General features: G+C 40.4%; 14 protein-coding genes, 1 long non-coding RNA gene, 1 other non-coding gene and 4 pseudogenes across 19 annotated transcripts; 9 read left to right on the top strand and 11 right to left on the bottom strand.

Moving 5' to 3' along the window:
• LOC115677928 (glutamyl-tRNA(Gln) amidotransferase subunit A, chloroplastic/mitochondrial-like) overlaps nt 1-3488 on the bottom strand; it is a 4491-nt pseudogene extending 1003 nt beyond the window's left edge.
• A 10159-nt stretch (nt 3489-13647) lies between these two features.
• On the bottom strand, nt 13648-15908 carry LOC115677904 (APO protein 3, mitochondrial-like; annotated as a pseudogene).
• An 8433-nt stretch (nt 15909-24341) lies between these two features.
• Nucleotides 24342-31377, top strand: LOC130134390 (protein OSCA1-like; annotated as a pseudogene).
• Nucleotides 31378-33282: 1905 nt separating this feature from the next.
• On the top strand, nt 33283-39629 carry LOC115677900 (lysine-specific demethylase JMJ26-like). The gene is made up of 13 exons (XM_030601145.2): nt 33283-33438; nt 34424-35133; nt 35214-35329; nt 35422-35521; nt 36258-36390; nt 36463-36526; nt 36629-37337; nt 37537-37866; nt 38278-38655; nt 38750-38822; nt 38902-38987; nt 39075-39194; nt 39293-39629. The coding sequence occupies exons 2-13, from the start codon at nt 34429-34431 to the stop codon at nt 39359-39361; spliced, it is 2883 nt and encodes a 960-aa protein (XP_030457005.1). The 5' UTR covers nt 33283-33438; nt 34424-34428; the 3' UTR covers nt 39362-39629.
• On the bottom strand, nt 39403-41093 carry LOC130135235 (uncharacterized). Its single transcript, XR_008814689.1, has 2 exons — nt 40917-41093; nt 39403-39559 (listed from the first exon to the last, which is right to left on the bottom strand). It is a non-coding gene; the product is annotated as an uncharacterized LOC130135235 (long non-coding RNA).
• An 8902-nt stretch (nt 41094-49995) lies between these two features.
• On the bottom strand, nt 49996-53014 carry LOC115677906 (uncharacterized). The gene is made up of 3 exons (XM_030601153.2): nt 52772-53014; nt 51973-51996; nt 49996-50493 (listed from the first exon to the last, which is right to left on the bottom strand). The coding sequence occupies exons 1-3, from the start codon at nt 52980-52982 to the stop codon at nt 50186-50188; spliced, it is 543 nt and encodes a 180-aa protein (XP_030457013.2). The 5' UTR covers nt 52983-53014; the 3' UTR covers nt 49996-50185.
• Nucleotides 53015-57315: 4301 nt separating this feature from the next.
• LOC115677903 (putative pectate lyase 2) lies at nt 57316-58837 on the top strand. The gene is made up of 4 exons (XM_030601151.2): nt 57316-58008; nt 58114-58217; nt 58340-58478; nt 58616-58837. The coding sequence occupies exons 1-4, from the start codon at nt 57316-57318 to the stop codon at nt 58835-58837; spliced, it is 1158 nt and encodes a 385-aa protein (XP_030457011.2).
• Nucleotides 58838-65718: 6881 nt separating this feature from the next.
• On the top strand, nt 65719-70837 carry LOC115677920 (aspartic proteinase-like). The gene is made up of 14 exons (XM_030601161.2): nt 65719-65822; nt 66604-66981; nt 67061-67121; nt 67303-67397; nt 67511-67623; nt 67711-67879; nt 67972-68011; nt 68822-68886; nt 69170-69283; nt 69476-69540; nt 69678-69834; nt 69908-70027; nt 70321-70409; nt 70551-70837. Exons 2-14 carry the CDS (start codon nt 66610-66612, stop codon nt 70633-70635), a joined length of 1545 nt encoding a protein of 514 aa, XP_030457021.1. The 5' UTR covers nt 65719-65822; nt 66604-66609; the 3' UTR covers nt 70636-70837.
• Nucleotides 70838-73371: 2534 nt separating this feature from the next.
• LOC115677947 (peroxisomal membrane protein PMP22-like) lies at nt 73372-77522 on the bottom strand. The gene is made up of 7 exons (XM_030601188.2): nt 77321-77522; nt 76883-76981; nt 75152-75253; nt 74583-74658; nt 74035-74105; nt 73858-73943; nt 73372-73731 (listed from the first exon to the last, which is right to left on the bottom strand). Exons 1-7 carry the CDS (start codon nt 77390-77392, stop codon nt 73677-73679), a joined length of 561 nt encoding a protein of 186 aa, XP_030457048.1. The 5' UTR covers nt 77393-77522; the 3' UTR covers nt 73372-73676.
• Nucleotides 77523-82013: 4491 nt separating this feature from the next.
• On the top strand, nt 82014-83402 carry LOC115677807 (probable F-box protein At4g22030). The gene has a single exon (XM_030601022.2). The coding sequence runs from the start codon at nt 82014-82016 to the stop codon at nt 83400-83402; it is 1389 nt and encodes a 462-aa protein (XP_030456882.2).
• A 2445-nt stretch (nt 83403-85847) lies between these two features.
• Nucleotides 85848-91006, bottom strand: LOC115677921 (uncharacterized). Its single transcript, XM_056303856.1, has 6 exons — nt 90451-91006; nt 88414-89073; nt 87813-88262; nt 87023-87195; nt 86700-86883; nt 85848-86039 (listed from the first exon to the last, which is right to left on the bottom strand). The coding sequence occupies exons 1-6, from the start codon at nt 90841-90843 to the stop codon at nt 85947-85949; spliced, it is 1953 nt and encodes a 650-aa protein (XP_056159831.1). The 5' UTR covers nt 90844-91006; the 3' UTR covers nt 85848-85946.
• Nucleotides 91007-94991: 3985 nt separating this feature from the next.
• On the bottom strand, nt 94992-95393 carry LOC115677806 (glycine-rich cell wall structural protein). Its single transcript, XM_030601021.2, has one exon. The coding sequence runs from the start codon at nt 95391-95393 to the stop codon at nt 94992-94994; it is 402 nt and encodes a 133-aa protein (XP_030456881.1).
• Nucleotides 95394-97033: 1640 nt separating this feature from the next.
• On the bottom strand, nt 97034-99608 carry LOC115677834 (protein PHOSPHATE STARVATION RESPONSE 1). 2 transcript variants are annotated; one of them, XM_056303919.1, is made up of 6 exons: nt 99213-99608; nt 99026-99102; nt 98866-98902; nt 98011-98221; nt 97474-97576; nt 97034-97394 (listed from the first exon to the last, which is right to left on the bottom strand). In XM_056303919.1, the coding sequence occupies exons 1-6, from the start codon at nt 99481-99483 to the stop codon at nt 97221-97223; spliced, it is 873 nt and encodes a 290-aa protein (XP_056159894.1). In that variant the 5' UTR covers nt 99484-99608; the 3' UTR covers nt 97034-97220. The 2 variants fall into 2 exon arrangements, with proteins under 2 accessions (XP_056159894.1, XP_056159893.1); XM_056303918.1 differs by having other exon boundaries at nt 98011-98227; nt 99213-99607.
• An 8788-nt stretch (nt 99609-108396) lies between these two features.
• LOC115677964 (L-ascorbate oxidase homolog) lies at nt 108397-112688 on the bottom strand. The gene is made up of 8 exons (XM_030601218.2): nt 112315-112688; nt 111898-112007; nt 110257-110527; nt 110056-110158; nt 109583-109928; nt 109116-109481; nt 108958-109036; nt 108397-108822 (listed from the first exon to the last, which is right to left on the bottom strand). Exons 1-8 carry the CDS (start codon nt 112459-112461, stop codon nt 108610-108612), a joined length of 1635 nt encoding a protein of 544 aa, XP_030457078.2. The 5' UTR covers nt 112462-112688; the 3' UTR covers nt 108397-108609.
• A 4047-nt stretch (nt 112689-116735) lies between these two features.
• Nucleotides 116736-116808, top strand: TRNAF-GAA (transfer RNA phenylalanine (anticodon GAA)). The gene has a single exon. It is a non-coding gene; the product is annotated as a tRNA-Phe (tRNA).
• Nucleotides 116809-117142: 334 nt separating this feature from the next.
• On the top strand, nt 117143-120010 carry LOC115677805 (probable rhamnogalacturonate lyase B). The gene is made up of 12 exons (XM_056303753.1): nt 117143-117220; nt 117367-117488; nt 117595-117645; nt 117767-117886; nt 117981-118100; nt 118193-118334; nt 118443-118586; nt 118857-119012; nt 119112-119218; nt 119422-119512; nt 119620-119761; nt 119850-120010. Exons 1-12 carry the CDS (start codon nt 117143-117145, stop codon nt 120008-120010), a joined length of 1434 nt encoding a protein of 477 aa, XP_056159728.1.
• Nucleotides 120011-120136: 126 nt separating this feature from the next.
• Nucleotides 120137-121230, top strand: LOC130135184 (uncharacterized). 2 transcript variants are annotated; one of them, XR_008814663.1, is made up of 3 exons: nt 120137-120356; nt 120515-120635; nt 120732-121230. XR_008814663.1 is itself a non-coding variant. In XM_056303715.1 (2 exons), the coding sequence occupies exons 1-2, from the start codon at nt 120504-120506 to the stop codon at nt 120969-120971; spliced, it is 372 nt and encodes a 123-aa protein (XP_056159690.1). In that variant the 5' UTR covers nt 120463-120503; the 3' UTR covers nt 120972-121230. The 2 variants fall into 2 exon arrangements, 1 of the variants encoding a protein (XP_056159690.1); XM_056303715.1 differs by lacking the exon at nt 120137-120356 and having other exon boundaries at nt 120463-120635.
• A 317-nt stretch (nt 121231-121547) lies between these two features.
• On the bottom strand, nt 121548-124000 carry LOC115677827 (uncharacterized). The gene is made up of 4 exons (XM_030601039.2): nt 123475-124000; nt 122703-122848; nt 122505-122615; nt 121548-122311 (listed from the first exon to the last, which is right to left on the bottom strand). Exons 1-4 carry the CDS (start codon nt 123983-123985, stop codon nt 121727-121729), a joined length of 1353 nt encoding a protein of 450 aa, XP_030456899.2. The 5' UTR covers nt 123986-124000; the 3' UTR covers nt 121548-121726.
• A 1882-nt stretch (nt 124001-125882) lies between these two features.
• LOC115677803 (adenylosuccinate synthetase 2, chloroplastic-like) lies at nt 125883-130364 on the top strand (annotated as a pseudogene).
• A 999-nt stretch (nt 130365-131363) lies between these two features.
• LOC115677825 (glucan endo-1,3-beta-glucosidase 1-like) lies at nt 131364-134680 on the bottom strand. 2 transcript variants are annotated; one of them, XM_056303809.1, is made up of 5 exons: nt 134297-134679; nt 132885-134189; nt 131976-132003; nt 131653-131831; nt 131364-131620 (listed from the first exon to the last, which is right to left on the bottom strand). In XM_056303809.1, the coding sequence occupies exons 1-5, from the start codon at nt 134361-134363 to the stop codon at nt 131616-131618; spliced, it is 1584 nt and encodes a 527-aa protein (XP_056159784.1). In that variant the 5' UTR covers nt 134364-134679; the 3' UTR covers nt 131364-131615. The 2 variants fall into 2 exon arrangements, with proteins under 2 accessions (XP_056159784.1, XP_030456898.1); XM_030601038.2 differs by lacking the exons at nt 131364-131620; nt 131976-132003 and having other exon boundaries at nt 131688-131831; nt 134297-134680.
• Nucleotides 134681-138976: the final 4296 nt, after the last annotated feature.

The following is a 138976-nucleotide window of genomic DNA, read 5'->3' as shown; positions in this document are numbered from 1 at the left end:
GCAAGGAACATTCCAGATGTTTTATATACCTTACACCATCATAACGTGACAGGTTAGGTAATGATTCAGATGATGCCAGAAAATAATAGGCTGGTAACCCAAGAGAAAATAACGATGGCAATGACACCTGCAAAGAGAAGTCGAAAGCAGAATTCATAAAAATGTATCTTATTTTGAAAGAGACGTAAGAAAGAAGCATCACATTTCACTATAACAAATGAACAAATTAACAAGAGGACCTCTTCGACAATGCATCCTAACTCTTCCGTATTTGACGCAGCAGCATTAATCATAGCTACTACTCCCAAATCTACACCACTGCCTAGAGTCTCACATGTGAGACCAACTTGCATTCCTTCCAGAGGTTGGTCTTCCAATGTATTTGCAGCAGTAAAGTGAGATATAAAATCCGGACCTCCTGAATAAGAAATTGTGAAATCTTCAACAAGTGACTGGAAGAAGCCAAATAAATCTTCAACGGACACATAAATTCAAGGAGTTTCTGAATAAATATTGAACAATTCTTTAACAATTACGAAGAACATTGAACAATTCTTGATGCAACTTCACATCAGATGTACCTCAAGGCCAAAACCCTCGGCTCAAGAAACACCATATAGAGAACTGAACTCATCAGCAACTGCTTGGCTCCCATACCTGACTACCATTGCAGAATAATATGTAAGAACTAAACAAAGCCGACAATTAACACAGAGATCTATCTCCGTCTCGCTCTCGATCTCAGACTCTATCTTTTATAATAACAATTTCTATGAACAACAATTTGCAAATATCTGCAATATCAACTGAATCAAAATAATTAAATAACGAATGACCACAACTGTCAAATTGTCAGGCTAGAATCAGCAAGGAACATGCCAGATGTTTTATTTACCTTACACCATCATAATGTGAAAGGTGAGATAATGATTCAGATGATGCCAGAAAATAATAGGCTGGTAACCCAAGGGAAAATAACGATGGCAATGACACCTGCAAAGAGAAGTCGAAAGCAGAATTCATAAAAATGTATATTATTTTGAAAGAGACGTAAGAAAGAAGCATCACTTTTCACTATAACAAATTAACAAATTAACAGGAGGACCTCTTCGACAATGCATCCTAACTCTTCTGTATTCGACGCAGCAACATTAATCACAGCTACTACTCTCAAATCTACACCACTGCCTAGAGTCTCACATGTAAGACCAACCTGCATTCCTTCCAGAGGTTGGTCTTCCAATTTATTTGCAGCAGTAAAGTGAGATATACAATCCGGGACCTCCTGAATAAGAAATTGTGAAATCTTCAACAAGTGACTGAAATAAGCCAAATATATAGGGACGCCGAACGGACACATAAATTCGAGGAGTTTCTGAATAAATATTTCCGTGAGGAACAATTAAAATCAACTTTTGATTTATCAATTGCCCAAACGAGGCTCATCTTGCAGACGCTGTAAATTATAAGTTAATGAATTGGTTTGGAAAAAAATGCGCATGTCAAGAGATTTTAGAAAGAGCTTGCTCGCTTGCTGCTGGCGGCATCACGTCTATCGTGACCGGAAATTGCATTGAGCAGAATTGCGGTATCAGCGATTAATGAACCAAAGCACCCAATGTCATCCAGTGATGACGCATATGCCATGAGACCATATCTCGAGACACGTCCATAGGTTGATTTCAACCCAACAATGCCAAAACACTCCCTCCAGCATCGCTTCCAAGTGCCAACGTACACTGGCTAGCAGAAACAGCAGCAGCCGAGCCTCCTGAGGATCCTCCTGGAACTCGAGATGCATCCCAAAGGTTTGCAGTCACCTAACAATTGAGAGATGTATCACCTGAGTGAACCAACAACAGTTACCAGATGGAAGTAGCAAAACAAAAGGTTACGATCTGGCACTACCAAATCCAAAATGCTTCAAATCCTAGATTGTGCGAAAATGCAAAACCATTCAAAAACAAGCTTAAAACACGGTCTTTTAAATGGTTACACTGAAGATACCAAAGAATAGAGGACAGCACAAACATAGGATATCAAGATACCAACATGTACGAGAACCGTATCAAAAGTGAAAGGCAAAAATGAGAGATGAAAAATGTATCATCGGTTCTGACTAATCCAAAAGTGCCAACAGCCTAAATAACAAAAAATGGGATAGCAAGCATCCTAAGTTCCCAAGTGCCTAACCCTGTTAGGTTGGTCCGGGATAAGGAAAGGAAAAATTAAATGGACAAGGTGGACGACTAAGGTTTGATCTCCACGCCACTCGGTACAACCATCAACCCAAGTTTTGGCTCATCTTTTCTAGACCACGAGGTTAGTAAGTATTTCAAGGGTCCGGGTTTTATCCACCTATTGTCATGAAGAAAACAAAGAAACTTAAGTTGCCCGGCATCATTCCTTTATTCGGCTACAGTTGTTGATATTCGTTTGAATTGGGTTTATCCCAATAGAGTCTAGGGTGAAGATTAAGCTAGCTCTCAAGCGCCACAAGCTCCGGATGTAAAGCTCCCCTGGATAAGAATCAAGCAAGGAGACTCAACTTTCTTATCAAAAGATAGAAATGAAAACTCGGGTTTCGAGTATGTCACCGGAAAGAAGAAATTCCTCGTTAATTTCACCGTTTAAAACTCCTGGATTTTCCTATCCGACATGCACACCGTGTATGTCTGGGCAATGAAGCAGATTTCTAAGTTTTTGAGCTTTGAGTTGGTGAATTGTCTCAAAAGTAGATAAGATTCATCCATATACAGAAGTTAATGTCGGGCTTTTACCTACTTCCAGGATAAAAGGCTACAGATAAACAACATTAGCATGTCGAGTTACTCTATAACGCGTAACATAGAAAAATTCAAAGCTGATCCTTGATGCCCTCGGATTCATTATCAGCTTCCGAGAAAGAGAAATCGATTCAAACTAGCTTGAGTTTCATCCAAAAGAGTAAACGATCCTAAAGCATATGGCAACACCAAACAACAAACTAAAGACGAATTGCATTGAAAAACAGAACGAGCGAAACAAATTCAAAAGGCCAGAGGAAAAATCCCGGAGTCCAAACCTGGCAGTGGTAAGCAGACCCTTCAGGGGTATACTCCCCATCATCCCGAACTCATCCAAATTCGTCTTCCCCAACACAATGCTCCGCAACTCCCTCACCTTCCTCGCCGCCAGGGTGCGGGATGTCGGCCGTGCAAATGTGGTCCTTGACGCCCCGGCTGATCTTGATGTCGATGGACTGAGCTTCCCTCAGGACGGGAGTCGGAGACGTGGAGGGAGGAGTTGATGAGGTGGGGGGTCGGTGAGTAGGAGGCAGGCCAGGTAGGACACGGCGAGGTGGACGGCGGTGATCTGGCGGGATGGTGAGGACTATGGAGATTGACGGGGGGTGGTGGCGACGTGGAGGGAGGAGATTGGTCAGTGAGGAGGGGACGGGGCTTGAGGGGCGTGGATGGGGCGGGGCCGGAGGCGACGGAGCTGGGATTGGGCCGGAGGCATTTGGTTCAATGGAGAATCGGCAAGATAAATGGTCCGACGGTGATTGAGAAATTTAGACTCCCTCACCCGTGCTGCTATGATAAGGAATGATTTCAAATGAGCTCAAAGTCCCACGTATCTTTAGACTTGAAATATCCGAATTTTCATGCTTATTTGTGTTGGAGTTGGTAAATACTTCGGGGAGCCTTGTTTCTCATACCGAGCACGCTCATATGAGCTTAAGGAAATCGAAGTATGAACCGACGACAAGTGACCCTTGCGCACGGAATGTCGGGGGTCCCGCTGCCCAGACAGCGGGCGGGGGTTCCGCTCGCGCCCCCGAAACAGCATCGGTTTTTTAAGTTTGTGTTTAAGCTGATCCGTTTGTTGTGGGATCAAAGGAATTCGGATAGGCTTGAGCTTTATGCCCATTTTAAGTAATATATATATTGTACCCGTATGAGAGATCATTATAATGAGTGGTTGTGGTTGAAAACCTAAATATCATATTAGAATTCATTTGCAGGACGTAGCCCTATTCTGGGGTGAATCTGGGTAAACTCGTGCGTCAATTTTTTCTATTATCTATGTAATTATTCTGATTCGGTCTCGGAGATAACCCATCAATTTGTACGTCTTCTTTTTTTTCTTTTGGCTTACATGGACAGTGGATTTTTCAAATGTTAGATTTGTTGGTTGCAACTTACAATAGGTGTTAGATTCTACTTGAAGATATCACTTTTCAAGGAGTAAAAAAGAGTAGAGATATTATTTCTATCCTCCTCCTTGTGGTTTATCTCCTCTCTCGAAGTCCTTAATTCAAACCAAGTGTATTAATATCATCCGAGGGATTACGATCCTTCATATTGTCGTTCCCTGTTAAGATTTTGTATGCACATGATGTGGAAAACACGAGCTCACATCACATACGGGAAAAAATCAGCCGAGAGAAGGCATCCCATCCCCAACCTTCATAATCATGTAACTTCCTGTCTGTGGTTTCAACACCGTGATTCTCTTTAAGGGGATATGTGTATCACGATCTCAACAAGGTCGATGGAGAAATCTTAAATGAGAAGATCCCAATCCATTTAGCAAACTCGGGCAACCAGAGAGAGAGAGAGAGTGGTTCATTTTCATGAACCATTAGAAGGAAATTGAATACATCACCATCCAATCCATACGTTTTCCCCCATCATATTTTGTCGTCGTCATCTGATGGGGACGACGGGACATTAGATAAATTTAGTCAAATTTGATATCGTAGAAACTTACTTAAAAAATTTTGTTTCTGTAAAAGGATTTGATTGGACAAATTAAAGATACATGGGCTTGAATGAAAAAAGCATGAATGTACAGGGACGAAAAACCTATGTATCATACACATGTCTCGATGAGTTTTTCTTGCCATTAATGCTGAGTTTCTTTTTGTTTCTTGTTTTTTTTTTCTTTTTTTGCATTAAATATGTCAACTCGTTGTGTATAGTTGCTAGAAAAATATGATTATACATGTCCAATGTATATGTAATTATGATCTACGATTATGGAAGAGAGTTTTTGGTCATTAATGTTTTCTTTTTCTATGCTATTAAACATTCGATCTCATTTAATAATCAATTAGAATGGTTTTTCAAAATGGTTTCTCGCTAGCTGTTGTTAGAAGGGTTGACGACTAATCGGGAGAAGAATAGCAGAAGTATCAAAAGTTATGTACGGTGCTCACTTTAGTACCAAAAGTTTTTGTCAGCTCACTTAAGTGCCAAATCGGAGGAAAAATGATAACTTAATACTAACGGCGAGATATTCCAGCCAAAATTAATACGTGGCTTTGTAATTAAATCTTATAAATGACTTAGCAAATTTTTTAAAAAATATAGTCCATGTGGACTTCAAAAACGATGCCGCATTGCCTACGTGGCTCGGACATCCAATGCGACGTCATTTCCCCTGGTTAACAAAACGACATCGCACGATCAAGGATCAAATTAGGGCTGGTCTAGTCGTCGTTCAAGCGAAGGAAGTCATCGTTGTTCAGTAACGGTCGCTTATAGTCGCTCGATCGGTTGCCATCGTCGCTTGCTCTGCCGCCGTCGTCGCTCGCCGTCGCTTGCTTGTCGTCTCTTACCCTCAGTCATTTAGGTTTGTCATATTCTCTTCATGGCTCAATTGGATCGACTTGCTCCGTCGCCGTCGTCGCTTGCCGTCGCTTGCTTGTCGTCTCTTACCCTCAGTCATTCAGGTTTGTCATATTCTCTCCATGGCTCAACTAGATGGAAAAATTAGGGCTCCGAGGGTAAAACTAGGCCTCAGGGGAGAGAGAAATAAGGAATATTGGTGCAGCCGTGGGTATGACGGTAGTAAAGAAGGAATCACGAAATCGTGATTGTGGGGACGCCAGTGCTAGCTATGTGGCTTCGTTTCTATTAAACGATATCAACTGAAGTTATTTTATTTCGACAATCGCAATTTGTTTAATCATTTAGTTGCAGTTGTGGGGACCTCCATGTGAAATTGTTGGCTTTTGTGTATTGTGGTCCCAAAAGCTAATATTAGTTCAAGCTTGAGGCTCGCCTGAGGCCGGCGAGGCCTCGGCCTCTCCAGATCATGATCAAATTAAGCAAAGAAATTAGGCTGAGTTTTCATAAGCAAACCCCGATGATATAAACATGACACCGAACGATCTTTTAGTAAAAAAGGGTCACCAAGAAAATTGCAAGCTATAAGGGAGCAATAAATGATTAAAAACAATAACATGCATGGTGTTCTAGACTCTCCGGATGGTCGTTGTCCTCTTTCAATTAGATAATACCAATCCTCAATTGCCGTGTCTATCTTTCAATTTAATTCAATCACGTAGGAGTCGGTTCGGAGTTCAACCTGAATATAGGTAGGCCCTTACTGAACACCGAACCAATATTAGGCAAGTCTATGAATATTAAGACCATCCAAGGCTGAAGGCTGTATTGTTAGATTGATAGGGAAACTAATTGGGATTCATCTGATCCCCCCCCAAAAAAAAACAACTGAGATTAGACTTTCAACAATTACGAAACTCATGAGATTGGACGAAGGTTCTATCCATTTCCTAAGTACAAAGCATTGAAGAAGAAGAAGGAGGAGGAGGAGAAGAAGGAGAAGATGAAGACGAAGATGAAGAAGGAGAAGAAGGAGAAAGGAGAAGAAGAAGAAGAAGTTCTATCCATTTCCTAAGTACAAAGCATTGAAGAAGAAGGAGAAGGAGAAGGAGAAGGAGAAGCCGAAGAAGAAGAAGGAGAAGGAAGGAGGAGAAGAAGAAGGAGAAAGAAGGAGAAGAAGAAGGAGAAGACGAAGGAGAAGAAGACATTTTCATCCATTCGATTTGAACTTGGCATGAGTCATGAGAGTCGATCAAGACATTTTCCACCACGATCGATCTTCGACACCGAGTTAATATGACACAAAATGAAAGGTGTTACCACGAAATGAACTATGATTCAACTTATCCCATACTTGTTACTCACAAAGTCAATACGGCAATTCAGTTACGATGTCTTATCTCCTCATACCTCATGTAGAGTCCATATAATATTTTACCATATTGTAGTCAATGAGAGGATAGTATGAACCCTCAAGGAATTATATATCCCATACAGGCACATTTAGTGCGACTTGTGTTTATGTTTATCATTTTCACCACGTCGGCTACATGATGCTTTGATCGGACTAAATTGGCATCCCATCGATCCTTGCTTGCAGTTAATTAACATGCTATGGTTCACGATTTACATGTTCTATAATTGCAGTGCGTACTTTATTCATTCTAATAATGTAATTCAAAATTAACTATCCCCGCACCTTCCTTGATTTGCTGTAGTTAATTATTGATAATCTACAGAGATGAAAGGTGACCAATTTGCCTCACCCTTACAAAAATAGTATTTCCCGACAGTTAATTCGACAATGAAAAAAATCTTTTAACTATAAGTTTCGTCTATTGCCGTAAACTAAAAAAAATTGTGGCAATCACTCGGACCTGTGGCCCGAAATGAGTTTTCATTGCAAAATGTATGACCTAATGTCAAGAAAACAATTTTCATGGCAATAGAAATGCTTTATATGGCCACGAAAAAAAATACTTTGATAGTGACTAAGGTAAAATTTCGTGGCTAAAGAGTTGCCCTATCGACGCCGAGCATGCGACCACGATAAAGCCTTTTTAGCCACAAAATATGTATATTCGTGGTTAAACACGAGAGATACTGGCAAGAAACATTTACCACGAACATAGTTTGGTGGCCAACAGGCAAATCAGTTACCACGAAATTGCCGTTCGTGGCTAAAAGTCAATCCGAGTTCATATCTTTCGCCATGAAACTGAAAAATTCGTGGCGAATAGTCAAAGCTGCTGCCACGTCTGTTTTATTCGTGGTAACAGGTCTAACCGTCGAGCACGAAAATTGTCTCCGCGGTTGAAGGTGAGACCTATCGCCATGAGAGATCATTTTGTGGCAATAGGCCCGTGACTTTCTCTTTTATCTTCCCACGTTGCACACAAAAGAGGAAAAACTTTGGACTTTCCTCTCTAACTCACGGTCCGTGAGCAAAAGAACATGGAGCATGACCGTGTCTCACCGTAGGTGAGGTGAGCGAATCCAAGGGAGCTTCAAGAAGAAGCTGAGCTGGAGAAGGCCAACAGAATCAGTTTTTGAGATATTCCCGGATAAAGAACAAAAGGGCGGGAAGAGAGAGGTGAAAGAAAAAAGTGAACAAGGAAGAAATTGAAGAGGGAAGGGATATGATCTGCTCGAAAACAATTGGAAAGTGAGGAACATGGGATCCGTCTTGTTGATGTTCCATAGAGTTTGAGAATTCCGAGAGGAAGAATTCTATGTGGATTTAATTACAAGAAGTTTAGGCATTTTGCAACCGTAAGTGTTGCTTACAATTAAAAAAGAAGAGACTCCCATAAAGATTTAGCCGATAAATGCGGTAACCTAATTTAGCTAATAAGAAAGTAAGGGAAAAAAAATAATATCATTACTAGATGTTATTCTTGAACTAGTAATAGAAGCATTTAAACTCAAATCACAACTTAATGAGGTGGATCGTTTTCATAACTAATGTACGATTGATTTACTTCAGTAAAAAAGATTCAAATAAAATTATTTAGGATAATCGGTAAGTCGTGTTAGAATTTAATCTTGTATATTTGCCTTGTTATCCGAATTTAATATAAGGAGTTGACTGTGTAATTAGTTGATCGCTTGATTGTTGTGTGTGCGTTTGTGTGTGTGTGTGTGTGGTGGGCGTGGGGGTTGTCCGACTCCATTTTTGAATTGTTTTTATTTCTTCAAATCATTTATTCTTTCTTTCTTTCTTCTTTTTTTAACTTTAGTTTATTTTACCAGGCCGCAGCAACAGTTAGGGTTAAAAAACTCATTTTTCCATTGCTCGTCTTCGACTCTGAGTTGCTGCATACTCTTCTCCGACTTCGACGCCACTCGCCGGGACTCCGACTCGCTCGTCATCATGTCGCTCTTTCTATCACTGTTGCTCACTCGCCGATTCTCCGTAAGGTGGCCACTCCGTCGTCGCCTTTGCCCCTCCTCCTACCATCTTTTCGGTGCCTCTCCATCCGGTAAGTGCGATCTCTCCCCCGCATCTCCTTTTTTCTTTTTTTCTTTTGACGAATCTGTCTCTCTCTCTCTCTCTCTCAGCTCCTCCTCCTCCTTGTTGTTACCGGGAAAGTGGCTTCAACGTCAGTCGGAGGGGGGAACACAAGCGATGTCCCTCCAAAATAAGACGTGTTTCTGAGCTTTAGAGGGCCAGATACCCGCAGATCATTTTCCTTCTCTGTGTATAAGATTTTGGCTGGTGCGGGCTTTAGAGTTTTCTGGGACGACGACTGTCTCACTATCGGCAAGCTAATGGAGGGACAGCTAATCCGGGCCCTGAGGGCTTCTAAAGTAGCCATACCTGTCATTTCTCCTCACGAAAGTGCACTGAAGTTTAAGCGCAACAAATACTTAGTGGCTAGAGTACCAAAAACGATTTAGTGGTAATGAAGTTTAAGTACAACAAATGTTTGATCAACACAGTGGCTAAAGCGGCCTATGTGGCCTATTACAATAAAACCTTCAAAATCTAAAGAAGGAGAAGATTGTTCTCCATTCCTCGAGATTGTGGCTCTTTTGCAAGTAGTACTCGAAGTTTCAAAAAATCGGAAGTGAAAATAGTCTTAATCAATTGGGCACTCCATCGTCGCCTTTGCCCCTCCTCTTACCATCTTTTCGGTGCCTTTCCATCTGATAAGTGCGATCTCTCCCCCACATTTCCTTTTTTCTTTTTTTCTTTTAACGAATCTGTCTCTCTCTCTCAGCTCCTCCTCCTCCTTGCTGTTACCGGGAAAGTGGCTTCAACGTTAGTTGGAGGGGGGAACACAAGCGATGTCCCTCCAAAATACGACGTGTTTCTAAGCTTTAGAGGGCCAGATACCCGCAGATCATTTTCCTTCTCTGTGTATAAGATTTTGGCTGGTGCGGGCTTTAGAGTTTTCTGGGACGACGACTGTCTCACTATCGGCAAGCCAATGGAGGGACAACTGATCCGGGCCGTGAGGGCTTCTAAAGTGGCCATGCCTGTCATTTCTCCTCACGAAAGTGCAATGAAGTTTAAGTGCAATAAATACTTAGTGGCTAGAGTACCAAAAACGATTTAGTGATAATGAAGTTTAAGTGCAACAAAGGTTTGATCAACATAGTGGCTAAAGCGGCCTATGTGGCCTATTATAATAAAACCTTCAAAATCTAAAGAAGGAGAAGATTGTTCTCCATTCCTCGAGATTGTGGCTTTTTTGCAAGTAGTACTCGAAGTTTCAAAAAATCGGAAGTGAAAATAGTCTTAATCAATTGGGTATATCCAACTGGCATAAATCACTTGGGAATTATGTCATGCAATTCTTTATAACACGTCTTTACTTTGGAATTATGTCATGCAATTCTTCTTTTAGGGTCATGCTTATAAATGTGTCATGCCTAAAAAGTGTTGCTTGTTTTGAGTTATTGTTGATTTTGGGTTCTTTTCAATCTTGTCCTATGATAATTTTTATCATAAGCATATAAGCTAAGGATAATAAAGTATTGACCTGGATTTCAACGATAAGAAACCAATAATGTTACCATTCTGGGCATAATCTTACGTTTTTTGAGCAACCTTTCATAATCATTGAATTTTCATCCTTTTGTTTTTCATCTCCTTGTGGCTCTTCCCGCATGAGTTTACCATTCCGGTCGCCGCCGCTGCTCCGTCCGTCACCACCCGGCCCCCGGCGACCTTGCCCAGTCACTTGCAGCAGCTGTGCTCGCCGGGACCAGTCCAACCGCCGTCGTTGTCGTTGTCGTCGTCGCCCGAGCGTCCCGAGCCGTGGCCGGGCTCGCCTAGCTGCTGCCCAGCCAACCCGAGCGTGCCCAGGCAGTGGCCTGACTGCCCCGGGCCGTGGCCGAGCCGTCACTGTTCATCCGGCCCGTTTTGAGCCCGTGCGGGTTTTTCCCGAGCCAAATTGAAGTAAGTGACTTTCTAAACCCTATTTAGTACTTTGGGTATTTTATGACTTGTCTCGGGTTTAGAACGGTTAGAGCGTGATTTAATTTAATTATATTATGATATAATTATGCTAATTGGATTGGATAAAATAATGTGCATGATTTGGGTGATCGTATGTGGCCGACTTGAACGTCGGGTTTGTGGATTGACGTGGCGAATTGTGAATTGGATTGAGATGTGAATATGGATGGTTTAATGCAATTGGCGTGAAATTGATTGAATTGAATGGCGTGTGCATGCCTGTCGATTATAAGCCCGGATTGATCGGAGGGCTACAGACTTGGTAGTGTTGACGGCGGTCCGTGTGAAGGCATGAATGGCCGGCGTGCCAAATGGATGCGGGCTTGAGACATGTTGACGGTGGCCCGTTAGAGGTGTGTTGGACCGGGACGTATTTACGTCGGTCATTGGAAATTGAGCTCGGATTGATCGGAGGGCTACGGACTTGGGACGTGTTGATGGCGGTCCGTGTGAAAGCACGAATGGCCGGTGTGCCAAGTGGGCCTGAGGCGTAGTGGCGCGGGCAGTGAGAATGGACCTGAGGCGCAGTGGCGCGGGTCATGAGAAAGATGTTCGGCCACGCATGCGATTTGATTGTGATTGAAATGTCTGGTTGAGTGTGACTGAATTGGCTGGTTGAGTGTGATTGAATTAGCTGGTTGAGCGTGTGATTGAATTGGCTGGTTGAATGTGTGGTCGAATTAGTAAGATGAATTGAGTGCAAGTGTGGTTGGCGTTTGAGCAATTGCGATGTGCTATTTAGTTACTATTACTGCATTACCATGTTATGACTAACGTGCAGTGTTAGCATGGGTTCAATGGTGAGGTAAGTATAAGGATGCGATTTTATTTTATATGTTATGGGGTAGATTGCATGTACGACTTGTCTGGGTACGCATTGGCCTACGTGGGGTATAGGGGATTGCTTATTGAGACTCGTTCTCACGGTTATTATATAACCATTTCATATCCGCGACCGTGATCGATTCGGAGATGCCGCCAGAGCACCACAGGGATTGAAAGATAGATCATTTACCCTGTTTTTTGAGTACCTTTTGTAGAGGAGATAAGTTTGTCAACCACCGCCCCCTTTTGAAAATTGTGGTTTTAAATTTGGTAGACTGGGTTATCGTTTTGTAATAGTGACTGCTTTATGATGTTAAGCAATTACTGTTGCGTGCTATCCCTTTGTTATTATTTATTGTCTGGGTTAATTAATTTCGCTTCCGCTTGCCTTTATTGTTGCGTAGTTCGTTTGGATCGGCGACAAGTCCTGGGACGTCGCGTTCAATACGACCGTGGAAGGGGTGTCGCGAGCCCGTTGGGGTTCGGAGCGTGACACCTCATGTAAGGGCGGCCGTAGGGAGGCCAGCGAGGGTCAAGGGTGCTAATGAGTTCTGTTTCTTTACACAGATCTGTCTCCAGTTACACATGTTTTGGCCGACCTACGATTCAGAAACGAAGATTTTGGGTGTAACATCCGAAAATTTCGTATTAATATATATGTGACGTTGAAAATTTTCCCTATTCGTTAATGATATTTGGATTATGAGCTAAGTATTATTTAGCTTAGTTTTTGTACGGATGTGTAGAAATCGTTGTTGGACCGCAATTCGCGAAATGCGAATTCGAGAACGTAATCGTTCTGAGCTCGACGTATTAAAATTTTTTAAACATTGTTGTGTACGTTAATGATAGTGCGGCATTAGTTAATTAATTTGCCGTCATCTTAGTAATTAAGGGATAATACTATCGGTAAATTTTGGTTAAGTAATGTTAACCATTTTATTAATTTTTAATTGGTGTTATAAAAAGGAGGGGGAAGATATTTTTTTTTCTTCTTAATTCCTCACCGAAATATCCCCTCAAACTCCTTTCTCTCACGTGGCTATTGAAAGGGTAAGCTTGATCACATGCCATTTGTCCCTTAAGCTAGACACCTAAGCCTAAGTAATCATTTTCCTTGGCCACTACTTATTCAGATCAAGCCATTGATTTCTTACACCTGGCCATGACGGAAAGAGAGTGCCATCTGGGGTGCAACGTATTCATCCATTTCACCATATACTCCTCTGTTTCATCTTCATCTGGATAAATACCGAAGGATAATTTCACCCAAATTGTAATTCTCTTCCTCACTTTCTACTTCCACCATCACCGATCCAAATCATCGAGAGAGCTTTAACTTTTAGGTGTTCAGATTCTGCACAAAGTAAGTGAAAACTCTAGGTTTAAGCTAAGTAAATCTACTTGGCACTTTTAACTTGGTTGCTTGAGAATTTTTATTCTGATGTGCAATAGTGAGGTTGTGGTGATGGTTGAATCTGTTTTGCTAGTTTTGTGCATGTTCAAATGGATGTGATTTGTTTCCTTAAAGTATGGTGAAAATCGACAAGTGGAACAATTAAATTTGAACGTGTAAGTGTTATCTTTGAGGTAATCGTTAAATTCTTCTTATTGGTTTATGTATGTTTAAAAAGAATAGAAAATTGTTTTACTCAAAGTGATGATTCTGTTTAGCTTTGAAATGAGCAGATTTTTTTTTATCTCAAATTCTGGTTCTGTATACCTTTGAAAATTGTTACTCTAGGGGTCAAATTTACTTTCTTCAATAGGGCTGGTTCTCGATGGAACTACATCCCTTCCCATTTCATCCGTCTCAATTACTGATTTAGCAATCATGTCTCTGCCTATTTTGTGTGTTTCACTTACAGACTCAAAGTCTACAATTCTTCCCTCGACACAATACATAGGTTTTGTTCTTCTCTCGTTGTACCCGACTCTTGGTTTCCCAACACGATCATAGAGATGGAAACACTCGGGGAAAAATATAACATCTTGAACACCCGCCTTTCTCCATACATGAGTAGCGGTTTCTTCATACATGAGTAGCGGTACGAAGACCGCTATTTGGACCAGTGAATGTACGGATCTCATGGCCAACATGACCAATATGAACTTCAAAATAGAACCTAACAAGCAATGAATCCATTAGTATTAATAATCGTTCAAGTAGTGGACTTATTTAAAATGCAAAAGACAAGCAAATAAGAAAATGCCAAAAGACTTGTTAGTTTTATGCTCATCCATTAGTATTAATAATCTTTCAACTGACTTTCATATTCTTTTGGCTAAGGTTCGTAAAAATGTCAGAGGTAGAGCTTAGCTCTACCAAAAAATTAGACCTTCCCAGACAAATGTTGTATTAGCTACTATATGGAGACTTCCTACCTCCATCTTTTTGAATTATTAGCACTTTTTGTAATGCTGGGGATGCCCCTAAGCTGCTGTACTTCATCTGGTTTATAATACTTACATTCACACAAAAAAAAAACACCAAAAAAAAAGTTTTATGCTTATGCTTCTCTCTCTATGTTTTCCACCCCCATCAAAGAGTAAGGGGTACTATGACAAAAAAAATTTTAAAAAACAGAGTAAGGGGTATGGTAGGTCCTCGAACCTACATAACAGATATCACCAAAAAAATGGTGCTTGGTGGCGATTAACCAATCGAGCTCTTTACGAAGTTATCTATTTAATTCGTTAGGTAATAAAGGTGATGTTTCAACTAAAATAAGCAAGTAATAACTAACAGACTCTTGGGTTCCATTCGTTTAACAGAAAACGTTTTCTGAATTTTCCGGCGTTCGATTAACAAAAAATAAACCAGTCAAGCAAAACATTTTTCACTAATGTAGAAAACACCTTCAAAAGTGAGGAAAATATTTTCCACTTTTTAGAAAATGGAAAACATTTTCCATATTTTCTTTAACCTCACTTTCTTTCGCCAAACGCATTTTACTTTTATTTTTATTTATTTATTTTAAAACTAAAATTTAATTATTTTTTCTTCTTTTCTTTTCTTTTTTTTTTCCTTCTCTTTCCTTTTCATTTTCTTCTTCCTCGGCCGGTCGCCGGCCACAGGCGAGGCCGAGCCTAGCCTCACCTCGCCAAATCTTGCAAAGCTGACGAGCCGAGCCTGTGACTGGTCACCAGTCGTCGCCGTGGCCGATGACCGGCCGAGGAAGAAGAAAATGAAAATAAAAGAAAAGGGCAAAAAGAAAAGAAAAGAAAATAATTATTAAAAATTATTAAAAAAATTGAAAAAAAATAATTAAAAATTTGATTTTTTTAAAAATAAAAGAAATATTTTTTTTAAAAAAGGAGTGTAATGAGGATTTTCCACACCAAACGATGGAAAATATTTTCCAGTTCATTTTCATTTTTGAGCCGAACACCGGAAAATATTGTCATTTTCCTGGAAAATGGCTTACTGGAAAATATTTTCCAGAAACGTCATAGTTTTTCACGAAATGAATGAAGTTTTAGATTCCTAAAGTAGCCTGTCTTAGACAAATTCATCGATCACATTGACATGTTGCAGGCAAATGCTTCAATATCTAATCAATTCTGAGCCTATCAAAACATAAGCAACGAGAGCCAAGACTAAAAGCATTAGAAATTAACCCAATACCTACAACGTTGTACCGGAACAACCTTGACGAGTACCGACAAACCCTTGAGTAGGGACTCTTGAGCGCGATAGACACGGTGAGCCACCTCTCTGAGCTTGGGAACAAGCAATCCGTTCTCAGGCAGGTTCTTGAGCATCCGACACGGCTGCAACTTTCGAGCTTCTCTCTTCCTTCTCCCTCCGAATCAGCACTTTCATGGGGGTTACACAGGGCTTCTTCTCGGATTTTCGCCTCGGAGGCCTCGGTACATCCGAATACAGCTCATCGGCAAGAAGAAGAAGAAGAAGAAGAAGAAGCCAAAGCGTAGCTTCGATTGAGGTAGCAATTAAGCGTTCCTATGTGAAAAATCTACAATCTTATCCTTCTCAGCATAGTTTGCTACACTTCGGAGAGATATAGATACTAGGACACATGGAGAAATGCTATTAATGCTATTCAAGGTCAGGGTTTTGAAGGTCGCAATCAAACTGAACATTGCAGTCGAAATTGAAAAAATTGGAAAGGAAAAGCAAAAAGCACATGCCGATACAGTTGGAATTTCAACCGACCCAGATAATAACGAGGGATGAAAAATTGAGGGAAACTAGAAAAAATCGCATTTTTAGGACATTAGTAAAGTGAAGATATACCTGGGTGGTGCCGGGGGAACTGTCACCGGCCGCCGGTGGAGGAGACGATGGCGAGAAACGGAGGCAAAGGTGGAGGAGACGACGGTGCGGGAAGAGGGCTTCCGGGGATTAATCTAAATCTTTTAATAGGTAAATGCCGGTCGACAAATGTCCAAGCAGTTGTTGACCGGTATCTTTTTTTTTTTTTTTTCATCCATTCGATTTGAACCTGGCATGAGTCATGAGAGTCGATCAAGACATTTTCCACCACAATCGATCTTCGACACGGAGTTAATATGACACAAAATGAAAGGTGTTACCACGAAATGAACTATGATTCAACTTATCCCATACTTGTTACTCACAAAGTCAATATGGCAATTCAGTTACGATGTCTTATCTCCTCATACCTCATGTGGAGTCCATATAAGATTTTACCATATTGTAGTCAATGAGAGGATAGTATGAATTCTCAAGGAATTATATATCCCATACAGGCACAGTTAGTGCGACTCGTGTTTATGTTTATCATTTTCACCACGTCGGCTACATGATGCTTTGATCGGACTAAATTGGCAACCCATCGATCCTTGCTTGCAGTTAATTAACATGCTATGGTTCACGATTTAAATGTTCTATAATTGCAGCGCGTACTTTATTCATTCTAATAATGTAATTCAAAATTAACTATCCCCGCACCTTCCTTGATTTGCTATAGTTAATTATTGATGATCTACAGAGATGAAAGGTGACCAATTTGCCTCACCCTTACAAAAATAGTATTTCCCGACAGTTAGTTCGACAATGAAAAAAATCTTTTAAGTGCTATAAGTTTCGTCTATTGCCGTAAACTAAAAAAAATTGCGGCAATCACTCGGACCTGTGGCCCGAAATGAGTTTTCATCGCAAAATTTATGACCTATTGTCAAGAAAGCAATTTTCATGGCAATAGAAATGCTTTATATGGCCACGAAAAAAAAATACTTTGATAGCGACTACGGTAAAATTTTGTGGCTAAAGAGCTGCCCTATCGACACCGAACATGCGACCACGATAAAGCCTTTTTAGCCACAAAATATGTATATTCGTGGTTAAACACGAGAGATACTGGCAAGAAACATTTACCACGAACATAGTTTGGTGGCCAACAGGCAAATCATTTACCACGAAATTGCCGTTCGTGGCTAAAAGTCAATCCGAGTTCATATCTTTCGCCATGAAACTGAAAAATTCGTGGCGAATAGTCAAAGCTACTGCCACGTCTGTTTTATTCGTGGTAACAGGTCCAACCGTCGAGCACGAAAATTGTCTCCGTGGTAGAAGGTGAGACCTATCGCCACGAGAGATCATTTTGTGGCAATAGGCCATACCTTCACCCGCGAAAATAATGTTCGTGGCTGCCACGAGATGAAATGCCGTGGCAAAAAGCTGGTTTTCAGCCACGAAATGCTTCTCGTGGTAAAATTCTTTGTAGCTGAAAGTTGATTCTCTCTTCTCGCGCTTCCCCCCGCCACCCTCTTCCCCATTTCGGGCGATAAGCTCGGAAAAAAAGTACATCCCTTATCTATAGTACCGGGCGATGGGCTTATCTATAGCCAAGAGGTTCTTTCAGCCGAAGAAGCCCCGTTCCGAGTGCCCGACGAGTCTTCTTACTTAGACGCTCCCGACGGTGCGTCTGGCTACCGAAAGTAATGCGTTTGACCTGTAACGATGACGGATGGCTTCGTACTTTCAAGCCCAGTTCTCCCTCTGGCTCAGAGACGGAGAAGCTGTCCGGCCAAGCTGGACCGGCCGGGGCGACTCGAAGTATTCGCCTTTCGAACTCGGCATGGCCTGTTCATTATTGCCGTCGTGCTCTACCTTCTCTCTTTCTATTCTACTCTCTACCTGTGTTTAGTAGTGAGTGATTGCAATTTTGCAAACTCTCTCGACAAATGTGGCAAAAAAGGAAAACTCCGGAAACGCGATTAAGTTTATCAAATCTCTAACTCTGCTGACGCGATGACAACAATCAAAGAAAAAGACCCAAAACTCGGTTCGTTGGCTCAAATACGAAATGTTTGTACCAGGCAGTGTGACAAATCGAACCGATGTGGCGCATACGATCCACACACATTTGTTCATTCCTTAATCACTTAGTCAATCACGCGGAGCTTATGCTCATGTCATTATATAAAATATATATCACAGGTGATATAATCTTCGTATTCCTTATGTAGTGAATATGCTTATATATATGTAATATAAGCATTATTCATATTCTTAACTCGGCTTGCAAGTCACTTGAATATGGTCCTACATCGTTTGATCTTGCACTCGGTTTACATCCTAGCGCCAAGCAGATCGACTCCGCTCCTCGAATTAGGCTTTACGAGCCTTTGAGTCATTAATGGCTTGTTTCATAAAACTGAAACTAAATCTTGAAAAATTTAATTACCGAGTTTCGACAGCCGTTGCGACCCTCCCGAGGTGCTGAGTTTGACGAGTTGCTAAGCGGGCGCGAATAATCATCTTGTGAGGTGGCGCTTATGCTCAGCACGAGCACGGGCTCTCTCCCAAGCGCTATCGATCGCAACCGAGTTCTTACATAAGCTATGCCAATTGGTTTTGCCACTAATCCTATTATGGGCCGGTTAGGGGCCAAGGAGAAAAAGAGAGTCACGCGTTGCTTTTGTGAAACGGAGAGATTTGTGAGCCCGCCACTTGGTTGCGAGAATCGTCTTATGCCCATTATCAGTACATTTTCTCTCTTTTTAAAAACGATATTTCATGCAATCTTTCAGCCCTTTATTTTCTAATATTTCTCAGAGTGGATTCACGCATCAGTGCTCAAACACTGAAAATTAAATCAATCAATAACAAAAACCCGAGACGAGTCGGGCAAAGATGGAAAAAAGGGCTCGTTATTAAGTCTCGAGACAAGACACGTGCGAGTTATACATAAAAATAAATGCGCATTAATCTAAGAAAAGGAAATCTCCTCATCTACGTGATGAGAAATGGACTATAAATGAAGTAAGGATAAAACCATTTGGAAGACTTAAACTAATCCTATCATGAAACGCGAGAAACACCTAAATGCATCTTCATGACTTTTTCTTTATTTCTTATTTATGAAATGATGCTACATGCCAAAGAGTTCCCCAAATCTCCATAGCCTTCCATACTTTCATATTGAGCATATTCATTCACAGTTCGGACTGCAGATAGCAATCTGAACAAAGAAAGAAACAGCCTCCCTTTCCAGGCACGCGATGGGTTTTCATCGTCGAGAAATCTCTGCGAAGGGAATGCGTCGGAGCAACAATTTGTGCATATAACGTTGTCTCATGAGCACGGAACGAATGGACGACGAAAAAGCAGGTCTTATGTCAATCCCCACATCCTCCGCGTCACAGTGGCGAAACTAGAAAACTCGACCGTCGTCGTCTTCGACGATCTTAGTGCCTAATCCCTTTCAGCTCTGTCGGTGAGATCTCGGCAACAGTTAAATATCAAGATGGACGATAATTGATGCGATGGCCAATATCGAAGAACATTAACAAGAAATCCGCACTTCTTTGGGAGTAAAAGAGAGAGCAAACCAGCTTACCAGAATAGCCCTTCTTGTTTGTTTTGTCTGATCGGGCGATCTACGAATGTTTCTGGCGTGAGAACCTTCAGCTGAATCCGTGCGTTGTGTTCCCCCTCGCGTTTTCTCTCCGTCTGGCCTCTCTGGTTTGTGCCGTGAGCACGTCTTCAGCATGTGCTGCACTCAAGCTCTCTTCGTTCGTCTGCCCTCTCCCCTCCTGCTCATGAGCCCGTGTCCTGTGTTTTTATGGCCAAGTTATTGCTGAATATTGTTCTTTAATCAGCCGCGATCTGCACTTGAAACGCCAAGATTCCAACCTGCCAATCTTGGCAAGTGCCTTTCCTTCTTTCCTCAATGATTTTTTCTTGCTTCGTTTCTCGTTGCGATAATAACCCAAATGATCCATGAACTTTGGCTCAATGTATAATGTCATCTCTCAACTTTTGATTTGTTTAATGTGGTCTATGAACTTTTAATTTGTTCAATATGGTCCCATAACTTTGATAAATGTATAATCTAGTCCTCACACCATATGAAAATATCAAATGTTATCATTCTATTAATTCGAGTTCAGGGATAATATTAAACATTTTCACATAGTCGAATGACTAAATTGAACATATACAAAAATTTCAGGGATGACATTGAACAAATTGCCCAGCAACCCTCCTTAGACTTGGCGAGAGTCGTCGGGCCCTTGGCTGTGGCCTTGCTGAGCCCCCTCTGACGTTTTCCAGCGACGATGGGGCGGCGGCGGCGAGGGCTAGCCGCCCTGCCCTTGCTTTTTTTTTTTTGTGTTTTTTAAACATCTTTTTTTAATTTAATTTAATTAAGAAAATTAGGATTTAGGCCAAAGTGATATCGTTTTAATTTTATATTTCATGTTTTAGTAAAGTAATGTCACTTAGGAGAGAGAAAATATTAAAAAAGCCTCTTCGGCATTTTCCGTTAGTCTAATTGAACGGAGTTAACGGAATGATTCGATTGCACCAATTTAACAAGTTTTAAGACTTGACTGTACTTTTTGTAAGTTTTGCACTTTCATAATAAATTTTAAAACTTCCAATACACTTATCTATAAACAAAATCATTTAACCTGATGAACAATAAGATCAAATAAGCTTTAACAAAGATGAATCAACCAATCCAAAACCCAACGATTGATAGTTATGTATTGGAGTGTGTTCAACTGAAGCCAAAATAAAGCAAGGAGAAGGATAACTTGACAAGAAGGATTTCTGGTTCCAATTGGTTGATCAACTGGCAAGAGGAGGTCTTGGATGCTTCGTCGCTGGTGGTCGGCGCCGGCGAAGAAGCCTCAAACGAGGTTTAAGATCTTTGAGCTTCGCGGCCAGGAAAATAGCCACAGACAGAGTCGGAGCGGCGCGGCATTATTGCCGGCAGAATCAAATAGACCAGTGAGTGAATTTCCTCTGCACTCTCTCCAACTTCTCAAACAGATGCTCGGCGTTCTGATTTTGGTCGACGCCTGGAGACGAGCAGGGAGCGCCTTCAGGTGGACAATAGGCGTCGGAGCCGAAGTGAAGATTTTGGAAACTGATTCGTTCCTAGAGAGAATTCCTTCTGATCCAGTCTCTGCTCTCTGTGGTCCTTTTCTGTTAGTGATTGTATTGACGTTGTGAATGAGCCTAAGGTGGCCGGCGACTGAGATTCGTCAATGACAGGAGATAATAGACAGTGAATGCTGGCCTCGACTAGTGATGGAGAAACCAAGTCATAAGAAAGTCACGTAATACTTAGCATTCAACTAAAAAAGCCACGTAATATTTAACTTTTAATTAAAATAAAACCACGCCATGTTTTTGGCCGGATTTTATCGCTAGAGGCACTTAAATGATCGTTTTTTTTTTTCCGAAGTGGCACTAGTGATCCTGCGAAAAGTTTTGGCACTAAAGTGAGCACCGTACGAAAATTATGGTACTTCTAGGCTCGGTTTATTTTGCAGAAGATGTGACAATTCTGGAAAATGTTTTCCGGAAAGTCATGACAATATTTTTCGGTGTTTAGTTGAGATCTGAAAATGAATAATAAAATATTTTGGTAAGGAAAATCTTATTTGGTTGGAAATTGCTGACATGGATGTCGGCCGTCTTACGTGGCACAAATTTTGTAATTTTTTTAATTAAATATATTTTTCTTTATTTCTTTTTCCTTTCCCTTCTTCCCCCCTCGCCATTTGTCGGGCCTCGGTGATGGCTAGTGACAGGCCACGGGCGAGGGCCGACATCGCCGACTTCTGGCCAAGCTCGAGCCTCGCTGGCCTCGGGAGAGGGTCGAGCTTGCCGACTCGCGCCTGTGGCAGGTCGTCGAGGCTCGGCGTGTGACGACCCAGACCCAAGGCGATGGGCGCAGGATGAGGGATGGCAAGGGAGGCTGCGCCTCTACTCTGGACGCGCGCAGGGCGAGGCTAAGTGCATGTCTCCTGTCCCACATCGCCTAGGGAGGGAGCCTTGGGCTTGCTTATAAAGGCTTGGGAAACCTTAACTTGCAAGAGGCCTTTTCTGGGGGTAGTATGGGCTGCCCTCGGAGGAACAAAACCGTGAGAATTTAGTGTCCAAAGCGAACAATATCTTGCGAGTGAGACCCGAGAAAAAGAAAAAGAAAAAGAAATTCAAAATTTTTTTGGCTTGGTGGACCCGAGCGTGGGCATTGATGACCTAGGCTCGGCCTCGATATTATCGGGCCCGGTGTCCCAGGCATGGGCACCGGTGTCTTGGGCTCGACCTTGATGGACCCGGGCGCAGTGGCCAAGGTCTCGGGCACGGCCTAGATAGACCTGGGCCAAGGCGCCGGAGTCCCGGGCCTGCCTCGATGGACCTAGACCTGGGCGCCGGGGACTTGGCTTCGCTGTGAAGGGCTCGAGAACGAGTTTTAGATTCTCATGCCCAATCGCGGAGTTTCTGATTTAAGTGTCGATATCTAGTTAAATTTTTTGGAAAATGATTTTCGATTTTTTAAAAGAGAAAATCATTTTTATGAATTTAAGCTTTGGTAGAAATTTTTTTTTCCGTTGACTCATTTTTCTAAGCAAACTAAATGTCGGAAAATGAGAAAAATAATTTTTCGCAAAACAAATGAAGCCCTAGTGACCTTTTCTCACTCTTTTTATTATTATTATTTTTTTGGTCGAACCTCTTTTTTTATCGGATGTAACGTCAGCTTCTTCTTTTTCCCATTAATCTTTGTCGGCCATGTAGCAATTAGTTTTTTCTCACCGACGACGAAGACTTTGCCTTTTGGTCTTCCAAAGAGTCGCAATAATTTGAACTTTCAGAAAAGAAAGAGATATATTATTCATCACTTTTCCAAGGATACCCGACTTTTTCAATAAATTAACCAAATTTATTCGGGAAGCCGTTATCGGCTCTTATACGAAATTATCAAATCTTTTTCGATTAAGAGATGATTTCCTGGCTCCATCCTATCTTTCAAGCATTATAACCACTCCACACAAACATGAATCTGTCTAGCAGAAGCAGAATAATTGCTCTGTGGCATACAGCATGCGCGACGTGTACGTGCAAGCCTGCTCAATGACGAAGCTGGGTGCTTCAAAACGATCCTAAGAGCGACTTTCATTGAGGTATACCTACTACCTAGCAAAAGAGAAAAATCTGTTTGCCTTTTCCAGGAACTCGTGAGTAATTCCTCAACTTTTGATGTTTAAGGAAACTTTGAGCGTTGTGGACTGGCCTTCTTGCCACTTAAGGTTTGAGAGGAGAGCAAGTTGTAAGTAAAGTGGTTAGTCAGGCTATATCAATGGTCTTCGTGTACCATGGGATCACTCTTGCCTCATTTTCTTCCTTATTGGTTCATTTTTTGAAGAAGATTGATACACCTGCCCAAAATCAACTGAGGCATTAGAACACGGGATGGTGGAATGAATGCTTCTCACTGCAATTGGAACTAGTTTGCTGTTATACCTTATTGTCATTCTCAAATTATAGAATTTGGAGCTATAATACCATGTTGAAAATTTAGATTGTCGAGGAAGCATGGTTTTTTATATCAATGAAAGTTTGTGGTTTGAATGCGTGCAAGTGTATGTGTGTAGGACATAATTCAAGGATATAGGCCAGGGCATAGTTTATCTAGTCGATGGAAATGGGTAGTACAAGAAGTGTTGGTGATAGAGGAGGATTTCATGATGTAGAAACTATTTTAGTTCAACTCCCCTCACGGGCACTACACAAATCAATGCAGGCTCTATTTATAGAGCAATTACAACCGACATGGTGCAGATATTTCACCTTGCAAAGATCTTTCTACGCACGCTGATGTGGGCTAGTCTTCTGGTTGTTGTCCACTTTCTCTGTGTTCTTTACAGCAACGTGTACAATTCTCAACCATGGAATTTGCTTTGCTGACCACAAGTGTTGACTAATCAAAATAGGTTTCTTGCTTTGATGTCTTGAAGCACACTTGCGTCCCGCGCATGTCTAGACTTCTTTAAATTTCGCTAGAGAAATTCTTCGAAAATGGATCACAAATTTTCACACAAGTATATGACGGAACTTCATGGGGATATTATATGTCTCATTGTCTTTTTCAAGAATATGAATTGACAGCTTGTGCTGATATATCTTTTATGTCTCTGCAGGTGGAGCAATTTTTTTTTTAAATGTTTTGAGGGAACGGACATATGGCTACTCTTTCGGATATAGGACTTGCTGGAGCAATCAGTATTCTCAGTGTATTGGTGTTTTTCGTGGCATTTCCCATTTTAAGGACTCAACCTTTCAACGATAGAGTATATTTCCCCAAATGGTATCTCAAGGGCTTACGATGCAGTCCGACTCGTCGGGGGCATTTGTTCGCCAGTTTGTCAACTTGGACTTCCGGTCATACATTAGGTTTTTAAATTGGATGCCAGAGGCGTTCAAAATGCCCGAAGGGGAACTTATTGACCATGCGGGATTGGATTCTGCTGTTTACTTAAGAATTTATCTGATGGGGTACGCGGAAGTAGATTTTGACCTCTCTTCCTTTTGCATGGATGTGTCATGCCGCAATCGACTAATGTCGTTATCTTTTGTTAATTAATCCAGGGCTTACGCAACTGGATGCAGGACATAATGCCGTCATGTGTTTTCTATTACAATTGCACGAATGCCTTCGTTTGCTTTTTGCTTTGATGATCTTTGGTTGCATTTGCGGATTAAAGGCAGTGTCAGATGCTCCTATAATTCGGTTTGAAGCGATATCATACTCCAGTTCTATACTTTAGTTAACTAAATCTGGGTATGCTACTGGTTGTAGTCCAGGAATGAGAACCGGATGCCAATTGTCATAAAAGGGGCACGTTGGGGTAGACTTAGACGTCCGTAGGTATATTTGCAGGGCAAAAGCTACAGCTTCTAAAAGATTGCTTTAGCTTCAATAAAATGTTCGGCAAATGTTTAGACATTGAATATTCACAAGTTGCAGCACCTCTAAGGTGTCTTGTCCGGGAGCTGCCCCACTTTATTCTGAGATGTTGCTCCTGTGGGGGCAGCTCTAAAACATGCAGTGCGTCTTTAATATTTGTGGTAACATCGTATCACAACTCGGCTACGACAACACCACTGCAGCACCTCTATAGAATACCAAACGGGCCCATAGATCCAGAAAAAGAAGGACCTGCATCATTTTGTAGTTTATGTTACGTGATATGCAATTTTGGTGCGTTTAAGAATTGTAGAAATGGATGAAGTTTCATGAATTAAAAACGGGAGAAAGAACAAATAAGGTAACACTGGCTACTTGTACAAATGTAGGTTGATTTAATTACAGCCAAGTAAGCTCTTGCTACACTAAGCATGTTGCACCGTTCGTTTTTCTCTGTTATGAGGATGGTGGAGTGCAGTCTATTCATGTACCAAACAAGTCAGGATATTTTATCTAAAACCATCCTGTGTAGCTAAAAATCTGTTCAGTTGGCAATGCACAACTGTAGATGCATTTAGGAACAGTTCTTCTAATTTCTCCATGTCATTGATGCAGACTGAGGATCTTTGTTCCTCTAACATTCCTGGCGTGGACTATTTTGGTTCCTGTAAATTGGACGAATAGAACTCTAGAGCTGGCCAAGCTTCAGAATGTAACTTCTAGCTATATAGACAAACTCTCACTTTCAAATGTCCCACTCGGATCAAATAGGTATGCATTACTCGGTGGGTATTTGATGTTGGCATTTCTTGTGAGGGGGAAATGTCATTCTCTTGATATGTGTTATGCAGAATAGTTATTGCCATCTAGATCACTAAGGAAATAAAAACAGGAGATCCAACTTACCTTCAATACGATTTTTTACTAAACTTTGATTACATTTTGGTAGTGCCTAACTACCAAACTATTCTTTTTTTTACACCATTTAGCAGGTTTTGGGCTCATATTATAATGGCTTATGTCTTTACCTTTTGGACATGCTATGTGTTGCGTAAGGAGTACGAGACGGTTGCTTCAATGAGGCTGCAGTTTCTTGCATCAGAACGGCGACGCGCTGATCAATTTTCAGTAGGTTGGATTGTGTGTGTCGTTGGTGCCAATTAAGCAAGACACGCGATTATTTATTAATCTTGATTTGGTCGAAATCTTTATTATTGGAACTTGGAGGCTAGAAATTGCAAAGGGTTTCTCTGTAACATCCTACCTTTTTCCGTGGAACCAAATTTTAACAGGTACTTGTCAGAAATGTTCCCCCGGATCCAGATGAGAATGTTAGTGAGCTTGTGGAGCACTTTTTCTTGGTTAATCATCCGGATCAGTATCTGACCCATCAGGTTGGCTTGATGAAACTGAATATCTTTCTAGATTAAATATGGTTGATATGTTCTATGGGAACGGCCACGTTGTGGCTTTGTGTTTCTTGTCAAGATTTAAACATCACGCTGTTGAAATCCATTTGCTCATCGTGCTGCTTTCTAGGATCTGCGATAACTTCTTTCTGTGTGACCATTCCCCTGTGGTATATATGAATCTTGTTCTGTGCTTTATACACCTTTCATTGCTGCAAAAGTTTTCCCTTTGACACCAGAGACTTTCGGTAATGACATGTCTACTATCCAATCTGGCTTGGTACATGTCCAAGAAGACATTTCCTTCTCACCCTCCATTTTTGCTGCCTCACCCTGTCCATTAGGAAGATGTACCAGCTATTGCTGTTGGACAATTCCTGGATAGCGTCAGGCCAGTTATTTGCGCTTTTGTAATGGCCTTCTGTTAACCTATGAGAAAGTTTTAGCCAAATGAAGAATTCAAAGACTAGTTTTTTTTTTTCGACTTTGTCGGACAGATTATCATAATTTTCTAATGTATCATATGCTTTTCCATCCATGGAATCGTTTGTGCATGCTTTTATTCGGAGATAATACTATGTCTTCAATTCCTTCGAAATTTTCTGCAGGTGGTGTATAACACAAACAAGCTTGCCCAGTTGGTCAAGAAGAAGAAGAAAATGCAGAACTGGCTAGACTATTATCAGCTAAAGTATACTAGAAATAATTCAAAAAGACCCATTACAAAGGTACTAAAGAGTATCAGAGATTTCTATGGACTGCATCTTCAGCTGATAGTTTTAATGGTTTTTTTTCATTTGATGCGTTGGGTTACTTACATCATTTCGTGATTATCCTCCTCTTTCCAGACTGGTTTTCTTGCGCTCTGTGGGAACAAGGTTGATGCTCTTGATTATAATAATTTGGAAATTGAGAAACTATCAAAAGAAGTAAGCAACTGATGCCTATGTTTGTTTCTGTGAAAACCAAACGATTAATCAAGGATCGAATTAATGAGAGAATCATCTTCTGTTCAGATAGTTGCAGAAAGAGAGAGAGTTGCAACTGATCCAAAGTCTATAATGCCTGCTGCATTCGTTTCCTTCAAAACGAGATGGGGTGCCGCTGTCTGTGCACAGACTCAACAGTGCAGAAATCCAACTCTATGGCTCACTGATTGGGCTCCAGAGCCACGTGATGTGTATTGGCAAAACCTTGCCATCCCGTATGTTTCTCTCACGATCAGAAGATTAATTATGGCCGTTGCGTTCTTTTTCCTCACCTTCTTTTCGATGATACCCATTGCTTTTGTGCAATCTCTGGCAAGCATTGATGAAATCGAGAAAGTAGCTCCTTTTCTCAAGCCCATTACCAAAATGTAAGTCAGGTTCTTCTTTTCTTATCTCTCAACTTATTAGTTTCTAATTGTGTCGAATTGATTTCGCAATAGGTGTTGATGGGAATTAACTTTATCTTGATGATTAAACTTGCAGTGGTTTCGTTAAGTCGTTCATCCAGGGTTGTTTGCCTGGGATTGTGTTGAAGCTTTTTCTCCTTGTCCTGCCTACAACATTGATGATCATGTCTAAATTCGAAGGCTTCATATCTCTATCATTTCTTGAAAGGAGATCAGCAACTAGATATTATCTTTTCAATCTCGTGAATGTATTCCTTGGTAGCGTAATTGCTGGTTCTGCCTTTCAGCAACTGAACTCGTTCATTCATCATCCGGCCAGCGAGTACGTCAAGGCTATCTTCTTCTTTTATGTCTCCTTGATATTTCCAAATCAGTTGCAATTCGGTGCCTGCCGCCCTTCCGTCCATGGATAGATAGGAGGCCAAAAGTGCATTGCACACATGTACGGAAGTGCACGTACATACAACCACGCATATTTTACACACACATACACATACACATACACACACATACAATGATGTATAAACAGATAGTTGCACTCATGATTATACTCTGTGTTTCTGGTTGATTGTGCATGCACTGCGCGCATGAGAGGGAGAGAGAGAGAGAGAAAGGGGGGGGGGGGGGGGGGGGTGGGTGACATTATAGTGTTTTGGCTACTGTGCTGGGCCTTGACTTAAGATTACACGATGATGAGTGTGCTAAAGTTAATGGACCTTGGCACGACATTATTCTGGTTGACAGTACCCACCTTTTAAGCAGCACTTTAGGCAGCAGATTTTACCCTCCAACTTTATGAACTTGCTAGCTGTCCTGGAGAAGTTTTCATACATGTTACTTCTTTTGGCAGCATTCCCAAAACAATTGGGGTGGCCATCCCCCAGAAAGCAACTTTCTTCATTACTTATGTTATGGTCGGTGGTTGGGGTGGAACAGCAGCAGAGATTTTAATTCTGAAGCATTTGATTATCTACCACTTGAAGAATTTTTTCTTGGTGAAAACTGAAAAGGATAGGGAGGAGGCAATGGATCCTGGAAGCATTGGTTTCAACACTGGAGAACCTCAAATTGAGTTTTACTTCTTACTGGGGCTTGTATATGCTCCAGTGACACCTGCCTTGCTTCCTTTCATACTCGTTTTCTTTGGCCTGGCTTATGTCGTGTTTCGTCATCAGGTATTATGACGATAATGATTGGGAATATCTTTTTTGAAGTTTTATCTGTTCAATTGCCTGAAATGTAGGAACAGCGAGAAGACTTTTGATCATGATCAATCTCAGTTATGATAATATAATTCATGTGGTGGTTCTGGTTATTTGGGTGCTGTAGAGGAAGAGAAGTGGGCGTTACAGAGGACTTAATAATATTGGGATTAATGATACTGGATGAGATTGTCGGTGAGTTGTATAAGATCTAGGAGTTCATGCCTGCTGAGTTAATTTAAAAACTTTCATGCCAACTTCATAGTTTTATTGTCCGTTGAAGTGCTAACTCATTTCATCACATTTCTCGTAAGTTGAAGTCTTGGAATTCATGCCTGCTGAATCGAGTAAAAACACTTTCATGCCGAAATCGTACTGTTATTGGCTTTTCGGTTGAAGTCGAGCAAACTCTTTGGATCACATTTTCATAACATTAAATAGTCTTAATGTCCAATTGATGTTTTCATTTTCTCGTTAGTTGTGCAAATAGTACGTCTCTGCATACGCAACAACCATATATATCCATAAGTAGACAACGTGCTCTTTTTTCTTATACGAACGTAATTGTGAATAATTATGATATGAAGGATCACTAAGGAATTTGTAAGAGTAAGTTAGATTGACGGAAAATATCAAATGGTGACCCACAAAGTTGCAGATATGCGGACCTTATGTTGTTCACCCAGATTTGTGCAATCTCATTTTTGAAGGTCTGCATTTTATTCAGATTCATTACTTAATAATATAGGTTGGTGAGACTCTACAGTTCAGGTCATGAGGTTGAGATTATTCTTGTTTCAAGATCAATGATGTTATAGAATTTCTGCAGCACCTATAGGGATGGATTTGACTTTATATTTAGGGTTTACATTGGGATATCTTCCAGGCGCTTATAAACTCTAGACTAAGTTTTTCTTCGCTACGCATACTTGTTTTTTTCAGTCCCCCATGTTTGAAGCATCATGTTAAGCCTTTCTTCTTCTCCTTCTTCTTCATATGCTTCTTCTTTTACTTCTATGTATCCATTGTGTTAATCCTTACATCTTTTGAAAATTCCAGATAATAAACGTCTACAATCAAGAGTATGAAAGTGCCGCAGCATTCTGGCCTGATGTGCATCTTCGCGTTATTGTTGCATTGCTTATATCTCAGTTGCTCCTATCTGGACTGTTGGCTACGAAGCAAGCTGCCATTCCAACTCCATTTCTCATTGCTCTTCCAGTTCTCACCATCTATTTCCACAGGTTCTGCAAAGGCCGTTATGAACCTGCCTTTGCCAGATATCCATTACAGGTCCGTAATTTCAGGCTTTGCAAATTCCAGTGTTTATATCCATAGTAGTAATTGAAGCCTTCTGCTTGAGTTTCTTCAATGTGCTAACTTGCTTGATATCTTTTCAATTTGCTGGATCCCGGCATCTAAATAGAAGATGATTGCTGCTTTTAATATTGACTAGTCATTCAGTGGAGGCATTAGCACAGAACATCTTAGGTTAGCCCTGATGAGATCTTTTTCTGGTATCGCTAACATGGGCAGTCCATCTGGATAAGAGAGAAATTATATAAGGAGACAGGCTGGAAATAGGTTTCTGGATTTGTATAGTTGTACTGAATGGTCGTATCTTTTTTGATCTTTGATCAATTAGATAATGTTATTAGGTCAGTGATGCTGATAATTACGGAAAAGCAAAAGTGAAAACAAAAGAAAGTCGAAAGTTTATTCTCGTGATGTTTGGTTTGGCCATTGTTTTCAGGAGGCGATGATGAAGGACACTCTAGAACGTGCGAGGGAACCGAACCTGAACCTGAAGAGCTTCCTTCAAACTGCATATTTATACCCAGTATTCAAAAGTGTGGACGTAGACGACGATGACGATGTTGGTGAGAAGTGGGAAAACGAGAGCGTCGTCGTTCCCACAAAGCGGTCGTCTTGTAGGAACACTCCGCTGCCTAGCAGAATCAGCGACACGTCATCACCATCTCTGCCCGAGGTTCATGAAGATTCCTGGCCTTAAGTTTCGGGGCAGGGGACTTGTATTTTAGCTGTAAATTAGGCCCTTAAGGGAGAAAGGTTTCTTTTGAATTAGATGAGCTTATGAACAACACAAACACAGTTCGAGTATTTTGTTGTATAGAGGATAGGTAGGTCGTTGAGCGGGTTATCTGCCGAATACTGAAGTAGTTCGCAAGATGTACTTAGTTTCAGTACCTTCAACATGACGCGCATCCAAGACAATTTTTCGTGGTATACAATGTAAGCTCTCGTGACTGATATTTTCTTAGGAGGATTGAATGTCCTGGAAACTTTTCAGTTGAAGGGATTTGCAGGTCATGAGAGAGGTAAGTTTACTCTATTTGGTAGCATAGCACGGCACAGCTTGCATTGATAATTCGTGAACTAGAGAGTCTTGAGATCATTTGTTCAGGCTACTTCTGAGTTAGTTTTACATGGGATCGCGATGGCTCGACGGGAAAGACGGCAAGCTATGTAATCTTTATGGCCATACCGAGCGTGTTTCGGCCAAGGGTTGGGAAGTGGCAGGGGCCGTCGAGATGTTGCTTCCCCCACCACCCTCTTCCCTTTTCCGGGGAATAAGCTCGGAAAAATGTACATCCCTTGTCCATACCAGAAGTTCTTTACCCGGAGAAGCCCCGTTCCGGGTGCCCGACGAGTCATCTTACTTAGACGCTCCCTACAATGCGTTTTGCGATCTGAGAAAGAACGCATTTGACCTCTACCGATCGATGGCTTGGTATCTTCCCTATCCATGCGTGTGGATAGTCAAGCCCGGTTCTCCCTTTTCCCAATCAGAGATGGAGCAGCTGTCCGACCGGACAAGACTGGGCCGGACTTGGAAGCATTCGCCTTTCGGGCTCTGCACCGGCCGCTCGCTGTTGCCGTAACTACTCAAGTATGTCGCTTGCAGTTTCCGGAGCATTCGTCGGTCAGACGGCCGAAAGAAATCAGAACATGCACATTCGGATGAAGGGAAAACGAATGTTCCATTTGGATAAAGATGCCAACTCAAGGCTAAGCATTTCTATTAAGATATTATTGCCTTAAAAGCCGCAGTGCTTGCCATGGTTTGTTCCAGCATAGTTTTTTTTTCCTCTTCTTGATCCATTAGGGTAGATTTGGACAAGGAACTGACTGATTCGATCCTCGAATCCAATCTTTTAGACCCGAGAGTCACAAGATTGGTTCTCGATTCCAAGCCGGAAACCAACCTACCCCGAACCGACCATCCTAACGAATAACGTTATTAAAAGGTTTCATTTCTTATTGGGAAAATGATACAAATGGTCATTGAAATTTAGCCCAATATGTAATATGGCATTTGAACATTTAATTTATTTGTCCAAAGTGCATTGTGGTCTCTAAACAACTAATTTGTTCATTTGATTCCCCGAACTTTTAGTAAATATTCAACTAGATAATCCAAGGACTATATTTAATCCGATGATATAATAATTCGGGGATTAGATTGAACATTTACCAAAGTTCAGGGATCACATAAAACAAATTAAAAATTTCGGGACTACGCTGCACATTGGGCCAAAGATCGGGGATCACATCGAACAAATCAAAATTCGAAGGATCGCATTTCGCATCAGATCGAAACTCGACGACCATTCGTGTAATTATCCATTTCTTGTTGGTGGTGCGGATGCGCACGGATCACTCGCTCCCTCCGCACGCATCAACAAGGCCGGAATCCGTAAGCCCGACGAAATACATAAATCCAGACTACTCCGACCAGACGGAAAAAAAAAAAAAAACCCGTTTAACGGGGTCGTTCCGGAAATTCTCCTAGGACCCGACCGCACCAAACCGCGTGGAAAACATCCGGCGGCCATCCATCATTTCAATAATTTTCCTAGGACCCGACCCGGTTTAAGGAAGAGAAAAAAGAAAAAAAAAAGGAAAAGAAGAAAAGAAGGTAGGTAATAAGAAGAAGGCAATCAAGAGAAAATCCGACGTGGACAGCCAGCGCCGCACGTGCGCGAATCCGAATCTGGAACAAGATAACAACACCAAATCCTCCTCCTCCGCAGCAGCAGCAGCAGCAGCAGCGGCAGCGGTCGTTCGGTAACGAGAAGATCCGGTCGCGCCTGATTTCCTTTTTCCTTTTCCAGCTTCTCCCCCACCGTTTCGCCTCGCCTCGCCTCCTTTAAATTCAGATTCGTCGTCCTCATCTCCTCCTCCTCCTCCTCCTTCATCGCGTGATCCGGGTGCTTCCTCGTCGGCCGCCCCCCCGCGATCCCATTCCCGGAGCGCCGGCGGCGGCGAGCGTTGGCGGGGGACCGGCGCCGTGCTCCTCCGATCGGGTGAGTACACATTGATGATGGTGCCGCGCGCAATCGGGTTCGGGCGATGGGTTGCGTTTTTGTTTTTGTTTTTCTTTTGGCGTTTTTCTTTCGGTGGTTGTTTTGATGGGTCTGCGTGATTCGCTTGAATTTCGCCGGCGCCGTTCTTGCGTTCATCTGGAAGCTTGGGGGGGTTGTTTTGGTTTTTTTCTGAATTGGGTTTCGACGTTATCGATACGTCTGATGTTGGAGTTGACCCGGAGTCAACGGGGCTGCGCTTTGGTTTTTTTTTTTTTTTGGTTTGCTTTTTGGCACTGCTTGCGAATTGGTGTTGGGTTTCATTTTGTTCGCGATTGCCGCGTCCCGTTTATGAGATGCGGGGCTTGAGTTTAGCGATCGCGAACAATGCGCGAGCACTTGTGTTCCCTGTTCTGGTATGCTGCTACTGTTATATTGACTTTACCAGTTTTGTACTGTCTTGTTTCTGGAGATGAAGTGCTTTGTCTGGGCAAAAACAAAAGCTTCGTTTCTCTCGATGGCCTGTCCTTAATAATTACGCGGTAGTGTTTCCCGTTGCGGCTCATCGATAATTGCCGGATTCGAACAAACATGAAGTGGTTTTGTTTTACTTTTTCGGGTTTTCTTCTTTTTGGGATATCATTATCGATTCTCATTGACTTAACTCGATGATTGTGTTTTAAGAGGTTCTGCTTATTTCATTAAATGCGGTGTCTTTAAGCCTCGAAATTAGCTCGGGACTAGGAATTCTCTGTACTTCTTATGTTTCGTATCGCCTACGAGGGACCCATTCCGTCCTCTCGACCGCACTCCTCTTTAAAGTTAAGTTTTTATTTCAAGATTGTTGCTTTGAAGTAGATCCAGGGACATTCGTATGAAAATGTTGAATAAATGAAAATCGCGAAAGGTGCAATCACAAGTCATCGATTTATTAGTATGATTGACTGTCCTGGATCTATTAATTGAAGGATCTCTCTAATTCCTGCAGTGAGGATGGCAGCTGTCATGTTCTCAAAGCATCGGCAGCTCAGTTATTACGCTGATAATGCAAACCCGAACATCCCAAGATCCTCAAAGGTTGAAAAGCTTGTAAAAAGCAGAAAATTCCCGAGGAGCTCACTGGATAGAAATGATAGTAGGACATTGGAAGATGAGGGGAAGCCTAATATGGTGACACATGCAAAGAAAACTGAAGTTGTGTCAAAGAATGAAGCAGTGAAGAAGAGAAAGTTAGCAGCTAAAATTGATGAGTGTTTGCATGGTAAAAATATTGTAAAGAAGCATAGGAGTGCGACTAGAAAGAGAACTTCAGCGAATGGGTTTTCCTGGACTAAATGGGAAAGCATTGACAAAGTGAATTTATCGTTCAAAATGGAGACATTGACAACATCGAGCAAGTCCAAAAAGCCGCAAACAGGCAGCAGAACCAGAAAGTTCCGAACTGACAAGCCACGAAGTGACTGTAGCAAGGGACTTTCTGATGTTGAGTACACGGACGATGGATCCAGCGAAGATGTGGAAGAAGTATCACGTCTAGTCAAGATGAGAACCCGCAGAAGAAGAGAAAACAAGTTTGATCTGATGGATGATTCACTGCATACTTCATCTCGGGCATCGCCATCCTCCTCTGGCTCCTTTCATTCAACTCTGAAAATTGATAATACTGGTGATACTGGCTGCTCGAAGGGGAAGTATGAGGTAACCTATTTGTTGTCCATTCATCTACGATTAGGTGTCACAAAGTTGCTTTCCATTTCACGACAAAGCTTTCTGGGCAGGCTAAAGGAAAAGAACGTGCGAGGTGTCATCAATGCATGAAGAAAGAAAGAAGGATCGTTGTCCCATGTACCAACTGTAAGCAGAAGATGTATTGTATCCAATGCATCAAGCAATGGTACACTTTTAATTGTTAAATTCGATACTTTTATCTTTCTAATTATTGAACACTACATATTTATTGAGGCTAGTCTGATTTTTGCTTTAAAGGTACCCTCAGATGTCGGAAGTAGACATAGCAGAACTTTGCCCATTTTGCCGTGGAAATTGCAATTGCAGCTGTTGCTTGCACTCTGGAGGCATCATAAAGGTGTGTTATCTTATTTCATACGTAGTGAGGACAAATTTACTCAAAGGTACAGTGTATGTTATTTAAGAGGGAAACCAAACCTGTGACCTAACAGTGGAGTTCTCAATTTTCATCGGTATTTTCTTGTGATGACTGTTTATATTTCTTCTCAGTCACTAATCTTCCACTTCTTTATTTCTCATCAATCAGGAATAAGGCCTTGGTCAAGTGATGGTCCACCCATAAAGAGATTAAAAAGGTCTAGGGTTAGATGTTTTATCTTCCTTTCCCCTTGGTAACTACCAAAGAACAAAAACAAAAACAATCGACAATCGGCAAGTCTAATGAGCTTGCAATTTACGGGGTAGTTTCCATGATCTTCCCTCATAGTTTAGTTACCTGTTAGGTCTATAGCTTCCTGCTGCGATGTTTAGATGTTTTATCTTCCTTTCCCTTGGTAACTGCCAAAGAACAAAAACAAGAACAATTGACAATCAGTAGGTCTAATGAGCTCACAATTTACGGGGTAGTTTCCATGGTCTTCCCTCATAGTTTAGTTACCTGTTAGATCTAGAGCTTCCTGCTGTGATGTTTACCGCTAAACTTGAACCACCGGCATTCTATTTGTTAAAGTGCTTAATGGATTGGAACAAACTATCGAAACTCTAGGATGCTTAATACCATTACTCATGGAAATGCCTCTTCAGAAACTGTCGAACTTCTTTTCTGACTAATACATGGTGTTATAAAATTTCAGGCGTCAAAAGTGAGCATGTCTGATGATAAGATGGTTGAGCACCTGAAGTACTTAATGAGACAACTGCTTCCCTTTTTAAGGCAAATTTGCGAAGAGCAAATGCAGGAGACACAAATTGAAGCTGACATACAAGGTACACATGGTAAAACTTGCTTACCCTTTTGTCTTATGTTAGGACGGACGTGAATATGATTAGTATATTCAGGAACACCGGCTGATGAGGTTGAAGTTCCAATGTCTCTTTGTCACAATTGGGAGCGTGTCTACTGGTAAGAGTTGAGCGTACATATAAAGAGTACAAAACACATATTCTTGTGTGTTTTCATTCTTATATGACCAACCGTCTATATTTGTTTTTGTATTTGGAGCAGCAACAATTGTGCTACTTCCATTGTAGACTTTCATCGAAGCTGTCCAGAGTGCTCTTTTGAACTTTGTCTCAATTGCTGCCAAGAAATTCGCCAGGGGAAACTTTCTTCCCGTGCTGAGGTGAAGCTTCAGTACGAGGTCAGAGGCAACGACTATATTCATGGTGATCTTGTGGCACTTCAAGACATAGATCTTGTGCCACATACAGAAACTATTCCTCATGCTGCTCAATCCATTGAATGGAAAGCTAACACTGATGGGAGCATCAATTGCGCACCAAGTGAGATGGGTGGATGTGGTAATCGTAAATTAGAGCTTAAGCGCATACATGATAAAGATTGGATAGGCAAGCTTGAGATGCGAGCAAGAAACTTGCTAGAAATTGGCAAAATTGAACATACCACTCGGAAGCATAATTGCTCTAAAACTGGGGATAAGATGCTACGAAAGGCCGCATCCAGAGAACACTCCGCTGACAATTACTTGTATTGTCCGGCATCAAGTGCAATTTTGGATGAAGAGGAGCTTCTATGCTTCCGAAGTCACTGGATCAAAGGTGAACCTGTCATAGTTCGAAATGTTCTAGAGCGGACCCCTGGTTTGAGCTGGGAACCCATGGTGATGTGGCGCGCATTATGTGGAAATATGGATTCAACATCTGGTTCAAAATTTTCCGAAGTCAAAGCCATTGATTGCCTAGCTGGTTGCGAAGTAAATATCATTATACCTTTACTTTTTCAAATAACATGTAAAGACATGATATCACTTGTCCATGTACAGTGTCAACTGAAACTCTTGACAATCGTATCATCTTTTTCTACATGTTTTCTTCTTCAAGCATTTAAGATCATCTTTTAAGATCATCTTTTATCATACCTGTTTTGTTTATGGCACTTGATTGAACTTTCAGGTGGCCATTAGCACGCGCCAATTCTTCAAAGGATACTCAGAGGGGCGAAGATATGCTAACTTTTGGCCTGAGATGCTAAAGCTAAAGGACTGGCCTCCTTCGGACAAGTTTGAGGATCTTTTACCGCGCCACTGTGATGAGTTCATAACTGCCTTGCCATTTCATGCCTATACTGACCCTCGATTTGGCTTCCTCAACCTGGCTGTAAAGTTACCACCAAGCATCTTGAAGCCAGACATGGGACCGAAGACCTATATTGCCTATGGTATTACTGAAGAGCTAGGAAGAGGCGACTCTGTGACCAAGCTTCACTGCGATATGTCAGATGCGGTGCGCCTTATTTCATTATGATGCATGAATCACTGCATTTTTCATTAATCATTATGACTATCACCAAGCATGGAACATTTATGTTTGACAAAACAGTAGAGAAAATGTGTTGCCATAAGCACGATTTAGAGGTGAAAGTTCCTGATATTGATATTGTCCAAGTACAGCAGTACAGTAATCACTTCTTTCCATGATATGATGGAAAATTCCAGCCAGCTTTCACCAAAATTAGAACATACTACATCTGTTAGGCAGTAGATGGCACTGCTCAGTTTTGAAGATGCGTTGCATTTATTAGGAATTGCATTTATTAGGAACGAAGTGGTGGCATGGCATGCAAATAGATATTTGTCATGATCAGACACTCGAGTGCGTTGTGTTGACATCCCACCCATTTTCCCCGCCTGGCAGGTGAATATCTTGACGCACACAGCTGAGGTGTCCTTAAGTGAAGAGCAGCAATCTGCAGTGAAAACCTTGAAAGAGAAACACAAAGCACAGGATGTGATGGAACTTCAATGTCAAGCACAGGAAGAGCTTGATCTAAATGCAACAGGTGCAACAGGATGCCAATATCAGAATCTTGAAGGCCTTGATGGTCGCGAGGGACGCTGGGAAAAAGAAGAAGAGAAATGCAGGAACAATCTCTGTTCAGACCAAGAAATCAAGCAAAGAGGCGGCGGTGCATTGTGGGACATTTTCCGGAGAGAGGACATCCCCAAGTTGGAGGCATATCTTAGCAAGCACCATAATGAATTCAGGCATACATACTGCAATCCAGTTAAACAGGTGAATTTCCCAGCACAATTATGCTGCTCTTGTTGTTGGCATATATATGTAAGCTATGTTCCTGGATCTGATACCCCACTCCCTCTATGATCAGGTCATTCATCCGATCCATGACCAATCGTTCTATCTTACTTTGGAGCACAAGAGGAAGTTGAAGGACGAATTTGGTATATGCTGAAACTGATGGCTTTTTCCTCTAAATAGTATCCAACGGTGAACATAACTGATGACTTTGAAACTTTGTAGGAATTGAACCATGGACATTTGAACAACACTTAGGCGAAGCTGTTTTTATTCCCGCTGGATGCCCCCACCAAGTTAGAAATCTGAAGGTAAATAAACTGCTTCTTTAAATCTTTTACCTGTGCCGTCACTTTGAATGGAAGTCCTCTAAATTACTTTCGTCATTCTTCCTGTAGTCATGCACAAAAGTTGCCGCCGACTTTGTCTCTCCTGAGAACATCGATCAGTGCCTCCGGTTGACTGAGGAGTTCAGACAACTTCCGAGGAATCATAAAGCCAGAGAGGACAAACTTGAGGTAACACATAATATCACCTTACATGTTTGGCCGTGGCATCTTTTGCTTTTTGGAGATTTCAGCTGTTCTCACCCTTCTATGATCTCCCCATGAAACAGATTAAAAAGATGATAATTTATGCAGTCGATCAAGCAGCTAAAGATTTAGAGGACTTGTTACAGAGATGAGGAGGAGAATCTCAGTAGTAGGATAGTTCAATTGACATCGGATCAGCTCAAAGCAGGGAAGAGGATCCTGCAGCAGCAACTTTTTGTTTTTTGGGTCTTGTTATAGCATTTTTGTGTAGATAGTCATCTAGTCTCCATTTTTTTGTTGAGAAATGTGCAAGAACTTTGCCAACTCTCTCAACAGCGAGACAATTTTGCCTGCAATAAATTGAGTCGATTATTCATTCTGAAATAAAATTTGCAGCAAGAACCTACATTGATTCTGTATGAGTAGACATCCTACAATTCAATGGTTTATTACAGGAAACAATTGTCTCAGAATCCTCAATCTCTCTCTCCCTACAACTGAATGAAGATGGTGCCAAGGATAACACACTAACAGATTATTGGATTACCATCATAACAATGATTTTGTGTTATCAATTAACCAGCAATACAATTACCTTGACAAAAAAAATCATCAGAACATTCAATATGCATCATATAGGTCCTCATCAAGTTTATTTATGAAAATCCGCTTGATAAATAGAACGCGGAAGTGAAGAGAATGAGGGATATTGAACTGTCACATTTTTTCATGATTATTCTAAACCTTCACCTACATAATGGTTAGGGGTTAGGGCTTTAGATTAGTGGGAGCAATAAAAAAAAAGGAGAAATCAAATTCAATATATAGGGCTATGATTCATAAAACTCATAATTATTTCAAGATAATCTTCAAAATCAAAGACTTACCCTTTAAATTTTATATTAGATTTCTGTTAATGATCCCCGTTTAAGCCGAACATGGATCGCCATTCTTACACCTAATTTAGCTAAGTTACTACGTTCTCTCACAAATAAGTCCAAGATCAATTCAAGAAATAGATTAAGATTATACATATGTCAAAGTAATGATCCAAATTATAATGAATACGTCGTAATTCATGTACATAATAGAGCTAAGTCACAAAGAGATTTCATTATCAAAATATAGACAGTTTAAATACCTGCAATTCTGTGTTTAGATTTGCTCTTCCAAATGTTAAGATTTCATTATCAAATATACGATGGTGTAGAGGAAGATACGAGATTCAATGATCAGCCGCCGAATATTATTTTGCTTGACAGATTCGATTATTTTGTAGTATTCAAGGCTTTACTATGCTTCGATTTGCTTCAGCATATATTTTCGAGTAATGAATACAATTTTCTTCCGACAAAAACAGCCTGAAAGTATCTATAAAATTAAGTAAAAAGAAAGTGACCCAAATGCAATGTAAATGAAATAGAGATATATGATTTGGAAAATTATTTTCCAAAAATAATGTTTTGTATCGCTCAAAATAATTTGTCAATAAAAAATATTTCATCACGTATGTGTGTAATTGTACTCGTACAAATAAGTCCAAGACCAACTCAAGAAATAGATTAAAGATTATACATATGTCAAAGTAATGATCCAAATTATAATGAAACAACTATCATCAAGCAAAAACGGCAATATACGTTCGTGTACATAATAGAGCTAAGTCACAAAAGGATTTCATTATCTAAATATAGAAAGTTCAAATACCTGGGTTTCGTTGTACGAAGTTGGTGTAGAGGAAGATGCGAGATTCAATGATCGGCTGCTAAATATTATTTTGCTTGGCATATTCGATTATGTTAGAACATGAGTCTGCTGTGCTCCGTTGACTTTCCTTATTTTTTGGGGTCATTTTGCCTGACATATTCGATTATTTTAGAAGGGGAGTCTATTGTGCTCCGTTGACTCTCCTTGTCAGATGTACTCCATTGACGCTCCTTATTTTTGCAGTTTGCTGTGCTCCATTGACTCTCGTCTCCTGTGCTCCGTTGACTCTCCTTATTTTTGGGGTCTATTGAGCTCCGTTGACTCTTCTTATCTTATCTGTTGTACTCCGTTGACTCTCCTTATTTTTGGGATCTCTTGTGCTCCGTTGACTCTCCACTCCGTTGAATCTTCTTATTTTTTGGGATTGGCTTTGTTTTGTAGTATTCTAGGATTTACTATGCTTCGATTTGCTTCGGCATGTACTTTTCAAATATCTTTTCGAGCAATGAATACAATTTTCTTTCGACAAAAAAAAACCTGAAAGTACATGTAAAATTAAGTAAAAAGAAAGTGACCCAAATGCAATGTAAATGAAATAGAGATAAATGATTTGGAAAATTATTTTCCAAAAATAATGCTTTGTATCCGTTGAAATAATTTATCAATAAAAAATATTTCATTATTATCAACAATTTATGTCTAAATATTTCTAGGTACGTTCGTTCATTTTTGTAAGCAATACAATCGATTATTTTTAGGAAAATATTTTTCAAATCAAACAAATGCACACCAAGAAGGAAAAAGTCACCAAAAACCCAAAACTATTACACACTTACCTCAAATTTATATATGTAACTCATTTACCTCAAACTCAAACTTGTATATATGTGACACATTTACCTTTTATTTTGTAAGCAATACAATCGGTTGTTTTTAGGAAAATATTTTTCAAATCAAACAAACGCACACCAAGAAGGAAAAAGTCACCAAAAACCCAAAACTATTACACACTTACGTCAAATTTATATATGTAACTCATTTACCTCAAACTCAAACTTGTACATATGTGACACATTTACCTTCTATTTTGTAAGCAATACAATCGGTTGTTTTTAAGAAAATATTTTTCAAATCAAACAAATGCACACCAAGAAGGAAAAAGTCACCAAAAACCCAAAACTATTACACACTTACCTCAAATTTATATATGTAACTCATTTACCTCAAACTCAAACTTGTACATATGTGACACATTTACCTTCTATTTTGTAAGCAATACAATCGGTTGTTTTTAAGAAAATATTTTTCAAATCAAATAAACGCACACCAAGAAGGAAAAAGTCACCAAAAACCCAAAACTATTACACACTTACCTCAAATTTATATATGTAACTCATTTACCTCAAACTCAAACTTGTACAAATGTGACACATTTACCTACTATCAATGAGCACCATGGACAATGGCTAGTGCAATTTATAAGTGCCGTATAAGCACTTTTTGAGTGATAAGCAATTTTTAGATACTGCTCATCAAAAGTACTTGATTGAAAGGAGCAATTGATTTAACCATGACATCCTGTGCAAATTTTTTTTATTTAAAACATGAAAAACCAAAAATTAATTAATTCTAATATAAGTCCACGCAAACATGCCCTAGTTTTGTTTGAAATTGTTAATTAAAATGAAAAATCTTTGAGTTCTCAAAATAAGTAGGAACACCAATATAATGTTCATATCCCATGTCCATATTCATAACTCAGAAAACAGAAAAAAAAAAAATAGAAGATTTGTGTGAATCTATCACTCTCTCCTCTTCGATGAGTCTCTAAAAAGGGTTTCCAAAACCTAATCTTTTGAGTCTCTTCCTTCTTTCAAAAAAATTGATCTTAACATAAGAAGAAAACAAAGCAGCATCATGAAGAACTTCACACCCCTTACCTGGATTTCTGGCAAAACCTTCCAAATTTTGACACAATAGGTTTCATCTTCCATCTTTCCTCAACCCATCTTCTCTCTCATGATTATGGATCATGACAGGCTGATTTCTTCTCCTTCTCCTTCCTCCTCCTCTTCTTCTTCTTCTTCTTCTTCTACCATGGATCAACTTTCATGAGAGCTTTATGATGAGGTGCTCTTGATTTTCTTGGATCTGAGATGACTGCAAGTCTCTCCTCTTGGGCCTTCTTATACTCCTTAGAGATTGGTTTCATTGGTCAGCTGAAATGACCATCTTGCCCTTATTCTCTCCTATTTTAGCTGCTTGACAGCTAAGGAGATCAGAAATCGCCCGTGGTGATCGGGATACGCTTTGAATCAGTTTCCAGTGCTCATCTACTTGCCAATTCGAACGTGTGGCAAAGAGATAATCATCCAACGCTAATACGGCATGTGAAAAGAATCCAGCCAAAAAGTCAAAACAATATAGGAAACAATCGAATCAAATATTCAGGAGATCGTAGTTAAATTTGTGCCGGTATAAAAAGATAAGGACAAGCGCATTGGAAGTTCCAAAACTTATCCAATTGGGTATTAAAATTTTTAAAAAGTGTAATTAAGTTTTAAAATTTTCACAAAGTGCAATTGAGTCCTAATACTTTTAAAAAGTGCAATCAAGTTTTAAAACTTGTCAAATTGATCTAATCAAGTTCAACGGGTTAAACTCGATTTTGTTATATCATGTTATCACGATGTATCTTATCATGTGTCTTAATTAAGTCCTAAAACTTTCACAAAGTGCAATTGAGTCCTAATACTTTTAAAAAGTGCAATCAAGTTTTTAAACTTGTCAAATTGGTCTAATCTAGTCCAACGGGTTAAACTCGATTTTGTTATATCATGTTGTCATGATGTATCTTATCATGTATCTTAATTAAGTTCTAAAACTTTCACAAAGTGCAATTGAGTCCTAATATTTTTAAAAAATGCAATCAATTTTTAAAACTTGTCAAATTAGTCTAATCAAGTCCAACGGGTTAAACTCGATTTTGTTATATCATGTGATCACGATGTATCTTATCATGTTATATCATAGCATTCTCTTATACGAGGGTTTGAGGGTAATAAACTGTTGGATAAATTTAAAGAATGTGAAAATGAGAATTATTGGAAATCTGTTACAATACATGAAAAATTAAGATTGACTGTTGGAGGCGTGCAAACAATGTCCTTAAAGATAATTCCGCTCCTTTGAATATGAAACTCGGCGTGATAAGCTCTAATGGCTATCCTTTATGGATACAATAGACCTTATTATTTATTTCGCACAGAATAATAGAAAGAATATGAATACTAAACTATATCTATATCCCAGCAAAGAAATAAAAGAAAAATGTAAAGAGTAAAGATATGTTTTTCTATGAATCTTTTCAATTATGCTAGGGTAACAATTTGTATTGTTGCATTAAATTGAAAATCGTTACAAATTCATTACAAATTGATTGCAGTCAAGACCGTTACTAGACCGTTATAAAATGTTACAACACCGTTATAGAATAATGGCTTTCACGTCTGTCATAATTTCTACTAAATCTGTTGAAATATCCAACAATCCCTCACATATTTTAAAAGGTTTTGAAAGAAAGGAAAAAAAATGAACACCAAGTTAAACTCAATTAAATGCAATGCATCAGAACTAATGCTTATTAGGTTATGAACCACACCTAAAAAGAATGAAATATAATTCATGAAATCATTTGTGAAGTTTGAAACTTCTATGAAGTAACAATGTTATTTTGTGAATAATAATTTTCACCAATCACATTACAACCTCACAATTTTTGTTGTTCAATGTGGTTTTGCCCTAATAAGCTATGCGTGTGTCTGGTTTTTTCATAAGTGCTTTAGAGATTTTTGTCAAAAGTTCTCATAGGAGCGGCCCCACTTCCCATTTAAGTGTCTTTTGTAGTTTAATACACTAACAATAATGATTATGGAATTTATTAAGAGCTTCGTTCAACCTCTTTTTTATTGCAGTCTTACACTATTCTCACCTTATGAGGGACAACAATTTTTAATATGCATCACTAGATTTAAATGTAGTTATAACCCATAGGAACCTAATTCATGAGAACGCCAATCATATAGATTGGGTTACAATCACTGTTGATTTTCCTCAATTGGCTTAAGTCTCATTCTCCTCGATGCATCATTAATTTGCTTCCCAAAGTTTTAGTAAGAAAATGGTCAAATTCAATTCTGAGTTCACATCACATCTCAACCAAATGTGTCTCTTTACCATCGAAAGTTTCATTCTTTGCAATGACAATTATCGCTTTGCAATGGCTATTGTCATTTAGCAATCACAATGCATAGACACGGAAGGTGTCGGTTTCATTCGCTTTCCTAAGAATTTGAACAGTTCTTGAATCACTAAGATAAATGTGTACTTCTCCTTTCCTTACTAGAATGATAAAGTATTTTTGTTTTACATATATGTTTGGTAGAACGTGAGCCTAGCATCCATTTTTTCGTATTGGCCACAATATTGGCTTGAAAAATGATCGCAGCAACTGCGTCATCAAAATCATCTACTTTAACCAAGTCGACTTTTGGTTTAACAGGATTATCATTTTTCCCACAATTTTTTTTATTGATTTCCAAGTTACAGCACCTCCACCAAGGATGAACACATATCCACTCCGAATCTGAGATTCAGTTAGCATCATTATATGTTTCTAATACAGCGGAAAATCCACTATATAAAATGCCATAGACTTGACAGCAGTATTTCACAAAAGACATCAAATCTGATTTAATTTAGATCTATCGTTGGCTACTGATGCAAGGAAACATATGTAAATTCCATCTCCGCGGCAATCAACTAAAGGAGATTCTCCTTGCCAATGTAAAAGCCAATCAAGTCTCTAAAAGAAGGTAACAAAATGATAGAGTGCACAACCCTCCGCGAGGACTTGAAGTGTCAAGCAAATAGTAAAGTAAATTTAATTGAAAGTGGAAAACATGTCAAATTTCAAAGCTTCAAGCAAGTATTAATGTTCTCGCCACATGTTGACATATAACACACAACTCAGAGCAAGGGGGCTTAATTTCCAGCAAAAAGAATTACCACACTACAAAGCTTCAGTTCATGGTCATGATACAATTCCAAACTCTGATACAATCAGAGCCAGTTGAAACAAGACACGATATCTCATTATCCCCTCTACCATCTCAATTATCCTTAGACAAGCTAAAGATGCAAGACCTCCTTGCATTCCAACAAATCATTTTCCAAACACTGAGGCCGATTGACGTTGTAAAAGAGCTAGAAAATGACATAAGTAACTTTTGGATTGCACCATTTTATCTTGATTATTCAATTGATTTTCTACCTTTGCTTTATACAAGAGAAACACATAAGCCATAGATAACTCAATAAACATGCACACATTGTATCGTGAATGAAATAAAGACACTAAAAGGACACGGAAAAATCTTGCAATGCTTGATAATCGTATGCGGCTATTGTTCAGTTATAAAAGACAATCCTTTGAAGGGGAGCCATTTCATAATAACAACACAAAACACAAGAGGAAGTATGCAAATTCAAAACCAACCGATCCATCCACTACATGTTCTGACTAGCTTTCCTTGTACATCTTCAACCGCTAGTAATGAAAACGAAAAGATTATTGATGTAGTAAGAGCAACATTATATTTCCATTACAACACAATTCAAATATAATACTTATTTAAGGAATTATGAATTTATTACGAGGTTGTTTAACGACCTCCTCTATCCAGCAAGATTTAAGAAGACAAATGTAAAGTAAATTGAATTTGATATAAACAGGACAACGTGTCACCTGCTTCTAAACTCGAACTGAAACGGTACGCATTGAGGAACGTAGACGTGGACGTTGTAGAGGCCTTCGTGGACAAAAGCCTCGACGAGGTAAGAAAGGCAAGGGGACTTGATTCCGTCAATGTTGGTGACCAGGATGATTGGCTTCGATCAATCGTCCGCATCCGTGCTAGGGATGAGTATGGTTTAGGTAGACAGTTCCCACCATGGAACTAGGAATCGCTCATTAAAGATTGGTTCCAAAAAATTAGAACTAGGAATTGCTCATAGGTTTTATGGATTCACCCGGGAACCGGACCTGAAGGTGACCAAGAGCAAGAGAGAGAGGCCAGAGGCCCGACCGTGAGTCAATGAGCATTGAGTTTGAGAGTCGAGATCATGAGTGAGAGATAGAGAGACGACTGAAAGTGAGACGAGATGAGCACTGAATTGATGGCCGTTGAGCTTTAGATTGAGGACTTTAAGGTTTTTACTTTTCATGAAATTTTTTCATTCTTTTATTGGAAATTTTTTTAAAAAATTATACATATATATATTATCGGTCCGGTCCGGGTGGATGAGTGGATGGGTGGGTGGGTGATTCCATATCTAGAACTGGGAACTGGACTGATCCTGCGGGAACCATCAGTTATGGGCAATCCAAGTGGTTCCCGGTTCCTTTGTACATCCCTGGTTCGTGCCACTTGGGATGGAGTCCGAATTGAAAGGCTCCATCGGTTTGGCGGAATCGCTAGAATCGTCTTCCTTGTGGCAAGAGAAGACTTACTAGAGATTTGAGACTAGGCTTTAAGACATTAAATTATCCTTAATGACGTTGGAAAAAATTAGAGAATATGAAAATGAGAATTGTTGGAAATATGTTGGGAAAGGTGAAATAATAAGATGAACTGTTTGAGGCATGCAAATATTGTCCTAAGGATAATTCCGTTCCCGGAGTACAAAACTCAGTGCAATAGACTCCAGCGGCTATTCTCCCAAAATACAATCTTCTTCTTTACTTCGCACAGAATAGAGGAACAGAAACAACTAAACTGTATGTATAACCCAGCAAAGAAAGAAAAGAAAAATATAATAAGAATAAGATATTCATGTTTTTCTATATATATTTTCAATTATGTTCGAAGTAACAATTTGAAAGTAAAAAAAAGAGAGCCTTTTCTATTGTCAATTCTTGCTTTAAATGGAAAACCGTTACTAAACCGTTATAAAACGTTACAAAATCGGTACTGAATAATGGCTCCCATGGTCGTCGTAATTTCTATTAATACCGTTACTTTCAAATATTTTAAAACTGTTGAAATATCCAACATATGCGTCATTAGATTTGCTTTAGAATAGTAGCTACCATGTCTTTGACAATAAAAATAGCACATCCATTGCTTACGAAGAAAATCAATTAAAATACTACCAAACAAAAATATGGTGTAAAGTATTTGATTCACTTTTGCAATATGAACATAAATCGTCACGCACGGAGTAATCTTAGCGTCATGCCTTTCACCTGTGGAGGTAATCTTATGCATGCAAATGAGATCGATTGTGTGCGTCTGTGCGATTCATCGAGTCAAAGGTTGTGGCAAAGTTTTTTTTTTTTTAGAGAACAAGTTGTTGATCCAGAGTCCATTAAAGCTTGGATGGATCAATAAAAGGTCGATGCGGATGTTAATTGCAGAAGGTGAATAGACCATAAAAAGAAATTCGTGAATAGTCAGGAATGACCGTCTTGCTGAAGCAGTACATGTTGCAGACGAAGTTGATGGTTCTATATACGAGCCTCCAGCAAGCGGAAAGACCCAACTCTCTATCAATTTGAATTGGACTCGAGTTGGTGTTCTACAACTGTTTTCAAGTGTTGGAATTCGCTGAGAGCAGCCTAGAATGAATCACATAGGAAAAGATATCAGGCAGATTGCAGAAGCAAAGTGTTCTACTTTGGGAAGTGGCCTTTAAAGCTCCTCTGATGGTCAAAGAAGTTCGGAGCAACGGCCACTTGATTAGATAAAACTTTCAATGGATATCTTGAAACTTGGAAGTCTTTAAAATCATATCCAAGTGATTTGTGGGATAAAAGAATCTCACGAACAACTCTCTCTCTCAATTCTTTTGCCTTCTTTGTGCAAAATAGAGTGATTTTTCGTAATTCTTTGTAGAGGGTGTGACTATGCATAACGTGGAAAAGAGTGATATAATATTGTGGTTGGTGCTCAAGTTTGTGGAGCAACTCTAGAAGCTTCGAATAGAAGCAACAGATTTTGTGTTAGTTGTAACATTTCAAGGACTACATGGTGAATCTAACCTTGTTGAGTCTGTAAGAGCTAAGAGAGTAAAGTCGGTCAAGTGAAAAGCCGAACCACTATAAATGTGATTCGTATTTCTTCTATTCCTTTTAACTCTTTCAATTTTCATTTGATATGAGATTATGATTTTACACAAGTGTACGCGTTACTAATCTTAAGTATGATAATATCAACTTAAATTTTGATGAAACAAATGTGGATAATGCAGAAATGGTTTGATTTGGTTCCCAACTATATGGTTTGGTTTGATTACACTTTTTTCTAACTCTATTTATGCGGTTTGGATTGGTTTGACATCTAAATCATACTGCACTCACCCCAAACCACCCCCACAACCGCCACCACCACCATCAAACTTGGCCAACACAAACACCACCTCCACCTCCACCGCACATGGCTACCACCACCAACGCCACCATCCCCACCAAATTCTGCCACCATCGATTCCAACCAAACCACCACCACAAACTCAAAGTCCAACTCTTTTCTCAGATTTAGGGAGTTCGCCTTAGATCATGAGGTTGCCGCCTCTACATTTGAGGTTGGCGACCTCTGATCCAAGGTTCAAGGTCGCATTCTTTGTCAGAGGTCAACCAGAGAGAGAGAGAGGCTACGAAGAGATGAGCAAAGATTGGGTTGGTACTGTTGGTGGCAAGGTACGGTGGTTCCGTTCTTCGGCGACACAATGGTTGTGTTATCAACAGGACAAAATAAGTTTCAATACTTAGTAGAGAAAATATAATGAAGTGGCGTCCACTGTCATTTATGTATCCCAATCACTCGTGCGTTAGCAATTCATGTCAGAGAAAAACGCGACAACTGACTATCAGATAAAATCTTGAAAAATAAGAAACAGTGAAATCTTGTTATCAAAATGCTTTCAGTAGATTGAAAAATTAAAGTAGAGAGTAAGCACACTTGAGCAAAACATTTAAGCAAACATATAAAAACAACAGAGTTGTAGCAGGCAGTGGAGGACAAGCAATAGGGCTTTCAATTATTTCTGCTCTCAGTATAACTTCTGAAGTGTAATAATAAGTACATGAATGAATGAATGAATGAATCCAATAAGCATTTCTTATAAAAAAGTGTAACCCCTAAACAGAAAATTCTCAAGGATCAAATCTGCAGAATCGTTCTTTAGCTCGACTTACATATTTGTAATGCCTACTGGAACCCTTCTTGCCATCCTCTCTGACGAGCCCTGAGTTCCCACATAGCAGTCACTCTTCTCTGTTCTTCTAATATTCCTTCAGCTCTTTCCCTCGCTTCTTCACAGGTCTCCATTCCAGAACTGCACTTGTCTGCCTCCTTTTGGTATTGAGATGCCATTTTCTTGGCCTCTAACAGCCTTATATCGGCGCGCTGCTGGTTCTCCAGGGCTTGAGCTTCCCTCAGCCTCAGTTCCTCCGTTAGCAAGTCTGTGAAGCTCTTTTCCATTTCTTCGCTCACCTCTGGGTCATGCTTTACACAATCTACGACCATTGCAGGGAACCAAGGAATTAAATGGCTTAAGCCGATGTCATGCTTCAATTAGCTTAGCATATAGCTCTTGTTACGTGAAGGCAGGTCGTAGATCAGCATTGTTTCAACAGAACATAATCAAATTCATACGACTGATATATATCAGGCAGTTTTGGCTAAGTGATCGCCACATCTAAATCCAGTCACAGTGCCATATAGCAAATTGCAAGTCATGTCCAAGTTCATAGCTTAGAAAGTATAGAGGCCAAAAAAGAAAGTTATTCAATAATTGTAGGCAATGGTAACTTCCTCCACTGTTCTCACAAAAGAACAGCTTCTCAGTGACCCTAAACCCAATGAGAACTATATAAATGATGCACAGCAAAGATGCACTTGTCTAGCCTGGCCGGCTATATAATCTCCTGCGTTATGCAGTATCCAAAGTGTGAGTCACCTAAACTGAGCGAGTCAACGTTTTCAGGCCAAGAAGAAGAAGAAGTACACCAAACACCCAATGTGGCAGAACCATAACATTTCACATTATATATAAAAAAGATTACGCTAATGTTGTACTCAACCTCAAGTGTTTTCCATTCAACTTTGTCACAGATAAAATTTTGAGACTCTACATGTAAGTCAGTTATCCTGTCTACACTTATCCCAAAGTCTTTCTTCTTATAGCCTGCTATGCTTGGGATAAAAATGAGTGCAAAGGTGAGGTAGGTGGGAAATACAGGGTATAGTTTGAAATCTTTGTGTGACAGAAATGAGAGGAGATATTCAAATTTTAGTCATGTTCCATACCATCTCAATGCCCCGTTGTCCCAAACATAGCATGAAAAAGTAACTCGGCAGTAACATGTGAAGCTATACAGCTGTTTCATATGACAATTTTCCTAAAAAAAGCTTGAAAAAAAAAATTTGGCATGTGTAAGCAGCATCCACGAATTCTCGGTGCTTAAGGCCTCTACCCTAAATCCTTGATAGTCCAGTCAGATCTTCAGCATGGCATGCCTGAACCATTATATTGTCACAAAATAAGGAAGACCAAGTTTCTAATCAACCGGAAGACCTTATATGTCAGAGCTCAACGCTATGTTGAGGACCATTATCTTTAAAAGATGAACAGTTACAAAGCAATAGTGCGCAAGAATTAGTCAAAAGCAGGCAGCATATTGGACAAAGAACCTTGATTTTCTGGTTAAAATATAGACAACAGGCAAGCAAGGAGAGACAGCCCATAGAACTCAACATGCCACAACTCTTCAAGGGGTAGTGGGTATGTGATAAGCTCACTCTATAAAAGGAACTCCAACCAAGGAATACAGCTAATTCATGTGTCAGCATGAAGCATACACATTATTCATACACGATAGAAGTCCATCAGTTCCCTACAGTTAGTCATTCCACCAATGACAGACCAGCCAAAAAATTAAGTCAGCAAACTACTTCCAAAGGCAGCTAGAATTATCTGAGTGATGAATACTAACCTGTGAAGGTGTTGTTGATCAATTCTGCAACAGAACAGACAAACATAGCACAGGAAGGTCAGATAACATTGTCCAAACAGCTTAAAAGTAAAAAACTGTCCAACCAATTCGACAGTAGACATAAGAATGCAATGAAACTTTTAAATGTATCAAAATGAAATATGTTTCACTCGCTCTGGACAAGACAAGAAAAGCTCCAGATCATTGGTGTCACGACTTACAGAAAATCCCAACCTAGAAAACGTAACCAGCACTGTTTGCACCAAGCTATCTTTACAGCAACTCCATGACTTCGCGTAGAGGCTAAAAGGTCTCGCCTTTATGAAGATCTAAGCCAGTATCGTCATTTAAATACCGCATATACCATCCTTTTCTGCTTTTAATTAGACCTCCAGCAGCTATAGAAATCTAAGCTCAATGCACAAAAATCGCACGAGAAGCTAGCAAAGGTGTAATCAATCTCCTTCATCTTCCTTCAGTTTCCATGATTAAAAAAAAACACACGAGTTGCTGACATGATAGGCAAAGCTAAACACAATCACGTTCGATCCATCGTAGGCAATATCTTCTCGAGACTCGAAGACGTAAGAAGACACGACCAACAGGCTAAATTGGTAGATCATGCTAACATCATCAAATCAGCTCCATCCCATTACGTCGAACATCAATCGTGTCAACCGAGGTGCGCGACAGATCGACATCGCACCCGAAAAAAGCAAAGCCAGCCGGTGATCAACGGAAACGGAAGAGGCAACAGGAGGAAACCGAGGGAAACGAGGGGGCGGAAGCGGAAAATTACCGTCGCCGAGGGAGAGGAGCGGCTGAGAAGAGCAATCGCAGCGGCAGGGCGGGCAGGAGGCGGCGGAGGAGGGCCCCCCGCCGCGGCGGCGGACGGAGGCCAGGGCCTCGGTCACGTGCCAGTGCAGGGGTGGCCCGACTATGTAACACAATATGCACGCCGCCATCACCGCGACGGACAACTTCAGCGCTCTCTGCTGTCGCCGATTCATCCCCCCCTCTCTCTCTCTATCTCTCCTCTCTCGGGATGAACGTGTGTATGATTTGGGTCGGAGCGACGGCGGCGGCGGCGGCGACGGTGGCGGCGGCGGGGGGCGAGCGATTGTTCTCGGGAACCGCGAAGAAGAAGAAGGAGAGAGAGAGAGAGACGCGCGATGGGTGGTGGTTTCCCTCCTAAATGCAAGGACAGTTGCAAGAGCGAGTCTGTATACTCTAGCATTTGAGGTGCATAAAAGAGAAAAAAAAAAGATGCAATTTTTTTTTTATTATTATAGGAGTTTTAGTGAATTTAAATTGAGTGAATGTGTAATGGATCGTTATTAAATAATTGCGAGCAAAGCGATTTTTCTTTTTTTCTTTTTTTCGATGAAGAGATTGTAGTGGTTAGTTTTAACTCGTGGTGTAAGGGTAACTTTGAAAAGCGAAAGAACCGAGTAAGTGGTATAATTAATATAGCGAGAACATTCGTCTTGAAAGTTAATAGTTGGTTTTGGAGTTGGCAAATTAACGATCGAGTTGATTTCATGAATAGGGGAGCTGTTTCCGATTCAAATAGTTTCCGAGTTCAGGTTGTTTCGGATTCTACCCTCTTGGAAGCGGGGTAGGTTGCTGGATTAGGTGATTTCGGATATCGCTTCGTCCGGTCACGAGAAGAGTTTTGGTGTGGACAGTGGCGGATCACGAGTCTGTTCTAATTTTGGATAAACATAAATACGGTTTCCAAATTGGGAGATGATGGAGTTTAATTGAAAAGTGCTTTCTCTAAATTATCTTCTTTCTTTTTTCCAAGTTTGAACTCAATAAGAGATCAAATCTAAATTTAAATCCAATAAGAGATAGAAACTGAAGGATGACAAATGATTAAGGTGAAGCTTATCTTGATATAACTTTTGTTTATCCATTTACTAACATTTAAACTGAATATAAATAGAACATAGAAATTGGGGATGATAGAGTATAATTGAATTCATCTTCTAAAATTCAATAAGAGGTAAAATTTTCGTATGATTTCTCTTTTATGTATTTTCTAATATTCAATAAGAGACAGATACTAACAGATGACAACCTAATAAGCTAAAAATTTATTGGTCGAATGTGCACCACATAGCAAGACTGTGCCACATATCAAACATAGAGGCGAAGTAAAGTGTCACATGGCGAGAATTAGAGCGGACATTCTCTCAATTCCGGTTTTATGTATATATGATAATTGAATCCTCAGTTGTTCTCTTCAAGAGTTTTAAGTGCTTAGACATATGTGAGGACCTATTCTGAATCTTAATAATAACTATGGAGTTGATGAAACTATATAGCAAAGGGTTAGAATATTATAGCGATAAGTGCACTGATAGTACTAAAACCAGTCACGAAAATGCAATTCAATATTAAATTTCAATTTGTGCATCGAGTCCTAAAACTTGAACAATTTATTCAATCAAACACCCACTTAACTCTGTCCTATTTGAGTGATGGAAAATGTTGACATGGCTATTATATAAAGGGTTAATACCATTAAAAAAAAAATACCTCAAACTGGTACACATGTGATAAATTTACTCAAAACTAACTTTTTGACCGCAAAAAATCTCATACTAGTACACATGTGACAAATTTACTCTCTGTTAGTTTCCGTTAAATTTTACTGTCAAATTGCTGAGTTGGATGATAAGTGGCAGTTGACGGGTGTATCGGTTTGGGGTTTTACGCTCCGTTTGTCACAGGTGTACCATTTTGTGATTTTTCGTGATATTAATCCAATTTAACGAAAACTAACGGAGGTTAAATTTGTCGCAAATGTACCAGTTTGGGGCTTTTGGTGGTCAAAAAATTAGTTTAGAGTAAATTTATCATAGGCGTACTAGTTTGGGGTTTTTCGTGGTATTAACCCTTATGTAAATGAAGAGTGCAATGATGACTAAAAGGACACTATTTTCCTCCTGATTTTAATGAAAATTAGATTAAAAGTAAAAAACGTTGAAAAGCTAAAAAAGAAAATCTGCTATGGATCAAGCTCAAGGGTTAAGGAGCGGGGTCGCCGCCCCGTACTTCACCGGCGAGGAGTGGCAACCATTGTGGGCAACCCTTGCCGGCAAAGAACGAGACGACAAGCCCCCAAGGGGATTTTGCTATATCCTTAGCACTGTTTGGTGAATTGCAATATCAAAACTAAATATTTTTATATTATATCTTATCTATTGTTTAGTAGGAGCTGCATATCAATTTAAATTGAACCCAATGCACAGGTAAAAATCGCTTACAATTCACTGCTAAAGAAATAACAAATGCACACGCGGACAATCTCTAGCAATTAATCTGTGATTATTAGTCGAATGTGCGCCACTTGGCAAACATAGATTTAAAGTGAAGTGCTACATGGCAAATACTAGACAGAACTTCCTCTCGATACTGTCTTTAACAATATAGAATGAATTGTATGGTTTCTTTTGAAGTTTAAGTGCTTAGAGATATGTGGGGACCACATTCTAAATCTTAATAAGGACACTATGTAGTTGTTGAAACTAGGGTTAAATATAATAATGAAAAGTGCATTAAAGGTTCTAAAACTTGTTACAGAAATATAATTCAATCCAAAATTTTCAAAATTTGTGCAATCAAATCCTTAAATTTGTCCAATTTGTGCAATCATGTACCTCGTTACCTCCATACAATTCGAGTGAAATAAATGCCAACGTGACTTTTTTTTTATTATTTTCTCTTTTCCGCATGTCCATTATGTTAATGAGGAGTGCAACAATGACCAAAACGAGACCATTTTCCTCTTAACTTTAATTGAAGTTAGATTAAAAGTAAAAAAAGAGCTAAAAAGAAAGAAAAACAATGCTATGAGTCGAGCTTAAGAGTTGAGGGTGGCAACCCATACTTTGTAGGCGAGGGTCGTCGACTTCCGGCGGCGGTTGCCAACCCTTGGCGACAAAGCCAATTCACCCACCCAAGAATCACTTTTTTTCTTTTTTGGTTTTTTTATTTTAATCTTTTTTTCCGTTTTCTTTTAATTCATTTTTTTTAATTTATCAATCTTTCTTTCTATGTGACGTCTAATTGGCATCACATCAGCGCCACATGTAATATCAAAATATTAAAAAATGTCACGTCGACTTTTTCTATTAGCCAAATCAGAGAGAGCTAACGAAAATGCTCAATTGCACCAATTTGATAAGTTTTAAAACTTGATTACTCAAGTCAAAAGTTTTTGGATTAAACTGTACTTCTGTAACAAATTTTGAAACTTCCAATACACTTCTCCTAATATTATATTATCTCAAGAAATGAAGGCAATGCAATGGAAAAGTATCGAAAATTGCAAGGGAGCTCCACTTGAACTCGTTAACTCCTTGCAAACGCTCAATAGATCACGATTACATAAAAATAGAAGAGGCGTTGTGCAAATGGATAACAAGCTTAATCCGAGAATTAACGTACACAATACACGAGATGAAGCCAACGTATTGTAATTCATAGCGATACCTCTCTTTATCCTTAGTTTTCCAAAATATATATTATCAAATCATATCTATCCCAAACGACCAATCAACAAACATTCTTGCCGACATGTAACCACCAAATCCATCGAAATACTAAATTATCATTGCTCACCAATGTCAAAAACCCTTAGGCTGCTTTTGGTCGACCAGATAAAAGCCAGGATAAGATATGTTTTATCCTATCCTGTGTTTGGTGGTGGTTCAGGATAGGATAAGGTCGAATATAGACCGGATATAGCCCGGATAAAAAAATCCGAGGGTGGGAGTGGGATAGACCTGGATAGGATTTCTAATGTCTATTTTTCCAGAAACCCTACTCTCCACTCGCCGTCATCTTCATCCCCACACCTTGTGCGCTTTCACCAAAAAAATTTCTCGGCTTTTTTTCCTTCACCGACTCCTCCGGACCCGTGAATAGCAAAAAAAAAAAAAAAAATTATCCTATCCGACTTTAAATCCGTAGTCCACCAAACAGTGGACAGGATATGAAGAAATCCCAGGATTTCTTATCCTATCCTATCCAGTCCGATCTTGTTTAGAAATCCGGACGACCAAACGCAGCCTTAAATTATAATGTATGTAGGCACAATCTTTTGTTTGTAGGGGAATTCTTGAATTTGGCAAGTCAAGAATCCCCAAGCTCGTGCACCCACGTTCATGTCAAGACCCCAAAATCCAAATCTTTCACCGGTCAACTTCCTCCCAAAAAAGCCTGAGCCTCTCCAACGTGTGAACCACCTATATTTCTAATCTCCTATAACATATAAGAACTCTCGATTTCTCTTGGCTATCTTTAGGTTCATTCCCTCACATCTAAAGCCTAATGGCCTACCTAGCTCCAATCTTAGTCTTCTCGTGCCTCCTAACACTCCCCCTCTCGACTTTACAAGCCTACTACTCGAGTACTCCGTCTTATTCCAACCAGGAGTTGATGAATGTCATCGACTCGTGCTGGCGGTCGAACCCTACTTGGGCGGCGAACAGGCGTGCCCTTGCCGATTGCGCCGTCGGGTTTGGTAGCGATGCGATTGGGGGGAAGTACGGGTCCATCTATGTGGTCACTAGCCCGCTGGACAACCCTGCGAATCCAAAGCCCGGGACGCTCCGGTACGGCGTGATACAAGATAAGCCGCTTTGGATCACCTTTGCCAAGGACATGAAGATCACTCTCAAGAATGAGCTGATGGTGAACAGTTACAAGACCATTGATGGGAGGGGGGCGAAAGTGGAGATAGCAAATGGGCCATGCATCACGGTGCAATACGTGAGCCATGTGATTATACATGGGATTAGCATCCATGATTGCAAGCCCGGGAAATCAGGCCTCGTGAGGGACTCTCCCACGCATGTCGGCCGCCGACAAGGCTCTGACGGCGATGCTATCAGTGTCTTCGCATCTTCGCACATCTGGGTCGATCACTGCTTTCTAGCTCGTTGCACCGATGGCCTCATCGACGTGATCCATGCTTCCACGGCAGTCACCATCTCCAACAACTATTTCCAGCAGCATGATAAGGTATTGGCATTAATATTAGTACAGTAAGCACCAACTTCTAAATCTTCAGGCAATTCACATGATTAGCACTTGCTAAATTCGCGATCATATACATAATAACCGCAGGTGATGTTGCTCGGACACAACGACAAATACACGGCCGATAAAGTTATGAGAGTGACGGTTGTCTTTAACCGCTTCGGTTCGGGTCTAATTGAGAGGATGCCTAGGTAGGTGGCAACTTTCATATGATTTATAAAGATAGATGTGTAAGATATGTAGATAGACATATACATTATGAGCAAAATAGATTTTGATATGACTGGAAAACATATGATTTTGATTTTTGCAGGGTTAGATTTGGGTATGCCCATGTAGCCAACAACCAATACGATGAGTGGCGGATGTATGCAATTGGTGGCAGTGCCAATCCCACCATTTTCAGCGAGGGCAACTACTTCCTGGCCTCCAACAATCGTGTTTCCAAACAGGTAGCTCTAGGATGACATCTCATTCATCAATTTTCCATTTGTTTGTTTGCAAAATTCAGTATCTCCTCCTTAACATTGATCATACAACATGATGGGGACTATCCTAATTTCATCAAATTTGACATGTGACGACGCAGGTCACCAAGAGAGAGACCAAGAGCGGCGACTGGAAGAGCTGGAAATGGAGGTCGTCGCGAGATGTGTTCCAGAATGGTGCATACTTCGTGCAGTCTGGCTACGGCTCTTGTGCCCCACTTTACACCGGAGCTCAGTCCTTCGTTGTGGCCGATGGTTCCAAAGTTCCTGCGTTGACTTCCAGTGCGGGTCCTCTCCCGTGCACCGTAGGCAAAGCATGTTGAGAGTTTTTGACCTAATTCGTGACTTGTGTAATGATCGATTAACATGCGTTTTTGGTCCTTGGCTTGTGTCTCTTTCGGACCCCAAGTGCTGTCTTAAGGCTTCCTGGGAGAGATCGATTATTTTATCAAAACTTGATTTTATGCACGGGGGTACTAATTGTGATGTACATTTCTGGCATCAAACCCCGTTGATTGTACAGAGAGGAAATGTCAAAAAAGACTTCCCACGTTCAACTTATGATGAGACTTCCATGTTTTGATGATGCTTTTTATTGCTAAATAATGGAGAAACACGATGGAAAGTAGTTGTGTGCTTCCGAAGTCGGCACCGCCCAACTCTATAGTTCATACCACAATGGACACTTCTAACAATGTAATATGAACTCACTGCATGAATAAGTTGAGTAGCTTATAACTCGTTTCACGGTTTATAAGGCTGGCCCTTTTGGAACTGGCGTGTTGGATTCTATAAGCTCTTGACTTATCTTGTGTGCTCGAGCAGATTACGGCTAATAAGCCCAATTACACCCCCATCTTGTCTAATCTTCACTTTATTAAAAATGAGCTAAGCGCACTATAAAAGAAAAACCTAAATTTCAACTCCGCCCTCTCGAACTAGATGGTCTCTTAGAGACCATTTTACCCCAACCCATCTGATCAAATGTTGGCCACTAGACCAACAGGGGGCTCTCTCTCTCTCTCTCTGTGAAATGCAAGCAAGCATGCATTCATGCATATAATCCCATAAAATGGCATTATTAGATATCAGGTACTCTAGTTAGAGAATACCTCTCGAACCACCACGAACCGACCATCTGAAAACACACAAAAAAAGAGCACGGTGAGCGCCTTGGGCAGTCCCCGGGCATTCTCTGACTCTCAAATCAATTATATACTTAATGATAATGAGCTTGTAACATAGATTCTTAATAACGATAAGCCTGGCTCTTTTAGCACGAGCCCGTCTCTTTTTCAAATGTCAAGTCCTATATCTGATATCTGAAAACTCTAGTTTGCTTCTGGGTCTGTCATTCTATTCCTAGAGTTCGTTCAATTCCAAATAATTTTTGTATCCCATTCGATGAGTTAATCCGAAGAAGAGAAACTCTAGCGGGTTTGCTCATCTTCTCATTTGATTGGGCCAAAATCTTGGGTTGCGGCCCACTCAATAATGGGCTCAAACTAAGTGATAATTTGATTAAGATGGATGTTAATCTGGGTGTTTTCTCTGTTTACAACGATTGAAAAAGGGCCATGACGGGAGACCAAACAAAGGCTTTTCACACAACAATAACAAGAATAATCCGGACATTAACCTTCATGGAAAAGCCTTAGTTTCATAGGTGTCTATGCAGTGTTCATGAGATATCGAACTCTTTTAAGACCCTACGTTTCTCCTTCGAGAGATCAGCCGAGTTATTTAAAACCAAACACTAATCCACATCTGTTGAAGCATGGTCGTAGTTTTGAGTTTCGTGGCAGAAGACTTTTACAGGCCGATCTTTAGAGCTCTCTTGACTCAGTAACTTCTCTATAGTGGCAGCCGGTGGGAAGAGATTGCCGCGATACGACGAAATCATTTAGGTGTGTCTATCTGTTTTCTTTCTCATTAAGGACCCTCGCTCATGTTTATCCTTATGCTTATTGCGAGAAACACCAGAAGCTTTTCGCTAAACCAATTAGAGATTACGTTCCTAATCACACAAGCACATCAAATACACAAACGAAATTATAGAAACAAAACCCTAAAAAAGGCATGGGAAACAAAGAAGATCAGGACGTGAACGTAACTTGGACGCCTTCTGTGGCCGAGAATTCGTCGGAAACGTCACGGATTTGGACCTGCTGATGTATCATAAGTCGCAAGCAAAACGACGTTGATAGGTCGCGGGTTTATGTCGAAACGACAGGGAGGGAGTGTCGCGTGACGAGGTGACCAAAGCGTCGCGCTCGGAGAGGGATGAAGTGCACGCCTTGCATGCTTCGCTCACACGTAAGCCCTACGTTACGAGCTGCGAGGGCAAACCAAATGCGACAGGAGCTTTCGCGTCGTTTTCCTGCACCGGAGGTCGTGAAAGGGACTTCGATTCCTTCACCCAAACAAAAGGAGAGATTCCTCGGACATAAATCGCATGATTTTCATAAGGGCAAATATTACAAAAAAAAAACTTCAAACTATGTCTATTGTGATATAAATACTCTAAATATTTTTTGTGTCACCAAAAATCTTAAACTTGCTCACTGTAACACAACCACCCCAAACTCTTTTTGTGTCTTGATATACATATGTGATATATATCATCTATTTCAATGACATTCAAGGTATATTTGTCACACTAGTATAAGTTCGCAATTTTTTATGACACAAAAAATTTGAAGTATTTGTGTCACATTGGACAAGTTTAGTGGTTTGGGATATTAGTGCCACACTGTGCATATTTTAGGGTTTTTTGGGATATTAACTATTTTCTTAATTATGTCACCATAATTATCCTAATGTACGACCTAAGCGTAGATTAGATGATGAAGAAACGTATAAGATGTGTACTTTGAGATTGGGGTTTGGGAGTTCGACATGTATCTTCCATGTCGTATTATCATGTTGCGTAGGACCTAGTTCTAATTTAAGATATATTTGTAAGTTGTGCGATAACTCAAATCTGACACCTCTATTGAAGAAGTAACGTAATAACATAACCCGCGTACCGCTTCTAAGTTAAGAACAACACTTTTATGTAAGCACAAAGAGAGCTAAACTTTCAATTTTTACGAGTCAATTCTTTATTATGTTTGTCCGTCGAAGCTCATATCAAGAGATGGATCTGTGCACACGGATAGAAGGGGTCCGGGTTCTTGACCTGAATTGGCCCTCCCATGCTTAAGTTCGTCGGAAAGAATAAATATAGTACTAAGGTTAAAAGAGAGAATATAAGCTAAAGTCCATAAACTACACCCGAGTCTTTTGGTCACTATTTTACTTATGAGCATACCTCAACGGCCGATCGCTGGCATTTGGTGGTTCGATTGAGATAGGTGGTGGCTTGATTGGACAAGTAGTGACTTTGTCATAACAAGTGGTGGTCTGATTCAGACGGGCGCCAGTCAAGCCGCCTCTTAAGACCAATCGGCATTTGATTTTCGAGGAGTAGTCGCAATATTGCTCTCTTCAATGTATTTTAAGCAAGTTGCAAATTTTGTCGAGGGACGACCGGCCATGCACGATGGACACATCCCGTTGCCGAAGGATCATCTTTACCCGTCGGGTCGGGGCATGAAGCTCATTGAATCAAGTAAGGACGCGTTAATTAACTAAATCCGGTATTATCAATATAAATCGGATACAGATCCATTTCCTGATAGCTTAAATAAAATGGCTACACATTGAGTTTTTAGATGATCAATCAAAATCAAAATCAAGTCTCTCCATCCTGTCAATTTAGAGGCATTGGAAAGTCAACTTTCTGACCCCATAAATGTCACCATGAAGAAATAGTTAGCAATTTATTATGTAGGAGGATATTTACATCCTAAAATAGTCACATATCATGAAATAAAGCTCCACAAAATTCCTGCAGAAATGATGGGGGTATGAAGATGCTTCAGCATGCCTACTAGCTTTTTCCCGACTCCTTTCCGAGTCACGGAAACGGGCAGGGGAGAGATCCGACGGTTAAAGCCGGGTCTGTCGCCTAATCGCACGGCCTGTTTCAAAAGATGAGAAGGTAAAACTCCTGCTATCGACGGCTGAGATCGAATTGTCGCCAAGCGCTTTTCATCCTCGAATGACGCCGCAAAAGAGGGAGGTCGGTAGGGACTAACGAGGGAGCTAAAAAGCGAAGCGCTCTCACGTTCCACACCCCCAAAGGATCATGCGCATTGTGATGCGAAAGAAAAGGTTTATGCAAACATGATTCATGCGTACATCGAAAAGGGAATCGAAACGATGATGCATCATGCCACTTTTAAAGTTTCGGTGACGGCCTAATTCCCTAAAAAAAAAAATTCAAAATTTAGGTCCGATCTCAATTGTATCCTGAACTTTTTTGTCTCATAAAAAATCTCCAACTTTCATGCTAATTCCAAATCTGCCCGCACGTCCAAAAATCGCTACTAGTTTACTCGAAATTATCGACATCAAAATTAGTTGGAAGTTCATTATCAATATCTATATTTTCATCAACACCCTCGGCTTGTAAGAAACAATAGCAACCTCATGATGTTGATGATATTGAAGAAATCAGTGGTGATTTTTTGAAACGCGAGAGATTTGGGAATAGAGCGAAAGTTGCAAATTTTTTACGAGACAAAAATAGTTTGGGATAGAGTTGCAATCGGACCTAAAGTTGAGGTTTCTTTTAGGAAATTAGCCCCTTCAACTTCTCCATCTTTTAATATAAAAAGATTGGGGTCTTGTTAATGAGTATCTCGAAGTATTTATTAATCATTTGTGCAAAACCAAGACTTGGAGACCCTCCGCTAAAAGAGAGAATGATGACTAGAGTTTGGAATCTCGCTTTTTAAGGGTTTTTGAGAGGTAAAAGAGTAAAAATAAGGGAAAATTTCAAATCAGTACCCAAAGTGGGATCATTTTCTCAAAAAAGAGTCCAAAGTGGACATAATGCCAAATAAGGACCTGAAGTGGCAAATTAGTCTCAAATAGGATCTCGAAGTGCCCAATTAGTCTCAAGTAAGGGCTTGAGTTCGCCGGCCGGTCAATTGCTCATCAGCCGGCAAGCATGTCACTGTTATGGCGATCGGAATAAGGACAATTTCGTCTTTTACTTTTTAAATTTTTTTTTTTGTTTCTTTTTTTCTTTTCCTTTTCCTTTCCCTTTTTTTCTTCTTCTTCTTCTTCTTCTTCTTCTTCTTCTTCTTCTTCTTCTTCTTCCTTCCGCCAGCCATAGCCGGGGCCGGCAGAGGTTGCCGGCCTCGGGCAGAGGCCGCCCTCACCCGACGCCGGCGAGGGCGACCTAGGGTTGGGCTAGGGCGACAGCAACCCTTGCTCTCCGGATCCGGCAAGGGTTGCCCTCGCCTGATGCCGGCAAGGGCAACCCTCGCCCGACGCTGGGTCGCCCTCGCTGGCGTCGGGCGAGGGTCTCCCTCGCCCGCCCAACCCAGGCGAGGGCAGCCTCTGCCCAAGATCAGCAACCTCCGCTGGCCCCAGCTATGGCCAGCGAAAAAGAAAAGAAGAAGAAGAAAAGGAAAAGGAAAAGAAAAAAACAAAAAAAGGAAAAAAGAAACAAAAAAAAATTTAAAATGTAAAAGACAAAATTGCCCTTATTCCGATCGCCGGAACAGTGACGTGCTTGCCGGCCAGTGAGCATTTGACCGGCCGGCGAGCAATTGACCGGCCGGCGAATTCAGGCTCTTATTTGAGACTAATTGGGCACTTCGAGCCCCTATTTGAGACTGATTGGGCACTTCAGGCCCTTATTTGATATTATATCCACTTTGAACCCCTTTTTGAGAAAATGACCCCACTTTGAGTATTGATTTGAAATTTTCCCAAAAAAAAAGGATGGATTGAGGAGGGCTGCCACGGTTACTTCCTTTGGGCAATGTTGCAATAATCACATATTGGTTATAGAATGTCTAACTTAAGACGTGTCTAGTCAGTCCACTTGTGATAACACGATCCAAGTTTGACGAGCTTATCCTAGACCCATCGACATGCTGGAATCGAAAGAAATCTTTCCATATGATGTAGTAAATGCCCAACCCGCAAGCTGGCAAGAGGTTTGCTAATGACGTGATCTGAATTCGGGACCTCATGGAAGACATGCGGGTGATTTGTCAAAATTGAAATAATCGGTTTTGCCCTATGACACTATCATAATTTTACATGATATTAGTAGGCCAATTAATGGAGATCTATGAGTTTATATATGCTATTGTTAGGCCAAATTAATGAATCGTTACGTATTTTTTTCATTCTATTATTTTATCCCACTCATTACCTAACAAGATGCCACTTTTTTTCCATTTATCAAAAGAAAATTCATATATTACATTAGTACAATGGTTATCTTAAATCTTGAGGATTTGATCATTTGTTATTTTTTTATATATCATACTATTCAATTAATGTGTTTATACTCTCATCATTTCTAACTAAAGTTTCTATTTGAACACATATTGCAAAAATGTTTTTTTATATAATTAAGATGGAATAGTGAGTATGAATCTCATTTCATTGAAGTGGACTTCTATCATGGGTTGATTTTTCCTTTTCAAATTGAAAAGTGAAGAAGTATAATATCACTTTATTCATGGGAAATCTGAATGGATTATTTGGTTGATTTATTTATCTTTTGATCAAGATAAAATGTCAAAAGACATTAGATGAATTTGCTATTGGTTTGACAAATGATTTGATTTTCTAAAAATTAACTAGGACTTTATATATAGGGAAAATGATTCCTAAAGTTTCGTCAAATGTGTGATATAGTCCTTGAACTTTTAATTTGTTCAACGTGGTTCCTGAACTTTAGTTTAATATGCAATGTAGTCTGCAAAATTTTAATTTGTTTAATGTGGTCCGTTGACTTTCGGTACATGTTCAATTTAGTCCATGAACTATACGAAGATGTTCAATATTATCTCAGAACTTAAATTAATGAAATGATAATTCATAAAGTTAATTGACTAAATTAAATATGTACAAAAAATTTAAAAATCATATTAAAAAAATCAAAAGCTTAATAGTCATATTATATATTAAGTTAAAATTTAAGGTTCACGTTCAATATTTTAAAAGTTGAGGGATCACATTGTCACGTATATAGCCAAAGTTCGAGGATAATTTCGTGGCGATATTCTAGTATCAAAGTTAAGAAAAGCGCCTCAGCTGGGGCCCGGTGGGCTTGAGATCGTGACAGGTAGTTTCTCTCTCCTCTCTCCCACGTTTAAAAACCCCTCCTTTCTTCGTAATTCTGCCACCCTTCTCCTCCTTCTCTCCCTCTCACTGATCGGTTTCGCCGTTCCGGTGAGTGACGCTTCGTCTCCGTCGACGATCCTCTGCTTTCCCTTTTGATGTTACGCGTGATCGTGGGCTTGACCATTGCTTGGTTTTCTGTAGTTTCGGACGCTCGTGAGGAGCTTTCTAAGTTTGGCATGTTTTTGTTTAGCTGCTGTTTTTTTCCCTCCTCGGCGTTTCACGGTGATCGAGCTGTTTCGACTTTGTTTGCGCAGCTCACGTTGTCGCCTTTTTTTTTCGAGTTTCTTGGTACGGTTCGATTGATGGGTGCGAGGTTTTACAACGGGAATTTGGGTTTTAGCTGTAGCCTCCTTGTGCTGTTTCTGGAGGAGTAATTTGATTATCTTGTTGTTGGTTTTCAATACCAAAAGGATTCAACTTTGATAAGTTGATCGTGCCGCTTGATCTTCTTCTCCATGCATAAGTTTTGTTGAAGAGAAAAGTGTGCTTGGTTTTACGTTGATGATGGCGTTATCTGCTTCTTTTTAAGCGAAACAGGGAGGGTGTTTTCAATTTTATTCCGCTTTAGTTGTAATCTTCTTGTTTTCGAATGATGGTATTGGTGAAAACCTGAGAGAAGCATGAGACCAATGTCAGTCTCGGTATCAGTGTAAATCTTGTGTTTGATCATGTTTGAGTGAAGAGTATGCTTTACAGGCATAGGACAGCATATTTCTGCAAGAAACCATGCTCATTTGCAGTTTCACTGTTGACATGAATTGTTGTTTCCTATGTTAGTGATAATTCTTTCAACAATGTGTTAAATAAACCTTTCATTGCATTCTGCTAGGTCATCATGAGAACCAATTTCAAGGCATTTGTATCCTTTCTGGTCATTTCATGGCTATCATTCTCCCTGGTTTCCTCTGCGCCGGAGAATGGGCTGCTGAGGGTGGGACTTAAGAAGTTTAAACCGGATCCGAACAACAGGGTGGCTGCAAGGCTTGAATCCCAGGGTGGTGGGTCACTTAGGTCGTCAATTAGTCCGTATCATCTGAATGGTCGGCAAGGAGATGCTCAGCAAACCGATATAGTTGGTCTGAAGAATTACTTGGATGCTCAGTACTATGGAGAGATTGGTATTGGCACTCCCCCTCAGAAGTTCACTGTGATATTTGACACAGGCAGTTCCAACTTGTGGGTGCCTTCATCGAAATGCTATTTATCGGTGAGGATTTTACTGTTAGCTCGAATCTTTTGGCCCACTGGACATACAAAGCCTGATTGTCGTGGTGTTTTTGTTGCAGGTGGCTTGTTTTTTCCATACCAAGTACCAATCCAGCCAGTCAAGCACATACAAGAGGAATGGTCTGTTTACATTGCTCATATGCAGCAATTCTCTTGTCATGCACTTAAACCTTTTCCTTTTAGCATATAGTTATTGACTTGAGTTTTACAGAAGCGTCACTCCTTTTCTTTTTCGCTAGTCAAGCAAATGAAGTTCCTCCTCAAAATTTCTTTTGTTGGTTCTTTGTGTCTACTTATTCAGGCAAACCTGCTTCTATTCAATATGGTTCTGGAGCTATTTCTGGTTTCTTCAGTAATGACAATGTCCAAGTCGGCGACTTAGTTGTTAAGGATCAGGTACATTAATGTTTGTCTAGAACTCGTTTGAAACAATTGATGCTTGTTATAACTCGTTTGAATTGATAGTACAATTGAAGTAGCTTTTGCTCAAGACTTTTGATTTTTCCTAGGAATTTATTGAGGCCACCAGAGAGCCTAGCGTCACATTCATGGTGGCTAAGTTTGACGGAATACTTGGTCTTGGATTCCAAGAGATCTCAGTTGGAGGTGCAGTTCCTCTGTGGTATGGCTAACCCTCTGTAAATTTCTCCTGCTTTGAAGTTACCAGTATATCATACTTGGTTAAGATCAGAGGCTTGCAATTTTGCAGGTACGACATGGTGAAACAAGGGCTGGTTAAGGAGCCGGTATTTTCATTTTGGCTCAACAGCAATCCCGAGGAGGAAGAAGGGGGCGAACTTGTGTTTGGTGGGGTGGATCCGAAACACTTCAAGGGCAAGCACACTTATGTTCCCGTGACACAGAAGGGATATTGGCAGGTTGGTTCCCAAAAATTTCCCTTTAGTGTGCTTCATTATGCATAATTTTTAGTTGATTTTCTCATTCTTTTCCTTGCTATTTTTGTTTACAGTTTGCTATGGGAGATGTTCTTATCGGTGGCAAGCCAACTGGTATGTCCTCTTGAATCTTAATTTGAATTGGAATGAGGCAGAAGTGAACAATTTATGATAACTTGTTCTTGCTGTTCTTGTTCTTGAAAAATTCGTGGAACTGCATGTAAAGGGAAAATACCAAAAACCGTCCTCACATTTATTCCATTACTACTTACTCTTCTCTACTTTTGAAAACACATATTTGCACCTGGAGTTTAATCTTTGGAGACCACTTTGCTTCTTCGCTTTGGCTTTATTTCCAAGAATGCCATTTCTTCCTTCAAAAATGCCCCCGCCAAAATCCTAAATCAATAACTTGCTTAAAATCCCCAAAACCCAAGCCCTAACCACCCAAACCCTAAGTTTAACTGCCTCCACTGGCAGCCGCCAAAGCCTCCAACGACCTACCATCGGTAATGCGACCGAGAGAGAGAGAGAGAAAGAGAGAGAGAGAGAGAGAGAGAGGCACTGTGAACACAAGAGGGATGAGGGAGAGCCGAGCATGAACAGAGGGGGATGGTAGCAGCGCAGTCCAGTTGGTGATGGGGAGGTGGGTCGACGGCAGCCATGGCGGCGGCAGATGCTGGTGGGGTGTAGTGGTTTGTGGCTGATGGAGGCTAGGATTTGTGGGGACTTGGAGGCTTGGGATTTCTAAAGAGGGGCAATTTTTTGTCTTTTTGGCTATGGAGTTTTGTCATAGGATGGAAGTGATATTTTTAAAAGTAGAGGTGGGAAAATAGTAATGGTGTGAAATGTGAGGATATGTTCTGGTATTATCCCGCATTTGTTTTATGGTGCTTTTTATTTGACTCAAGCATAGTGCTGCAGGATACTGTGCTGGTGGATGTGCTGCAATTGCTGATTCTGGAACGTCTTTGCTGGCTGGTCCTACGGTATGTGCCAATGATCATTTCATACTCTGTGCATGATTATTCATATATATGTAAGATAATGTTCCTGCATAAAATGTTTCGAATCTAGCTTTACTTGTTTGGTACTACGTGTGGATCTCTAGGAGTTCCTTTTAGTAAGGTCATGTATGATAGGGAAGTGAGTCAGGACATTGTAGTTTCTGGACAAGCACAGTGTCACGTATCATTGCATGACATCTCTCTCTCTCTCTCTCTCTCTCTCTCTCTCTCTCTCTCTCTCTCTCTCTCTCTCTCTCTCTCTCAGACTGTGATTACTATGATAAACCAAGCTATTGGAGCCTCTGGAGTTGCTAGTCAAGAGTGCAAGGCGGTTGTTGCACAGTATGGGCAGACAATTATGAATTTGGTTTTGGCGGAGGTAATTATTTGTTCTTAACAATGTAAATATTAATATTAGGAAGATATGACATGTTTTGCGATTTAGCTTTACAGTGCTACAATATTGTGCAAGATATTCTGTTGTCAATCTTTTCCAAGAAATTTATTTTGTAGCAATTGTTTGGCTTTCTACAATGTTCTAATGATAAGGCCTTTGTATTGCATGTGACAGGTTTCACCAAAGAAGATCTGCTCTCAGGTTGGTCTGTGCACTTTTGACGGGAATCGTGGAGTTAGGTCAGGCTCTAAGTCTCAAATCTTTTCTGGCATTTTTTATTTTCAGAAATGTTGTTAGACATCAAGTACTTTTCCCATGCCATGTTGCCATTTTCATTGGTTTTACTCTTATCTATCATTCAAAATGTTACTTGAAGTATGGGCATCGAGAGTGTGGTGGATGAAAGCAAGGGCAGATACTCTGGCGTAATGCGTGATGCAATGTGCTCGGCATGTGAGATGGCAGTTGTTTGGATGCAAAGTCAGCTGCAGCAGAATCAGACACAGGAGCGTGTTCTGAACTATGTCAATGAGGTAAATTTTTGTATGGTGTTGTGCTTTATAGTCATTCCTTAATTGTCTCACCAAAATTTGGTATGCTTTTCAGCTCTGTGATCGGGTTCCTAGCCCAATGGGAGAATCTACTGTGGACTGTGAAAAGCTTTCCTCCATGCCCGATGTTTCATTCACCATGGGTGGCAAAGTTTTCGACCTCAGCCCAAACGAGGTGTGACTTCAATTCTCTTACATCTTAAGAATTGGCAATGCACTCCTTCGAGTAAAAACTTGTTCAATAATATTTCTGTATGTTCTATCATCTGCTGAGCAAAATCAATTGGATTATGGAAGTTAGTTTTTATTTATCATCTTTTGAAAAAGGCAACCTGAGTCTGAAGATTTTGCTGGTGTAGTGTTCAGAGGAATATATAGATTGGTTTAGATCGTATTATTTTCTGCATGTGGGTGGCTTGGGCTATCAGTCAATAAACTGTACTCCATCTGTTTTATTTTGACAACCAGTACATACTTAAAGTCAGAAATGGACCTAACACTCAGTGCATCAGTGGCTTCACTGCTCTCGATGTTCCTCCACCTCGTGGACCTCTCTGGTATTACTTTTAATGCTTTCAAGTTTCGAGTTTCAACTTTGTCGCTGGAAGCTGCATCTTTTGGTCATAAACTTCGATTTTCGACTTGTTTGTAATGATATTTTTCTACATTCTTCTCATTCTCATATCCTCGTGATGTAGGATTATGGGGGATGTCTTCATGCGCCGTTATCACACCGTGTTCGACTATGGAAATCTCAGAGTTGGATTCGCAGAGGCAGCATAGAGGATCGTTCCTTTGTGGTTCCTCCTAGTTGTCAATATATGTTCAGTTACTTCGTTCTGTGTATGTTGAAAAAGACAAGTGGGGTTTGGTGGTGAAATTAAAAGAACGTTCCTCACTATTATGACGATGGGGACAACCGTTGTAAATGTTTCTGGGGGGTTGCTTTCTCATCTGGTGTGTGTTGCTCTTGCTCTTTAGCCTTCTTTGATGAGCTCATCATGAATGCACTCACTGCATGCATCTTAATCTGGTGGAGTCCCACCAGATTTAGCAGAGACAGACTGACAAATTCGAGGGGTTATATGGACCCTAGGTCAGTGCATAAGTTCGGCGGGCGCAAATATATACGTTTTTTTTATTTAAAGTCTCTACAGTTGATCTAACATGGTAGCGGCTCGTCTACGTCAAAATCGATCAAACCATAATATATTGCAGACATGAAAGGAGATGGAATATCTGACTTGCATCGATTAGTACAATTGAAGTGCCCATTGGAGTCAATTAGAAGAGATACCGCAAGTACGGTGGCTTGAACAGAGAAATAGAGACTTTGAGCAGAGGAAGATGGCTTTGTAACCTCTCCAATCAACACCTTGGTTAGAAATTGAACTTTCAATGGTCAAAATAGCTTGCTTGCAAATTCTTCAATGGCCTCCCCATCACTGGACAAGGATTTGCCCAATTCCTCAAGTTCTGACAAATTTCCTCCTAGCTGAAGAGCCACCTTCAATCTCAATATATCCCTATTCACTCTTTTCTCAGCATCTCTTTCACTAAGATTAGACTCTATGTTCTCTTCCATGAGCTTGAAGAAACCAGCATTGTTCCTATACATCTCTAACACCATCCCAACTGGCCCTCCATGTGCTGCTGTGTTCACAATGCATGCCAATGCTCCACACACCATCCCCATCACACTAGCCCAAGAACAGTGAGGAAATCCCACCATTAGAGACCCAAAAGCAGCAAGCATTGTTAACACAGGACCTGAAATTGCCAATACCTTGTTCATTTTTAAGGCCTTTCTGTTCAATTTTAAATAATCTGCTAAGTCCTTCAACACTCCGACAGTGTCTCTCATTCCATCTTCCAACTTTTCGCTCCATCCATTCCCAGTGTTTTTGCCTTCTAGCCCGAGCCCTTCAGCCCGTTGCCGGCTTCTTTGTGGCCACCAAACAGCAGGTTCAATCTTCTTTGGGAACTTCTTGCAGCATTTTACCTATTAGAGGGAGCGGGTACGCCTTGTCCAATGCCAAGACTTTCTCCATTGCTTCATCCATGTCCATGATGCTCGGAGTGCAAATAGAGAGCTTTGTGCAGACCTGAGCTTGGAGTTGCTTGAATAGCCTGGCGGCATTTCTCCGTTCTTCAGCCAGTTGGGATGGTTGGATCACGTTCACCATCACCAGCATCATTGTAGCTGCTAAATATAGTACTGTTGAGGTGACTTTGAACGCCAGGGGTGGTGCTTGATCATTTGATGCAGCACTAACGGTGGCCATGCCCACAACAATAGCGACGGCGAGCATCATCATGTTGATGGAGATTAGGAAGAGAGAGTTCCAGTTATCTCTTTGCTCTCCAATGTTCTTATGCATCTCCACTTTGTCACCAATAGCCTCTACTATTGTATAAAGCTTGGCAAGGACAAGAGGGTCACAAGTATTCATTGCTGCTTCGCATTCACTTACATTGACTGATTCCTTGGCAGAACCTGGGCTCGAGAGACTGGGACCCAAGAGAGGTATGGCATCAACTGCAGCTCGGGTAATTTGTCGCCTGCATAACTGCAATGGCGAAGCCAATGGATCATATGAAGCTTGAAGGCTCAACATGTTTCTTTGTTCAAGTAGTCTCTGAATTGGGGTTGCTTGTGAAAGGTTAGTGAGTTAGGATCATTGTCACATTCAAAAGATCAGCTCATTGCATTTGTGGACTGGTGGATAGGTTGAGAGAGATTGAATGGCTTGTGGTCTAGTGGTTGGAACTTGAAAATGACTGCTGCTCTATATTTTCAAGTCCATTGGGTTCCTTTCTCTGACTTTCAACAGCCAATGAGGACAAAACCTGGAAAGAGACAAAGACCTTGGGACAAATGCTTCCATTTCATGAAATCTTAAATTTGCACTTCGATTATTGGGGAAGTCTTGTCTTTACATACATTGTTTATGAACAGCCCACCAGCAAAGAACACATACGTCAAGGTCAATTGTACAAACACTAACTATATATTACGAACAGCAGAACATGGTCATATTTAATAGTTGTATTCACGAAAAACAGATGGCAAAGCGACCTAAATACTCATTTTAAACCTCAAGAAAGTCTTGTTTTCTTACTCATCACAACTACCTGATCCAACTATTCAAGCACAAAGTCCAGTGTTACTTGATTGTGATTAGTTTAACATATCAAAAAGTATCGAGTGACATGCTGACATGATATTATTATCAAGCATTGTACTTACATTTCCTAAGCACGGTGTCATTATTGGCTTGCTATTTCAAGGAGGATCACAAATGATTGGTAAGTAATACGCGTTCTTTGTTTGTAACAGTATTGGCAATTTGGCAAGCATGAGTTACTGCTGATACACATGCTTGGGCCTGGACATTCATTTAATGGGAACAAGAACACGTTCTTCGATTTACATGTTTCGCTTAGTAGCTGTCTGCCTGCCACCATCGCATGCATGACAAACATAACGACCAGTAGCAGGGCATGGAGATACACTAATTGGACAAACAGAAGATCTATATATTTATAAAATCTCACTGCCCAGCTCACACGTATGCTGGCTTAAAGAATTATTACTTACATTACATGACTCAAAACACCTGGTCAGACCAGTTGTCCCTAACTAAATTTCGGATACCATTCAAGAATTATTTCATGTTTCATTCACAAAACATAGATCCCACATAAAAATAGTATAATAGATGCCATCGGCTTGTAATGGTTTGAAGGAGTGCTGATCATGGTACATCTAACCATTTTCCGAGGTGAGTCTTCACTATCAGAACATTGACGGTTGTTTCCATTTATGAGCCTTTGGTCAGTGCCATAGACCTTGCCCGTAGATTCAAGAATATACCCCTGAAAAACAAGAAGGAAGATGATCCACTTGCTAGAAGTTATTAAAATGCTTTTGATTAAATAGATTGGAAAAAACAAACTGAGAGAATGCCAACAATTGAACAGAAAAGGCTAAAAAGCACATACCAGCCACACGCAATAACACTGGCAAAGATGACGCGGAACTGCAGAGGAACATACTGATGGTTCACCCACCCCACAACCGGCCAAAACTGCAGTCGAACAAAAGTGAAAAAGATTCGCAATTAACCCCTCAATGATGCAACATTCTTTTATTTATTCACATCGGAGTGAAGGGCATACCGTCCAAGCTGCATACTGCACAGAGGGATAATCCTTCTTGATCTTACTTTTCACGTGCACCCACGGTCTTCCTGAATTCCACATTTGCAGTCAAGAAAGAGCAGCAGATAACATCTGATGTCCAAGAATACTCAGGCAGAAATAATTGATGTGATTTACCCATTGTAAGGAGTGAGGAGATGAGCTCATTGCTTTGTACAGTCGTTTCAAATTGTAACTAATTCCCTTTTTTTTTCCAATCCACTCTAAATTAAGGTGGAAGAATTCACCCAGCAGAGTAATGGTTCAGGAAACATTCGTAAAAGATGTGGTACAAGATGGGAAGATCAAAAGTTCTGATCCTACACTCTGTTTCAAGCTTTTGAAATTTCTAATCAATTCGAATTGAAAAAATTTAATGAAGAAGATTGCTCTTGGCTGCAACTTTGATATGATGGTATAGAAAAGTCCAAAGGTTTGCGCTTGGAAGGAAGGTTGGAAACAATCTCCCTAGGCTGAAGCTCCATAATGCGTGGATGTTACACAAGCAGTTACCATTGCCCACTTACCTTCAATTACTAATCCATAATAAATCATGAATAGCAAATTGTTCCAAGGAGAAGATGTCAACTGTTCCAACACCACCTGTATAATCCAAATGAAACTTTAGCACGCTCTGAGAATTCTCTCTAATTTTTAAGAGAGATCAAGTGATGAATTGAAACAATGAAGCTGGCATATAATAAATTTCAGGGTCATATTCTCCTCTATCCCTAGTTGGAAGAAACTTCCTCCAATCATGCCTCTGATTGGTGTATTTCTAGTAATAGGCATCACTATCATGCAAACTTAATATAAATATAGGTGCTGTCCATGTTTGTATGCCACCAATTAGAAGACTGGTAGGAGGAAACAAGCATTGAGGGAAATTTGGCCCTGAATATCAAGCAACTCCTCAAATGCATATGACCACTAATTTTCCCTAGGACATTCAACAACATCACATTTCATCTAATACCCAATGAAAACATAAAAATAATCAAAAGCAGATGTGAATTCAACAACTCAAAAAAGCAGCGGATTTGAGTGCTGGTGATTCGACTCTACTGTGCACATAGAAGGATAATGAGAAGCATACCTTCTTGGCCACTGTTTTTGTATCCTTCCTCCCCTTGAAAATCTTATCAAGTGCTATATGGAGGAAATGCCCAAAGGGACCAAGATAAGCAAACCCAAAAAGCTGCAATTGACAGAACGTTAATCTCGAAAAGTTTCATATTAAGAGAAACCATTACATGAATAGAAACTACGAACAATCGACAAAAAAATACAGTCACGTGACGCATCCTGTGCAATCAGGAATCAACTTAATTGACAGAAATTTCTAGGCAGCTAAATTTTCAAGAGACTTGTACTGGGTATAGTGTTTTGGTAATCTGAAACATTATAAGGATTATTATTGTGCTGGAAAAATCAACTTCTAAAGGGTTGATTGACGGTACTATTTTCTCAGACCAGCAAGAATCAATCTAGAAGCCAATTTTTCCTGGAAGATGAATACTTTATGCTGTTTCTGCTATTAGGATCTCTTGAAGCACCACAGATGGCCCCGTCAAAACAGAAGTTTGCACTATTTTTCAAATCAATCTGGAAAATTCTATTTTCTGAGCCACAAAAGACCTGATCTGATGCTTACTTGGTTAAAGTCCTTTGACATAAGGTGAAACTCTTAAATATTTTCTCACATCAAAGCCACATTGCCCAAAAATTAGCAATGTTTTGCTTTCCAGGCAATCACTGTAACTATTAGAACTGGAGGTTAAGAGGACAGACACCAAACCCACTACTATCTCCCCACTTCCTATAAGATTATCACGTCTTAAACTTTATACCATCAACAAAAACTTATGCTACAAATGAAAGTCTGGGGCTTTAACAGGTGATCATAAAAAAAACATAATTCTATGAGTAAATGTTTCGGTTAGATGCCACATGCGTCATTCGTTCGATTGATCAAAGAGAATAAGTCAATCTCAAATTACTGCTCTATTATTCAAGGTAACACAGTTTTATGTCGTTTGTAAACAAAAAACGAAATAACTTTTTTTCCATTAGATTTCGAAGAACTTTTTTTTATGTAAATTGTGGACTATATGAAATACTCACAGTTTATTGCCATCCATTTACTAAAGCTAAATGCCATCCACTGTCATATCATACCAAAAGCTGAAATATATATCTTTAGCCCCACTAAACAAATTACAAAAACATTCAAAAAGACATACACATATACGTATATACAAACTTAAATTCATATACATTATACACATAATTGGTATGTCTATTCATTTTAGCCTAACAAAATGCTGCAACGCAATTGCATGAACTAAGCGAAATATAGTTGATGCATTCCATTAATTAATGATTCCATGCAAACATGGCTATCCAGCTCAGCCAGTCTTCAATCATGAATATTTCTGAGTCAATGGCTGCTGTCCCATTCAATTTAGTTTAGGACAATCTCCAAACGACATTGGCACAAGAGATGCAGTGGCAGCATAATCTTACTAGGCAAGAGGGACTCCTAATCTTGGCTTTGCTCACTTAACCTCGGAAGAATTACTAATACCGTAATACATAATGGGTAGGGGTAGAAATTGACAAACATAAAAGATTTGAGAACATAGATAATCAAGACATCTCCTTTAACACTCCACTGATTCCAATACATGAATTTACCCTATTGATTTCCACAATGAATATGACTACTGATTCAAAAATTGATCGAAATTGGACACATAACTATTTGCAATTTTGTGGGCGAACAACAGTTCTAGTATAATGATATGAGAATATAAGTGAGGTTTACCACTTTGAGAAGAAGCCTTTTAAGTTGAATCTTCTGTATGCCAGTCAGCTTCTGGGCTGTTATGTCGCTTATCGCTGACAGCACTCCTGCAGTAATTGCCTGCACATAGCAATTAAATTGCACCATCTCTTAAACATTTATTCCACAAATGAATCATCAAAACTTCGAATTTATTCTTAATAGTCTGAAGTTCCATAGAGCCCCATTTCATCACCCACTAATGTCGCAGCAAAATCACAAGTGATTCATGAATCTCAAAGAAAAAGCTCTGAAATTTCCACTCGGATGGATTTCAACTAAGCTGGTAACAAAACCAAGAAAACCTTGTGAAGGCAATCCAACAAATAAATCAGACTCAATAACATGCATTCCAACTTGAAAGGTCAACGAAAACAGTGGGCAAGAGAGAGAGAGAGAGAGGAGGGATGGGTGTTACACCTTAGTTCTCAGAGGGTGTTGCTGAAGTTGCAACAGGTACTGCTGCAATCCCTTCTTTGCAAGAGAACCCATGATTTATATGCTCTGGTTTCTGTGAATTCCTCAGAAATCCAGGACTTCAGCGACTGATAGAGCCTCTGTGCCCGTTCTGTTCTTTGAGCTCTCTCTCTCTCTCTCTCTCTCTCTCCTTCAAATATGAGGCAAAATAAAGAAACATGAACGCTTTATGTCACTGTCTGTGACCCAACCCAAAACCGGTCCGAGGCCTTTTGTCTTGATCCTAGTTTTACAAATCTGGCGGATTACCCTATAAATTGGAACAGGATCTTAGTTGATTCGACTGAGAGTAAATAGCATATCCTCGTCCATGCACAAATTGATTTGCCCTGAAAGGATATCAGTCTAAAAATCTGATCTTTTGTTTGTTTTGTGCATGTTTTATTCTAATGTGGGACCGCGAAAATGTTTTACATGTGTTCGAGTCCTCGCCTTCCTGATCTCCAAAGGTTCTCCTAACTTTTTTAGGGTTCATATAATCCTTTTTTGTCTTATTGGGTTTTTATTGAAGAGTTTTGAGTACTCATTTGTTATGACGATGTAAGAAATTACGGCAAAAATTTCTAAAGTCGTTTTTTTCTGTTTGAGCAAACATGTAATTCACCAGCTATCTTTGCCCGATTCAATCTTGAATCTTCCCGACCTCTAAGTGAGGGTAAGTTGGCCTTGCAACAATCGTTGGTGAGGCTCAACTAACAATCTTCTAAAAATATTGTTTGTTGACCCCTAGAGGGTTACCAGCCCTCGTGGTTGGTTTCTATGTGCGTGTTTTCTTTTCTTTTCTTTTCTTTCGGTTTATCGATGAGGTGTTGTATCAATGGTGTACCGGCTCTCGTTGCATGATCATAAGTTGATAGGGTAAGAAATGGCAGATGATAAAGTTGATTTGATTGTGCATGTCTAGTAAATTAATTTATAGGAAATCAAACTTAATGTCCCCCCTACATAAACAAACTCGTATAGGAAAATGTCTCGAGTATTTTCTACGGCGTAAATGGTGCCTCGAGTTTTCTACCACAAGTAGGTGGGAGTGGAACCCTTAGAGCTGTGGATGGATCTGCCGTCTTTTAGCTCTTACGAGATTTGAGTCGGTAGGTGCACTTTGGGAATGCTTGGTAACCGGCCAAATAGTGTTTGATTCTATTATTTTGTTCTCGAGAACAAAAAAAGAACAGAAATCTGTTTGGTAAATTTTTTGTTCTCAAAAATAGTTTTGGAACAGAATCAATAATAAATAAAAAAAGTTGCTTCTTGATTTCGGGAACAAAAAAAGAATCAAAACAAAAACAAAATTTTTTTTCTTCTCCTTCCTTGGCCTGTGGCTGGTCTCCGGCCATGGCCGATGAGGGTCCCCCTCATTGACCCTTGAGGGCTGGAAGAGGCCGGCGAGGGTCCAGCCCTCACCTGTGGCCGGTGAAGGCCGCGACGCCCTTGCCGGCCATGGCCGAAGACCAGCCACAGGTTAAGGAAGGAGAAAAAGAAAAAAAAAGGAAAAAAAAGAAATATTAAAAAATTCAAATATTATTAAAAAATTTGGGCAGTTACTAAACGTATTTCTGTTCTTTTTTTATTCTAGGAATAGAAATTTTTGGTAATTATCAAACGCCTACAAATGTTCAGAAATTATTTCTGGGAACAAAATAAAAAAAATCATTTCTGAGGAGAAATTATTTCTGGAAACAGAATGGTTACGAAACGCACTCTTTGTATACATTTTCTTTTTATTAGTTGACTCAGTGTATATAGTTTCATGTCCACATATGATATTATTAAAGTTCTTGGAATTATAATAAATAAGTGAACATAGAAACACATGGTGTTGCTGCACGCATGGAATTGACATGGTATCGGAATAAGATATTTCGAAAATCCCATTTTGCTTTTCTACTTTAGGGGTGCGAGCGCAAAGCTTGTGGATTTCGTTAATCGATTAAGTTCAGACCTTTGACCTGTGTAGGTGGTTTTGAGCCTGTTTGCACGTAATTGGTGGGACTTGAACATGTAAACGACAACTCTTGTGTTGGAAATCTCGACTACCCAATACCGGGATGAAAAATGCCCTTTAATTCTCTCCACGTGTGGCTTTCTCCTTATCTCTCTTAGATTTCCTAAATTTCTTTAACACATCCGTGTCGGAGTTATATGTTTAAGGCCTTTCCTAAAATTCTAACCTTCACGAGTTAGGGAATTTCGGGTTATCATTATGATATATTAAGCCCATCAAACGGATGAATTGGGTCGAAAATGGTCCAACCCAAATTGACTAATTTTAACTCGTTTTCACCCATTACATGCAATGCAAATTTAAATACTCATACCCGATCCAACTTGTACCCAACTCGACACGAGCTCCTATACTTAGCAAGTTTTCTACTTAAATTATTGCTCATGAAGAATGGACGATTCCCTGAATCGGCTTGTCGAGTCGGTGAGGGATCTTGTGTATGGCCATATTAGCCTTGATCCAAACATGACCCGCACCCATCCCTACACTGCCCAATCCATATTTTTCTTCTTCGCCGTTGTCATCGCTGTCATCATCATCTCGCGTTGCTCTTCATCTTTAGCTCTTCTTCACCACCAAAGCCCCCTCCAAAACTCTCTCCTCCCCGCTGCCAATGTCCACGATCACCACTGTCCTCAATGAAATACTCTAAAATCTGGAGCAAAGAATTTTTGAAAATTCTATATAGTGAAAATGAAATTAATAATTGAGTGAAAATGGCACGAGGAATTGAATTCAAGATCTTTTACCCAGTGTTAATTTGAAATTAAGTACGCAATCATTTGCTCTAAAAGGTTAAGCTATTACTGTGTAATGTGAAATACATATATATCTTAATGGATTGGTGGATGAGGAATACCAAATTCTCTCATCAAGTTTATAAGAGGAGTTTTGACAACATTTTTTTTTTCAGGTCAAAATATTTGAAAATTTTCAAATTCAACCAGACGTATTGAAGATTTCTTGTTCTAAATTCTTTACCCCGACATAAAGAAAAAAATGAAAAAAGTAATTTTTTTATATTGCGAGTGCATTTTGGAATGAACAATTGAGAATTGCAACAGATAGATTTACTATTTTTCAGATTTGTCTATATTAACGAAAGACGACATCAAATGCTCAATTCCAAATTGCATGAGGCTTGCTCGTGACTAGGCCAACTTGGTGCTTTGCAAAACAAGTCAAACAAGAAAACTTGACCGTGCAACCTCCGGTCCATACAAGGTATAGTTTGGTAGGTTGCAAGTGGGTTATAATTGAAACCCAGTAAGAATTCGTATTTAGTTGCTCTATGCTACTCTAAACCCACGACGACCTATTTCTTTAAAATTTAGCCAACCCATATATGACGCAACCCACTAAATATGAGTTAAAAAATTGGGTCTTAACCCATTTTGACACTTCTACATATATGAACTACGCTATTACTTAATAGTTTAAAGTTGTAAAACTAGTGATTGCATGCTCAATTTTGACGTACCATTCCACATAAGAAAAGACTGTGTACACACTATGAATAGGGGTCAAGGAACAGGAGACATGGTCATATGACCGTACCATGTGTTGGCAGTCTTATGTGGTTACTTCTCTTTTGGTTTGGATGGACTGAAAGATTAGGAGTTGCCTTTGACTGTCAATCTCTCCACGAGAGCGAGCAACACTCGGTCTATGTCAATAACCTACAAAACTGGTTCTTGAACAAATCTTCCATTCAAACATTTGGGAGTGAAAAGTTTGATCTGCGCAAAGCAACGCGGGGAAAATAGTATTAGATACGTTGATAACTGATATGATGTATCTTTAGTTAATTTTTTTAATTAGGATATCATATGCATGTATTCATGGATTTGATAGTTTGAATGAAGCATGCGGTATGATCAGCTAATGCATGAGCCATGACCCTAAAGTGACAACCATCTATAGGCAATCTTATTGATTGTAGAGAACCATTAGCTCGATTGAGGTTGTAAATTCATTACACCTGTAGACACTTTATAAACATTGTTTATCCAAACTTCTCTTTCTAACTCTAGTTTCATTCGCATCCTCTGTTGTAAGGACGATGTGAATTTCATATCTCTGTGCCTATGAAAAAACATGTAAAACGTAATTGTGGAACGAATCAGGAGCATAAATTATATGAGTTATCCGGAGTCATTGATGGTACGCATTTAAGCTACTGGTTAAGTTGGTATCTAATGAGAATTATAAAGCGAAGGTATATATTTCTCCACGTGTTGCGTTTGATTATGCGTCTTGAAGCTAATGAAACTCGTAATCAAGAAGTGACGGAATTCCTCAGCCGTAGTTTTGTCTGAATTTCTATTATTGAATCGCAATGTCTGAACATAGGCTCGTATTTGAAACTTGAAAGTATAACTAAACACACGAACTGGTCAAGCCCTTAGGCTTGACTCAACTCATTCAACATGTTCGAACCTTGACCTTTTCTCTCTTTCTCTCCCTCTCCACCTGCTTTTCTGTTTACTATATATAGACATCGCATATGCTTCATCAATCTGCGTTTGCACTCCTATACAATCCAGTCTAAGTCATCTCAAAGTCCCTCAAACACATCAACGAAACAACAACAGAAAAAGCAAGAGAAGAGAAGGAAAAAACCTCCCTCAAATGGCTTCCCTAGCTTCAACTCTCTCACTCTCTTCTTCGAATCCTCGTTCTTTGAAGAGAATAAATGCTGCCATTCCATTCTCCGGGCCTCAAAGACTACGTCCATCAGTTCCGAACCCAACAAAAATTACTCTCGAAACAGCCGACCGCCTAAAAACACTCGCTGCGACGCCGGTTGAGGCAAACGACGTCGGTGACAAAATATTAATTAATGAAGCACTGCATGAGCCATGCAAAATTAGTACCTCAGCTTATGCTAATCATTCTTCTTTTGCAATGGTTCAACTTCAAGCACTCTTGGTGTCCATATCCGACAGGATAGAGATGCACAACAACATGTGCGAGCAGCGAAACAACTGGAACCATCTCTTTCTCAGCTCCATCAACATGGTAACCTTAACCGCCACAACGATCTCTGGGCTTTCCGTGATCATCTCCGCCTCAGGAGGACCGATGACTTCATCTTCAAGTTCAGCGCTTTTGGCTTTGAAATTGTGTTCTGCTTTGTTGTTCTCTGCGGCGACAGGGATGTCACTTGTGGTGAACAAGATCCAGCCCTCACAGCTAGCCGAAGAGCAGCGCAACTCTGTGAGATTGTTCAAGCAACTATACGGCGAGGTCGAGTCGAGGCTCGATGTTCTTGGTGATTCAGTAACACAGGCTGACGTGGAGAAAATAGTGGAGAAGATCTTGGCTCTCGATAAAGCTTACCCTCTTGCCTTGCTCGGATCGATGCTCGAGAAATTTCCTGGGAAATTCGAGCCGGCCATTTGGTGGCCTAACTCAAGTGATGGGAACGATAATCAAGAAAAGGAGAGGGATTCTTCATGCGAGGAAAGAGAAAATATAGATGATTTTCTGAAAAATATGGAACAGAAAAATAATGGGTGGAGTGAGGAATTGGAAGTGGAAATGAAAGCTCTTCTTCAAGTGTTGAAAAGCAAAGATTCCGAGGACTACATGAGGCTAGGGAATCTGGCATTGAAAATCAACAAGGCTCTGGCCATCTCAGGGCCTTTACTAACAGGGATCGCGGCCTTCGGCTCGGCGTTCGTGGGGCCCATGGGTGGACCGTGGGCGGCAGTGGCGGCTGTCGCCGGCGGCGCCCTGGCCGGGGTGGTCAACAGTTTCGAGCATGGTGGTCAAGTGGGTATGGTGGTGGAAATGTACAGAAACTGTGCAGGGTTCTTCAGGCTCTTGGAGGAATCGATTGAATCCACACTGGTGGAGAGAGAGGTGCAAAGAAGAGAAAATGGGGAGATGTTTAGATTGAAGGTGGCTCTCAAGTTGGGAAGAAGCTTGTCACAGCTCACAGATTTAGCAAGAAAGTCAACTTCTTCGAGAGACTCTGGGACCAATGTGGATGAATTTGCGAGCAAGCTTTTCTGATAACACTTGAGCTTGCCATCATATAATTAGCTGATGACCTCTAATGTCATTCCTTAGTTCTTTGACTTTGTTTTCCTCAGACATGAGAACTTTTCATGTTAAGTAGCAGCTAATCTCGTGTTATGTTACTATTAATTGTTGTAATGAGGCTGAAATACAAATTTAAATTTGATCTTCCATTGTTTCAGTTACCTGATCTTATACCCTCTGTGATGCAAGAAATGTCTGTTAGCTGAGTTAAAGAAAAATCAGCTATGTACTGATCTGTAAAAAATGGGATGATGACATTACTAGTCCATGAATTTTGGCCAAGTACAATAATTTCCAATTCATTCAATTAGGTCCTTAAACTATTTTAATATGTTCAACCGTATGACTTGGTGTTAATAAAATTTGCGGAGATGAACACCGATTAGGTGAAATTAATGGTTGGACAGAGAAGTTTAAAAGTATATACCTGGATTCGGACGCGTAAATGTTTACTTGAAACTAAGAAGAAAAAATAATGTAAATCCTTTCATAAATGTATTATTCATTCTAAAAGAGACAATTTTGTCTTTGCTCAATCACTTTAAATATACATTTTCCTCTGCTTAACCTCTTTTAACATGGCAATTTTAAAAATTCACATACGCCATTTCAAATTGGATGAAAATTCATGGACTTATAGCGATATCAACCCTTTTGAATTGAGAAAAGTGGCTTTCAGCGTCTCTATAGTTGATGGTATTATTATATGGTAACTTCTCATGTTAAAAAAAAGAATTTCATTGTCTTGAGTCTCGATTCAACAAGCAGGAGAGACAAGCGCGTGGTTGATGAGTGATAAACATGACGATACGTGAGGGTATGCGTCAGCACTTTAATAGACCAAGGAATGATTTGCTCATGACTTTCTTGTTCGTATTATAACCCTAGGGCTGGACCATAATTAATCGACTATCAAAAGGAAATTAGCGTAGTAACCAACTATCATGGCTCGCCATTTAATTACGAATTCTTCGTAATAAGAAGGGTTAATACCACGAAAAACTCCATACTTGTACGATTGTAACAGATTTACCCAAAATTAATTTTTTGACTACCAAAAATCATAAACTGGTACACATGTGACAATTTTACCCTCCGTTAGTTTCTATTAAATTTTAACGTCAAATTTCTGAGTTGAATGACACATGGCATTTGATGGGTGTAGCAGTTTGGAGATTTATCCTTCGTTTGTCATGAGTGTACTAGTTTGGAGATTTACCCTTCATTTGTCACGTGTGTACCAATTTATTTTTTCGTGATATTAATCCAATTTAACAGAAGGTAAATTTATCACAAATGTACTAATTTGGGGTTTTAGTGGTCAAAAAATTATTTTAGGATAAATTTGCTACAGGTGTTACAATTTGAGATATTTGATTGTCAAAAAATTAATTTATAGTAAATTTATTACATGTGTATCAATTTGAATTTTTTTATAATATTAACCCTAATAAGAATCGAACTCACAATCATCGACTCCTAAGGCTAAAGCATGAAAACGCGCTTTTACTCGCTTGAGTTTTGACAAGAGCTTGCTCAAAAACATTGAAAATTGAGTTTTGACAATGCCCAAGGATTATGAAATGACCGGCAATAACATATCGTGTACGGTGACTTGAACCAAAAGGCATGTTTGAAAATTGAGTTTTGACAATGCCCATTGACTATGAAATGACCGGCAATAACATATCATGTTCGGTGACTTGAACCAAAAGGCATGTTTGACTGTTGCTGCATAGTACGGCATTCAACAGCACATGTCTTGTGTTTCTTGTACCAAAGACCAGAAACAAATTTTAATAGCAGAAGAACCAAGAATCGATCTTCCATTGCTGGTTCACTGACTCATTAGACCAATTCAGAGTTGGAAGAAGTCACAATAGTTGCAGTTAATCTGTCAATTTATCCTGGTCTAATAGAATTTGATCAGGTAAAACAAAATTGTTCAGAGTGTTCGGCAAACCCCAAATTACCGCATTTTCCAGGAAATTAAAATAAAAAGGTATTAACTTTGGTTTTATCATACTCTGTTCGGTCATCTTGACCCAACTTCAAAGGCATTGCTGCAACCTCCAACTACCGATGACTTACTTGAGGAAAAGGCAAGAGACCCACGCTCATTTCTCTGCGCCAAGTGCGGAGTTCCTGAATTCTCTGGTTGACTCGTATGGTGCCGATGGTGACCTCGAGCTATCTGATACCACTCCTCTTACCCCCCTCCATCCACCTAAACTGAGCAGACTGAAAATATGACTCGTATGGGCAAACCAGGGAAACCTTATACAGAAACATGTTCTTTTTTTCCTTTTTGTTGTGTGCCGTGCCCTACACAAGTGAAAGAAGAGGCAACGTCTTGTAGACAAGTACCTTTAGCCAAAGCGGTAATGCTGCATTAGAACTGGGGTCAAAATTGCATTTACAACGTTGTACCTTCTATATCAAAAACCTTAAAGTGAAAACCAATGGTACATGATGAGGGTCAAAATTGGATGTAACAAATAATTCAGAGTACAATCACGAATGTGGAAGGTTAGTGATAGCTGAAGCATCTTTCAGTATCTTCTGGGCACGCCAGTACACAGCCGTTGTGGATTCTGCTGTTCCCATCTGCAAAACAGCGATATCCTTGTAAGCAGGCAACTGTCTAAGGATATCCGGGATAAATAAAAGAACATTTTCATTACATACGATGCCCCACCCACAAGGTGTCGGATATTTTCCCTTCTCTTGGTGCCAAGTAGTAAACTACTTATTCAGAATTAATTAAAGCAAGCAAACAAATGAGTACTCACTCAAAGAGAAAATTGCACCTATGCTATCTAAAAAAAATGAAGTTTAAACTCGTTCTAGGACAGTATGGACAGTACAATAATTAAACTTAGTTCGTCTGATAAATTAATTATATGCAGGTTGGAGGAAACTCCTTTCAACAATACCTCTGATTGGTTGGTTAAGAATTATAGATATTACCCACACGCAAACTTAACCAAAATTAAATGTGGATGATGGCCACGCTCGTAACCCACCAATCGGAGGTATGGTTGGAGGGAGTTTCCTCAAACTAGGGTTGGAGGAAAACATGACCGTCAATTAGCCGCTGATTAATTTCCAAGTACTTTTGGCAACGCCTACTAATGCTGACTTCACAGATTAAGTTAATCACCAAATGTCTTCAGTAAGGATGACTAAACCGAAGATTTCAGTCACATTGTACTTCGATCAAAGAATAAGTAGCATGCAACAAAAGCAGGGCAAAGCAAACCTCACCTTGTTCTCCAGAGAATAGTAAGCTCTCCACAAATCTACACTTTGGTCATAAGCTGTGAGCGCAGCTTCATATAACTTCCGAACTCTAGAAAGACAATCTTTAGAACCCGCAAAAGCAAGGTTCATCTCCAGCTCAATGCAAGTCTTATATAATGCACCCTCAGGGTGAGGAAGAGCAAGAAATCTGCAATCGACAAAAAAACCCAAAAGATCATGGACTTTTAAATAAGGGTTGAAACCACGAAACTACACAGGCTGCACTGTGGATTTATTTTATAAGAGCAAATATGTAAGAGTAACATAACAATAACAAATATACATACCGTCTGTACATCTCTCTAGCACGTTCAACCCCATCTTTCTGAAGAACAAAATTAACAATCACTGAAGAGAGGGAAAATTCAGATTCACTGCCACCATTTTTAGGTAGAGCAACAAACGCGATCTCCAAAAGCTTGTCGAAGTATTGGTTTTGATTACCGAAAATCTTGAGAACCTGTCATATTAAGTCAAAGAAATTAGGCCAAACCATCAGAACCAGTCAATTAGCTTTTTCAAATATATACATATTGCACAAAAAAGATAGGAATCAAAAATGAGAACAAACATCTGATGTTTCCCAAGTATTAGTGAAAAAATTCACAGGCTTGCTAGCATCCAGTTCACAACAGCAAAAAGAAACTTTAGATAAGTAACTTAAACTATTGTCCAACTTCAGGACATGCCCTAATTTTCGCGGAAGACAAAGTCCAAGACATCACAATTTACTGAAATTCTATAACCACAGATAAGTGCCGAACCAGGCAATTGTCCAAAAAGACCTGAGGTTAAGGAAGAATGAGAAATATGAACAGACATTGAAAGGCAATATCATCTGTGGAAGGACAAAACTGTTTTTGAAGGGTTAGCGATACTATTAGGTGAGCAACCATCTAACCGAAACTCGTTATTGCCATGTTACTTCAATGAAATGTGGTAAATATGCAGGGCTCACAGCTTTCAACTTATTCATTAAACCTTCTGAAGTCAAGTAGCATCAACATATAAAACTAAGTATTACTCAAGTACAACAGAAATTCGAAGCATCAATATGTTTTGGAAGTAATGACTTACCACTAACCACAGTTGCTCGGTTTCTGAAACAGAGGCTTTTGTCAAAACGTTTCTCAGAAGATCAAAAATGGAAACCAGATCAGCCTTATCCAAGGATGTATAATTCTTTGTAAGACATCTAAGTTCTACTGAGACCCTTAAGAGCAACAACTGCATCGAATCAGACAGTTTTCCGCTGCAAAGCCTTCCTGCCATATCACGGGCTTCATTCAGTCTTCCCAATTGTAAGTACAATGAGACATGTTTGCAAGCAAGATCCTCATCCAGGCACCCCACTGTTTCAGCCTTTTCATATACCATTAGGAGTTGTGATATATAGCTGTGCATATTTCCAGATGACTGAGATCTCTCGATATTTCCTTCTTTCAGCGCAATGACATCCATAAAAAATTTTGTATACAGATTAAACAGCACAGGGGAAGGAAGAATCTCTATCGCCTCTTCATAGATCTGCATAAACAACAAAGGCAATGCTTAGGCAGTCACAAGCACATCTGATGTTTAGTATCTGTAGGTGCACATGGATCTCAAGCAATCAGTCAAATAATCACAACAAGAATTTTGCTAATTCAGGACAATCTCAAGGTCACAAATAACGTACCTTGACTGCCTTTTGCACCTCAGAATGCAATCTCTCCTCATCTATATCTTGTAGACTCTCAAAATCAGTAATTTGATGTTTTGCAAGCCAGTCCCAATATTCAGGGTCAGTGGAAAATTCTCTCTTCATGTCACCTAGTACCTTCTCTCGCAGTTCTTCTGAATCTGACAAGTTTATTGAATCCAATATCTCAAACAGTCGTTTTCTAAGACTCAAACTTGAGGGAAGCATTTCTACGGCACCACTGTAAATAGTTTGAAGAATGATCAACCCTTGCTCTTGAAACAAATCTACCTTCTTTTCAGCTTCCCCATTTTGACCACCGGATCCATCACCTGTATCTCTACCTTCATTAAGAGACATAAAGAGATCTTGATTCTCATTTTTCCACTGTTTCTCATTATTATCTTCACGACTGCGAATCAAAGTCTCGTTATCCTCTCCAAGAGCAATCCTTCGGGCCTTTAACTTATTAAGGTATGTGAGCTCCATTCTCAGATATTCCACCCATAGATCTTCTGATGTTGGACACAATCTTAAACCGCTCTGCATAAGTGCACGAGCGGCTGCAACATTTAGATTATGGTCGAATTCCCAGGCCGCAGCATAAATCCAAACTCCTGGAACCTTTGGGTGGAATCTTATCACCTGAGCAAGGGCCTGCAGAGAAGCTGAGACTAAATAAAGGACTTCTTTACGCAGTAGATCAATCGACCAGATACAAGCCAGACATCATGTAAATGCTTCAGGTCCACACAGCCTAGCAAATAAAGCATACAGTGCACAGAACTATCTTTTTAAAACACTAAAGAAGACAATACACTTGAAACAGACTTTATGGGCTTATTATTTTAAACGGGCTATTATAGCCTTTTCTGCCCATAAGCAGCAGAGTCTGGCTCTCCCATAACAATATCACTATAGATAGGCAGAATGGATGAATAGTTCTTTAATATACAAAGGAAAAAGTATCCCTAACAACGGAAGGCATTTTAACACATATCTTCACAATCAAGAGAACAGTCATCTGGGTTGCAGCATGTTTACAAGAACCAAAAGCATGGGCAGTAATTAACTTCCCTGTGATTGATTGAGAAGTAAGCTAAAGGATTAAAAGCACTTCCAATCATTCAAAGTTTCTAAGACTGATTCTTCTCCATGTTAAACACATTTGATCAACTTCCAGATCCCAATTCCCACAGCATTCCATTTAAACTAGTTTTTGTCTCGCCTTTAGTTTAAGATATGAAAGGCAGACACAATACATTTTTCTACAACCGTAAAGCCTCCTCTTTGTCCAAAACTATGCTTCTAGCATCTGCAATTGCTATAGTAGACTATTTGAGGTCTACAAAATTCACAATACCCAAAGTTTTCTCCTCTTCTACAGCATGAATTGTTTTCCACCACGTAAGCCAATGGTAACAAAAAAAATAAAAGAAAAACACTTCTTCATCCATTAGTCTGCGAAGAACTAAAGACCCAAAGGCACCTCATCCTCTAATGTGTAATCAAAAGACCGCCCCATATAGAAGTACCTACAAACTACCTCTCTTATTTCTTTGAGAAAAGACGAGTTCTCATTACAATTTCCAAGGTGTTGGATTCAGCTATTAAGCACTATGAACAACCTCTGTATGCCTCCCAGCCCACAGATTTGCACTTCAATGGAGGCTCACTTTTTAGCAGCATTCAGAACATATTTGGCTTACTTCTCTAAGTCTCTACCCTAGTCAAATTCTTCAAATTCTTTGCTCCACATTTGTGTCAACTGCATTACTGTCCTTAACTAAAAAATTCAACTTTCTTCATTTTCCTCGTTCATCAACAAGCCCAAACATAAAACATATGAGCAATTCAAGAAAGCACTTTGTCTCTGACAAGCCAACCACCTGAACAAAACTAACAATTTCTAAGCTGAAGCTCGAACCTTAGTCGCCTTCCCTTAACTTTCAACTTGAAATTGAGGTGAGTTATACGTGAGATAGTGAATTATGCAGACAAATTGAAGACGAGCCTTCAAACAAAAACCCCTACCTTCTTCATCCGGCCGTTCTTTCTCACCCTACAAAACTCCAAGTACCGGAACCACAGATCAATATCTCCCTTATACCTCATCACCGCCATCCTGTAAATCTCAATGATCCTCGCGACCCCGGCGAAGTCGGACACCGACTTCTTCATCTTCTTCCTCGCCTCCCGCGCGAGCGAGTTCTTCCTGAGCCTCCGGAGCGCGTCGAGCTGGGTCTCGTAGTCGATGTAGGCGAGGAAGTCCTCCTTGAGCGGGCTCGGCCTCTTGAGCCGGTACTCGAACTTCCGGCGCTGCTTCACGACCTCCGCGATCTCGCGGCGCGTAAAGAGGCCCCGCCGCTCGAGGTCGTCGAGCTCGCCCACCATGCGCTCGAGCCGGTACTGCACCACGTCCGCCATCGCCGCCGCTCGCCGAGATCCGACGGAGCCGGCGAGAGATCGAGGTCAAATTGGGATCTCCGGCGGTTGGAGGGAGCGGAGGGAAGCACCGTGGACGGTGGTGGCGTCTAGGGTTTAAGGGTTTTGCTTTCTGCAACTGTTAAGGCGCGCTAGAAGAAGCACGTTTTCATTTTTTTAATTTTTGCAATACTTTTTTTCCCGTTTTATTTTATTTATGGGCTTGGAAAAATCTCATCGTGGGCCTGTAAGCCAGCCCACTAAGTAATTAGATAATGGGCTCGATGGGCTTTTTGGTTATGCAAAAGCGGGTTGATTGGCTAGGCGTGCCTAAAGATCGGGAAAATTACCAAAAAAGTCCTAAACCTTTTGCAATTGTGCCAATTCAGTCCTAAACATTTTTTTTGCCAATTCAGTCCCAAACATTTTCCAATTGTGCCAATTCAGTTCTAAACCTTTTGCAATTATACCAATTCAGTTCATCTGGCCACTTTTGGCCGACCGGCGCTGACGTGGATGCGGGCCGATGCCAGCTGACTGACGTGGCAACATTTTAATAATTTTTTTTATTTTTCGAATTTTTTTATTTTTTCTCTTTCTTTTTTTTTCCCTATTTTTTTCCCCAGTCGCCGGTCCGGCGACCGACAACCGACAAGAGGCTGAGGCCGGTGAGTTCGACCTCACCGGCCATGGGCGAGGCTGGCCCTTTCCAGCATTGGCGACGGCGAGGCTGGCCAGATCTGGCGAGACTTCGCCATCGCCAGGCGAGGTCGAGCCTCGCTCTGGCCATGGCGAGGTCGACCTCGCCTAGATCTGGTGAGACCTTGCCGTCGCTGGGCAAGCTCGACCTCACCCGGCCATGGCGAGGCTCGACCTCGCCGGCGACGGCGAGGTCTCACCAGATCTGGGTGGCCTCGCCCGGTCATGGCGAGGTCGGCCTCGCCCGGTGCGATGGCGAGGCCGCCCAGATGGCGAGGTCAACCTCGCGCGGCGACAGCGAGGCTCGCCCTCGCCAGTGCCGGTGAGGGCTAGCCTCGCCCATGTCGCCGGCCTCAGCCTCTCGCCGGTCGCCGGACCGGCGACCGAGGAAGAAGATAGGAGAAAAAAAAAGAAAGAGAAAAAAATATAAAAATTCGAAAAATAATAAAAAAAATTATTAAAATATTGCCACTTCAACCGGCCAGCGTCCACGTCAGCGCTGACCGGGCAAAAGTGGTTGAATGGACTGAATTTGCACAATTGCAAAAGGTTTAGGACTAAATTGGCCAAAAAAAAGATTTATGATTGAATTGGCACAATTGTAAAAGGTTTAGGATTTTTTTGGTAATTTTCCCCTAAAGATCCTTTGCTCTAGCTTTATTAGATGGTATGGTAACGTATGTTATCGAAATCGTGTATCGAGGATTGAATCGAATTGGTATTTAATATTACGTTAATGCGAAGAAAAAACCATATGAAAAACACAACCGATAACCTAGATGAATCGGGCTATTGAATAGGGCTTTTTGAAAGAATGGTGGTAAATGGTGGTAATAGGAGAGAATCGGGGAAAAGAAGCTTTTCAATCAGATCGACTAATTGAAAGTTTGGATATTCAGGTTTAGCTTGGCCTAGGCAGATTTTTTTCTCTTGATAAACAGCTTGAACCGGACATAACATTGTTTATTTAGTAATGTTTACACTTTTCGATTCAACCGTAAGTGGTTGTTGACAACTGATTTTTAGCTTATTTTTTAAATTTTTCTAAAAATCACAAAATTAGGATTAAGAACCTTGACCAAGCTTAGGAATCTATTTCTAAACCAAAATTAAATTTTTAAGAATTTTTCTTTAACTTATTTTAGTCAAAATAAGGGTGAAAACCAAGAAAAATAGCAAATGGAATCCAAAAATTCCATTAAAATATCCATTAGTCTTATTTTAAATCCAATTTCATCAATACAGCATCAATTTTATAAAATTTCAATTGGGAATGTGTTTTTCCGAAAATCAGGTAAAATCAAGCCCAAATTGAACCAAAAATTCAATTGAGTCATTTCTAGTCATTTCTAGGCCATAGTGTCTTCACAACAAATGATTCTCGGACCTTGAATTGCATATTGGTCAGTCCAATTGCAAAATTTGTCAAAGGAATTAAAATGCCCCAAAAATCAATTGAAAATTAAGGATTTTAAGCCCAAATTGGGGATCTTAATCAATTTGAAATTGTCGAGCCAAGAGATCATCATTTCTAGGGTTAATCAGCCATGAGAAATCCAATTTTGGCATCAATTTTGCCTAATTAGGTCATTTAGATACTAGATTGAACAAAAACCCTAGTGATCCATATTTAAAATTTGGGAATTTTGGATCTAATTGCGATAAAAATTAGAAAAAAAATCTCATATTTGGGTGCAAAATGTGCTGAGGAATCCAATTTTGGGGGTAAAATTGAAAAATAGGGCTACAATCGGGTCAAATTTGCGAATTTAGACCAACCCGGGTCTGCCGAGTCGGTCAGCTAGACTCGACCCGGGTCGGCCTCCTTCTTTACCCGACTCGCTAAAAACATATAAAACCTAGAAAAAATCTGCTCATGGCTGCCACTTCACTAACTTAATTCGATCAATATAGAACGTGAAAATCAAGTTTATCAGCTGGAAAATCTCCGGCTAGAATCGGAGATTCGTTACAACCGATTCGAAGGTCGGTGGTAACGGATTTTGGGCGGGAAATCGAGCTACAAAGGAGAGAAAAAAATCATTATCCGTGAAGAGAAGGTGTTCGAGAAAAGTCCAGAGAGAAAGAGAGAGAGAGAGAGAGAACGAGCGCAAAAGAGAGAGTTTGAGCACAAGAGGTGTATCAAGGTTTCAAGGGCCGAGCGATCGGCGTTTTTCCGACGAGAAAAACGCTGGCAAATTGGTTCCGACAGTGAACCTCCTCACCTGAGTTAGTCGACACAAAGCTAGTCGCCAACATCTGAAAATCAAGCTCGGCCAGCGTGTCTAGAGTTACTCCGGCGAAACCGAAACCACCGTCTTGAAGTTCAGGTGACAGGGAAGGACTCTACAGTCGCCATTTGCCTCGAAACCTTGTTTGATCCTTCGCCGAAGCAGGTAAAATCCTCTACTCGCCACGGTTTTCCAGATTCGAAAAATGATGAACTTGAGTTCAATATTGATGATCATGTGATTTCTTTGATGATTCTGAATTCTTTGATGCCTAAAACATGTTTCTAATCATACTTTCATTGTTTGATTGCATTTTAAATCATTGTGGCATTTCACCGAGCACCTAGTGTGCATAGTTTCTGGGTTTAGGTTCTCAAGACCGCCGATTCAAGCTTGCCGTAGATGAGCCTCCGACGACCTTTTATCCCTTTTGATTGGTTTAGTGTGAAGATTATGTTATCCCCTATCGACCTCAGCTCACCGATTTGCCGCCGGACCACCACTGGCTAGCAAAAAACCAATCAAAATACCCTAAACATCACTGACCTAAACAACCCAATCACTTGTACAAATCAACCTACAGAACGCCCTAGTCGTCTATACCAATTCCAACAACAATCAAAGCAAGAAATGAGATTGAAAATCACTGACTTGGATGGCCTATGCTATTATAGATACTCCGACGAGGTCAAAGCTGCTCCGGCGAGGATTTTCATGTATGGCCGACTCGGTTTAATGCGATTTCAATGATTTAAAATGCAATCAAACAATGAAAGTATCTAAATATATGAACCAAACAACGTAAAACTTGACGTTCTAACAAAATACCCAATTGGGGAAATATTCATGTAGTTTTAAGCTACTTAAGAATTGTTTATTCGCAATAAAAGTTTTTACCATCGTTGTTCAATGAATCATTTCCTCAAGTTGCACTAATAACTCCTTAGAAGCATGTTATATAATAATGAAATCGAGACACTCCCAATAAAACATCTATGGAGATGTGCGAACTAGAAATATTTAATGAATTTGAGAAGTTTGATCAATGCTTATTTATTGGCCAAACTATTACATGATAGAGATTATAAATAATCAACGACAGAAGCACACACAACTTTTACACCGGGTGAACTTTAGTCAGCAGAACCCAGACTTTTTTATTAAGCAGCAAGAAGCCAAATTGATGGAGATCTAAGTTTCCAATGAGCTTGTGAAACAATTTCAAGGGAGTTCACCCCCAATTCCTCCTCCAGCACCTCCACCATATCCACCTCCTAAACCGCCATCAAGCAAGCCGCCGCCTCCGGCACCGCCGCCAAACCCTCCTCCACCACCGCCTCCAAACCCGGATCCGAACCCACCTCCAGCTCCACCCCCATAACCGTATCCCGCCCCTCCACCTAGTCCGCTCCCTCCGCCACCGCCGCCTCCGCCCAAGCCACCGCCGATGCCTCCAATGCCTAACCCACCGATGCCACCGTAACCAAAGAATGTTTTCTCCTCATTGAGGGATGAGCCCTCTTGGGCATTCCCCACAAGAAGCTTCCTACTGGCATTGGTGGTGCATATGAGGGCACCAAAGAGAACCACCAAGAGAATGTTTTTTGTAGTAACAACAGTCATTGTTCTTCGAATCAATGAGAGAATTCTTTTTCCTTCTTTTTTCTCTAATCTGTATGTGAAGGTGCTCACGTTGGAGAAATTTATAAAGAGGAAATGTGAAGGTGATGGTTGAGAAGGCTTTAAAATCATTCACATTCCTACCTGTATCACCCATCGTCCGTGCCAAAGTATACAGGACACAGTTGAAGTATTGATAGAAACCAAGCTGCTTCCAGAGAAAAAGGCACACTTTCCATTATTCACCATCTCGTGACTGGTAGGGGTGAGCAACTTGGACCGCCCAAACCGGGACCGGACCGGACCGGACCGGACCGACGAGTTTGGTCCGGTTCTCGGGACTATCGGTCCGGTTCCCGGTTCCTAAAAGCGGAACCGGTTTGAAGCTGTCCGGTTCCCGGTTCCAAGGGGAACCGGACCGGACCGACCGACTATTTAATATATATATTTGTTATTTTTTTCTTTAAAAAAATTAATTAAATATGAACTAAACTCTAAGTAAACTTCATTATCATAAATTCATTAATAAAAAATAGTAAAATGTGAATTAAACCCTAAGTGAACTTCATTGACATAAATTTATTGACAAAAATTAGTAAAATGTGAACCAAACCTTAAGTGTTTGACAAAAAAAAAACCCTAAACTCTAAGTAACCGGTTCCATTGGACCGGAACGGAACTGGACCGGTCCGGTCCGCGGTTCCCAAAATTGGGAACCGGTTTTTGGTCTGTGGCTTCCCACGGCTCCACCTTGAACCGGACCGATTGCGGAACCTGACGACCGGAACCGCCACCCTAGTGACTGGGATCATATATTAAGCCTAGACACATATGATCATCCATCTAGAAATTGTGCACTGGGATCCGGTCGAGTTTTAGGGATTTCGTCAACTATTTGATAATATATATATTTTGCGTTTTGATGGGTGAACAGGATACGTCACGGAAAAAACAATAAGTTAGGATTTAGATCTACTTTTTTATGTAGTTCTAGAAATTGAATGCACAAAGAAAAGGTAAACCTCCAACCAAACGTTAGTAATTAATTTATGAAATTTGAAAGCATTTTCTGAGTTCTCTCATAATTTCATGTGTCAATACTCCTAAACCGAAGATAGCCACTCATTTTTTGGGTTGCTTTTGGCCCACTACTCTTTTTGTATATCTAATTGGCCATCTCCTAGTAGTTTAGAAGTTTCGACACGCGGTTCTTTAAAAATGCCATTGATAACTATTTTTCGTACGTACAGCGGAATGACAAAAATGTGTATAGAACTTTTTGGAATGGTCAGTTTCCCACACAAAACAAAGAAACTCTCCTGACAAAATCCTTAAGAATCAAATGAACCGCAACATTCAACAGAAATACAAGGAGCAAATTTTTGTCAAAATTCATGATTAAGCTACCCAAACCCTAAATTACATTTCTGCAAGATAAACAAGAACTTTTTCTAAGTTCCTCTTTGACCGGAGGATGGTAACATAGTTCAAGTTTGGGAATTGTATGTCCATTTTGGGTGTTGTAATCAGGATGAGTCACCAGATAGAGGTATATTACCATAGAAATTAGGCTAATCAGCTCTTGTTTTTAAAGTGCAATTTGAGTATAGCTAAATGTATTAGCAGGCGCTTGGGGTACTGTGAAGTATGAACATACTCTTTTATTTATCATCTATGTGAATGTATTGTCACCCACATGTACTTGAGGGAAGTCCAGGTCAGAAGATGGTGATGCAACCAACAGACATACACATGCATAAACTATATATCCACATAACAAATGTATAACATAAGTAATCAAGTTCAGTCAGCTATACGACTTAGATCAGATCAAAGGGTAAGATCCAAAGGCACTTCATGAACTGCTGAGTTCAGTGACAGAGTGGTCATTGATGTGCAATCAACCATCCTCTTCTTAGCTGAATTTTCTTCTCCACTATGATTGCTCTTGCATGCATTCTCAGTCTCAGCATCTTCCTGTGCTCCTCCCTTTTCCTCACTCTCCTGCAAAATCAAATAAAAACCCTCTTCAGAGCCTGCCCACAGAGAGAGAGAGAGAGAGAGAGAGAGAGAGAGATTTAACTTGGGATTTGCAGCTTTTGAGCAGATCTTTGAAGATGATGTAAGAACTTGGACATCCTTTGCCTGCTGATGTTTCAATATTCCATCCCTGTTGTGTCTCATAGCTGAAAATATACAAAAGATACCAAACGGTTCAAAAAGTGTGTCCAAGAAAATTCTCTCTAGTCATATGTTGCGCACTAGAAAAGTCAGTTGTGTGTGGTCATGTTCATGGTTGATTCTTATTCTCTGTGTGTGTGTAAATTGTGGATCACTTGGTTGAAAGTAAGTAATATTCGGAATCAACTATGACACTTTATGATTATATTCTGGTAATAATGTTGTGGTAATCTATATTCTAGTAATTAGGTTTCTCACATTTCATTAAATTGAACCCTCAAGTTATATCCTTTTAATATTACAGTTCACATCCTCATATAGCTCACTGAGTTTATCATGAGATCACTACTTAAAGGTCTAATACAATTGAAAGTTACGATCTACAAGCAAGTTAAGCGCGAGGTAAATTGGGTGTGTTGATAGAAAACAGTTAACAAACCCCTTCGTGTGCACGCTGTTGTTCTGGAGAGCGAGCCCGCTGGAGTGATGATTTCCCTGGTTTTGGTAGCTGGTCGTGTTGTTTTTCATCGTCAGATCGACCTTGTTGCTTTGGCGCTGGTAATGCTGTTGGTGGTAGACTGCATCCCAGCGAGGAAGATGATCCGAATATGCCACTCGCCGTCCCCTCTCCTTCTTTCTTCCTGCCACTTCTGCTTCTGCAAGGAGAAGCTTCCAAAATCACACAAACAAGTTCTATTCCATCCCATGCTCGGCTTTTTTACAGGTTGTAGCGTGGGCATAAACAATTGAGCTATTATAAATAAGTGACTTTCAGATTTTAACTTTTTCAGATAATTAAATTGGTAAGACACAAAGAATGCTTGGACATTAAAACGTTTTATTTGCCAGTTTCTTCTGAAATGGGTCATGAGAAGCAGACAGATCTACTCCGGCAATGAACTCAGTGCTGGTCAACCGGTGAAACTCGGCATGCGACAAGTTCGGGAGTCAAATCCAAAGATATTAAAGTGCGGTGAGGAATCGTAAATTATAAGAGAATAACAGGTTGATCTTGCAATTCTGTGGGGCTAAATGTTTTTGGCAACTTTAAATAATCACCTAAAGAATGCCAATTCTGGAGCTAGCCAATTATTGTTTCAGTATACTGTAGCGTCGTTCTTGCTGAAACTTATAAAAGGCACCATTTCATCGTTGATTGCAGTGTGTAGGACAACAAAGACGAGCAAAATTCTACGAAGGGTAAATCCAGTGAGAGAGTACCATGTGTCTTAGGGCAAACCTATGTATATCTACAAGAATATGCATAAAAAAGTTGTAGTGTTGTAGATATAACCTTGCATGATCTGCTCATCCTTCATACTTCTGTACATCTGCTCCCAGAAATAGCACCATTAGTACTCACATCAGCATGAACATCTTTACAATGGATTAGAAATTTCATTTTTCTGGTACAGCTATAAAAAAAAAAGTGCAGGTAAAGTGAAAACGCAAACCTGAAGATGGCTCTTCACATGAGATATAGTAAGTCCCTTCACGCCCATTATCTGCAGAACCATCTTTGGCGTCGCTCCTGCGAGAACAGGTCGCAGCGGCAACTTTTAGTTCATTCCCACATCATTATCTAATAAACCAAAACTATTTATATGGCCAAATCGGCGATGTTAATTTTGATGGCCTTACTATCCTCTCCGCCTAGCCGTTCGACCGCATGCATGAAGCACTGATGAAGATCCGGGGTCCAACGAAGCCTGGGCGTCTTGGATCGAACATAAGGCCTGACCGCAGATGGCTGCCGGCTCATCGTTCCAGGGGGCACTAAAGCCAACATCCCGTAATCTCGCTTCCTACCGCCCCTCAAATCGGATGATTCCAAGGACGGACCAACGGCATTGACAACAGAAGAGGACGGAGAATTAGACCTCTTGAGGGAGCTTTCTTCTCCATCCACCATCTTCCTCCTCTTCAACCACACTCTTGATGAAACTGAAGAGTACGACTATATGGCAACAGAAAAGAGAATAAATACTTGGTAAAGACTCTGCTGAACCCAGTTGTCTTTTTGTGCAGCTTTTGCTCAGTCTAGGGGGAGTTCAGTTTTAATTCTTTTGGGGTCTCGATTAGAAAAAGGAAAAAAGCTCCACCCTCTTCAGAACCTGGGTTTGTTCAAAAATGCCTTCATGATTCAGTGAAAACTATACATAAAGGTTACCCGAAATAAATGGGAAAACAAAACTTAAAAAGGACAATGGCAGGTCCATATAATAGAATATGAATACTTTATGAAGACATTCTTCCGGTCACATTTTGCAGACATTCTGTCTCCAAACCAAGCAAAAACACTCAGCACGTGCTTGACTTACAGCAGCAACATCTTACTGATTCCACAATCTCATGTTCAGCTGCACTCAAAACTCGATTAACATACGAATACTTATGCTTGGCGAAAAAGGGCTTCCGTGATATCACAATTAGGGGTGTTAGAACCGAACCGAATTGAACTGAAAATTTGGTGCATTTCGGTTCGGTTCGGTTCGGTTTCAATTTGGATAATCAAAGCAAATCATTCTTTTTATTTCAATTCGGTTTATTTCCGAACCGAACTGAAAAAATAACTTCGGTTTTTACCCTAAATGAGCGAAACCCCTCTCTCTGTGGCTCAAATCCCCTCTCTTTCCGCTGCTACGATGAATCGCCGCCATGATCTGAACCCTTTCGACGAGGAAGAAGAGGTCAATCCATTCTCAGTGAGTGCTCTCTCTCCCCCTCACAGATCAGCGCTCATTTCTGCGCTTCCGTCGCTGCTCTTCTCTCTCGCACGCTTGAGTCTAACTCCGCTCGCTCTGTGTTGTCGGGTTCCATAGCATACGAAAATGGTTCTATTAATCAAGCTGATAATTCTTCTGGAGTCTTGCGAGAGGTTCCATTTTTGACATTTCTCCCGACTCTTTGCGAGGATTTGTTGCGTTGCTCCTCTGCATGCAATCTTAGTTTGTATCTACTGGGAATTGCGGATTAGTTTATGTTGGAAACAGACGTGGAAAAACAAATACAGAACATAGGGATTTACATAAAATTCAAGACATATTTAACAGTTTATGTAATGCTTGGTTTGATGGTTGATGGTGGCTCTTGTACTGTGGACTTGCTTAAGCGTCCTCGGATAAATAGATTTGTTTCTAAGTTGGGTGATGGTTCTTTTTATTTAAATTACTACTTGAAACTGTTGCTTGATTCAGTCCATTTATTGAGCTTTCTTTCTTTTGTTTGCAGTGAGCTTTACAAGAACAACATTCAAGATTTGCAGTTTCCTTTCTTGGCCCTTCTCAAACCATATCAGTTTTGGTTTGGTCTGGTCATGTATGTTTGTTTTGAACTTGTGTTTTCTAATTTCTAATCTGTTTGTCTGGTGTGTTGGTGTCGTGTTGTCTTGTAAGACTATCCAACTTTAGATTATGCATGTTCGTGTATATTTAGTCTTTAAATTCTCTATGCTGTATGGTGTTTGTATCTATAGCTGTCAGGATGTAAAAAAAACATTCCTTGAAATTCAATAGACACATGAGAAACCAATCACTTAGTTGAATATATGAGAAAACCAACCTCTTCTTTGGTGTTTTAACCGAAAGTTTTTCTGTGTTTTACCCAGTCACCTGCATAAGCTCTTGTTCCAAACTAAAATGGATTGAGTGATTTTGTTGGATGAAAAAGTAGAAGTACGTGTATTTTTTGGTAATACAGTCTGTGTCTAGTCTTTTGATACGTCAGTTCTTCTTATATATGAATAAAAAAAACAAAGAAAAAAAGAAGAAAAAATCGAAAACCGAACCGAACCGGTTTTTCAGTTCGAGTGAGATTCGGTTCGGTTCAAAAGTGCATCCCTAACGGTTCGGTTCGGTTCGGTTTGGTTCGGTTCGATTTTTCAAGAAAACCGAACCGAACCAAACTGTTTACACCCCTAATCACAATATTCCTCACTTACTCATGTTCCTCTCCAGCAGGACAAAGAGCTGTACCGAATTTCCGCTCAAAAAACGGGAGAAAATGTCAAATTCTACAGCAGAAAGTAAGCCCCGGTAATAAACCAAGCGTTACAACAACCGAGCAGGAGAAAAACAAGAACCACGTTCGCCTACGAGGCCAAAAAAAAGCAAACAGAAAACAAGACTTCAAAAAAAAGTTGGCGAAAGTTGGAAAAGAAAATGAATCAAAGTACGTTCCTACTTCATACAGAAAGAAAAAAACAAACAAATATGACGCCAGCAATGCATTTCCTCGAGGAAACATGCATAATAGTGATATGAAAAACCGGCTACAAAACAAGGGCCTTCGTGCGTCGTCATATATTCCAGATTCCCCTTTATTCCGGCACAAGACTTAGACTTTTCGCACTCCCACTCGATTAAAACATGGACTTTGAACACATTGCACACCTCACAATCTATACGAACTACCTTTTTTTCCCGGTCGAACTATGCAAAGCTATGTTTACACTAACAAATTTTCCTCAGAGTTAACACATGAGGTTCGGCCGAGCGATTTAAAATGTGATAGTTCTCGTACTTGAATCACAGAGCATCTTTGCACTTGGAGTAGCCTTTGAGGCCACCCTACAGTCGGAGCCTTACCCCGATAAATTAATCGAAAGGCTCGGATGCCTCGTGCTATAAGATAAATCTCAAAAGTTTAAACTGGGGAAAATAAACCTAAGGGGGTGGCAGTTCGTGTTCGTGGATTATCCTCGTATCGTGTCGACATAAGGGTATACCACGGAACATGTAAATCGGAACACGGCACGATTAGTTAGTTTTATTAACCTACGAAATACGAGCACGACGGGTTGACGTGACATGTCCCGCGTAGCACGGTTAAATAACAGGTTGATGGGTTGTTTGCATAACCCATCATGACATGAAATCAACCTACCAACATGAACTTGACACGAAATATCCTCCATTTTTCGTAAAATCTGTTTAGAACTAACAATAATCTATCAAATTGTTGTCAAATCTAATTAAACAACTTGTTCGTAGTCAACGAAATATCAATAATATGTAATCTTAATAGCCAATATCATGGACAATATGGTCTTTCAACCAATCATGTCAAAGCAAGTTGTAATGGGTCTTGTCGAATATGACCTGTTAATTTAAACGAGTTATATGAGTCAATATCGTGTCAAGCGAGTTTGAAACGAGCACGACATCATCATTGATAATGTCTTGTTGGTAGACACATCAATTTGGCTCGATCATGATTAGCCTCTCAACCTAAACCCCTAACCACGTGTACGTGCTCGATTCATGTTACAATATCGTGCGAGAAAGTATTCCTCCCAATGCCCTTTGAATATTTCTTGACATCTTCTTCCGCGCACAAGTATAGACCGGGCTTCACATGCGAAGTCACGTCACAACAGCCGACATGAAAACAAAAACAAGATGACGAAACCATTCTGTTCCGAAAGCGAAAACTATCGGAACAGCGTAATACACAGCCCGTTTCTTAGCACAAATTAACCTCATCGGCCTCTTTCACCGACACCGCAAAACAAACTTTCCAGGCGTTGTGTAGGCATGCGGTTCTTCGTCTCGCATCGACATGTCGGCGAAGCCCATGCAAAACATTAATAGCAAGCGCCATCGACGGGTGAAAGAAGATGAAAGTGTTATAATTATATTATCTATAATGTGATTACACGTTCAGTTTATTATTGTCCACATTAATTAATTTCGTCAACGTTTATTGAGCGCATTAAAATACGTGATAACTATTATCGCCCAATATTAAGATAACTATCTTGATAGAAGAAGTTATCTATAAGGTTATGTTTAGCGAATATAAATAGGTCATCTAAGCCAAACCTTCTCTTAAACTAATTATCTGAGATATCAAAAAACACACCATCAACGTTGAGAGGATTGACGATCGTCAAAACTCTGCGTATCGGGTTCTCAATTTCATCAATGGCTGGAAGTTAGTATAGAATTTTCCACGTTTCCGCACTCGATTTTTGATTATGTATGGCTATTGTTTATACATAGATAATCGGGATCTTTAACCTTCTGCTATAGTTAAATTTCTAACAGAAAGAGCGCATGGAAGCTTCCTGGCTTTAGCCTTTGTTCCTCGCAAAGAGCCAAGAACGGCCGAGGCAATCCCGCGTGTCTGTATGCAGTGATGACATCGCAAGAGAGAGAGAGAGAGAGATGGAAGAAGCGGCGAATATTCTCTGAGATGGAGGTCTGAAGCGGGGACATGTGGAATGTGATCTCTCGCAAGAGAGAGAGAGAGAGAACGATGCGAGGAAGAAGATGGCGAAGTTGACTATACACGAGAACTCAATGCACAGTCTTGGCTGAATAATTCAGCGTGAAGACCCTTCTGTTCCATTTTGTTTTTCTTGCTGCAAAGTATTTATAGATTCATCTTTTTGTAATAAAGATGGATATATATATATATAAAATTCTAAGTTTTTGCACCGTAAGCTAATAGGGTTCCGTGATTTTTCATTAAACACAAGAAAAGGCTTTTGATCTCGATCATTTCCTCAACCCATGTCCGATTAATTAGGACTTAATTGCACTTTTTGAAAGTTTTATGAATCAATTTCGCTTTCATGACAAGTTTTAGGACTTAATTGCACTTTCGTGACAATTTTTAGGATTTTCAGTGCACTTATCTAATTACTAAAAGATCTTAATGGTTTGGTAATTAAATTGAAAAATATTAATGATATATAACCCAAATATTTGTAGTGATACCATCATTATCGAGGCCAATCTAGATACTTCTATGGTACACCTAAACCTCAACCATTTTCAGACTTACAAAAACGCTCCCTCCAAAGGAATTTATTGAATCGCTCCGAATCCGATTCGACGGTAGATATCTGGCATTCATTCCCTTCATTGGAAAATGGCAGTCAAATCCATAACGGTCTCTTTTCTGATTGATCACCAACTGTTATACATACCTCGCGAGCGTGTGATTGTTAATGCATTGTTAGACCTGTTAAACGGGTGGGTCGGGTCGGGTTTGGGTCGGGTCATAAATGGTCCGACCCAAATTGACCCATTAACCCGTTTATGACCCATTTATTCATAGTGTAAATATCTCGACCCATACCCGACCCGACCCATACCCAACCCATATCCGACCCGACCCATATTGCTAAAACACTTTTGTATTTAACCTAATGTAGGAATACTTGTTTCTTATGATTTTTTTTTAAAATTATACTGCTAAAATATTTTATACAATACAAAGCTAGTGAAAAAATTTTATAATTTTTTTTAAAATTGAGGTTCTGTTTGTTTTACAAAAAATGCGACATTTCTAGAAAATATTTTCATAAAGTCATTATCCAAGAAAATAAAAAAAAAATTAATATTTTTTTTATTTTTTAAATCGAATTTTTAAATTTTTAAATTTTTTTTCCTTTATTTTTGGCCGATCGCCGGCCGCCGTGGCCGGTGACCGACCACAGGCGAGGACGAGCTCGCCGAAGGCCGGTGAAGCTCGTTCTCGCCTATCTGGCGAGGCCGAGGCCTCGCCGGCCTCAGGCGAGGTTCCAGCCTCGCCGATCTGGCGAGACTCGAGCTCGCCGGCCTCGGGCGAGCTCGAACTCGCCGGATCTGGCGAGGTGGAGCCTCGCCCGAGGCCGGCAAAGCTCGAGCTCGACCTCGCCCGAGGCCGGCGAGCTCGAGTCTCGCCGGCCTCGGGCGAGGCTTCACCTCGCCAGATCCGGCGAGGTCAAGCTCGCCTGAGGCCGGCGAGCTTGAGTCTCGCCAGATCGGCGAGGCTGGAGCCTCGCCGGGATAGGGCGAGCCTCGAGGTCGCCGGAATCGGGCGAGCTCGAGGCTCGCCAGATCGGCCAGGCTCGAGCCTCGCCCGAGGCCGGCGAGCTCGAGCTTCGCCGGCCTCCGGCGAGGTCGTCCCACCCCGATGGCCGGTCGCCGTGGCCGACCACCGGCCGGAATAAAAAAAAAAGAAAAAGAAAGAAGAGAAAAGAAAAAATAAAAAAATAAAAATAATTAAATTTCAATTTTTTTTAAACATTTTTGTAAAGAGGGAGAGAGTATGTAAATGGGTCTAGTAGGTGGGTTGAACATGGGTTCTAAACTCAACCCATTTAGACCCATTTATCTTTAAGCTTTAAAATTTAAAATCCATTTAAGGTTGACTCTTTAAAATTAAAGTGACCCATATATAACCCATTTATTTTTAAATGGGTCATATATGGGTTTAAGACCCATTTTGACACTTCTGTGCATTGTCCAAATTTGCACGCGGCCGAATGATCTCACTAAAATCCATAAAGGGTCCCTTTTCTTGATTCAAGCGCCCGATTATTACGCATTGTCGCGATTCGCACGAGGCCAAATGATCTTACCCATCGAATCAGTGGGCCCGCACATGATCCAAAGGTCAATAAGCACGGTTCTAATGTGCATCGAGAGCATGTAAGTATTGACGGCATTAGAAAGATATGTTGCCAAAGCCTATTCATTCAACTTTTCTATAAAATTTGTCACAGGTATACAAGTTTGGGTTTTTTTGTAATATTAACCCTATTTTTTTTTCCAAACCTTATTCTCGATCTCTCCCTTTTTGGCATAGAGATTCAATGACCTCTAAAGTAGTAGATCATATTAATTGGTCATTGGTCATTCAACTTTTCCTTTAAGTGAAGATAGAAAGAGAGCTGGATTTGCATAAGGGTGTTAGCCTAATTTCGATTTTGTAATTATTAGTGTTTTTCAAATGATGATGTGCAATTGGGAGATGTGGCAATTGCTTAGTTGCTTCAAATTGGGCCTATTGCAATGACGATGAGTTTGTAAAGGTGACACCAAAAACTCAACACAAGAATAAACTTTTGGTCCTTGATTATTGCATCACCCCAGCCGATTCGAGTAGCTTAAGGCCCTTGAAGATCTAACATCATATAAATTAAATCAAATACCATTCTAATTTCTAATGATGTATAATTGGAATATGTGTAGGGATACATACCATTATCGTCGAGGCACAATCTAGGTATTTGTAAGGTAAACATGAACCTGAACCAATATTCAAACCACATTCTAAGAGGAATTTTTTTAATCGCTCTGATTCGACCGCAGATGCTGCTCCATTCATTCTTTTCCATTAAAAAAGGGATCAAATCCATAACGGTTTCTTTTCTGATTCATGCCCAACGTAACGTCCGTAACGAATATCCGCAGCGTCAAATCCATAACGGATTCTTTTCGGGGGCTTATATATAATTTGCGAGGGTGTGAATAAGTTGATTAACATATTGTCTCGATTCGCACGATAACAGATAATCTTGCCCATCGAATCAAGTTGGCCCCACATGATCCATCGGTCGATAATTGATATGCAAAGTATATGCTCTCGCGCTCGAGATCGACATCGAGATTGAGATCTAGAGAGAGAGAGAAGGGGGGGCCCTTGCCAACCTTAGGGGGTGGACCGTAGACCTATATTCTGCTTTTGCTAATTGAGTCCACCAGGCCCAACTAAAGGACATCGGAAGGTAGAAGTGAGCTGGTGGTCTAACTCTAATGCTCGATCCACCCGAGTTCGATTTTACCTTTCCTTAATTCTCATTGCCATCTTCTAAATTCCACCATCACCCGCTATTTCCCCCATCTATTTTCTGGTCATCATGTCAAATTCTCTGCTAGAGTTTACGTGGAGTTTTATATAAAGTGCGTCTGAATCTCATCGTCCGGGTGTATCCTCTGGTTAAAAGAGAACATGAGATATATAGTTGCTTATTAAATTATAATAGAAGTACATGAAATATTTCGAACATGTAAAATGATATGAATCAACGGGAACGTGAAAGTATAAAGTAACAATGTAAATTCTCCGCCGGAAAAGAGATGAACTAGTTGAACGTGCTGCTGTTGGAAGATTACCGACAATGTGAGGGCCATTCACGGTCCATTGCTGTAGATCGATATCGTATGGAAATGAGCACATTGCAATGGTCGAGGTGAGATGAATTATGAATTAATTGCTAAAATTGTTCGAAGAATTTATGAAGTAATAAACACAGAGTTTCTTGCTCGGGAACGACTGGTTGCCTTGGACTGTGCCTCACACGAGCGGGTTGATATAACTATGCAGCTCCAAAATGGAGATTGAAATGAATCTGTTTTAGTTTGATCAATCAGATGACGTGCCTCGATGGCCTGCAATCGACTGCCTTTGCATGGAGCGTGAAGAACAGGCTATCCGATATAACGCTAGCTTGCCCTCTTCTCGAGGGATTTCTAAAATGAGATCCAAACAAAACCCATTCAAGTATATGAGAAGACGACACACTTCACGACCATTGCACAAACCTTGCACGAATCATGCTTAGATATATGTTTTCTCAAATGCCTAATTGAGTGATGTTGAAACTAATCGTCTTTCGTGCTACTCTCCTTAGATGTGTAGACGTGAGATGTTCTTGACGTGTATCGTTAAAGTACGATTAATTTCGACCAAAAATAAATCATGCTATTTCCATTTCTCGAATAGCTTCCCATACACCCTAAACTTTAAATGGCCATCTCATTAATGGTAAGATTATGAAGGATGAAAAAGATACATTTAATGTAGACCAATTAATCTGATGATTTTTATCTATCTTTCCTAAACTATCATTTGTTTTGCTTCTGTGCGTATTTTTTTTTTTGGTCGAATTCTTGTGTTTAAATCGGAGAAGTTTACACATTCGTTACTTTTTTAACTAGAATCGTCTAAGATTGAAGTATTTTTAATAGATTAAATGATTGGATTCTTACCTAAACTCTCCAAGATGTGGTAAAAGGGAACAGTGAGGAGAATGTCAATGGAGTATATGTTGACAAACCAAGGATGCCTTCAGAAATCAAGTATCAATACACTTGAGAATGCATCGCAAATGCAATGCACCTAGGTAGCTAGATTATCAAAGAGCATGGACATGAAAGGTAAACCTCAGAGCTCGAGTAGAGCTCTCATGAAACGAATTTCCGCTCGCTCGAAAAGAATTAGTTCCGTCACCCCCTCGTGACTGTCTGCGTCAACAGTAAGCTCAAAGCGGTCTCGTGCGATGACCCCTCACGCGGCCGCAGAGCAGGGCATTCTTAGGGATCGGAAGCTCGTCCCTGTACGAATTCGAACTGGTATAGACCCTCATGTAGAATTGCTGTCCTAAGTATTGCCGCGCCCAGTCCTCGGATCGGATGTTCCACATCCCCACATTGTCTAGAGCCATGTAGATTGCGGTCCACGATTTCGGATATACCTGGAATGATTCGGCCACATGAAAGAAGCAAAAGTTAGCACGATAAACGGTCGCCGGCACTTCCCTTGATGTGGCGATGTCGATCTTTTCATGACAACATTCGTACACAACTAGGACAATGTTTCATCCTATTACCTGAGTCGTGCAACGAGCTACTGTATCTTGCAAATTGTAGAGCGATCTACTCGCAGGCGTCCATTGCCCTCCGTCCATTCTGATCGAGTCGAAGATTAAGTCAATAATTTTGGAAAGACGCGTTATCTATGTGGGTTTCGAACAGGCTTTAGTGTTACCCCATGATGAAGAACGAATATCCATCAATGTGCCAAGACTGGACGGTGTTCTCCCAATTCTGGAAAACGATCTCAATGTACTCTCGGAAGTTCGTGGACATGACGGAGGTCTGGAGGTAGCCGCTCCCCCAGTTGGGGCTTGTGGGCATGCTTCCCAGATTGAAGACCCCAGGAATCTTGAAGTGATCCGCGAGCTTTATTGGAGTGTCCGCTGGAACAAACGAGGCCCCGTTGACGGCATACCTCTGCTTGCCATTGATTATCGGGGCCGAGTTCGCCAACATGATGGTGCGGCTGGTCTTGATCATCCCGTAGTGATATGAACCTTGAGGGTTTGGTCGAGGCCCGCTTGCCGTAAGATTCCAACTGGTTTGGATATCACGAAGTAACGCTGTTGAGGTTCAGTTCATACACAAATGGAAGACACAATAAGAAATGACAACTACACAGTAGTCAATGTTCAATACCGTATAGATCTGGCTTGGTTCAATGACCAAGCAACTTCAGTCGTAGGACCACCAGGAACAGGACCGGAGACTCCCATGCGGGAGTTGCTGTAGTGAAGAACAGCGGTTGTTGTGAGAACCCGGGCGGTGAAACGGGAAGAGACAACTACATAGTAATCTTGCGGTTGCTGGTCGGCCATGACCAAGACCGAGTAGGATTGACCGAGGTGGATGTCGAGGGAGTCGTAAGTGGTCTGAAGAGTGTGAGAGCCTTCGACCTCAACCAACTTCATCTTATGCCCTTGAATTCTGAAGTTAATGGATGTCGTAAGGCCGACATTCGATATTCTAAACCTGTATGTCTTGCCTGCACAGAAAGTGAAAGCTCAACCTCGTGGAATTTGATACTGATGGACTAGGTATTCTCTCAATTTTCCGAATATATATGCTCAGTGCCATTGGATGATGTAAATCGACTGGATAGCAAGTATGACCTGGATCGACTGTGAATGTGTATCCGTTCCAACCACGGCCATTGATGAGAAGCCCATCAGGAAATGGAAGATTGTGACCGACATCCAGAATGAGTCTCAGTCGCTGTATACACAAATAGAAAATGGAGAAAAGGCATAAGACTAAGATCAGAACTTTTCATACATGCACAAAAATAACAGTGCTAATGGCACGCTAATTACATTGTGATCTGTTTTGAACCAGTCACCAGCGAGGACAGTGAAATCGCCGGCAGGAGAAGGGAAAGGGAGGGGGATTAAGGGCCGGCTCCAAATTCTGATGCCACCAAAGCCTCCGGCGGCCTTCTGAAGCCCAACAGACGGGAAGTAAAAGTAACTGCCAATCTGATCCTTCACTTGCAGAACGTAAGTGAAGTTCCTTCTGGGTAGGATGGGACAATTCGTGCCATAGACTCCGTCCTGCCACGAATTCCTCCTCTGTTGTATACCATTCCTTCAAAAGCAGTACACAAGAGTATTAGTACTTCGATTTAAAGCGAACTGCTTTAATGAGCAGGCCGAGCATTCTCTATTTTGAAGTTAAACGGCATTTGTCGAGGGACGTCATTACATATTCAAATTTTCTTTTTTCCCGATGATTATAACTCTGCGACATTCAGAAATTTTTGAGATACACCAGTTATGCGAGGGATCTGCAGTGGAGCAATGGATCAAACAATAAGAAGGCATATTCTCTACGAAGCGCCATTTTTAGCTTCAAAAGCTGTGCCACGTTCACCATCCAAGAATTTCACAAAACCATAAGCATGTTTACATAAATCTTAATCCCACCCACTGAATGACCTTCACTCCCAACAGTAGATGTCCTGCATTTGACAGCTGAATATATGATTAAATATGTGTGTGTGTGTGTGTGTGGGAGTGTCTGTGTGGTTGTGAGCATAATAAGTAGATTCACAAGTCACATGTCTGGATCTAGACATCCCACATGTGGTTAGTCAGGTTCACTAAAATAAGCCAGTTGGACAGAGAGAATAATTCACATATTTAATTGCTTCTCAGACTGTTGTGAACAGCCAACGAGTCCTAGCTCTACTTAACTATGTTCTTGGAGATTGAAAGAACAATCATCAGAATCAGTTAAACAATCACTCCTCTAATTCGAATCCAGAGAAGCGCACGCAAACACACACACAAGCACAAGATCTGGGGAACATACCCAGTCAAATGAAAAAAAAAACAGAGGTAAAGCATTAACTTTTGGCCCCACGTATGGAGAAGAGGTGGCCTTTCTTTATGAGAGCATAGCATCAATATGATAAGCATATTTGAATATCAAACTCAACCTATAAGTGCATTGATGGCTGATGGAGATCTTACTGATGCCAGCTTGCATTTTAGACGTAACCAGATGGAAAAAAAAACGAAATTTTCTAAATGTACTAATATCAGAAATTCATAAATGTGCTGATTTGAGAAATTTATCCAGAAAGTAAAAACCACAGATCCAGTTCCTGGTGTCTTAAGAACGGAACAGTTTCCACGGTGCAGTTATGTGTAGAAAAAGAAAGTTTATCTTCCAGTAATAACTGAGAAAAGGGAAAGAAGACAACTTTTGAGCTCAACATGGTACTTTCTAAGGATTAATCTAGCAAGGGAAACAAAATTTTTAGCCGTTCTTGAAGTTGATGGTCGTTCTCTATCAGCTAAAAAAGAAACAGTAGAAGGAACTTATACTATTTCACACTCTTTTCTCCTGCATGTTCAGATTAAGCTAAGAAAAGAGAGAAACGACCCAAAAACAGAGAGAGGAAACAAAGAAAAGACACAGAGAGATTTCCACAGGAGCAACAGATTTATTACCATGATATCAGGAATGGCTCCTTCAAGTAGTTGTAGACACTAATGATCAGGTTGTCATTAGTGACCGCATCAATTTGAGGCCCTGGAAACTGCCCATTGATCAAAATCCCCTGCACCAATCCCAAACTTTAGTCCAGCTCTTCAATAAATTTAAGCATGATTGTATAGCATTCTTGGAAAAGCCAGAGAACAAGTTAAAGCTGTCTCCCTTACCAAAAAAAAAAAAAAAAAGTTAAAGCTGTCTTGCTTTCAACATTAACCAAAAAGAAAACAACTTCTTGCCAAGAGCACAAAGAAAGGGAAAGAAATAAAGGAAAGAATCGACCTTTTCGTCTCAAAAGCAACAAACATCACATTCCAAAAGAAATTGTTGCCCAAAGGAATGAAAATTAAAAGGAAGGTTATAAAAATGAGCACCTGTTGCTTAACACCCAGAGGGTAAATGTCACCATAAGTGACCGTCCACGTCAAGAACCTATATGGGTTGTCACCATTCGTTCCTTGAAGGAGAAACAGTACACAGATGATGAGAGATCTAAGGACCCTGCAACTGCAACCTCTCATCCTCTCTCGTTCCTGTTTCCCTATTCTTTGGCTCCGAGTGAATGCTCTTGGACTTCAAAAGATGAGACTCTGTGGGTCACTTCTCGAACAATGTCTGCAAGTTTCTTGAGGTCAAGTGTCTATAGCTATGACATTGCTTGAGTCGAGTGAACCAGGGGAAGAAAATTAGCTGTGCTTCTCTCTCTCTCTCTCTCTCTCTCTACCTCTCTCCCTCCATTTTGCCCTCCATTGCCTGCCTATTTATGTGTGTACTTTATCTATGCATCACAGGCTAGAGTAGATTTCTTGTTTGTATGTGAGCCCGAGAGGCAGACAGAGATGCAACATGACATGAGCTGTCACACACGGAGAGATAGAGAGAGAGAGAGAGAGAGAGAGAGAGAGGTGAGATGCATGATGCATGACCCTCTATCGTGGACCGTGCACATGGAATGGGCACTATACTCTGTTCACTTATCATTGACACTGGATCTCTGGGAAATATTTCTGGGAAACATTTGGGAAACATTAGGTTGGCTTATGCCATGATTAACGGTGTTAATTTTGACTAGCCCGAAGAGAAGAAAATCAAAATGTCAAATCATAGTGTTTTGACTACACGAGTCTTGGGTCGCCGGCGGTTCTTGTCGTATCATTCACACGAGTTTTTGAGATCTCTGCATGTTGTGCCATTGCTAATCAATCATATACCCATTTCCAATCTTCTGCAGCCTTCTGCCTCCGCTCTCAAATGACTACTTCATCAAAGATTCAAAACAGCGGGCCTCAGCTCGAGCCGGCTTAACCTTGATCCGTCGGTAAGTCCTTTTTAGAAATAATGACACAAACAGTTCCTGAATTTCAATTTAATGTGCAATATGATCTCTGAACTTTTAATTTATTCAATATAGTCCCTGAACTTTAATTTAATGTTCAATATGATCCATGAACTTTTAATTTGTCAAATGTCGTCCCTAAACTTTTGGTACATGTTCAATGTAGTCCCTAAACTATATAAAAATATTTGATGTAGTCCCTAAACTTGAAATAATAGGAGGATTACATTGAACATTTTCATATAGTTCATGGACTAAAATTAAACAAATTAAAAGTTCATGGACCATATTACACATTGGGTCGAAGTTTAAAGACTGTTTGTGTCATATTTCCTTCTTTTTATCGTTTCCACTCGAGAATCAAAGGGAAAAACATCACAAACATACTTGTGCATTCTTCTGGAGTCGCCTAATCAATAGTATTCAGTACATATGCATGTGGAAGGACTAGCATATGATACAAATAATTAGTATTAAACAACAAATTCTTTTTTGGCTTAAAAGAAAACTATATTTAGCTCGACCTCCTTTCACGTGGAACAGCCGAAAAAATTGAGACAGGAGGCCTACTTAGATTTAAGATTGCAAATACATATTCCTTGTAGATTCTTTATGCTGGGATTTTTACATTTAAATGAGGAATTCATTCAGTGTGGCGGCAACACACGGGTGATCCGTGCGGTCGCTGCTCCTTCTGATTAGTGAAAATTACACAAATAGTCCGTGAACTTTGGCTCAATGTGCAATTTGGAGTGCATTGAACATTTTCATATAGTTCATGGATTGAATTAAACATGTACCAAAGTTCAGGGATGACATTGAACTAATTAAAAGTTTATGAATAATATTGCACATTGGGTTAAAGTTCATGGACTACATTGAACAAATTAAAAGTTCAGAGATCAAATTGCACATTGAGCGAAAGTTCAGGAACTGTTTGTGTTATTATCCCTTCTGATTATGATGTACGATGGGGGTTCCCCTTGCGGTAAGTAGTCTTGCTCGGATCCTCCTCCCTTTAAGGCCTCACTATGTTAGTTATGAGTAATATTTTTTAGAAAGTCATTTTTCAAGAAAATAACAATATTTTGTTGTGTATGGCTGGAATCTAAAAATAAATTAGAATATGTTTTCCGTTGTTCGGTATGGAAAAGCTTATTTGATTTTCTTTAAAAAAATATCGAATTTCCAAATTTTTTATTTTTTTTCCCTTCGTCCCCAACTTCATCCTCCAATGCCTCATCCGAAGTGCCTTGATAACTAGGGGTACATTGCCCGGCAAGCCGGTTGATCTAGTTTGGTATTAGAAGAAGGGTTAATATTACGAAAAACCCCAAACTGGTACACCCGTAATAAATTTACCCTAAGCTAATTTTTTAACTATCAAAAATCCTAAACTGGTACACCCATGACAAATTTACTCCAAACTAAATTTTTTACCACCAAAATCCCAAAACCGATATACTTGTGACAAATTTATCCTTCGATAGATTGATTAATATCACAAAAAATCACAAATTAATAAACTCGTGAAAAACCCCAAACTAGTACACCCGTCAACTGTCACGTGTCATCTAACTCGGCGATTGGACAATAAAATTTAACGGAAACTAACGGAGGGTTAATATATCGCATCTATACATGTTTGAGGTTTTCAGTGGTCAAAATTAATTCGGGATATATTTATCACGTACGTATCAGTTTAGAGTTTTTCGTAGTATCGAAACTTAGAAGAAATACTTTCTTACACTCTATATCTTTTCTGCCCGGGAGTTCTCAAACACACCCAACAACTTTTATTCAGTCATGACATTTCTTTCCGTCGTACGCATGAACTTAAATTTTTCGTTCTATGGGCGGTCGTCTTCAATGTCACCATTATGACATGTACAAAGTACAGAGTGGCCTCCCAAAGTCTTCCTTCCGATTCTCGGTCCGCAAACGCTGATCCACGACGAACCGGAAACAGTGTCGGAATCCCAGCCAACCCTTTGGTCCGCTCCTATTTTCAACCCTGTCAAACCCGACCGATTCCCGACCTATCCGTTTAACGGGTCTGGTCATGGTCTAAGAATTCAAAGTCGAAGTCCATATCCAGATTTGCAATTTGGCCCTTTCGACACGACACCTTCAATGAGGGAAAAAGCCATATAGAAAAAATCTCAAAATATGTTTACCGCGACATGTATACCTGAACTTTTTTGTGACGACAAAAACCTTAAATTATACCCACTCTGACATATTTACCCTAAATTTTTTCTGGTGACATATAAAAGCCCCAAACTTATACTAATGTCGCGCATTTACGCTCCATCAAAGGTATATAAGATGATTTTTCACTTAAACCACGTGATCGCTATATGAATAATGTTTGCTTTCCGGCGTCAATAGGCAAAAATTTTAACGGTCGTCATTTGACGGGAGGTAGATGCGTCACAGGGGTATAAATTTGTGATTTTTTATGTCACGTAAAAAAAATTTAAGATAAATATGTCAAAATGAGCGTAGTTTCGTGATGTTTTTTTTTTTTTAGCTTTTGCCCCTTTGGCTCAAACATGATCTAATTGACATTTGCATCTACTAGTGAGATCTCTGCAAATCCGAAAATCTCCTGCACTACCAGATGACTTTGTCCGTGCATGCCCGTCCCTGTTGTTGCTGTCTCTCTTTATTTCTGTTCTTTTCTTTTCTGATCACTCTGTTGCTACTATTTTCCAGGCTGAAATTTCTTTTTATTTATTACTATTATTATTGTAATAGAGGTTTTCTTATTCCTGGGTACGAGAGCTTGGATCACAAGATCGTCCGTCGCAATGCAACAAGATTGGTTTTTGTCACCGCCTGAACTTGAACTCTTCCCCGTTTATTTCCTTTGTTGGTACCTCGTGACTACTTCACCTGACCCTTCTGTTCATGCTTGGATCTTTACTCCCTGTAAAAACAGAGAAAAACCCTCTATATTGTCCGGCTCACGAGATCGTGCCGCGTGTTCGTTTTGTTCCGAATCCTCGCCGTGCCGGACTAAGCCCCACACGCGAAACCCCCATGCTAACCCAAACCCCCTCTGTGCCAACCGCTGCCCGACTCGACCGAGCCGCCACCTCTCAGCGGCGACGCCCAAGCCGGTCGAGCCGCCATGGGTCTTGTTATAATTGTTGCTTCAAGTGAACATGATAACAGGCAGACACTCTCACTTTATAATAGCACTATCTCATGGATCGATGTCGAAGAAAAAGATCGAGAAAACTCGATCTCACTGAAAAATCCCGGATTTAATTTATATCATGTATTATCTTTGTAATTAATTTAATAAATTCAGTAAGATATCTCATATATGTAGGCGGGCAGAGGAAGGAACTCGAAACAGACCGTAGCTTATTAACTATAATTGAAATCGAAGGCGTGGTATAGATTTTTATACTGATTAAAATAAATATTAGAAAACTTTGTTCACAACAAGCGGGGATAGCTCAGTTGGGAGAGCGTCAGACTGAAGATCTGAAGGTCGCGTGTTCGATCCACGCTCACCGCATTTTTGGCTTTTCTTTCTTTTTTGTCTATGCATAACCCAGTTGAGTTCCAATGAGCTGCATTGCATCTGTATCAGAAATTAACAAAAAAACAGCAAATTTTAGATGCCTCGCTAGCGAACCTGTCAACAGCATTGTGCCAAAACTACAAGCAAAACCGCAGCTGGTGCAGTTAACTAGGAGTGCTTTGTTTATTACAAAAGAAGCATCTACGGTATGATCCGGAACTTCGGAGTTCTTCTGCATCGCGAAAAACTAAGTCCATAGTAACCAACGACCAGCTGTGTTCATGAGCTGGTTAATCCATTAATTAGACATCATGGCCATACTTTTCGGATGGAGAAACCCGGGCATAAGCTCTTTGATCCAGTCATGGAGAAGAAAAAAGTGAGCTTGACCACAAAAGGGAATTATGTAAGTCTTCTCTCTATGCGTGTCACACATATGCACGCACGCACGTTTCTGCAACACAAACTGAGTCTGCATAGATATGCGTCGGTTCTTGTGATCTGCACAAGATCGTGCGCTTTAGGGCTATGTGACTATGGTTTCTGGTGCAGGTCATGATGGACAATGGGCTGGTGAAACTCACCATTTTGAAGCCTCAAGGTTACTTAACCGGCGTAAAGTACGGAGGGATGGACAACCTCTTGGACATCAAGTCGAATGAATCTGGCAGAGGGTAACTGCAGACAACTTCGCAGAAACTTACGTTGTTCAAAAATTTATGCAACTTAAAGCATCAGATTTATCGTTTTCAACATGTATGTGTCTCTATAAATTTGCAGATATTGGGATGCCAATTGGAGTTTGCCAGGGGGCAACGACAGATACCAACTGTATTTCTTCTTCACACAAAATTCTAATGATAGTGAACTCTATGAATAATTTCAAGAATCAGGGAGGGATGTTGATCATCAGTTTCGATATTCTGAAATTCATTCCGATTTACTTAAACAGGATCAGAGGGGCAGAGTATAGTGTTATTCATCAAAGCAATGACCTCGTGGAGGTCTCCTTCAGGAGCACTTATAATCCGTCGACTCGGGGCATGACGCTGCCCCTAAGTGTTGACACAAGGTTGAGTGTCTATTTTCTATTAGCTTTTGACTTAATTCTGCTGATGATCTCAATGTTCAGATCTTTTCTCTTGCACATTTGTTTCATCTTTTAGGTACATTATCAGAACTGGTGTTTCGGGCTTTTACTGCTACACCGTATACGAGCGCCCACAAGGATGCCGTGCCTTTGACCTCGCTCAGACGAGGCTGGTGTTTAAATTGCGACGAGAGAAGTAAAGTTTCTGTCTAAGCTATCTAAAGAGAATACATGTAAAGGCCCGATGAACGGCATCCTAACTGTATACCCCTTGTGAAATCCGAACAGGTTTCACTACATGGCAATTACAGACGAAAAGCAAAGGATAATGCCAGTGCCGGAGGACCTACTTCCTGGCAGAGGCAAACAACTGATTGTGCCTGAGTCTGCTTTGCTAGTAAACCCCGTTAATCCGGACCTCAAAGGCGAAGTATGAAGATAGCTCCGAGTTATTTATGCTGTCGTCTCAGACTCTCAGCGCGTCAATCTTTATCAGTTGATGGTGGAAACTAAGCTAAATCGTGTGCAAAGAGTGCAGGTGGATGACAAGTATCAGTACTCGATGGACAATAAGGACGGTGGACTTCACGGGTGGATAAGTTCTGGTCCTATCATCGGGTTTTGGGTCATTACCCCAAGTTACGAGTTCCGCAATGGCGGCCCGACAAAGCAAAATCTCACGGTTCATACCGGTCCAGCCTGCCTAGCAGTAAAGTTCCCATTCTTTTCTGTCACTATGCAAAAATGGTTGACATAGACACTAAAACTTCGAAGTATCAAAGTTAATGATATGAGCTTGCAAAATATCAAAACTCATCTACATTGAAATGTACAAATCGTAGAAAATTACCAATTGTAAAAAAAAAAAAATGTCTGTTTTGCAGTTGACAGCAAAACCGATGTAGTATTTACTTAAATGGAGAATTCATTGCCATTCATTGACTTTTGACAGATGTGTCATTCAACCCATTATATAGGAGATGATATCCTAGCTCATTTTGGAGAGGGAGAGACGTGGAGAAAGGTCTTTGGCCCATTCTTCGTGTACCTGAATTCAACTAATAAAGCATCAAATGCACACAACTTATGGTCGGATGCAAAAAAACAGGTATGCGCTCGTTTACTGCACTCAACCTAGGAGTAAACTCAAAAAACAGGTATGCTTTTGCTTACACCGTCTGTTCTTAATTAATATTGCTCATCCTAGAGGGAGATCGAGGAAGCATCATGGCCATATGATTTTGTCTCATCGACCTATTATCTATCTGCTAGCGAGCGCGGTTCAGCATCGGGAAGACTCTTTGTCCAGGACAGGTATCGTACTTATTCATATAATGGCAGTTTTAACTCTGCTTCAAGAGGCCAAGTAGCTTCCCTAAGCACTATTACCACACAAACAGCAAATTGCCCACATACTTTGTAACATCATCTTTACAAAGTTCATAACGACTACCTGTCTAACCGAACAATTCAATATTCACTTCCCGCGTATCCGCACCTCAAATTGTCCCCTGCAGGTATATATCCAGTGCTCTAATTCCTGCTAAAAATGCATATATTGGTCTATTGGCAGCGAGGACTGAAGGAGCATGGCAAACTGAGAGCAAAGTAATGAATCTGGCGGTTATTTTTCCCTCTATATTTGCCAAAAAACCCATCTGTAGATGGCCTCTAAATCGGTGTTTGACTAAATTTTGTGGTCTGCTTGTGTGCAGTCTTATCAGTTCTGGGTTCAAACAGACTCCAGTGGAAGTTTCACCATAAGGAACGTAATTCCTGGAGCCTATGGACTTCACGGGTGGGTTCCTGGTTTCATCGGCGACTACCTCGAGAAAACACCGGTTACCATTACCGCAGGTATTCTCATACTGTTTCCTACTGCTGGAGATATGAATGCAAGTGTTTCGACTTTATTAATCCTTCATCCTAACTTAAATTAATTCAGATTCGGAGACACAGCTTGGGAATTTGACCTTTGTTCCGCTTAGAGATGGTCCGACCTTGTGGGAGATTGGGTATCCTGATCGAACAGCAGTTGACTACTTTGTCCCCGATGTTAATCCGATGTACGTCAACAGGATATTTCTGAAGGGTCCTGAAAAGTGAGTAATGCCCTCCAAGAACTTAATCTCTACGCAACTCCTACATTTTCTAAGGAAGGTGCCAGTTTGAACCAATCAGTTATCTGCATAACTACACAATTTCAACGATACGTGATGACCTCGTACACGATGCTCCAGTTCGTTTCCTCAAATTGGTTTCGTGTTCTAACTTCTCTCAGGTATTGGCTTCCTAAAACTTGCTCATATGGACTCTTGGCTATACCGAAATGCAGGTTCAGACAGTACGGCTTGTGGGACAGGTATACCGACATACACCCGGAATCCGATCAAGTATTCACGATAGGGGTCAATGATCCAAAGAAAGACTGGTTTTTTGCCCATGTTGACAGGTAAGTCTTTCCTAACTTATGTGCAACACTGGGGGCAAATAAAGGAAATACCCACAATTTAGCCCGATACTTCACCATATGCATTCCGTTACCGTTATCTAGCAACTTGAGTTCAGCAACTGAACGCAGCTTGCATGCCATAAATCAATGTTGTCCAGGAGAGGACCAGATAAGTATCTTCTCACAACATGGACTATCAAGTTCAATCTGAACTCAGTGACAGGAGGAACCTACAAGCTCAGGTTGGCGATTGCATCAGCTACTCGCTCCGATCTTCAGGTAATCACGTAGAAACTAAATGGTATTACGCAGTTGGGTCACAGAGAACTCATATCGGCTCAAAAACAACCAACTATTTCAATAACCATGTTTCAGGTTCATATAAACTCCATGGATCAAGAACGTTTAGTGTTCCAAGTGATGAATTTGGGAACAGATAACACAGTATGCAGACATGGTATCCATGGATTATACCGTCTTTTCAACTTTGACATTTCTTCGTCATTGTTGCTAAAGGGAGACAATTCAATGTATCTCACGCAAGCCAGAGGAGGCGATGCGCTATGCGGAATCCTCTATGACTATATACGCCTTGAAGCGCCAGCAACTGATTAGAGCGAGTTTAAGCAGCTATGGAACTTGCTACTGACATCTCAATCACTATGGATGACGAGCTATTGCGGAGAAGAGATGAAGAATATTTTGCTAGGCAAAGAAAAGCATGAAAATTCTCTGATAAAAGTATAAAAGTAGATTCCCGCCATTAGCAAATAATTAATTGCATTTTTCCTGTTTCATTATTTCATTTTCAGAAGCACATTTGGCTGCTTCGCAGGTACAGAGTATTGTACAAGACTTGGTTATCGCTCATCTATCAACCCTCAATTTCTCTTGGGATTTGACTAAAACATAAGCTGTTGGTCCTTTTTTATTTAGGGAAATTTTTCTTGAAGCAAGTACACAGTTAATATGATCTTCCCCACCATCTGACAAGAATATGCAGACAAATTTCTATGAAAAGAGCAGAAAGTAGAAATTACAAGACTGCTAGTTTTGTTCGGCAACTACCGTCTGAAATGATCAATAGTCACATCTCGGGGAAAAAAACAGAGATATGAGATCAACATTGTTACCGCTTTATCATAAGTGGTTACAGTTTCCTTAGATCAAGTAGTGTTCCACAGCAAAATATTCAACAATACCCTTCAAAATGGCCAGCCATGGCATTTGCAAAATGAGAATCATGGTTCACTGCAGGATTTTCAGTCATATTTTGTTTACGGGATTTCATTTACAGATAGATGCACGAGAAGCACAAAATGATACTTTTGGACATAAGCATCAATTCAACAACTTCAGCACTTGGGACATTACTTGCTGCCAATGGTTATAAGCAAACCAAAATGATCACTCGGCAGAACTGGAAGCGCCAAATTTTTTACCTCTTTCCTAACCTTTTTCTCCTTGCAGTAAGTCAGACCAGGAATTGCCTCCCTCCCAATCATGTCGATGCTTGTTATCTTGAAATCGTGAAGATTACAAAGAAACCGATCCAGACGCTTCTGCAATGTGCGGTTAGCAGACAACATAGAGTTGGACTTTGTATCGTATGTCCATCCGTTTTCACTAGGTCTTAACTCCTCCCAAGCATCGACCCATTCATCACGTAATGGAAAACGGCCATCCAATTTGTCATCCCAGTTCATATCACCACCTAAAATCACATTTGGATGCTTGCCGAGATGATCCATGGCTTCTTTTGCCTGATCTACTCGTTCCTTGCTGTACATTTGATCCCATTTTGGAGGAGCTGGGCAGGGACTCTCAAGATGACTTGTGGCAATGGTTAGCGGCTTCTTCCCTTCAACTTCAACCTTGACTATACAAAGTTCTCTCCCCATCACCGAGTTCCCAAAAGGTTTGCAGATGAAAGATCTCACAGGCAGTTTGCTTAACTGCACAATAATTTTTTTGTGAGTGTTTACATCCAGAAGCCAAGAATGAAGTGCCAAGTTAAGTTGTGATCTGGATCAAGAGCTTGTGGAGGTCATGTCAAACAACCACACTATGAACTAAGATAGGATATAAAAAAAAAAGCTAATTGAAGCAGAATAGGGTCTAAGATAAAACAGGATATCTTGCTCTTACCAGCATGCAGAAGTAGGGTCTTAGATTCGCTGCATCACTCGAAACAGAGCAATGATATAACTTCCACCAACTTGACAGCCGAAAAATGTCATATATGTTTGGAGTAACCTCCTACAGGTTAAAGCAGTCATTTGTGATATAAAAGGAACGAACAAGAAGCGGCATAAATACAGAGGGAATACATTCACAAATGGGGACCTGGAAACAAATGACATGTGGAGAGTGCATTTGAACAAGCTCGCCAATTGCTTTCATCCTCTTGTGCATTTCCAGATCCTCCCGAAACCAAACATTATAACTAAGTATTTTCCATGAATTCGAAGCTGGGCATGACATGCCATCCTCTGCAGTACATTAAACTTACCGTAAACGACTCCCAAACAAAAGCGAGGTTTTCCAGGGTTGAGGACGATAATATAAGAAAAATTTGTCTGGACAACCAACATATTTATGTGAATGAGTGATACACCATACCCGCAACAATCCAAGAAAAGAAAAAGAAAAAGCAAGCACAATTCATCCAACAAGTACCCAGCTCCATCAATTCAATTATCATCAGTAAATCACATCTTATGACTGTTAATGTGGGCGACGACGAGCAATGTAGATAAGCGAACTATCCATCAAACAAAAGAAATCTAACAATAATTGCTATCTGAACAGACTGATCAGGCATCAAAACCGAGGAACGTTGGACCATACAAAAGCAGACAAGCAAACAACTCCATATTGAGTGTTTTCTTTTCCACTCCATGCTGTCCTGAAGTCTCATGCGACTGTGAACCCCAAAAAATAGTCCGAGTTAGTTCAAAAATTCAAACCTCAAAGTGGAAACACGCATAAACAAATCAAACCCGAGAAAAAAAAAATCATCCTTTAAAATTCCCATGCAATTAGCACACGAAATGCCAACTAAAATGGACAGACCACACAACAAACCCACACAAAAGCGCAGCGCAAACCATCCCACCTTTCGCATCGACTTCTTCACTCCCGTCCTCAGCTCCACCGATCCTACCCACTTCCACACAATCCTCCCCAACACCAGCAACCTGATCGCCCCTCTTCCTCTTGCACCGCTGCAACGGGAAGAACACAGACCCCACCGAAGAGTCCAGGCCGCCGTCGCTCGTGTCCCTCAGGTCCTCGAATCCCGACATCGTCGACAGCGAGGCCCTCGTGCCGCAGACATCGCAGCTCGCGCTCTTGTAAGAGTTCAGAAAGGTGCAAGCTTTGCACGACCACTTCGGGGCCGACGACGACGACGACGATGCCGACGGGGGCGGAGAAGATGGCGATAAGCAAATCTGGCAAGTGGGTTTCTGCGAGGGAGGGTTGAGGAAGGTGCATTTCTTGCAGGACCACGACATCGTCGCTGTCGGATCGAGATTGCGGGAGCGAGAATTGGGGGTTTTTCTAGGGTTTATGGCGATTTTGGGGCGAGCGATGCAGAGCGATTTGGAGGTGATATAAAATGACATTTTAAAAAAAACGTGTTTCCCGCTTCGGGGGTTCTTTTTATTATCCGTGCGAGCCTGAAGGCTTGGATAAAAGTTATAATTGCTCAAAAAAATCAATTTATGAATTAAAAATATATATAATTTATAGAGTCGAGTGATGAATTATTTAAATTGAAAGCGTGTGTAAATTGGGTGTTTGAATATGATGTAGTTTTTTGACAAAAAAAATATGATGCAGTTTTATGTTACTTTTACTTATTAAAAGGGTTTTATAAATCAATTTCAGTGTTCCTAATATTATTTGGAACGAAAAAGAATTTTGTGTTTATCAAGCAAAAAAATTATCTGGAAATGTGGTCTGAACGTACAAAAAGAGTGATGTTGCTATGAACTGTTTTGTTTCTATTCTTAGAATAGAAAAAAAACAGAAATGCATTTGATAATTGCACAAAATTTCTTTTTATTAATAATATTTTGAATTTTTTATATTTCTTTCTTTTTTTTTTTATTTGGGTTCCCTGTGCTTGGCCATGGCGAATCGTCGACCACATGCCGTCGACGACGGGGCGTCGCAAACCTCACTGAGATCCGACGAGGGCTATGACTTGCCGCCGCCCTACCGATTCTTCAAAGGGCGGTTCGCGACTAGGACGAGGGCGCTTTAACCAATCAGCAGCCCGGATTTACTAAGAAAAGCAAGCACAGGTAAGCAATCCAGGCCAGATTGGATTTAAGTTAAAGGGCTTACGCCAAAAAGTTGGGGCCAAAATTGTCTCACGCCCGGTCCGGGCGAGGGTCTAGCCCTCGCCCTTGCTAGCGAGGGTCGCGACGCCCTCGCCGGCCCGGCTTGTGGCCAGGTTCTTTGGTGGTCGTGCGGGCAAGCCAAGAATGAAGAAGAAGAAAAAAAAATTTCTTTTCATTTCTAATTCTTGTTCCCATAATCAATAAGCTACTCTTTTTGCTTCTTGATTATGTTTTGTAAGCTTTAATTAAGAAAAGCAAAAGAAGAAAATAGTTACTATTTAGCAAATTATCAAACGCGCCCTAAATTAGTTCTTACGATTGCTCTTTCGAAAACCGACATTGCAATGTCAATCTATCAGCTCGTGTTAAGCATAGTCGATTGGTACTTATTTTTTCGTGTAAATGCATTAAAGACCACTATATTACCAATCCGTGCCAATTGCGACAGCACCAAAACATCTTAAATTTTTATGTTCATTTGTCATATGAGTCTTGTGTACCAAATCAACCGATTCATATCTTCCACACCGATTAAACATATGATATCATATATGGGCTATTTTGTGTCCCACGTTTTGCCTCACTCGTGTTCATCTACGAAGTTATCGAAACTGAAATGACACGAGTATCAATCAATAATTCATAAAAGAAAAAAAAACAAAATACGTAAATTGCATGCTTAGTCTAACCTTACCAACCCTTGCACTAGTAAGAATATGCACTCCCACATATCATGGATAATGACATAAATGCATCCAAATGTATTAATTAAATAAATAACTTAATTTAGATAATCCAAACTAGGGGCGAGTATGGTCCGGCCAGTTTCGAGAAATTGGAACCAATCCCACCAAGTTTCAAGCAAATGGAGGTGACCGAGAGTGAGAGAAGGAGGCGATGAACGGATATAGGCGTGACCGCGAGTCAATGGGAGTTGAGAGTCGACCTTCAAATTAGGGATTTTATGCTTTTCATTTTTCTAAAAATATTTTCTTTTTTTTTTTTGTTGAAATTTTTCTTAAAAATTATATATCCGATCCGGATGGGCGGGTGGGCGGTTCAAGGCGTAGAACCGGGAACTGGACCGGTACCGAGACTTCCGGTTTCTTCGCACACCCCTGATCCAAACTAATTATTTAATTTAAAATTGCACTGTTTTTTTTATGCCCCTCTCTCTCTCTCCCCTTCATTTTCGTTCTTACCAAAACCCTCGTGCGCGAGACGGACAGCACTTGCACGGCTCCTTCGCAGCTCCCCCAGTTCTGCTTCTCCCCACTGCCGACCGACCCACCATGAACCGCTCCAGCTTCATCTCCACGCCTTCCCACGCCGCTCTCCGCCCTCGCCACCACCAGCTCCTCCTCCTCTCCGGCCGCGGCGGCGGCGGCGCCGCCTCCGTCGTCTGCTCTGTCAGGCCGCCCTCCGCCTCCTCCTCCTCGCCGGCGGCGGCGGCCGCCGCCACCCTCGCCCCCCCCCCGGGCCGGCGAAGATCGATGCGCCCGGCCGGATCGAGGGGCTGAGCCAGGTCTCGGGGGTGTTGGGCAGCCAGTGGGGCGACGAAGGCAAAGGGAAGCTCGTCGACGTCTTGGCTTTTAGCATTTCGACGTCGTTGCTCGTTGCCAGGTAATCATTTGAAGCGTGACTATGGCCTAAACATCACCGAGCATAGGTTTGGGTCGGTTCTCGTCGAAGGATCTTTGTGTGACATGTTCCGTTCGCATTTTGGCGATGATCGGTGTGTTGTGTTTGAGCGTGCGGCGTCTGAAGTGACTTGAATGGTCATAAGTAGTGTATGCACGTTCTGAAGTTGGCATTTCAGTTTGTTTTCCCCTTCTTGTTTCTCTTATGTTTGCTTAGCGCGGTTCGTGGACATCTGATGTTGTCATTTCTGTCAAGATAACTGCTGGACTGGTGCATGTTTTAGCCGAGCATTCGCTGAGTAGGGGGAAAGGAACCTTAGCTGTAGATGAGCTCCATTACGGTACATAGAGTGACCATTTGGTCAGTTTTTTGCGCGAGAGAAGTTGGAATTTCAATTCTTAAAGATATTTACCTTTCATTGGAGTAGGAAAAATTTCCATTGTGTCTCTGAGGTCGATGACTTATTTTGGTTGAACCTGCAATCGTGATGCCAAAGCAGAGGGTGATAGTAGGGCGAAAGGAATCGTTTAGCTAACCTGAAACATCATCCTCGTGTGCTGCTATGGGTGTGTGGAGTTGGGAGCTTTCTTAATATTGATTTTTGGCATGGCAATGATCAGATGCTTGGGTTGGCTGAATCTATGAGGCTAATTAAAATGTGTAGATGCAAAGCTCTTATTAATCCTCTATATGAGATCTAGGAGAGCGCCGATTTGGAGGAGTTAATGTCAAGAAGGTTGCAGATTGCAAATGATGCTAGGCTTTTGTGCTTTAGTATGAAATTTCAGAATTCTGAGTTATTTCTTGTGATGGTCTTTTTTTTCTCTCCCAACCCCCGAAAGTAATAATCTTTTTTGTTAAATCCTAGGAAAGAGTGAATTTCATAATATGCTATCCTTAGATTATTGAAAGAAATTTCATCAATTGTTAGAGGCAGAAGGTATGTGAACACTTTTTTTTGTTTTGATTTCTCTCGGCAATAACTAATAGTCAAGTGTTGGATATCGCGTGATCTTGTGTATACGACTTAAATTGCTCATTTAGTCTAATTATAGGAGCGGATATGCTATCTTGTTTGGAAACAATTAAATTGGTGATTAACTTCTTGAGTGTAATTGCTTCTTATTTGATCCTTGAAGATTTTTTGACACCAGGGTGGGGCTAATGCTGGGCATACGATCTATAATGCAGAGGGAAAGAAGTTCGCTCTTCACCTCGTTCCATCAGGTATTGTTTATGAGGACAGTCTATGCGTTATTGGGAATGGTGTCGTAGTTCATCTGCCTCGCTTGTTTGAAGAAATTGATGGATTAGAGGCCAGTGGAGTCTCTTGCAAGGGAAGGATTTTGGTGTCTGATCGCGCTCATTTGTTATTTGATTTCCATCAAGAGGTGGATGGTCTTAGGGAAGCTGAGCTTGCTAATTCTTTTATTGGAACGACCAAAAGAGGAATTGGACCATGTTACTCCAGCAAAGTTATTCGAAATGGAATGAGAGTGGGTGATTTGAGGCACATGGACACTTTTCCTGAAAAGCTCGATCTTTTATTATCAGATGCAGCCTCAAGATTCCCAGGTTTTAAATATGGCCCTGGCATGCTTGAGGAAGAAGTAGAAAGATACAAGAGATTTGCCGAAAGGTTAGAGCCTTTCGTAGCTGATACCGTGCATGTCGTGAATGAGTCAATATTACAGAAGAAAAAGATATTAGTTGAAGGTGGTCAAGCTACCATGTTGGATATTGACTTTGGAACTTATCCATTTGTAACATCGTCTAGCCCGTCGGCTGGTGGAATCTGCACTGGTCTTGGCATTGCACCAAGAATCCTGGGCGATCTTATTGGAGTTGTGAGTATCGATTTGTATTTCTGGCAATTTGCTTTATATGCGCATTCTCTGCTAAGCAGTGTACTATTGCTTCTGCCTCTTATTTAGAGGCAATGGATGTTAAGTCCATTAAGATCATGTGTTTCCAATTGTTCTTATCTTTCCAAGGGTAAATGCTCACTGATTTTAGGGATTACTAGGTGGTGGAAGTGCATGCAACTTTGTCAGCAAAAGAAAAATCGACAGTCGTCAAACAACTTTCTTCTATGGTTTCCTAGGGTGAATTCCCTAAAAAACCCCAAACTTTAGGTCAAGTCACAAATTTGCCCCGAACTTTTTTTTGTCTCAGAAAAAACCCCAAACTTTAGGTCCAGTCCCAAATCTGCCCCGAACTTTTTTTTGTCTCAGAAAAAACCCTAAACTTTAAGTTCAGTCCCAAATCTGCCCCGAATTTTGTTTTATGTAAAAAAAATCAGCAAATTTCAATTTATTTTAAAAAATATACCTCCGTGATCTAGTCCCAACTTGACGTGGCACTTCCACGTCGATAACAAATCCTCATCAGCAAAGTAATGGGGCGATAGGTACAGACTGACATCGCATTTCCATTTCGATAACAAATCAAACCAAATAAAAATTGTTAAAATTCTCCAAAATAAAACCATTCTAGGATATGAAAGTTAGGGATGATAACAAATCCACCCCAAAAAACTTTTTTTAATTTAAAAAAAACCTAACCTTTAGGTTCAGTCCAAATTTGCTCCGAACTTTTTTTGTCTAAAAAAAACCCCATTACTTTGTTGATGTGGATTTGTTATCGATGTGGAAGTGCCACGTCAAGTTGGGACCGGATCATGGGAGTATATTTTTGAAAATAAGTTGAATTTTGGTGATTTTTTTACACAAAACAAAATTCGGGGTAGATTTGGGACTGGACTTAAAGTTTGGAGTTTTTTCTAAGACAAAAAAAAGTTCGGGGCAAATTTGGGACTTGACCTAAAGTTTGGGGTTTTTTTTTAGACAAAAAAATGTTCGGGGCAGATTTGGGACTTGACCTAAAGTTTAGAGTTTTTTAGGGAATTAGGCCTGGTTTTCTTAAGAGTTTGTCTTGACCTTTGCCGTGAGTTAATGCATAAAATAACTCTTTGAATGAGATCATGTCAATTAAGTTGAAAGGGTATAGCAATTTAATCTTTACACTTTCTTTTACAGGTTAAAGCCTACACTTCAAGGGTCGGTTCAGGTCCTTTTCCAACAGAACTATGGGGGAATGGGGGTGATATGCTTAGATCTGCTGGGCATGAGTTCGGGACGACTACTGGCCGTCCTCGTCGTTGCGGATGGCTTGATATAGTAGCACTGAAATACTGCTGCCACATTAACGGCTTTTCTTCTCTAAATCTCACCAAGCTTGATGTTCTCTCTTATCTTCCTGAGATCCATTTGGGGGTGGCTTATAAGTTAGCTGATGGCACACCAATCAAATCATTTCCAGCGGATCTGGATCTCCTTGGGCAATTGAAGGCAAGCATTTCTCCTGTCTACTTAAGTTTGTTATGTTGTACTTCTCTTGTGCTAGCTGAAGTAAAGAATATGCCTGATAAGGTTGTAAGAGGGTCCAATGTAGTTTAGGCTTTTAGTATATCTTTTGGGACATGGGGAAAGACTTAACTGTCTGTTTGGTATACTTTAATGGATGTTTGCTTGATATACTTGTTTCGTGTGTTCAGGTGGAATATGAGGTTTTACCTGGTTGGAAGTGTGACATTTCTTCTATCAGAAACTACTCTGACCTTCCAAAGGGTGCACGGCAGTACGTGGAAAGGGTTGAAGAGCTTGTTGGTGTACCTATACATTATATCGGTGTTGGACCTGGACGGGATGCCCTCATTTTCAAGTGATAGAGATTATTTCTCTTCCTAACATGCCGGGTTAGCCTCTACATTAGGACAGGAACCTTTGACTTGTGGCTTAGAAAAACCATTTCGACCATTTATCCGAGCTTGATGGAGGAATCATATGTACTCGGTTGTTGCTTCTGTCATGGTTGTGGTTACTGAAATTCACCTGTTCCTTCTATAGGACATAGCAACAGAGAGATCTCCCTTTAGGTCATGTGTGTTTTGTTGGTTTTTTTTTTCTTCGTTGTACTGACAAAATGCTATGGAAAGCTTCTTAGACTTGCATTATGCATGTTTCAGTTATTTTATAGACATTGAGTAGATGGACCTGCGAGATACTAAGGCTAGTATGTGCCCTTATCAAAAGCTTCATCAACAAAAGCGTGATAGAAACGATTGAAAAAAGGTCGAGAATGACAATCTGTTATACTGAACTTGAAAATTGATCAAAAGCATTGCTAAAACAGTGGATCTTGCGGTAAAAGATGGACTCGATTGCCTAAGGATGGCAGTATACTGGAGCAAGCTCTGCATAAGCTTTTCAACTTGCACGTACGAGCCCCTAGACGATGCTGGCATCAATAATTGTACCGGTGGTTGCATGAGCAGGATGGATAAGCAGGATCTTTAGAAAAGAAATCTATGTATGTTCTATTTTTGTCGAAAATATAGGCTAAGCACAAACCAAATCAGTCTTGGCCTATTCTCGATGAATCGGACCGGTTGGCTTTCAAGCTGAAAAATCTCAAACTTGGAAACTTGCTGGTGAAAGCTTAGCCTATGAACAGTCATTCCGGATATGGTATGAGCTCTTCAAGATGCCCGACTTATTCGGCATTGGATTGATAATGAGGCGTCAATAGTAACTGGAGGCTTGAACACCACAAAAGAATGAATTTTGTAAGCCAGGGCACTTGTTGAGCATATGGATATAAAAACTACAGATTCTAAGTACCCACATTGGTATTATGTTGTTGGGTGTAACTGGTATTTTGAAAATGAAAACATTTCTTGATAAGTATATTCAGCAAATGCCCTTGAACACGTACATTGCTCTAGTTTTTTAGGGAAAAACATGTGTTTTCTGCATTGCTCTATCATGGTTAAAAGAGAAATCCCCAAGCATCTGATCAGCAATGTCGATTGCACACATTGAGGGGCCACACACCAGCCTAAAGTCAGAGCAGAAGATGATTGAAAGAACCCATCTTTAAATGTCCAATCTCCCAGTGGCCCCAGAAAAAACCATCAACAGTATGAATCAACAATCGCCTAAGAAACAATAGCTTTAAAATCAAATCAATATTCTAACATTTTACTTTAGGGAAAGGTTGATCGGAAAGAATGATACACACTCAAAACCCTTTTTGCTTTGGGTGAGAAGCACAAGGAATTTTTCTGATGTTGACTGCTTAAGGAAAAAGGCACTCCATTTAAGGTGCTAATTACACCAAAAAATTAATGATTAACCAAGAAACATTATACTAATACAGTCGTAAGGAGCTGTTATTTGTTTTACTGTTTATGAACAGAATAACTTCAGCACTTTACCAAAAAAAAACAGAATAACTTCAGCTTGGCGTCCAGAGAGCAATTGCTAACAAGAATGAGAAAAGTACAGAGAAGACAGATCCTAAAGCCTTGTCAATCGCTCTTCTTCTGTTGCTGCTGAAGACGAAAAATCTTGAGCTCTCAGCTGCACCACTTGAGACTGTAGAGTTCACAACCTGCCTTGTCTTGTTACTCACCTTCTTGCTGCAAAATAATTTGAAATTTCACTTCACTCAGAATTCAAGAATCATTTCGACATTTTAAAAATAAGCAAGACCACAACCAGGCAATAGAGTACAAGCTAAGGAACAAGAAGAACCGGTGAAAAGCAGCTGGATTCTTTCTCACCTTCCAGGAAAAATACAAGTCCCGTGACCTGCAGACGTTTCCCCAAAAGAAAATAGCGGACAAATGTCAGAGAGTACATACATGCACACAATGGTATTATATAGTGAATCAACCACAAGAAAAAAACACAAGTATGGACCCCATTTGGCCTATAGCCTAAGTCTCCTGAAACTCAAAATCATCAAGCAACCAAACAAAGACCAAATCTCCCTCCTTTTCTTTTACCGGATCTACAAGCAAAATCTTAGTCACAGTTGATGGATATCTTGAAAACTTCCCTGGCTTAAAGAATATCAAACAGCAACTAGTGTCCCAATGCTTTTAAAAAACTACAGTGCAATACATCAATCATAAGAATTATTCCAACTCTTCTTTTTAACTTTCACATCCCCAACCACAGGATGCCATGTGCATATCTGTCACTTTACTGTACGATCAGAATCCAACAACCCATGGAAGCCATTGGGAATCCAATGAGAAAAGGAAGGTAACACCTTTTCAATTGCTTCCACGTTAGTAGCGTAAGTTTGGGGAAGTATCACCTACTTATCATTTGGGTCGTTTTAAACTGACTCTGCAATTCTTCCCTCCTTAATTCCATCCTGAACTCAGCCAAATGAGGCATGGTCACGTGGACAGTTAATTCTTCACATGTCAAATCATTACACCTTTATTTCTAGGCCAAAAGAAAAATCAATTTCATTTGTTAGTTTACTATTTTTTTTCCCTTCTCTTTGAATCCCACATTTCCATGCTTGTGCAGAGCACAATGCTTACGATCAACTTACCCTAATCTACAGCACACCGAAATGCATACCAGTAGCTTTTCAGAGTCTTTTTACTGTCTAAACTCGTAAATCAATGCAGAATCTACTTCTTTAATGCTTTTAAGTGTTCGATCATACTTACTTGGGTCTGTGGTGGTGATCATGGCCACACCTTTGAAGTCACAAGAACCAGCAGCCTTCCCTTCCTTCTGATAGTAACTATCAAATGCGTAAGAGGCGTGATTCTTCACATTGTTGGGCTGATAACAATCCTCACCGGGCTGTATTTCTGAGCAATTAGCCTGCCCCGGACCACATGCCCAATCTAACGCAGCTTGTAGAGTTTTCGAATCGACATTGTCCGTGGCAATGCAGTATGTCTGATTAGTAGTATCATTTGCCAAAAATCCCCCACTTCCAGACACGTGAAGCAAGTACACTGCCGTGGAATTCCCATAAAACAGACCCCAGTTCGCCTCCGATATCGGTGGAGACCTCAAGTCCTCATCGAACAATTCGTATATATACACACTAGAAGTAAGTTCTGGGTGCAAAGGAGTTCCACTCTTATCGAGAACATGCTTAATCAAATTGGAATTATACGTATCCGCGTTGTCGACAGTGGCATAAGGCTCCTTCGAGTCCCCCTTCGAAGGCCACCCGGTTTCGGATACGAGCACCACGACATCAGTGACATTCAAGTTCTTCATTGAAACGTATGCGGCATCGATCATGGCATCGAGCACATTAGTGTAGTGAAGCAGAGTGTTCGGATCCACCATCTCTTTGGATGGTGTCAAGGGCTTGAAGAGCGCATTATCAAGAGGAACCACACCCTTGTTCTGCATAAACACGTAGTAAGGGTACAAATTCATCATCAGAGGTGACCCAGTTCTCGACAAGAACTGCAACAGGGGAAGCATTACAGAGACCATGCTCTGGTTAAAAAAGGCCTGGCTCGGCGGGAATGAATCAAGAATGACCGACGCCGCGTGTGGCGTTGAAACCTTGATCTGGGTATGGAGATTCGCAGCTACCAAAGCACTGTAGAGAGACTCAATTGCCGGCACAAGCAGAGGAGCTGAAGAGGGCACTGTGGTCAAGACCTCATCACCGACCGCAATGCCAATGATCGACGTTTCGGGGTAGTAAGCAACGACGTTTCGGCCGACCCACGAAGCAGCAGTGGCATTCGACGACCCAATTGCGAGCAGCTGATTGTTGGGCACACCAAGGATGACCCGAATCTTGGTCTTGGCCAGCGCCTTGAGGAGGTCCGGGTCTGCATCGTAGACACGCACGTGGGTGATCTTCTGGACCTGAAGGAACGAGACGAGGTTCGTTGGAGAGAGGAGATGCGAGACGTCCGTGCCTATGTTCACGCCCACGTACGGTTCCTTATCCGCGTCCTGGCCTTGCTTGATATCTGCGAATACTGACGGCTCCCCTGCAAGAATTGGGAGGTAAGAACGTGGTGAATTGTAGAAACTTTTTGGCTCATGGAGCAATAACCTCAAGCGGGCTTCTTTCTTTCTTGGTTACTTCTCGCTGTACCTGGTTCGGCAATGGAGAGGAAGACGAGAGTGAAGAAGAGAAGGGGAGCGAGCTCAGAGATTGCCATTGAAGAGGAGAGGGGTGAGCTTCACTGCTCCATCTTCAAGCTCAGTATCAGCTGCAGATCCTTGCATTATCCTCCGAATGGTAAAGTTTAAAGGCACGGCACAGCACAGCAGAGAGTCTTCTCTGCTCTGAGTGTTTCAGTGAGAAAGACGACAGCAAAGAAGAGAGAGGAGAGAGAGATGAAAAATGGGGTCTTTAGAGCGGGATGAGCTTTTGGTGCTGAGAAATTGCCATTTCGTTCTTTTTACGGTGGAGATGAAAGGTGAAATCATGGCGCATCCTACTCCTCCTCCTGCTCCTGCTACACAATTCTAGCCGTGTGGGTTGGACCGACAAGGAATTTTGGAACTCCTGTTGAGCTTTTCTCTAATGTGCTTTCAAGAATGGTTGGTGCAAAAAGTCAGCAAGAAAATGTGGTGTATCAAAGTGGGCACCAGGCTTTGTTTTTTTTCGGGTTTCTTTTAAATAATTAGGGTGCTTTCATGTCACGAAAGAACGAATGATTTGGAAAAATATTTCATTAAAATAGGTTGCTCGTATTGCTTGCAAATGTAAATGAACACAGAATATTTGTATCGGTTATGAAAATGTTTTCACATAATTGTTGTCAATAATGAAAACATTTTTAATTACCTAAATAGTTCAAGCGATTCAAGCAAAAAAAAATATTTTTCAAATCATGCATTTTTCGCGAAACAAAATAACAATCACCTTAAGTGTATTTATCAAAATACTATGCATGGACTATTTCTATGTTTTGATTATATATAATATAACACATAAGTGCATAGAGAAATATAAAGTTATCTTAATTCATTATTTAACAAGTGTCACCAGAGAATTTCTAGCAAAATCCCGAATCTATAAATACATCAAAATGACTCGAGTGTTTCCTGAACTTTCTCATTTGATCGAATCCTAATGAACGATAGGAGAGATACTAAGATTGGTATGAAAAATTAATCTATTGAACTCTTGTTTTTTACTAAGCAGAGACGGCGAAATAAAACACGTAACGCTTTTTCTTTAAACTTTTGTTGACTGCTAAATACATGCCCGATTGAATTTATGACATAAATTTTGTACATCGATTTTATATACCGATCAGAGTTTCTTTCAGCTCGATCATAATATGAACTTGTTTGTCACATGTTTGAATAAATTCGTGGTAGATTTAAGGAAGGTTTGAGAGATTTGTCCCCTAGCTCCTTATTTTCAACATTTACTTGAATTTGCAAATTAGCATGATTGTTAGGCCACAACATGAATCTTTACCATGTCTTATTTGATCAATAATGGTTGTAGTTTAAAGACTTGGGAATTTACCTAATGTGATGAATTTTGTCATCACTCCAAAAAAAAAAAGACAGCAAAAAATATCAGACAAAAAAACAGGCATGCATTGAATTATTGAGCCAGAAAATTCACGAAACCTGACATTAGATAAAAAAAAAATCTAACATTAAATTCCATTTTGGGGGAGCATGTTTCTTCCGTACTTTGTGCAGAGGTGCTTTGGAATTACAGCCTGGCATTTCGAAAGAGACGTCGTCCCTCTTCTTTTGTTTTCTTGCTTCACATTTTTAATTTCTCTCATAATTTTTTGGATACTTGCAAATTGAACTCAATGACTATTCACAGAACAGAAAAATGAAGTCATTTACTAGTAAGATGACAAAAAAAATAATTTCCCATAAATCAAAAAAATATGAAAAGCCCGTTTCGCGGTTAGATGTCGATGGTATTTACATCAATTTTTTGCACCATAAATTAGATTGTTTATGTCTTGCCTTTAGGTTTGAGTTATTTATGTGGAGAGTAAAGTGCACGGAAAATAACATTCATAAAAAAAAACCTAACTCTAAGATATAAAAGGGATTATGAATCAAAGGTTGTCTTTTTTTTTATAAGTGCAAAAAGGTGAGGAGGGACAACCGCTCTTATGACCTTCTCCGGACCTTATCAGAAAGGTCTGATATGGTATACTAATCAAAGTAAAGTTATACAAAATGTGATTCAAATGTGAAATCTCTAGTTTTTTCAAATCAAATCTCTCGATAATTTAACTAGTAAGATAGCTCAAACACAGTGATTAGAATTCAAAATGTTGAACTTCCATCATAAAAAACTCCTAGAAGGAGCGCCAAAAGTGACTTTCCTTATAATTGTTACGCAGATTCCAAGCTTTTGGCTTCTTTTCGCTGATGGGGTTCAGCTGGAATCCATCTTGTACGTTCGGCCATTATTTCATTCCATTTCTTAAATTTAAAAAGAAGAATAAATAAAAGTCTGGAGAATTTTCAAATTTCAAATATGGGTGGCGATTGGAAAAAGGAAAGGCTTTTTGGAGTAGATATGGAGATTGCTAGCAGCCAAAACAAAACAGAGGCTCAAAAGGGCACAGAGCAAAGATCCTCTGCAGTCTGCAGAACCAAACAGGACAAGAGCAGAGCAGGTGCCATTATCTTTGGCAGTTTAGAAAATCAAGCTGCATTTGTCATAAGGTTATGTTAAATAATCGCATCTTTTTGAAATGTCATTGTCACACTTAATAAGGTTATGTTAAGTGCAGCTGAACTACTGATCTACCATCGGAATCAAGGGAACAGAATAGAAATTCTTGGGTCATCAAAACGTTAGGTCGTCCGATCATCGACCCCAAGATTGACAAAATCTGTACTTAGTGTAGTTTACTCGCGTTTCGGATCCTTATTTAACATTAAGGCCGTTTCTTGAGAGCGTTATCTAACTCCTTTGTCTACTGATTTGGTGAATGTTGGCTTGGGACCGAGCATATTCTTGTTTTGTTGTACTTGAAATTGTTCTGATGGATCGGGTTTGAAACGGGCGACTTCGATTTTTTTGAATAGGTTGAAATGAGTCGTGAGAAATAAAAACCAACTAAAAACAGGTCCACATGATTTAACTTGGATCCATTCCCAATTGAATTTTGACATGTTCGCGTTGAATGAAAAGCTTTGAAATTAATGCAGGGCCGAATTTTCTAAAAAGACATGGGTTTTAGGTTCAATCTCAATTCTGTTCCGAATTTTTAAAAAAAAATGAGAAAATGACACAAATAGTCCCTAAATTTTGGTCTAATATGCAATATAGTCCCTAAACGTTTAATTTGTGCAATGTTATCCTTGAACTTTTGGTACATATTCAATATAGTCCCTAAACTATATGAGAATATTTAATGTTCTCTCTGATGTATAATTAATAGAAGGACAACATTGAACATTTTCAAATAGCTTAGAGATTACATTAAACATACACCAAAAGGACAAACCACATTGAACAAATTAAAAGTTTAGGGATCACATTGAACATTAAGTTAAAGTTCAGGGATCACATTGAACAAATTAAAGATTCAAAGACCACATTGCATGTCGAGTTAAAGTTTAAAGACCATTTGTGTTATTCTCTTAGAAAAAAAAATCATTGACTTTTTTTCTGTCGTACGACTAGGATGTGGCTTCAGGGAGCGAGTGGGCCGGTGTCCACGATTCGAGACGTCCTTGCGAGAAGCCTCTCATGTTTCATACGTGGGACGACTCTTGTCCGTAAAGCTAGTACCATGTCATTTGCCGACATTTCTAATTAAACAATTTTCTTCTAAAAAAGCAAAGATCGAATTAAGGAATGTATAACATTACCTCAGATTCTAGGATTGTCGGTTGTAAATGAGATCGAGTCCAAATACTTGGCAGGACTACTACGCCTTTTGCTCCCCTCGAACTAGTCCATTCCATAGTAGCCGTTGTTGTTCGAAATGCGGCAGGAGCTCTGGTGGACGGAGTAGCGAGAATGGTACTGGCGTCGCCCGCGATTCAAGCTGAAACCCTAGTCTTGCTCGCTGCTCTCTCTCTCTCTCCTCGAAGCAAAGAAGAAAGGAGATATTGTACTTGAATCTGACTACCTGTCTTTAGTTCACTTGGCTAATAGCTCATATCAAAGTGATTGGGAAGCACATGCTCTTATCGTGGAAGCTCGGAGGGTCATGGGCCTATTCAAGAGCATTTCTTTGGCCCATTGTACAAGAGAGTCGAATAGTGTGGCAGATTGGATTTATAAGGCCCATGGACTAAAAAATCGACCCTCGAATTAGGTAGCCCAACCTCCTAACCTCTTTGGGATTTATTATGTTTTGATGTCCCTGATATGGGTTTTGGTGTTTGGAGTACTTTTAGATTCAATAAAATTTTGTTTGACAAAAAAAAAAATAGCCCATTCTCTTTGCCCAATTCACTCATTTGTTTATTAGCTTGTGCCATCAAGCTAAAAGCTTGTGGAACATCTTGTAAGCCCTTATAGATTGATTATATAAGAACTAACCTTACACCAAAGCAGTTACGTGCAATAATTTGGTGGAATTTTAATGGGAAAATTGTCCAAAAATTCCTAAACATATTACACTTTTGCCAATTCAACCCTACATCTTTTAATTGTACCAATTAAGTTCTAAACATTTTTATATTTTGCCAATTAAGTCCATCCAGTCAATTTTGGATCGAAATTGCTGACGTGAACGCAGATAGTCTTACATGATATGGTCGCCACTGATGTGAATATTTTTTAATAATATTTTAATATTTTTTGTTTTTTTTCCTT

Source organism: Syzygium oleosum, unplaced genomic scaffold (genome assembly GCF_021117445.2).
Source record: "Syzygium oleosum isolate NSW1041296 unplaced genomic scaffold, Sole_v2.1 Sole_v2.29, whole genome shotgun sequence".
NCBI lineage: Eukaryota > Viridiplantae > Streptophyta > Magnoliopsida > Myrtales > Myrtaceae > Syzygium > Syzygium oleosum.
This window is presented reverse-complemented; position numbering and strand designations above follow the sequence as displayed.

What these genes read in the sequence shown, in the direction of transcription:
- LOC115677900 (XM_030601145.2), top strand. Translation starts at nt 34,429, where the DNA reads ATGGCAGCTGTCATGTTCTCAAAGCATCGGCAGCTCAGTTATTACGCT. An exon ending in AATTGAAGCTGACATACAAG is followed by an intron (nt 36,391 to 36,462) that starts GTACACATGGTA and finishes TAGTATATTCAG; the next exon opens with GAACACCGGCTGATGAGGTT. An exon ending in ATTGCCTAGCTGGTTGCGAA is followed by an intron (nt 37,338 to 37,536) that starts GTAAATATCATT and finishes TTGAACTTTCAG; the next exon opens with GTGGCCATTAGCACGCGCCA.
- LOC115677906 (XM_030601153.2), bottom strand. Translation starts at nt 52,982, where the DNA reads ATGAATCGGCGACAGCAGAGAGCGCTGAAGTTGTCCGTCGCGGTGATG. An exon ending in GCTCCTCTCCCTCGGCGACG is followed by an intron (nt 51,997 to 52,771) that starts GTAATTTTCCGC and finishes GTTCTGTTGCAG; the next exon opens with AATTGATCAACAACACCTTC. An exon ending in GATCAACAACACCTTCACAG is followed by an intron (nt 50,494 to 51,972) that starts GTTAGTATTCAT and finishes CAATGGTCGTAG; the next exon opens with ATTGTGTAAAGCATGACCCA.
- LOC115677903 (XM_030601151.2), top strand. Translation starts at nt 57,316, where the DNA reads ATGGCCTACCTAGCTCCAATCTTAGTCTTCTCGTGCCTCCTAACACTC. An exon ending in ATTTCCAGCAGCATGATAAG is followed by an intron (nt 58,009 to 58,113) that starts GTATTGGCATTA and finishes TAATAACCGCAG; the next exon opens with GTGATGTTGCTCGGACACAA. An exon ending in ACAATCGTGTTTCCAAACAG is followed by an intron (nt 58,479 to 58,615) that starts GTAGCTCTAGGA and finishes GTGACGACGCAG; the next exon opens with GTCACCAAGAGAGAGACCAA.
- LOC115677920 (XM_030601161.2), top strand. Translation starts at nt 66,610, where the DNA reads ATGAGAACCAATTTCAAGGCATTTGTATCCTTTCTGGTCATTTCATGG. An exon ending in GGAGGTGCAGTTCCTCTGTG is followed by an intron (nt 67,624 to 67,710) that starts GTATGGCTAACC and finishes GCAATTTTGCAG; the next exon opens with GTACGACATGGTGAAACAAG. An exon ending in TCGACCTCAGCCCAAACGAG is followed by an intron (nt 70,028 to 70,320) that starts GTGTGACTTCAA and finishes TTTGACAACCAG; the next exon opens with TACATACTTAAAGTCAGAAA.
- LOC115677947 (XM_030601188.2), bottom strand. Translation starts at nt 77,392, where the DNA reads ATGGGTTCTCTTGCAAAGAAGGGATTGCAGCAGTACCTGTTGCAACTT. An exon ending in AACACCCTCTGAGAACTAAG is followed by an intron (nt 76,982 to 77,320) that starts GTGTAACACCCA and finishes TGCTATGTGCAG; the next exon opens with GCAATTACTGCAGGAGTGCT. An exon ending in TTATGGATTAGTAATTGAAG is followed by an intron (nt 74,106 to 74,582) that starts GTAAGTGGGCAA and finishes TGTGGAATTCAG; the next exon opens with GAAGACCGTGGGTGCACGTG.
- LOC115677807 (XM_030601022.2), top strand. Translation starts at nt 82,014, where the DNA reads ATGGCTTCCCTAGCTTCAACTCTCTCACTCTCTTCTTCGAATCCTCGT.
- LOC115677921 (XM_056303856.1), bottom strand. Translation starts at nt 90,843, where the DNA reads ATGGCGGACGTGGTGCAGTACCGGCTCGAGCGCATGGTGGGCGAGCTC. An exon ending in AGGTGCAAAAGGCAGTCAAG is followed by an intron (nt 88,263 to 88,413) that starts GTACGTTATTTG and finishes TTGTTTATGCAG; the next exon opens with ATCTATGAAGAGGCGATAGA. An exon ending in GCTAGAGAGATGTACAGACG is followed by an intron (nt 86,884 to 87,022) that starts GTATGTATATTT and finishes TGTCGATTGCAG; the next exon opens with ATTTCTTGCTCTTCCTCACC.
- LOC115677806 (XM_030601021.2), bottom strand. Translation starts at nt 95,393, where the DNA reads ATGACTGTTGTTACTACAAAAAACATTCTCTTGGTGGTTCTCTTTGGT.
- LOC115677834 (XM_056303918.1), bottom strand. Translation starts at nt 99,483, where the DNA reads ATGGTGGATGGAGAAGAAAGCTCCCTCAAGAGGTCTAATTCTCCGTCC. An exon ending in ACGGCTAGGCGGAGAGGATA is followed by an intron (nt 99,103 to 99,212) that starts GTAAGGCCATCA and finishes CTGTTCTCGCAG; the next exon opens with GAGCGACGCCAAAGATGGTT. An exon ending in AACAGCGTGCACACGAAGGG is followed by an intron (nt 97,577 to 98,010) that starts GTTTGTTAACTG and finishes GTATATTTTCAG; the next exon opens with CTATGAGACACAACAGGGAT.
- LOC115677964 (XM_030601218.2), bottom strand. Translation starts at nt 112,461, where the DNA reads ATGAGAGGTTGCAGTTGCAGGGTCCTTAGATCTCTCATCATCTGTGTA. An exon ending in AACCAAGCCAGATCTATACG is followed by an intron (nt 109,482 to 109,582) that starts GTATTGAACATT and finishes TATCCAAACCAG; the next exon opens with TTGGAATCTTACGGCAAGCG. An exon ending in TATTCGTTCTTCATCATGGG is followed by an intron (nt 109,037 to 109,115) that starts GTAACACTAAAG and finishes CGACTCGATCAG; the next exon opens with AATGGACGGAGGGCAATGGA.
- LOC115677805 (XM_056303753.1), top strand. Translation starts at nt 117,143, where the DNA reads ATGGAGAAACCCGGGCATAAGCTCTTTGATCCAGTCATGGAGAAGAAA. An exon ending in CCCCTAAGTGTTGACACAAG is followed by an intron (nt 117,887 to 117,980) that starts GTTGAGTGTCTA and finishes TTCATCTTTTAG; the next exon opens with GTACATTATCAGAACTGGTG. An exon ending in ATCCGGACCTCAAAGGCGAA is followed by an intron (nt 118,335 to 118,442) that starts GTATGAAGATAG and finishes CAAAGAGTGCAG; the next exon opens with GTGGATGACAAGTATCAGTA.
- LOC130135184 (XM_056303715.1), top strand. Translation starts at nt 120,504, where the DNA reads ATGTTGTCCAGGAGAGGACCAGATAAGTATCTTCTCACAACATGGACT. An exon ending in CTACTCGCTCCGATCTTCAG is followed by an intron (nt 120,636 to 120,731) that starts GTAATCACGTAG and finishes ACCATGTTTCAG; the next exon opens with GTTCATATAAACTCCATGGA.
- LOC115677827 (XM_030601039.2), bottom strand. Translation starts at nt 123,985, where the DNA reads ATGTCATTTTATATCACCTCCAAATCGCTCTGCATCGCTCGCCCCAAA. An exon ending in TGAAGAAGTCGATGCGAAAG is followed by an intron (nt 122,849 to 123,474) that starts GTGGGATGGTTT and finishes AATGTACTGCAG; the next exon opens with AGGATGGCATGTCATGCCCA. An exon ending in CACATGTCATTTGTTTCCAG is followed by an intron (nt 122,616 to 122,702) that starts GTCCCCATTTGT and finishes TTTAACCTGTAG; the next exon opens with GAGGTTACTCCAAACATATA.
- LOC115677825 (XM_056303809.1), bottom strand. Translation starts at nt 134,363, where the DNA reads ATGGCAATCTCTGAGCTCGCTCCCCTTCTCTTCTTCACTCTCGTCTTC. An exon ending in CCTCTCCATTGCCGAACCAG is followed by an intron (nt 134,190 to 134,296) that starts GTACAGCGAGAA and finishes CAATTCTTGCAG; the next exon opens with GGGAGCCGTCAGTATTCGCA. An exon ending in ACTTGTATTTTTCCTGGAAG is followed by an intron (nt 131,832 to 131,975) that starts GTGAGAAAGAAT and finishes ATTATTTTGCAG; the next exon opens with CAAGAAGGTGAGTAACAAGA.